This window comes from Scomber scombrus, chromosome 13 (genome assembly GCF_963691925.1).
Source record: "Scomber scombrus chromosome 13, fScoSco1.1, whole genome shotgun sequence".
Lineage (NCBI taxonomy): Eukaryota > Metazoa > Chordata > Actinopteri > Scombriformes > Scombridae > Scomber > Scomber scombrus.
In genome coordinates this window covers 19,021,573-19,165,751 of record NC_084982.1, presented here as the reverse complement: position 1 = coordinate 19,165,751, position 144,179 = coordinate 19,021,573, and the positions used below count along the sequence as shown (strand labels likewise).

At 39.3% G+C, this 144,179-nt stretch overlaps 1 protein-coding gene across 3 annotated transcripts; it reads right to left on the bottom strand.

Moving 5' to 3' along the window:
* Window positions 1–41,840: 41,840 nt before the first annotated feature.
* Window positions 41,841–140,671, bottom strand: epha3 (eph receptor A3). Of its 3 annotated transcripts, XM_062431645.1 has the most exons (18): window positions 140,522–140,671; window positions 131,817–131,881; window positions 123,519–123,530; window positions 122,107–122,767; window positions 86,919–87,074; window positions 82,930–83,289; window positions 78,311–78,435; window positions 72,517–72,679; window positions 71,819–71,924; window positions 71,243–71,307; window positions 69,671–69,796; window positions 65,607–65,792; window positions 61,621–61,682; window positions 58,931–59,140; window positions 55,476–55,625; window positions 55,174–55,367; window positions 48,201–48,356; window positions 41,841–41,946 (listed from the first exon to the last, which is right to left on the bottom strand). In XM_062431645.1, exons 1-18 carry the CDS (start codon window positions 140,613–140,615, stop codon window positions 41,841–41,843), a joined length of 2,997 nt encoding a protein of 998 aa, XP_062287629.1. In that variant the 5' UTR covers window positions 140,616–140,671. The 3 variants fall into 3 exon arrangements, with proteins under 3 accessions (XP_062287629.1, XP_062287627.1, XP_062287628.1); XM_062431643.1 differs by lacking the exon at window positions 123,519–123,530; XM_062431644.1 differs by lacking the exon at window positions 123,519–123,530 and having other exon boundaries at window positions 71,819–71,921.
* Between the last annotated feature and the right edge of the window lie 3,508 nt (window positions 140,672–144,179).

The following is a 144,179-nucleotide window of genomic DNA, read 5'->3' as shown; positions in this document are numbered from 1 at the left end:
AAACACCTTGCTATTAGTATTTCAGTATGTGAGTGTGTCCCCGGTTATACCAATGACTTTTACAACAAGGATATGTCAACATTTCTTTGTAATTATTACAACCATACCTCTGGTAATATGGTAGCTTGACATGTCATTGTGGTATTATGTCAGGAGCAGAATGAGATCGGAGCAAATCCCTTCTTGTTCCTATTGTAATCCTGTGTCTGCTTTCCGACGGGGTATTGGAGCGTTAGCAGAGATGTGAATCGATGATGGTATTTGCACAGTTCTTATCGCTCCACATATCTACTGTCATAGAAACCCGGGGATTACATTCACCTACGGCTTACCACTGACAGATATGGAAGGAGGGGTTGACTACTATGGTTTGTTTTCTTTCTCTCCCTCTCTCCTTCTATTCCTCCTTCCTTCCTTCTTTCTTTTCTGACATGCATTCAAGTGCTTTGCTGGCATAACTATTTTTACATGTGAGGATATTGTGTTTCCTCTCTCACCTTATCTCACCTGAAATGTAAAGTATACAGGCAGAATAAACTGATGGAGGTTTCAGTGCAGTAAGCTGATCACAGAGCAGTCAGATTAGCTATGGATGTGAACATTATAGAACATTATACACGAACAGAGCCAGAAGATTACATGGGGCTCATATCATGACCGAGACAGAGACACGATATGATAGGAGGCGTTGGAAGAAAAACTGACAGACACAAAGCAAGCGAATGATCTAAAACATTGGGGAAAAATGTTTGAAGAATATCAATTAAAAGAAGGATTTGTTATGAACAAGACTTGTTGACTACTAAACCCTTTTACTTCTTTGTTATTTAAAGAATCTGAGCAGGCTATGCAGTGCAGAGCCCAGAACAAAGAGCCGCAACACACATCTGTCCTCTGTACTCTGCATGCAGGAGACCACCTCCAGCTGTCTGCATAATGAACACTCTAACATACACACACACCGAAAATAAGCAAATATGCAAGCCTGCAAACACACACTTTGTTGCTAGTGAACATTGCTGTGACGGTGAACATTAAGACGTAGTAATTTTTGGGATAATTAGTTGGCCTGTCAGTTTTATGGCTGTACCTTGCTAGCTCCAAGATTAGGCCTCCGAGACCTCCTGCTCTGCTGCACAAACAGCACTGTGCCATTGTGTGTGCAGCGAGAGAGAAACAGAGAGAGAAAAAAGAGGGAGGCAGAGCAAATGCAACAGAGAGGGAATTATAATTCCGCTATTTAATTAGTAAAACCTCATTCAACTTCATCTCTTCCATCAGTGACTCTGAATTGCTCTCGCCATTAAAGAGATAGAGATTTCCCTCAGTCATATATTCTAATGTGTCTTTGCACATACAATAATTTCAGAATCACATCAACCATTCATATTCAAATACCCTTTGTAATAAGAGCAAACTATCAATTATTTCAAGGTGGATGAGAAATGCTTTGAAATTCTGATCATAGTCTGATCCTACAGATAAAAGTGGAGAGAGAAAATGTTCAAGAATATAAAACATCCATCTACTACATCCTTTTTCTGGTGCTTGCCCTTGTTACAGTGGAAGCAGTCTATGTTGCATATGTCCAAACTTTCTTTCAAGCTGCATCCTGAGAAATCCTGAGGCGTTCGTAGCCCAGATGTTATATTTGTGACTAGAAAATGAATCAAAAAGGAGAATAGAATGTTAAATGGTAAAATGTGATCCAAATAAGTTATGTTAAGTTATGATACATTAACAAGAGACAAATGAATAATTTCACACATGAAAGCAGTTCAACTCCACAACTTCTTGTGACAATATTATTTGATCACACAAGAAGCTGTAGGCCCATATACATTACAGTCACATACATTTACTTCTACCATGCATCAGCATCAGTGAGCAGTTTTGCTTCCACATCCCACACACACTCACGTTCATGCACTTTTTCCAAGGATCTGACTTTGTCTTTTGAAAAGACTCAACAATTATCCAGCAAGCACAATACATGCACAGGGAATAAACTTGGCAGCACAAGGAAGTCTGAGTGTTATTTCCTTTTTATCAGTAAAAGAGGGAGGCTGACGTGGAGGAAAATGAAAGAAATAAAGCAAGCAAGCAGGAATGAAAGACTTTTTTTTTCTTTTTATGTAGCCTTTGACTGCAGCTTCTGGACATCTTAAACACTGTGTTTATTAGCCGCAGTCCATTAAATCATACAGGCTGTTAGTAATGCATTACCTCAGACATACATTAACTCACGTGCACTAAACACACACAATCTCACATGCACATTCATGTGCATAGAGTAATTATTCATGGCTTGAAACAAGAGAAGACAAGTAATTGAATTATGTTCCATATAAACAATAAACTTGGGAGAAATAAATCTGCTGCATCCAGTATCTTGGCATTTAGCCTGCATGTAACACACACACACACGCAAAACAAACACACAATACAATTCAATGTCAAGGTTTTGCATGAACTCCTTGGGGTACTGAGTTCTTCTCAATCCTCAATGTGGCTGTACAGGCTCTGCTGATCTGATCAGACATTGTATTTCTCCAAAGTCTGCTAATCTGAGCCACATAGTGCAGGGAATAAGTTCAAACATTATGGTCATGGCAGCTCTGCTGGTCTGCATGTACCTGAGGTCTTGAAAAGGACTGAAAACTGTTGTCCAAAATTTACTCAGATTTGTAAGTCTTTTCTCTGATAAATATATCATTGACAATCATGATGCTGTCACATTAAAAGAAAAATGTCAGTCAAACTCATTTAGTAGCAGTTTGAACCCCAAGTTTCTTTATAAAGCAGAAAAAAGATTGATTGATTGTCGCTGACAGCAGTAAACATGGCACAAACCATATCAGAGGAAAATGCACAATGATGGGTTTTCTAACTGAAATGCTGCACATATGTCGTTTAATGCATTTTTTGCATAAACGTATACAAAAAATAGCTGACTTCATTTCTGTGAGCAATAAATGCATACAGTATATACATAAAACAGCAGTAATCTAGTTGTTAGGGTGATGATGATGATGATGTGTTTTCTTCTCTAAATGGTGCACATATCTGTTGTCAGATTGATGAAGATGTCTTCATTTGCTTGTGTTTAGACTTTTTGCATTTGTTTTTTTTTAAAGCTGTAGTGCATTAAACCTCGATGGCTGTACTAGTTATTGCTGTACATGTTTGATGCGACATCAAGAGTCAGGCATGGTGCTACAACTTTGTCACTTTGCTTCTTTCCAAACACTTGATTCCATCTCTCTCAGTTATGCTAATTGAAAATCTGTCTGAAGGCACAAGTCGTCAACTGTCATCGTTACTACTTAAAGCATGTAAGGAATCACAAACAACGAGTAGTGATATAACCATGGTTGAGAACATATATAATATCTACACACTGAAGGTTGTGTGTGTGTGTGTGTATATAAATATATATATATATATATATATATATATATATATATATATATATATATATATATAGTAAGTGGCCCCTTGTTTCATCTGAAGTCAGTGACCATCACTGTTATTATACTGAATACTAGTGACTAGACAAACTTGACAAATCCCAATACTACACTATACCTTGTCAATGAAAAATATTGTGATAAAAAATATTAAATATGTTGAATACATACATAGAGTTTACTCTGTGGAAAAAGGACTATAACAGTGTCTGAATTGATATGAAACTTTCTATTAACTCATATTCCTACATTTATGAAAAATACACTTTCAATTATTAGGAACCTGTTTGACAAAGAATTGTGGTGTTACTGTAAGTGGGTCACCATAGCGGGATCATGTCTTTGTTACTGCACTACTGGTAGATTGAAGTGTCTAATTTTTTTTGTATATATTGTGTTAAATTCCAACCTAAATAATGTCTCCTCAGTCCTCTAAATCCCAGCTCATGTTTGGATGATAACTTACATTATCATCCATCTCCTGAGGAAACAGATGACATTGGATATGGCCACCTCTCCAAAATGTTTTTTTATTCCTTCCCATTAACTAAAGGACTTAGTTGGAGAAAGGATTTGCAAAGAGGGAGCCTGATATTTTAGACTTCACTTTTAACAAAGTGTGAAAGTAAAAACTATAAACACTTCAGACAGAGCAGGCTGAGGGGAAATAAGAGTCACTATAATATCATTTTATCACGGCTGAGGGTTCATCCATTTTTAGTTTGGTCAAGCTGGGAAGAAAATTGAAAATCTGATTCAATATTATTAAAAAAGATAAGAGGAAGTCTTAATCTAATGCAAGTTCCATTTGTTTCTATGGCACATTGACCATGCATAACCTATCTTTCATTTAATGAGAAGTCAAACTCAAATTCTTCCAAAACTCTTTAAAGAACAGACAATGAAAAGAAAGGAAAACCACAGAGAATGAAAATAAACTTTACAAAATGTTATGCTCCACTTGATGTATGTTCAATATTTTCACATAAGAGAATATTGAAAGAAAGAAAAAACATTATCAGGATATGAATGGCCTATATTGGTGTGTGTGATTTTGGTCATAATGCCCAGCCCTACTATTTATCTTCTTGGAAAATGCACTTACTTGTAGTACTGTATTAACACCTACCTACCATACTCATGAAGAATGTGCCAAATAGTGTGATGAATCAACACTACCATTCAAGCACACATTACAGACTCCCCTGAGTGACCTTTTGACTTCTGTGAAAACAGAGCGGACATCAAGCTGGTCTTAAGAGTACTGCCTGAAGGGTTAGGGTTCAACACCTACCCACACACACACACACACACACACACATATTTCCCCTGGCTCTGTCCGGAGCAGCATATGGCAGACCTTCAAGTTCAAGGACACCAGTGTTTTACAGATTTAGAAGATTCATCACTGACAGACACACATTCATCTCATCCTTAACTTTTGGTAAACACACACACACACACGCATCTGCGCACAGACACCATCATACATGACAGAAATGTCAGACAGTAGCAGAAGTAGCCACCAGCTCTACACAGATTAGTTTCTATCTGATAACAGGGATGCATGACAGTGGCTTAACACAAGGGCCCTTGAGGGGAAGCTACACACCGACACACACATAAACACACACCATTTCTTTGTTTGACCTTGTGCAGATCCAAGAAAGCATATATAAAAGTTATTGTGTTGCCTCACTGACATAAGGTTCAGTTCTTTTTAATAGTTTATTCATTTAAAGCAATGCAAATACTCATTTTCCCAGTGCTGATGTGAAAGGAACTTGCTCGTTTCTTTTCTTTATGTGGATGGGATTAGATTTATCTACACACACAAACACTGAAATATGCAGACAGGCTGTACATGATATGGAACGCTGAACCAGAGTCACAAAATGCAGCTTATGTGACATACAGTCAACAAACAACGAACGTTGGCTAGCTCCTCTTATTTGTCAGCAGCCCGGCCTTGGTGTCTCAGTCTGATATGTGTGAATAATCCGGGTTGTGCTTGAATAAGCACAGCTCCTATCTGCCTCCCATGGATCTGATGGATCAAATCTGCGGGCCGAGCATTTATCACAACAAAAGGAGGAAATGGACACAATTGCTGTGGTAACTTACATTACCTCTAATGCCTCACCTACCTTTGGTGTCTGTTTTATATATAGTCCACAATAACAGTGTAATTCTGGTCGCTTTTGGTGTCTTTTAGAATTCAAGATGTATCACAAATATATAAATATAAATGTGCTCATATTTGATATATTAGATACTTTTGTGTTTGTATTTGACTCTTTCAGAAAGGATGAAGATGTTTTTCAGAACATTCTTTTTTCCTATGAAAACACATTTTAGAGACATAATATTTTGTGAAAAACATACAAATTAAAGTAGCTAATTTGATTTGTGTCAGCAACAAACACACAATAAAATACCAATAATCTAGTTCTCAAGGACTAATGAAAAACAGCTTTTTGCTTGGCTTGGACCATGATTGGCTTGAATCCTGAGTTTCATTTTTCATTTTTGAAGGTCTTCTGAACCAGAGGGAAGTATATATGTATAAAGTCAGAAGGTTCATAGAAATCTGACCCACGGAGGAGCAAGACTGTGTGCGTGTGTGTGTACCACATATTCCTCATGTTGTGGGGACTTCATTGTGGTGTGGGGGGAATAAGTGTTCACGAAATCAATGTAAGGCAATGTAATGCCCTCTGAAGTGATGGGAACATGACTGTGTGTGTTTTTGTGCGTTTGTCTGTGTGTGTGTGGAGGACTAATTAGCCGTTTGTTCTACATGTTTTATGGGCCCTGGGGGATGATAGAAGATGGGCACATACACACCTTGCTCCCTACAGAGGCCCATCTGTTGTACACACAACACACAGCCATATAAAACTACTATAAAAATGCTGATGAGGGAATATCTATATTGATGGGATCACTCATTTGAGCTGTCTGTTTGGAAATATTGTCCTACTGACTGCAGCACTGCCACAGTGATGAAAAGGCAATGAAGAGAAAAGATAACAAAAGCAGAGAAAAATCTGTGCCTGGAAACCCTCCATGTTTTGTTGGATTTAACCATTCAGCTGAATACTTCAAAAACCTTATTTGGTTGCAAAAGCTTCTGAATAACAATTTAAGCCATGTTTAGTTGAAAGTCGCTATAGGGTAATATACATATATTAGATGTAGTATTTTATGAAGTAATTCATGTAAAAGGATATGCTCACAATTTTTCAAGTCTGTAAAACAACAGTCAGGTGCCTAAATGAACACTGAAACATGTTTTCCTGGCTGTAATCATTCCTCCTGTTCATACTGGCTATTAAAAGATCCCCTTCAAATGTGCTTCCAATGTCAATGATGGGGACCGAAATCCAGTGTGTCCACACAGTCATTTTGCACTACAAATCATTTAAAAGTTTATCTCAAATTTATATGAGGCTTCAGCAGTCTTAGTTAGTCATATCAAGTGCATATCTGCCCCATTTACAGTCTTTTTAGAATCAAATTCCCTCTTTGAATTTCCTCAGACAGTGTTTCCCTGTTGAGCAGTAAAAAGTGTAAACACAATGATATTTATTATTTAAACCATCCTATCAACAAAACTGTATCTTGTATACATGATTAAATCTATTTTGGACTGATACAATATACATACATTGTCCATTATCCAACTGCTAAAACCACATGATTAATAAAAAACATGTTAATCACATCATACATATTATGTGTTCCCCAGTATGTAACAGGTATCTTCTTTCCTAGGTTCAACCAAAGAATGAAGTTATTCTCACACATTTGGTTCAATCAATTACTAAAGTCATGACCTTTCAGGAGCTGTCTCTAACCATATTTTGCTTTCATCTTCTTTCTTCTCATTTCTGCTCAGTGGTTATTGATTGAAAAAGGCTTTGCAGAACAATGAAAAGAAGTCAGTAGCAACATCTGAATCTTAATATTAATTGTGATTACATACCGAGATGCACCATTGGAATTTAGTGTTTATCTTAACAGCACGCTTGGATTTTATCACTTTGATTAAATGAAGCTTGGAAAATATGATTTGTAAATTGCTTTCGTAAATATTCACCAGTGTATAATGATTTGAATGTACCATTATATCTAGAACATATTCCATGTTTATGAAAAATACATATTTGAAACAAATAAAGTGACCCATCCCCCTCTGAAGATTTCGAAACTGCCAGCTGTAGAGGCTGTATATGTCCCCTGTGGAATTTATTTAATTATCACACTACACCAGTGCTGTTCACACAAACTGAATAGTACCTTAAACAACAGGGATCCCCCACTGTACGCTATCAAAAGTCTCCAGCAAAACAAAGAGAGGTAGAGAAGTCAATATTCCACCTCTCTGAGAGACACATAAGTGTGAGGCAGAGCTATAACACATTGTGCGGTAAGCTCTTTCTCACTTGGCTAACCTTGAATGAAGCCTCAGATGAGAAGAAAATGCTATTTTCACCTCACTCCTGAGCCAGAAGTGCCTTTGCTATGAGCTATATGTGTGCGTGTGCCTTCGTTCTATTTTCACTCGGCTTTCATATAACCAAGAACATCAATATTATTTGCTACACCTGTATCAACTAATGCATCTGTACAGTTTAATGCAGTTTAATATACTCCACAAATTCTATCAGTACATTCTATCAGGTCTCTTTTTGTGTCACCAGCATTAAAATATTGTGAGCTCAAAACACTAGAATTTAGAAAGAAAATACACAAATAGACTAAACAAAAGCACCAGTTTGACAGGACATGCACGGCATTTGGGGGGAAAAGAAAAAAGGCTGCAAAGTGAGAAAACACAACCAAAAACATAAATTTAAGAGAAAACAGAAATGAATAACCCAATACAGAAACACTCTGCAGTAGAAGCTTCTGTTTTCTGTATTTGTAGTGTGTGTCTGTATTTGGTTTTGTTGTCTGCAATCTTTAAAATGACTCTTACTTTTGGGTTATTTATTCTTTCCCCTGTATTAAAAGCTGCCTGAATCAAATGGAAAGCAGTTCGGTAATGACAAATGCTTTTCATTTTTTCTGGCGACCTGTTTTATCTGTGGAGAGGAAACCTTCAGATTGTTGAAGTTTTCAGAAAAACGGTTTCATTCATTGAAAGAGGGAAATTCAATCACCGGGTGTGAAAGGTTCTGTTAAATAGCCCAACTTAAAGGGAAAGTTCGGGATTCAACCTAGACCCTATTTTCCCATCTTTTTGTGTCTAAATGATTAACGAGGACAACAATTTTTGAAATTGGTTGATTTATTGAGTGACAGTGCCTTATCTGGCAGTCGTGAAACAGGCTGCAGTGTAATCCAACAGTGCAATTATGCCTCATCGATGTACGTCCACTAAAAGTGTTTGTTTTTGCTGGTGACGGTGTAAGTGTCTGACAACATTTATTTTAAATAAACTTTTATTTTCTTTACCTTTCAATTGATCCAGTCTGTTTGTTATTGTGTCTAAGCAAGTCTTGCTGATAGGGAAGTCTTGCTCTGAAATCTCACGAGAATCGAGTTACTGCAGGAAGACAATGACAGAAATGTGAGTGAGAGCACAGAAAGCATAGCTTAGCATTATGTAAAAGATTTTTGCTGATTTTGACAACAACTTAACTCTTGTGAGATGTCATTGTGAGACTTCTAGTTGAACAAAACTTGGTTAGATACAATAACAAACAGATTGGATCAATTGAAAAGTAAATAAAATAGTTTAATTTCTCTGTAGGGTCCTTTTCATAATGGTGTCAGACACTTATAATTACAATCTGAGCCTGTCAGTGGTCCAAACAAGCACTTTTAGTGGACACAGGCGCAATTGCCCCAAAGGGCATTACAACTTTCCTCACGGCTGCAGGCTGTGCTCTTACTCAATACTGGAAAAGGTTCAAAAATTATTGTCTCCATTAGTCACCTACACACAAAATTATGGAAAACTAAGGTCCAGGGTTAAATATCCAGACGTTTCCCTTTAAATAAGAGGTTAGACCAGATGAGCAAAAAAACATCTTAACATGTAAAGTTGGCTACTCAGCAAACAGTATCACATTAAAGTTTGGATGACATCTGAGAATTATAAAATGCATGTGTGGACCTGACTTAAGTTTGAGACAAGATGTCAGTTGAGATTTTTAATTAATTTTGCACTCACTAGTATAAACCGCATGTGTCACAATCTTACATTATACTGTTGTTTTTGGTTAACTTTCAGTGGAGGTTGTGGGCAATGAACAATTTCTCAAACCAAAACTTTAGACCCAGTATGTGTGTGTGTGTGTGTATTGGTGTGTGTGTGTTTTCCTCCAAACCACAGTAGGATGTCGTTTTCACAAGTTTTCCCTGTGTCCATCAAACACTCAACCCTCAAGGGCTTCTGCTGTTTTTGCCTTTATATATCAGACCCCATTCCTCTGTCTTCTTGCCTGTCTCCTACTCTCTCTCTCTCTCTTTCAGTGGGATTCTGGACCATAAACTACTTTCCCTATGGCCTATGACCCCTCATGTCACATCCTCCCTGTCCCTGACCTTCAGAGTCACAGCAGCCTTGGGAAAGAGTTGGTGGACTGATTTACTGATACGTGGGACAGTGAAGCTCCAGAGAGGTCAGCAGGGGCTTGCATTGCTTCACTATCCCACGAACTAGGCCTGTACTCTGGGTTATCAGTGATTTAGTGATAGGGTGTTCTGGTTCTGAAGAGCAATGCCAGGGGACCCTGTTGAGGGAGGCATGCTGTAATGTGAGAGGTGTGTTGCAATGCACTTATGTCTCTGTTTGCAACTCCATCATCTAAGACAAGCAAGGGATGGGCTGGGGGCAGCTTCTGGTGCAGTTAGTTAAAGTTTCAGTGCAAAAAGAATCACATTACCCAGTCTCATTGTCTGGAAATTCTGTCTTGTGTATTTTAGATAAATAAAAGTTAAGTGTTTATTGGATGAAAAACAATCAAAACTGTAGTTTTCTCCCAGTGCCAGATGCCTGGATTGCGGTAGCATTTTGAGATTTGAAATGAAGACTAAAACCTTGTTCCTCTGCCAGTTACAACACACAAATTGTGATACCATCTCAGTTTGTAGGCTTTCATTAGGTTTAAAAGCAAAAGACTGGAAAATAAATAGCGCAATGTTCACATGATATTTTAGTGGCCCCTGTAGAGAAATGATTTCTCTCTTGCCCCCCTTTTTACAGATAGGTTAAAGGTCAGTGTCAACTACAAAGCAGCACCAATGGAGGTGGAAAATGTTCTAGTACATCTCAGAGCTGGTGAAGCTGTATAACTTTGACTTTTGTTTGCCTTGGAAAGCAGTTTGTTGAGATATATAAAATGATATGGTTGCTGTAATGAGAAGTGACACCAAATTTAAATCTCAAAGTCTGAATAATTTTCCTCTGTTTATGATTACGTGGTCTAAATTCTAACTGAAATATGATTGGAGATAGGAATGAGGTTCATTCCTAGCTAATCAGACACACTTAAACGACCAATGAAAAAGCTCTTCCCCCCCCCCCCCCCAATGTCAGAAACGTTCCGACGCCATTACCTCAGACTAATTACATTTACGCATTTTGTCTGGACAAATACATTTTTTTCCATGAAAAAATATTTTTTCATTTGCATCATCCACTGTATTTGATCTGGCTTCATTTAACATTACAAACATTACAGTACCAAAAAACATACTAATTTTCTATTTCCTGCTACAGTAAATATTATTCTACCCACACATGCTATATATTTCAATCTTTTTTTATTAGTTTGTTGGAAGTCACAAACAGTGTGCTGATACATTACAAGGAAGTAAATGATATATGCCATAGTAGTCTCAGCAACACAGTTTTATTTCAGGACTTAAAAGAAACCCTGTGGACATGAATATATGACAGAACAGATAGAGGGAGTTGTGGATTTAGAGAAAACCCAATCTTCATGGATTAGCTTCCTCCTGTGCATTATCAGAGATCAGATTCAACCGTGTGCATGTTTGTTTATCTGGCAGAGGGGATTAAACACATTGTGTGTGGACAGAACCATGTGTACTCTCCATCACTACATTCCTCTTAGGTTTTCAAAGAGCCAATTAGCATCATCCATCTGCCATTATATTTTTAGAAGCAAAGCACAGAACCACATGAACCTGTCAAGTCACTCACTCACTTTTATATAAATATCGTGGTAGTGGGACGTAAGTCATACAGTATGTACAACAGTATATGTTTGTAACCCTTTCGCCACCGGCTCGTGATATGAGGAACGCTTTCAAATATACTTAATATAGCATTAACCTCATTTTATCTCCAATAATCAATTAAGTGGTGAATGGGACATCTCATTGTATAGTTAGCATGTCTAGGGTAAACAATGATTCTCACTCTTTTATAATACCCAATGAGAGGCTGAGGGAATAACCCTGGCTTTGACAACAAAACAAAATTACTGCAAAAATGTATTCATTACCCTACTCAGATACTCACTGTATGAATTGACAAATGAAAGCACAACACGGTTTCTCAGTCTCTCAGTTTTGTATTCAATGAAGCAATAAACCTTCCACATCAGAAAATAGAAAACATTGTATGAAAAATAAAATAGGAAAACCCCAAAATAAAATTGACCCGGGATTTTATTTTAGTTTAAAGTTTAGTTTATTTAGTTTAAACAACCTGAGTGCACTCTGTGGTTATTATGTGGTCTTTTAGCAAGCTAGCATTAGTTCGTTGGCGCGCTTTACGTTGGAGCTCATGAAGAAACAGGACGCAGAAATATTTACCTCCATTAGAAGAGATGAAACAGCTCCTACCACCTCCGCGAAATCCTCCCTGTGAGGCCTGGCTCAGCCCACAACAGTTAGCAGCAGCATCCACACTCCCCACAGCAGCAGACAGCAAGCAGATGGTCTCCAGCCTCAGCAAAACGTCCGCGACGGCCGCTGCAGCTCCTCCCGACCAGTCTCCTCTCGTCTGTGCAGGTGAAGATGTCCGACCGATCTCCCTCGATGGCGGCAGCTGTGATGAGCTAACGTGGCTAACTAGCGCGCTAGGCTAACGTGGCTAGCTCGACGCTCTCAGTAGCATAAAAAACACGTTATTAATAAACAGTCCCAACTCTGGTAAAGTCACCTCCGAGCTTTTCTTCAGCAGCAAGATTTACATAGTCCAACATGAAAAACACAATAAACGAAGACGTCTGCAAGGACTCTCCCATGAGTGCAGCTCTTCTCTAGTCCGCTGTCCTTTTTCTTTTCCTGTTTTTTTCCCCCTCGTATTCTCACGTGAACACCCAGAGGTCAACCGGAAGACACACATCCGGGTCATTAATTCTCCAAAATAAATGAAAATGACTGTTATGCTTTTCTTTTGGTAATGAACTGAACCATTTTTAAAAGTAACTTATACATTTTAACTGTACGTTTTTAAATCACTATTTAAACAGAGTAATATATGGATAATACTCAGTAGCGTGCAGTGGTGTTTCAGTCAGGGCCAGCACCAAAATCCAACTTCAACATCAATTTCTAAAACAGACACAAACATGCTCCAAAAACGGTTCTAAATTTACTTCACAAAGAGAGAGAGAGATATATATATTAGCCCAACAGCAGTGCCAATCTGGTCCAGAGAAAGTCAAAAAAAAAACTAGCACTCACCGATAACTTGTAGATGAAATCCATCCTGTGATCCGTCATGATGAAAAAGGTTTGGCTTGATGTCCGCTTCGGTGTACCCGAAGCAGGTCCGCAGTCATATCTTTATCTACCGATAAACTGTTAAATCAACCAACATCACCTTTACAGAATAACAGACAGTGCGTCATCACGCACCTGCCCATGGGCCAATCAGCCAAGCTCATTTGAATGACAACGCCCAGGCCAGCACTAGAAACTCTGCTTGACATAGGGCGTTCTGTCAATAACACATCAAAATTTGATTGGCTGATGATACGGTCACTCAACGTTACGCACCCAATAGCAGCTTCCAGCTCGATCAGAGGCTAACAATGCAACTACTGCTGGCCCCAGCAGAGGAAAGGAGCTGTGATGCGTTTATAGGACATAGGAGATTTGAGCTCCACAAAATATAACCATTCGTTTTCTGGATAAAGTTGCATACTGAATGACCTTTTAATTATGGGAAAAACTGAAAAAATACATTTTTGACAGGGCAAGCAGTGCTAGCCTTGCTGCCCCTGACTGCACACCACTGATAATACAAATCTTTTAGATGCAATTTGACCCAACTGAATAGAAATTATGCACCTGTCAACAATTCACATATTTTAAATCAGGGACAAAAATACAAAATAACTGATTAACATCAGGTTATTACATGTTAGATATTAGATACATTGTAATTTTAGTCACCCAAAAACGACACAGTTATGTTTGAGTAACATATGCCATCTAGTGGCATATATAGTATTTATGACTTGCAAAAGTGGCGCAGTTCTGATGACGTATAAATTGACAAATTGGAAGGGGGTGAGGGGAGGTTATAATCCCACAGTAGACTTTCCCTTTCCCATTTCCATCGAAGATTTGGGACAGTTTGTAACAAGAAACAACTATTATTACCCCTTAACTCCATGGTTAATTATATTACCTATGACAATGGAGGTTGCCAAAGTTTAAGAAAGTAGTAACTTTAAACCACACCGCACGTTTCGCTAACCTTAACTAAGTGCTGACAGTGCTTAAACAGAACCATAAAAAAGTTTAATTCTGTAATTACCAACGGATATTGGACTACAAGATCTGATATGTTGTCACTAAACATTTTACTTATACATTCAGTATCAACATTAACAAATACAAGTACATTAACATTTTCTCATTATGTTGAGGGGAAACATTATTCAATCAGCTTCGTAATTCCTGCAAAATGTACAGTATTTGCTGACACACGCCACCTGTGACTGACAGAGCTGGTTACTTTATGAAGTGATACAAATTATTCTTGTGTTCTTATGCGATCATTTATATTGTGTTTTAATACAGCTATAATCACGATATGGTTGGTCTCATTTACATAGTGTTCTGGTTTTTGTTATCAGTCAATGTATTGAGTAAACAGTGATTTTATTATTATAGATACAGCCTTATTTAATGTGAATATTGCATCCTTCGAGGAAAATTAACATATAATATTTGGCTTCACTTTAAAGTGATCACAGAGAAGGTTTGAAGCAACATATGTTTTTTTCTTAACTTTCCTGCCTCACAGACTCTGTTCCTCACCGGGCAGGCTTAGGTCATCATTTTGCAAAGCTCAGTTTTCCCCGTACACACTGAAACACTAAAGCTGAAAGAGAATGCTGACAAAAATGTTTCTGGGAGACAAAAACATTTAGTCTAGCTGCAGGGTGAGGAGAAAAAGGTGTGTTTACAGATTTACTTGGCCTAATAGGGACAGTGGCCAGCTGCCTTCAGCTCTACCCAACCAGGAACTTGCAGCGCTGAAAGACACACAGACATAACACAGCAACAATACAATGCACAAAAGCCATGACAGAGGCCCCATGGCCATGGGCGTCGAAGTGGGGGGATAAATTGGAATGGTGTACCAGGGCCCCAAGCATGGGGGGCCCTGGGCTTTTGTTTAAATATATCAGTTATAAAAAACAACGTCATAAATATTAAAATAAAATCAAAGTTGCTATGAAAGTTCAATAATAAGGTTGCTTTAATCAAATTGAGACTGTCTGAGACTACCTGCACCCCCTTGCAAAAATGCAGAATGGTTCATTCCGCCTGGTAGGACTCGCTAACGGTTGTTAACTTGTTATATACAGTCTATGGTTGTTAATCGACTCATTCCTACACAGTGCTCTATGCAGTAACGTGTCAAAGAGTAAATTAGGCTGCCAGAAGAGGAAGTAGAGAGGAGAAGGAAAGAAGCAAAGACTAGGCAACCAGATGCTCACGTTTTTTTCAAGGAAAGGTTAGTTCAGCCCAAATGTTAAAGCCCATTATGATAGATGAAATACCAGGTTTTAATCAGACCTCCCAAGATTGGCGTGAGATCGCATCCCAATCTGCTGAAGGGGAGGGGGCGTGTCAGGTGTGGCGTGAGAGTGTGTGAACTGCTTGAGACTGCTTTGAATGGAGACAACACATTAACACATCGAAGCTCACCAAAATCAATAGCCCTCTTAGGCTAAATAGACTTATAACAGTTATTATAAAATGCTATTTGTAACTATTGTAGCAGCCTACTCATTTTAAAACATGCTTAGCAGTTATTATTGATGATATTGATGCTGATAATAATTTAAAAATCTAGTTAATGGCATAAGTAACCTAGCACATAATACAGCAAATGTCCATTGCCTGTTAGCAAATCTAAATCTTAGCTTTTCAATCAAAAGTCCCTTTCAGAAGCAGTGGCAGAAAGTGCATCAGCTACTCCATTCTCCTCTACTGCAGACTTGAGTGAAGGTCATAATGACTATTGAGTCATGGTCTGTTTTTGGATGTAGAATTTTTTTGCTGTTTATTGTTTATTAAGGATCCAGAGTTTAACATCATCACATCACAGCAATGTTAAGCCATGTGTGGCATTATGGAAACCTGTTTACATTTCTTTTGAAAGTAAAATCTGACTGACTGGTGAGTCTTGTGTGGTTGTATATTATTGTACAGTAGCCTTAGCAATTTTTTGAAGTAAACTAGGAAGTAAATTATAACAGGTGTTTTATAGTCTACTTTGGGGGTCATTAATAGGCCTTGCGATCTCCAATACTGAGAGCTCAAACTGAAAACAACACAATTCACAAACCACAGTAAAACAACTTAAGGGTAGACTACAGTGTGTGTGTTTGGAAGGCGGCGGGGGTGGGTCTAGGGTGGGGTGGGGGTCCCTTCAGGAGGCTTATGTATGGGGGCCCAGAATTTGGTGCTACACCCCTGCCCGTGGCCCCAGGGCCGTTACATATTTTGTACAAGGAAGATAGTCTTGCTTTAACCATGGGATTCCGGCTTGTCAAATAGGATCATAATGTTGTTTAAAAATGTATCAAAACATCCCCAGAAACCTGCTCAGACTCCCCCAAATGTCCATCTGTGCTCAGTATGTTGCAAGCATTAAAATGGCTAAATATTCCAAGCGCTTCAGAACACAAGACTGAAGCCAATTAGCTCATTGTCCAGATTTCTTCTCTCCATGTGTTGGTTCTTGTATAATACGTACATTATTGTAAACCAAGTTGCACTTGATCAACAACCACAGTAAACATTGAATCAGTGCAGAACTATGTTCCAAGCCAACACATGCACCTGCACTTTCACTGAAACTGCACATTATTTGGCTGCTGCTCTCCATTCAGGAAAGAAAGCTAAATATGTGTTACTCAAGTCTGTGTTTGGGCTAGATGAATGGTCATTTTGGCTCACAAGGGATTGAGTGCTGGTTTACAGGCCTGTATGGACCGAGTGTTAATGTTTAATGCGTGCCTTAGGGCTGAGTATGCTTATTACAGATTTGCCAAAGCAACTGTTGCATTTCAGAGGGTCTGGTGTATGGACGGGGCTGTTGACTGTACATCTTAATGTAGGCTGTATAATTATGGACTGTGGTGCGGCTGGCATGATGTCTGCTGCTCTTTTGAGTGAGGGGTTGGCCTGATATAGCTTCTTAAGGGATTTGCTGATCCTTTTTTGATGTTTAAGGCTGCAGTTGTGAGAAACGGTGGTGAGGCTGGTGGCGAGTTTGTGACAGGATTGCAAAGGTGAACTTTGTGCTGTACATGCTGTGGGAATACATGCACAAATAAAATCAACCAATGATATATAATAGATATTATCCCATCACATACACCCAGACAGAGAACAGATGGCGGTATTCACATGTCCTTGGATATGATTATAATCTTGCCATCAGTGTTGGATTCATGATGGAGTGTGGCACAAAATGATCCACTTACCAGTCACGTGTACTAAGATTGAAGGAACTTCCAGGGCCTGCTTCATACTGCCAATTGCTTATGGTATATTCTGCACAGATGTTGTTACTTCTGTAATCTTGTATTGGAAATAGTAATAATTGTATTCAGGCCTTTTAGGATTGGTAGTGATATCTAATTTAAATGAATAATACATGTAAAATATTATCAAGCACTGACATGTTTGTTGTTTGCTCTGTTATGGAGGACTACTGTCTGTAGTTAGCATGGATTCAGAATAGTTACAGTGGATTACAACATCTATCATCCTGTGCTCTCAGAACATGAATTCACAACATTGTTTGTCCTTATTGTTGGTAGATAGTATGCAAACTCCTTCTAAGAAACAGTGTAACATCCAAAGGGATGAAACTGGATGCTATTTTCAGTCTAAGGCCATTTAATAAATGAGAGTGTCATTTTATGTGCGTCACACTTTGAAGGGAAACCTCTTAAAATGTCTTCATGTGGTGACCGAGCTCTTCCCTCCTCACATGGGAAAAGCAAAGCATCAGTGGACAAAATTTGAACATGTTTGTTTGAGTAAAGCTTTAAACATGAACAAAACTGGAAACATGTCATGCACTGAGCTGTCTGTTTAGTGCAAGCTGTCATTAGGTAATTTGACATTGTTTCTAAACATGTCAAAAACGGCTTGTGTTTGTTATAGGGCAAATCCGTGTGATTCTTACCCTGGCTGGATAAATGACTGCCATATGATTAATAGAGGCAATAAATGAAGGACCACCATGATGGAGAGACTGCTGGCAGGTTAGAAGCTGTATTAAGTACTTACATACAGCATTGTTAGTCAATTTTGTTTACAGTAAAATTATACAGTAATGTTCAGTATTGCATCAGAAATAGTTGGGGAGATTAATCTTTCATGAATTGAATGTGAACTGTGGTTCATGGCTCATGAGTAAACTGAAATGGACTTTGTTCTTTTTCCATTATTTATGATATCAGTGAATATTAACTGAGGAGATTTTCAAAATATGTCATCGCTGGAAGTATACATGATGTTTATCTGAAGTGTATTTGTATATTTATTCAAACAAAAACTCATTGTAATGTAGTGCAATAATAAGTATATAGAGTGTCATAGATGTCACAGATGTGCTACAGTACTTTGACAAATAGGTGCACACATTCTAATATCCCAACAAGTCCTCCAATTTTAACAACCAAATGTGCACTCCAGACATCAAATACAGCAGGAGTGTATAATAATATGGCACCTCTATAGGCAATAATCAGCAGGACAACATTGTTTGTCTGTGCTTTCTGAAACCATTACAAATCACTGCAGGTGACAACAGGTTATGGTCTGGTTAGGTTTAAGCTCAGATATATATTACAAAAAATACCAAAAAACATACTTATTTTCTCTTGTACTTTTTCCCGCTACAGTAAATATTATTCCCAAATGTCAACTACCCACACATGCTATAAAGTTTAATCTTTTTTATGAGTTTGTTTGATGTCACAAACAGTGTGCTGATACATTACAAGGAAGTAAATGATATATGCCATAGTAGTCTCAACAACACAATTTTATTTCAGGACTTAAAGAAACCCTGTGGACATGAATACACAACAGATCAGATAGAGGGAGTTGTGGATTTAGAAAAAACCCAATCTTCATGGATTAGCTTTACCAGAAACCACTTGGTAAAGTCTTGGGAAAGATCAATATGTCTGCAGCGAGTAAGTAAATACACTACCGTTCAAAAGTTTGGGGTCACCCAAACAATTTTGTGTTTTCCATGAAAAGTCACACTTATTCACCACCATACGTTGTGAAATGAATAGAAAATAGAGTCAAGACATTGACAAGGTTAGAAATAATGATTTGTATTTGAAATAAGATTTTTTTTACATCAAACTTTGCTTTCGTCAAAGAATCCTCCATTTGCAGCAATTACAGCATTGCAGACCTTTGGCATTCTAGCTGTTAATTTGTTGGGGTAATCTGGAGAAATTGCACCCCACGCTTCCAGAAGCAGCTCCCACAAGTTGGATTGGTTGGATGGGCACTTCTTGCGTACCATACGGTCAAGCTGCTCCCACAACAGCTCAATGGGGTTCAGATCTGGTGACTGCGCTGGCCACTCCATTACCGATAAAATACCAGCTGCCTGCTTCTGCTCTAAATAGTTCTTGCACAATTTGGAGGTGTGTTTAGGGTCATTGTCCTGTTGTAGGATGAAATTGGCTCCAATCAAGCGCTGTCCACTGGGTATGGCATGGCGTTGCAAAATGGAGTGATAGCCTTCCTTATTCAGAATCCCTTTTACCCTGTACAAATCTCCCACCTTACCAGCACCAAAGCAACCCCAGACCATCACATTACCTCCACCATGCTTAACAGATGGCGTCAGGCATTCTTCCAGCATCTTTTCATTTGTTCTGCGTCTCACAAACGTTCTTCTTTGTGATCCAAACACCTCAAACTTGGATTCATCCGTCCACAACACTTTTTTCCAGTCTTCCTCTGTCCAATGTCTGTGTTCTTTTGCCCATCTTAATCTTTTTCTTTTATTGGCCAGTCTCAGATATGGCTTTTTCTTTGCCACTCTGCCCTGAAGCCCAGAATCCCGCAGCCGCCTCTTCACTGTAGATGTTGACACTGGTGTTTTGCGGGTACTATTTAATGAAGATGCCAGTTGGGGACCTGTGAGGCGTCTGTTTCTCAAACTAGAGACTCTAATGTACTTATCTTCTTGCTCAGTTGTGCAACGCGGCCTCCCACTTCTTTTTCTACTCTGGTTAGAGCCTGTTTGTGCTGTCCTCTGAAGGGAGTAGTACACACCGTTGTAGGAAATCTTCAATTTCTTAGCAATTTCTCGCATGGAATAGCCTTCATTTCTAAGAACAAGAATAGACTGTCGAGTTTCAGATGAAAGTTCTCTTTTTCTGGCCATTTTGAGCGTTTAATTGACCCCACAAATGTGATGCTCCAGAAACTCAATCTGCTCAAAGGAAGGTCAGTTTTGTAGCTTCTGTAACGAACTAAACTGTTTTCAAATATGTGAACATGATTGCACAAGGGTTTTCTAATCATCAATTAGCCTTCTGAGCCAATGAGCAAACACATTGTACCATTAGAACACTGGAGTGATAGTTGCTGGAAATGGGCCTCTATACACCTATGTAGATATTGCACCAAAAACCAGACATTTGCAGCTAGAATAGTCATTTACCACATTAGCAATGTATAGAGTGTATTTCTTTAAAGTTAAGACAAGTTTAAAGTTATCTTCATTGAAAAGTACAGTGCTTTTCCTTCAAAAATAAGGACATTTCAATGTGACCCCAAACTTTTGAACGGTAGTGTACATTAATATAGTCTTTCACTTAGCTTTCACCAAAGCTTTTGTTGCCTGTTGAGTCATGCATCTTGTTCAACAACCATCCACACTGATCTCCTCCTCACTGTGTCTTTACCATTTGAAAAGAGGTCGCCTTATGTACATAATTCTAGCCAACAACTATGTTTGCCAACATAATATAATTTGAAATACCGTTTAGTATATGAACGAAATTTCAAGGACGCAGGGTTCCACTTGCTCTCAGTCAGGTAACAGAGTGATGATTTCTGCAACTAACTCAAGACAAGCTTGAGAATCAAGAAAATTCAATAGGCCATTAACCTTCAAATTGTGGCCACAATGGCAGCTTTTCAGCAAAAGTTATGAGTTCACTTTACACCAAAATATGTCCTACATGAATATAAAGCATATGTGAATCACTGTTGTGGTCGTTCTTTCTTTGAGAGAGTAAATTATCAGTCATTTCCATCCTCCATATAAATGCTCACTTAATTTCCATTCATTTGATGGGGTTGCACTCTGAACATGTATATCCAATGGTGGTTTTTTATTTATTTTTCGTATTTTAAAGCCATTAATCAAAGCAGATTCTATTTCCACTTCAGTCCTGTGTCTTTCAATGGTGTATTTGAAATGACTGGTTAGCCAGATCCTGTGATACAACACATGGTGGTGAATGCCACTGAGATCATAGGATTCATCAGTGAATCACACTTCCCCTCTCTTTTCAACAGACAATGATTGCTATGTAGCTCTGTTGTGCAAGCTTCGTGGAGATGGGTGATGATTAGTTTCTGCTTTGTGTGTGTAAGTGTGTGTGTGTGTGTGTGTGTGAGGGTTTTGCTGAGTGTGCTGAGTGTGGGAGAATACAATGAGTGACTTTATACTGCACTTTACCCCGATGACAAAATTCCATCATGGTAGGGGGAAAAAAATAAGGAAGACTTTCAGTGATCCTTTCCACAGCAATACACACACACACACACACACACACACACACACACACACACACACACACACACACACACACACACACACACACACACACACACACGCATATCCAAAGCCTGGTCCTGTTTAAAACAAAGAATTAGGCTGCGCTGCTTCGTGGTTTGCAGTTCTACTCTGGTATTAATGGAAAGCTGGATAATCTGCTTTATCAGGAGCGGATTGCAAAGTTCATGTGATGTAAACTTTCTTTTAAAAGACTCCAAATTGGCATAAGTATGACACTGTAAAAAGAAGGAGAGGATGTTTTCCGAATGTTTTAGATTGCTGCCGGGCAGCAGATTTTCAGTTTTTCTGACTTTACAATAAGATATTGATTTAGGTTTTCTGTGAATGGCTTACATTGAGTACAAGTAGCGTGAAGTTGTTTTACTGTCATGTAATATCTTAGACTTTCAGTTGGCTTATCTTTTTTGTAACAGTCCTTATGGATTGTTTTTAGAAGGCTTAGAAAAGAAACCTACTAACTCTGCAGGTACAGCATGAGGACTTATTGGATTTCTTTCCATGTCATTCTTTCATTCATTTCACTTCCTCTCCTTTATTACTGACCTCTTCTTTTTTGTCTTTGGTGGTAGTTTGATTAAATAGGAAGGCACATCAACTATAAAATGGTATTCTGTTCAGTACTGCAATACCTGTCATCTGAAATCTGAATTCTATTAAAACCTACATTGTGCTTTCAATTTAACGCTTGTGTATAACAATACCACTGCAAGTACTCGTGCTTTCTTTTTCCCTCAGGCTAGTGCCAAACTTGAGACGGCCGCTTTGAAGGGAACCAGACATGCTACTGCAGCTGTTTAGCAGTTCTTTGGGTTCAAGCTGGAGCCCAGCTTTGCCTGCAAAATAATTTAATAGAGAAAATATACAGTATACAACAAATAAAGGTATTGTTTAGTTTGTCTGATTTTTAATAGGGAAAAAAAGTATTTAACCACCATTAACCATTCAAATGTCAGCATGGTTTAATGGATCTGTTAGTGGTCTATCAAAATTAAAAATCAGTTCCTGTAAATTCAAAGTGAATAGTGATGTTTTCACTGTTTTGTTGCTTGTCGAGGTGAGGATAATACTGCCTAAAGTTGTTTTTTATTTATGACTGTAAATGACAACATGTCCTGGTATTGGTCACAGTACTGTTAGGAAAGTCAGATGAGGTTATACGCCACAAATAAATACTTTAAAAAACATCACCAACACTCTTCATCTAATTTGTGAACATAACATGACCTAATTTAACTTTAATAATGTGTCCTTAAGTGATCTTTCAGGCTACACGAGACTCTGCATTGTAGGATGTTCATGACAGCTGCTACTGAAATTTTTTGGCCAAATATTTAAGAGTTCATCAGACAATCTAAGCAAACTTTTGGTGACAGTGTTTGCACCAGGAAACCACTGAACCGTACCACCCAAACCACCAGTCAGTACTGCAAATATGAGGAGACATACTGTACTGTAAGATTAATTTTTTGTCTTTAAAGTGTCTGGTTCAAGCAGACATCTATCTGCCAGCAGGAGAGAGCGTCGGAGCACAAACCTGCCAGTGATTGTGATTCAAGCCCACATTATGTATGATGCATCGGGCGGCCAAATATGCATGATGGCATAGTAATTAGGAGCCGTATATTTTCCCGAGCAATGTGACGCCAGAATCATTACCGCCTATCGCTGTGATGAATGTTTCATGAGACTTAGTGGTTATGAATATATTTGTTCACATTTTGTATGTACATATTAAAATTATGGAAAGTTCTGCCGAAAGGTTGTTGGGAACATTTACATTCCAGTTGCTGTCCAGTCATTGCTAACAGCTGTAGCTTGGATGCAGCCAACAAACAAACAAAAAGATAAATGATGGTGTTTTCTTTAAAAACAGCTATATTATTGTATATTGTATATGATTAGTTTCCAATTTTGCTGCCTTTTTCACTCTGTCAATGCAGTTCTGTGGGAAACGCTGAATTTCTGAGTGATTTTGTAGTTTTGGCCACATTGGCACACGTTGTCAGCTATTGGCAGGTTTCCTTCAAGTATTTCATGGTTTATATGGGCTTTCAATATAGTGAATGAGTCTATATCAGTAACTGGATCAGTTGGAGCATTGTAGAAACATCACTTTTAGGCAGAATTTTAAAGTACAATAATCCACATGAAGCAGATGTAAACCAAGCATAAAGAAATGTAAATAAAGACTACTCAGTGTTTCCAAAAATGTAATTAATCTCACGCACAAGTGTGCCCACACGCGCTTTCACAGTGACATATGCTTGCATTTGTACTTCTCTCTCACACGGTCGCACACAAACACTGGTGCAGGTGCAGCTCTTTTGACTGATGAGTCTCTGAGTGTTTCCAAAGAGCGAGCTACTCTGTGACAGCTGTCTCTACAAATACTGTTAACATGAAACTCTCCATCCCACTCTCCCTTCTCTTTGTTCTTTCCCCCCTTCTCTCCATCCCACTTTTTGCTGGCACCTCTCTCTCTCTCTCTCTCTCTCTCTCTCTCTCTCTCTCTCTCTCTCTCTCTCTCTCTCTCTCTCTCTCTCTCTCTCTCTCTCTCTCACACTCGCTCTCTCTGGCTGACTCCACGCTGGAGTCAATCTTTCATCCCAAGGAGTGAAGTGCCAACTCTCAAGGTACGGTAACAAGAATATAAAACTCTAAAATAACTTAACTCTGCTCCATAGTCCACTAGGGCAGAGTGAAAAGCAATATGTGGTGGTTTTGGGGTTCAGACCAGAAAGGGGAAGCAGCTGCAGCTATGCCAGTGCCAGGATTGCATTTCTATCTCCACACATTGACAGAAAGTTCAACAATTACCCCAGAGCCCAGCCTCAAAATATGATTAGCATGGACCCAGATGATAATGGCTTTTACATGCAATTACGCCAAAGGGGGAATTACCCAGTGTATGGGAATAATGTAGCCAGGGAATGAGACAATTGCTTGCTAATGTCTGTTGTTGTTGGCTGACCCATTGGAAATTTGTTTATTACAAGGTTTTATATTCAGACAGGCTATGTCTGCAGTAAATCATAGGATGGATATTCATAAAAAAATTCATGTCTTTTCATTCAGTTAGTTATGTGAAAAGTTTTTAATGTTTTTGGACAGTAAAAATATAGATGAGAGATGACTGACATGTGCAGCACTGAACCAAAAGACATTCATGGATGTAAATATACAGAAAGTCTGCAATAAATCATGGGATAGATATTCATAAAACAAATCATGTCTTTTCTTTCAGTTAGTTATGTGGAAGGTTTTTATTTTCTTATATATATTTTTTTTGGCCAGTAAGAAAACAGATGAGAGATAACTGACATATGCTGCACTGAACCAAAAGATATTCATGGATATAAATATACAAGCGACAGGTTGTACGTGATAATATGCGATACTGCTTCTGCTGTTGATTTCAGGGCATGAAAATACAAACATGGTGCCAAAGTCATAACTTATAGAGTCTTGCTTCATGTTTTTTGAAGCATTTTTATTTCTTTGGAAATGAAATAAAGGATATAGATACTGGTGCTTTTTCTAACCAAGGGACACAATTAAAAAAAATATATATATATAAAATGTAAGTTTTTGAAATGGTTATTTTCTGCTGAGTTGGACAGGTTCATTTTACTTATCAACAACAGTATTGAGAGTATATTCAATCAAAATTAGTCATATGTATTCATTTGATCATTTAGTGCCTAAGTAAGTTAGGTGGATTTTTAAAAATGATCAATAAAAGTATATTAATGAAAAACAAACAAACAAACAAAAATTGCAAGTACCATCTTTTGAACACATGTTTTCTGTCACTTTGTAAGAAATGTGGTTGGAAAAAGACACTCAATAGGAAAACAAATTAATGAATTTCTTATAACGTTAAATTAAATGTAACGATGATCACAAGATAAGAACAAATATATCACATTAAGATCAAGACTAGTTTTAGTGACCTGCCTTAAATTGAAGGTCAACTGAATTAAAGTTACTAAGAAAAAACGTTGTAATTGGGTAGAGCCAGGCAGGCCAGAAGGAGAGAGGGATGTTAAACGAAAAGAAAAGGGAAAAAAAAATCTATTTTTGACAACACCTTGTGAGAACATATTTCTTTGTGACTTACAGTAACTTGATTTCCAGAGTTTGAATTTCCTGAAGCACCTTTGGGTGAGTCCCAGCAACAAAGAGAACAATAACTCTTTCTATCAGACACTAAGGTTTGACTGTGACTATATTTCAAGCTCTTGAGCTCAGAGCCTGGTGGGTGTTCTATATACTCAATACAGACAAGCACCAAACAAAACAAAAATATCATTAAAATTACATCAAAGTTTTAATACATTCCCTATAATGAAGAATCCAAGCCTTTACCAGACTATTGGATTGTTCTTATCTTGCTCCCCTTCTGTACTTCTGTCATGAGGACCAAAAACTAAAACAAACACACACACAAAAGCAGAATTGATAATAGATCAAATAAGCAGAGAAGTAAGAGCTGACACACAGAATAAAAAAATAAAAAATAAAAATAAAAAAAAATATATATATATATATTTTTTTTAAACTAATCAATATTTTTCAATTGTAGCTGCAGCAGTATTTTATTGTTATATTCTGTCTACAGTTGTCTAAAATAAGCAGAGTAAAACTATAGAATCATCATACTACTGTGATAGTACTACTACTAATAATAATAATAGTATAATTACAGTGTAAAATTGTCAAAATTATCCATAGATATTGACCAAACTGCATCATATCCACCATGTCAAACACACAAAATGCTGACAGAGATTGGATTTTTGGCAGCTGAGTAGATGACACTAACCGTATTCATAACTATCACTTCCACAGCACTCCAGTCCGTGTCTATTGTTTAGACTATCTCGGATCAGAATGATCATGAAGAGCTGTGGTTGCTACCCCACAAGGCTTACTTTTTCACTGGAAGTTAGCTGCCTGGAAGGGTGGTGTTGAGTAACCCTGAGTCAAAGCTCTGTGGCTTGTCTTGGTGTAAACAGATGGTCTTAGCTCTGATGAGTAGTTTCTGATCTCAGCCAGATAGGGATTTAGGCCGTCAGATGAGATTTCCAAGCTCTACAGAGGTGAGACGACTGATTTGGTTTGAAATATGTGGAGTGTAAATAAAGTCCCTGGTCCGATTTCCTGCACGGGAGAAGTCCTGTTCAGATAATCACCAGAATGTCCAGAGTGGCAAGCTCTAATGTAGGGAGTAATGGTATTTTTTACTGTGCATGTGTAGTGATCTCACCTCTTGGCACCTAACACATATCTTTAGATTCAACATAAAAAAAGAGGAAGAAAAGAAAGGTATCAGCTTCTTTGGTTTGTCAGTAGCTCTTTATAAAGACAGAATTGTTCAAAGAACTGTTAAATTTACTTTTTAAAAACAGGTCAATCAGAATTACAATCACTTTTTCCCTACTTTTAATCCCTATCAAAGGTGGTTTAATGTAGTATAAAAACATAGCTAATAAGCTTGTTCTAAAAGGAACATTTTATGAATAAAGATAATCAAATCAGTTTTTTAATAATTAAGTGTTATAATCCAGATCTTGTTAGATTGTTTGTTTTTTAATCCTTAAAAATGCCACATCAATTTGACTTGAAAAAGGTTTGAACCTATCCTTTATTAAACTCACAACCCCTCAGATTAAATCATGACCTATTAACTGCAACTACTTCACAGAGCGCAGGACACAGTCTTAATGTGATCCAACTATACTGACCTTCACTCTGTCCACCAAACCCTCACATTCCTCATACACTGACGATATTCTTCCATCTCATGAAGTCAGATTGAGACCAGTGCATATTCTCTGGACCAGAAATGAGGAAGGAAGAAGGACTTTCCAAGTGGGATGAATTGATCATCCCTTTAGGTATTCTGCTCCTAGAGCTTGACGAGGACCAGAGAATCCAAACAAAACTGCTTAATACAATGAAAATATTCCTGCTGATCCCCACCTTGCTTTTTGGATGGGAGACGGAGCAAATGGGGGTTGGGGAGGTGGGGCGGTCAGGGTGGATTTGGAGGGTTTGTATGGATTGTATTTGATCACACTGGACCTTTACTAGGATCTTTCCTCACATTTTCCATTCATAGATGCTGAGGCGCTAGCAGACCATCACATCATTACAAGGGCTTTGATAGGCATACCTCTGTTATAAAGGAAAGTGGGCAATGTGCCCTAACTGTGTGTCTGTGTGTGTGTGTTTCTGTCTTTGCCTAATCTGCCTATTTTGGCGATGTGAGTGTACCAGGGTGTGCTCTGAACTGAAATATATTTGAAATATATGTGGTCAACATCTACCATTTGTCTTGATTTTTATTTATTTTTTTACCACTATTTAGTAACTGTTCACAGACACTTCAAAATGATCCAAAATATAATGAGTCCTGTGGGCTGTTGTAATTCTGTAAATTCACAAATTAGTTTGTTTATTCTGTCATTTGTGTTGCACTGCACCTTGATACTGTTTGTGGAGGTTTTTCATGCGTCACATGTAAATGCCTTATAGTTTCCAAACTTTTACATATTTTTTTTATTTCAAGTATTTTTAACTTGTCTTTTTGTTTCTGATATTCTTGCCTTTTTATGACATAAACCTTATGGCATACATGAAATTCAGATTCAGATTTTGATTTGGTTACAGTAGACTAGAGAGAGAAGGGAGGACAAAAAATTAAAATCCTCAAACTGCTGTCCTTTAAAAAAAATGTTTTTCAATAATATTATATTCCATCTTCCATGTATGTATTTTTTTTCCAAACTTTGAGAAGTGGGCTTTTGCAAAGGATTTCTAGTTAGAATGCTTTTCGTTTGACTCTCATACTCTTATATTAAAAAGCCCCTGAGCAAGTTAGCGTCCTTCAAATAGTCCCAGTGGAGGTACTCAACTAATTAATTGAAGTGTGATTATGTATGAATTTGAAGCAATGCAGTGCAGGATTTATATGAAGGAAGTGGAAACAATTTATGACTCCACACTCTTTCGTCAAAGTATTAAGGGGCATCCAAGTTAATTTTGTCTATCTGAAAAAAAAATTATTTCATGACTTGAATGTATAGCACTGTATACATGCATAAGTAAACATGTAGTCAGACATGTGATCAATACAGCAAAAAGGCTGTTATTGCCCCTAAATGTTAGGTTTGCTCCTCCAGGACCCTGCTATAATTCTGTATTAACAACGTAATGCCTCCATTAGGACAAAGTGTCATCTTACCAAATCAATACCGACATGTCTGACAGTCCCCATGACTCTGTCTGTCTGTCTGTCCCCTGCTAACTGTTCATGTCATTAGTGAATTACAGCAGCCGCTTCCCTGAACTGTTTGGACGGCTGTAACTGGAGAGGAAGTCAGAATCAGAGAGCATGAAAACTCAGCCGATACTGCCCGGCTTGTTAATGTCGTTTTCCCTCTGATGACAATCATCGGAAGTGGAACGGTTCCATCATTTATGATTCTAGCAATGCGCTCCATCCTGTTCCTGAAGGCTCTCCCTAGGCCTGTAAAACTGCAGATACATACAGGTGCACATGTTGACCTGAATAGGAAAAGTCTCACAAAAACGTCTTGTGCATGCAAAACGAACTTTGCCGTACTTAGCGCGGTACACATACTCATTTATCTAGAAGTGCACATTAAAAAAGCACACACGTGAGCAAGGATTTGTTCCCTCCTCCGCACACATGCACACACACACAAACAATAATGTCCCCATGAAAGGAAGGCGGAGATCTAAGGAGACCTAACCAAATTTGACAGTCAACAGCCCTGTTAAAGCAGGCCCCGCTGCAACCAAACATAGCGGTAATTGTAAATGTCAGGCAGAATTAACACAAAATAAATAGCTTTACATTCCTTATGTGTACATATGAGAGGGAGAAAGAGAGAAACATTACAGCAGAGCCATAGGCGCAGCTTTGCGCAAGTCAGTCATCAACTAGCTACACAGCTTGAATTCTGTATAATTTTAATCTTAAAGGAAATATGACCTATGCTCATAAGCATTCAATTATATGTTATGACTGTATAAACATATTACTCATATGTGAACCATGTAACATTTATGGTTTTTTTTAACATAATACTGTGCATTTACCATACTATTACACTTGTATTTTCCACATATTCTTCCTAGGCATGGTCACTTTGCAAATGAAATCACTCATGATGAAAGAACTAACCCACGGACTGGACTCTTCTTCTGCATTCCTGCCGGACTAGTGTGGTATGACTGACTGACTGGCTGGCTGGCTGGCTGGCTGGCTGGCTGGCTGGCTGACAGACTCGCTGTGGTAAAAATCTGAACTGGCTTACTTTGGGGAAAGGCCGGAAAGAACTTGTCATGTCTCCTCTGCTGACATGGAAACACACAAGAGGAAAGAGGACTAAAGCAGAGGGAGAAAAAGAGAGAGACACAGAGAGTGTGTGAGATATAGAAATTTTGTTTTACGCACGCATTCATGCATGCAGGCCTTATGGTCTCAGCAGTATACATCCGCTCATTTGTTGTTTTCACTGTGTTATGTCCCAGTTGCCCAGTGCTCTGTATTCACTGTTGTGTATACTGGTTGGGTTAGGTCATGGTTCCTGGCCTGACTTCTAGACTGGGTAAGGATTAGGTTATTATTGTTCTGGGAAGAACTACCCACACAGCAGCTCCAATATTCAGAGAACTATGATTTTGTACATATTGTACTCTGTGCTCACAATCATTGTGTCTGAAAGTCTTGAGCTGGAAAGCAAATAATTGGGAGTCAGCATTAGATGGTAGAAGAGATAAAAAAGAGATATATAGTGGAACTTATGGTGAGATCACATTAGATTACATTGTATTAACATAGACTGAAACGATCAATGTTCACTAACAAGAATTGCAAGTAAGAAATGATCCAATGAGTCAAATCAAACTAAACATACCTGCCACTGGCAGCACTTCAGTGTATTTTTACCTTTTATAGTAAGTTATTGTATTCATGATTTAGAATAGTATATGTTTTATATTTAAACATTATGATAAATCTACTATAAAGTAGTCTGGGCCCCAGACTACTTCAGAGAAGTGACTTTTAGTGGAAACGGGCCACACTAATCAAATAGAGGTTCAGAGTTTTTACAAAAATATGGCAACCCACCGAAGAATATAAACAGTCCCGAGAGCCTCTTAACCACTGCAACAGCTGGTGGGGCTGCCCACATTTTTTGGAACTCAGCTGTTTAAGTCAAAAGTGGCATTAACATGTGGCCTTGCAATTCACAGAGGTCAAGCTCAAGCGAGAAAGCATGAATCGTGCCAGAAACACCAGTAGTCAAAGAGAGACCTTTTCAAAAATGTATCCCTGAGTCCCTGGCCCTCGACCCCAATCAAAAAACTCACAGACACAGAGGAAACCCACCAGTAAATCAGCCTGTCACTGGCTTTCACACACTGGGTTTGATCCTGGTGATATATAGCTTTAATATGTGGACGGAATGATGGAGAAATGAAGTGAAGTAGAGAGAGGAACAGGGAGAGAAAGAGACAACGCAGGATAGAGAGTAAAAAAAAGAGAGGAGGAATGGTCCTTTGAGAATGACTTGTGAATTTGTGTGAAAGTGTGTGTGATAGGTTGGAGAATACTTAAAACTTACTTACAACTACACTTACTGTTACAGTAATGTATGATAACAAATTTGTTGATAAATGAAATGATGAGTCCAGTCACCCACAGATTCAGTCGCACTCAACATAAAAGCAGCAAATCCAAATGATTGAAACACATTTGCACTTTAGATAGTGAGTGGGAGGAAATTATTGTAACAATTATTAAATATCAGATGATATCACTCATGTCATTAATATTTGATAAATCTCTGACAGGAAATGTGTTTTTCTCTAGTATGGTAGTGAGACAAAGCAAATACATTGATACACAATTACCGATACATACTGTTATGTTCTGACTTTTCACAGTATGCAGCGGGTAATTTTTACTTAGTATTCTGTATTCTGTTGTAGTAAGTAGCTACACCAAATTTTAAATGGGTATTAATCATTTTTTTAATGTTTCAGAGCAGTATTAATTTTGGCTATGTGTGGGGTCACTTTATCCTGGGAAATGTAGCATTAACAAAGACACCGGTGGTTCTCAAGACAGTGTCAAGGTCCCCTTTGAACTCTGTTCCCATTTTGCCAATGACAAAAATATACAGACATGCCAATCAGTAGTTTCACAGTTTTAATATTCCCTACAACCACACCCAGTGACTTTAAAACCCCTTAAAATAAATATCGGTCAAATTTTAACCAGAACATTCTCTATGTGCAAAAAAAGAAACTGCACAAAAATAAATAATTTTGAAATATTTCCTTTTTTGTATATTCTGGGTTACTTTATGAAATGTCTTAAAATTTCAGACTTAAAAAAATAAAACTTAGAGTGTGTTATTGCTTTCAAATGTCAAATGGGTCAAATTTGAACATAACTAGTTTTTCAGGAGGGCACACTGAGTTTGTATAAAGTGTGATACTGACATTCAATAATAGCTCAGAAAAATGATGATCTGTGATAGTTTATTGTATATAAACTGATGGGAAATAATTAATTTCCTTATGGAATTGTATGACATTATAGAAATGTAAAATTGCAGTGCAGTGATCACCAAAATGTATTGTGCACATGTATTAATACTTGTCAGACCTACGACATTAGTAGGTTTAGTAATTTATATCAAACAAATAATATAAATCAGTCATAGAAATTTTCTGTGACCATCTGTTCATCAATAAACTTGAAATGGGTACAACATCCCAAAAGACTGGCATTTCAGATGGTCTAAAAATGAATGCAAATGTTTCCCATTGCCATTAGCATGCATGTATCAGTACACAGAGAATAAGCCTGTAGACGCTCTGACTCCCATAATTTACCTCTAATCCTCTCCTCCTTTGGCAGAATGTATAAGAGCTGGATACATGGTAAACAAAAGGCTATTTTGTCTCAAAATAAAGAGCCCAACTGTATGAAATTAATTCATGGGAATGATGCAAAGAGTGTGACAGCAGTGGAAATTGGGCTCTCATTTAGTATCACGATCATGTAATCATCCTGCCTGCTGCTATAGAAGGAGAGACAGTGGGAAAGAGAAGGACAGCAAGGGATGCAAATTTGCTTATGTTTTAATTAGTACTAATAAGCTATTAATGTTCATAATTTGACCCCTAATGAATATTATCAGTATGCTAATGAAGTAGAATTGAAATAAAGAAAGAAAAATTGTAAAGAGAGAGCGGCGAGGACATTAGACAAGGTGAGTCAGAAGAAAGAGCAGAAGCTGTAAATTGAGGATAGAGAGCAGAGAGGTGAAGAGAGAAGAAAAGGCTGAAAATTAACTGAGGCAGAATAGGAGACAGGCGGGGAAAAGAGCAGAGTGAAAGGAGGGCAGCGAGTGACAGAGATGATGTAGAGAGAAAGAGAAAGAGAGAGAGAGATGACAGAGTGCTGACATCAGAGACCCAGCAGTCCCTCCACATCACTCAGCTTTCATGGAAAATCAATTCTCCCTGGTCTGGACATTGGTGTCAACAGCAGGCAGGACCAGCATCTCTACAGCCTCGCTTCAGCCATTAACATTAAGAGACAGAGTGGTATTAACACTGCCTCTTCGGGTATCATTACATTCACTTTGATATTTATCTATAGGGTGCTGGGCTGTGGTCCAGAGTACGTTCTTACTGTGAGAGGTTGTGTCGATTGATAATGTAATGACCAGGTTTTAGATGCATGAAAGTTTTGGGGTAGGCACTAAATACAATCAAATATATTACTTTGCCTCACTGCACTGAGTGTGAATCATCTTTAATAACACATCAGTTAACCAAATGTGTTTTTTGTGCCTCTAAATGTGTCCCAAGAACATTGGCCACAGAGGTTCTGTGAGTGAAAGTCCTAACCTCTCCACAATCAACAAGGCGTCTATCAGATACTACAGCTGAACACAGCAGAATTTAACTAAATTAATATCATTAACTGCGAGGATTTGCTTCCTCAGCTGAGGAGAGACTGCAGCAGCAGGTGGAAAAGAGGGTAGGGACTCACATCAGGTAATGATAACTCCTGTTGAGGCTGCCAGGACTAGAGTTCCCAGGGTTCTGTGCGGCATCACGTCAGTTGGGAGCGCGCTGACAGCAGTGGACGCAGTTTGGAGAAGACAGCTGTAGCGGGATTTTTGAAGTTGGAGGCGGACATCCACCTCCCGTAGGAAGGACTGAATGCTGAGCAGAGTGCCGAGAACGGAGTCTCGTCTGAGGCTTGGTGTGTGGACGGAGACTCGCCCATTTAGCCGGGGTGCTAACGCTAACAGGAGTGGAGGCACGTGTTTGCGCATTTACAGCCGTGTGAGGGCAGTTCTTCTTTGACATGCAGTTTTTGAAAAGTGGCGACAGGCAGAGCAGACTGGTCCTGGAGGTTAGCGGCAAAAATTCAAAAGGCTCTTCATGGCTGCCCCCAAAAGGAGAAGAGACATTGTAGCGAGAGTCCAGGATCTTAACCACCGCCAGTTTGAAATCAAAGGAGAGTTTTTTCTTGCTGGGTGAGAGCTACACAAACAGTACAGTCTCATCTTTGGATTTCAAAGACTCATCTTCATCCTAACGGTGTGGTAAGATCAGTGTAGGTGAGAGTCATATTTAAAGTCTGTGTAAAGTTAGAATAAATATGTGTTCTGAGTTTGACGTACCACAGAAAAGTGTGTTGTTAACCACCCTGCCAAATTTGAATGATTAAAGAAATCGCCAAATATATGAAATTAGGCATCAAAGTTGCGTAAAAATCAGCCTCTGTCTCTGCTCCCAAACGCTGTGGGCGTGTCTGCCAAATTCGCTGAAACTCCGCCCCCTACCAAGTGTCACCTGTCAATCAAAATAACCACCGCTACCTGAAACATGGACGTTAGCTTTCTGCTGCTAACTGCTAACTCAGTTAAATGGCAAACTGTAGAACTGTAGTATTAGTAGTGTTAGATGTAGTAACAATAACTCGCCACTAGACAGGTTAACCACTGAGTAGAGCGGCCTCTCGGTCTTATATAGTAGGGGAGGGACCAAGGTCACGCGGGCACACCATTACCTCACGGGGTACCCCTTTTTTGCAGGCTCAGAAAATCAGGAAAAATGAGAGGGTGAGAAACTGTTTAAGGCTCTATCTCCACAATTCAGTACTACACAGTTATCAGCCTTTTCACATGTTTTCTGTAACCATTTTCCAACATGTATAATATGTTTAGAAGTAAATCAATGAATTGACTTTACACAGATTTTAAAAGGGACTGCCTTGTGGTGAGAGTGGCTGTGATTGGTGTGTAACTGATAAAGTGTGCTGATTCAATCAATGGCTGTCAGCTGATTACAGCTGGGGCGTATGACTTCCATGTCCTGCAAGAACTGTGTTGCTTCATTTATTACACTCCAGCTGTGAGGAAATATTCTCTAAAGTTGACATTTCTGCTCCAACTAGGTCTGTAAACACCCTGACACACTTACGAAACCTCTATCATGGGAGTTTTTTGTATTCCAGAACCTTTTATTTCAACACAGAAACCTTTGAATTTACATTATCTTGTTAAATCAATCAATCAATCTTTATTTGTATAGCGCCAAATCACAACAAAGTCATCTCAAGGCACTTTACACATAGAGCAGGTTCTAAACTGTACTCTTCAGGTTTTAATTTTAAAGAGACCCAACATTCCCACATGAGCAAGCACTTGGCGACAGTGGCAAGAAAAAACTCCCTTTTTACAGGAAGAAACCTCAGGCAGAACCAGCCTCAAAGTGGGCGGCCATCTGCCTCGACCGGTTGGGGTAGAATGAAATGTAAATGAAATAGCCAGAAGCTTTCTCTGGACAAAACATCTTGACACACCTGATTTGCTAGGGATTTTACCCTTTCTCTGTTATCAAAATGCAGCCATATCTGTACTTTCCACTAAATAAAACCCCCACATATTCTGTGGTTGTCTCCCCATCATACCACCCCTGATAAAGAGGCTTTGACTGTGATGATATTTTCTCTTTTCTTTGTGGTACCAACATTTGTTAAAGTCACAAAAATGGTGTGAACACTGCAGCCGTGGGACCTGTGTTTGTGTTTGTGTTTGTGTGTGTGTGTGTGTGTGTGTGTGTGTGTGTGTGTGTCTGTGTGTGTGTGTGTGTGTGTGTGTGCTGTGATGATAACACTTTACGTTACTTTGGTAATAAAATGATTGAAGAGTCTGTGTGTGTTTAGGTTCCATAGAGAGCACAGACAGTACAAAGCCAACAACCAACATTCATCTTTGTGTGTGTGTGTGTGTGTGTGCATGTGTGTGTGCATGTGTACATGTGTGGAGACAATATTGTGACAGCTTTCTGCTTACACTGCAAGGAGCACCCTTCCCGTGAACATGTGTACATATAAGATTCGCTTTGTGTCAGCACTGACTCGCCTTGTGTGTGTGCTTGCACATTATGTACAACTCCGGAGAGGCAAAGGCTCAATGCTTCCACAATCAATTTCTGCAGACGGATAAACATGGTGTGCAACAAAGATAATTAACACATGACATCCCGGTTCTTTATCAGTGAACTTTGAACCCAGGAAGTCAGCTTAGAGGGATGACATCCTCACAGCAAGCCACAGGGGCAGCTGAACGGGGCACTAGGAGTTTGTAACATGGCGTCAGGCCCTGCAAAGCAGCTGCACACAGCTGGAGGCCAGTTTTTAACAGGATCCGAAAGGGAAGAGTAGGGCGATAGAGGGATGAGGCCATGCAGCAGGCATCAAAGGGAGGAGACATCTCCACACAGGGGGGATAGGATATGGGCTGTGCTCTTTCTCCAAAAAAAAGACATAAATAAATAAAAATGCGGTGCATTTACATCAGCTGTATCCAAACAATAAAACACTTGATAAAATCCAAATACAGTTCAGTAGAAAGTGAATGTCTTTGTCTAGAATTGGATACATTTGATGGTAGCTAACAATATTTTTTTTCTGTCTATAAATCAACAGACAAATGTAGAAGGCAAAGTTCTATTGCATTCAATTATGATGGAGTGAATGGTTGAAAAAACAATTAAAAAGTAAAAGGTTCTCAAGAGAACAGAAAATGGCCTCAAGTCAACGTAATACTGTTTAAAAATCAACTTTTATTTATTTATTTATTTTGTGCTTTGTTTTGTTTTTTTGCCTGAATAAACAGCATTTATCTTTTTTAAACTATTTCCTTGCTTTGGCTTGAGTGTGGGGTCAAGAAGATGGTTTGGCCCATGAAAAGGGTACGTTAGTTACTCAAATAGAATTCAAGTTCAAAACATAGTTGTAAAACTGTTATGCTTCCGTGAAACCCAAACCCTCACAGAAACAGTGGTGGTTTGTCAAAGGTCTGGAAAAAGGAGCAATGTCTTATTTCAGAACTGTATTTTTGATGATTACATATTACCCCCTGTTCAAAGTGGGAAATGAATTTTACACATCATGACTTTGTTTTCTCATTATCATTACTCTCCAAGTGGAACCGTGCTTTCTGTGTCTGCAGTAGCTAAGGGAGCACATTTCAACAGTGCGCTGCCATGCAAGATGATGAATGGTGCTGGTTAATCTTCTCCTGCATTACTGCATTATCATATGCCATTGTTCGCAAAGTTCTCATCTACTTGGACAGAACTGACACAGGCGTTTCACTTAGAGCACACCTGCCTTCCATCCTCCTTTCTATGGCTTCATATCTCAACTTTCATTCTCTCTACCTCCCCCACTTCCGCCCAGCCTTTGTCTTTCTCATCACCCAGGTGGTTTGAATACCATGGAGGTTTTATAGATAAAAAACAAGACCAAATTGGTGGCGTTGTCAAGCATACTGTGTTCATTGTTTCCTGACGTGGGGAGGGCAATGTCCTGTTTTCTCTCTGTGCACATCTGCTTGGGAACATCTGGATAGTGTCAGCCTTTCAACATTAAGCAGAGCGACCATCACTCTTTCCCTTCTCTGACACATCTCATCTTCTCCCAGTCAGCAAAAGAAAAAAGAAAAAAAGGAAGATCTTCCATACTGAAATGACACAACAAAAGTACTTTAACAACGGATGATCGGAAACAAAATGCTTTATTAGATGTGGCTGGGGAAACATGGAGGAGACAGCAGGGTGGAAAGGATTAGAAACAGAGGCTGAGGTGGTTAGGTCGGGAGCTGGTTACCAGATGTGGAAGGGTTTGTGGACAAAGGGGTCCAGTATAGACAGGTGCATGAATCATGTGACAATCCTATCACGAGACAGAAGGTTAATATGGAAAGATTCTACAAAAGCCTGCATTATGTTCAGTGATAATTCTTTGAAATGGTCAACAACAGCTTTGTTCATCAGGGTTACCATATCTGCTTTTGCAAATGGGCTTGTTTTTCTGGAAAGTTGCTTTAAATTGCAGTACAGCAGTATAGATGTCTAACCAAGCTAGCACGATAAAGTAAGTTAAATGAATATTTCTGTTTTTATTGTGTAGTATACACACAGTCAAATGTGTGTCTCTGTTTTTATTTCTGTCTTGTGATTCTTCATATATTTTACACACTGACTTAAAAGATAGGATTAAAGACAGGATAATTTATCTTTCCTTGGCTTTAAAGGTATGTGTTTATCACACACACACACATATGTATAAATATATATATATATATATTTTGTGTACACTTTTTGCTTATTCTAATTTGAGCATATGCATATGTTATATATGATGTTTAATTGCATATTCTTGGGACAATTATGTTGAATCAGTAATTTCAAAACACTTTACATCAGATAAGGTTACTTGCTATAAATGCAAAATGTGACGAAATGGTGATCTGTAGAACGTAAAGTGAACATGTGGCATCTTGTTACATACAGAAATATTTTTAATAATATTTTTTAATATTTTAGATATATGATTGATGAGGACAGTCTCCATGCTGAAGCTTATAGAGTGTAATCATCCACGTAGATATGTCATAGTTTTTTAATCGGCTTTAATACACAGTATCTACAACTGCCATGGATTTCAGGCACAGGCACACTGTCAAATCCTCATTGGGCATTTAGTATTTGAATGCTAACAAAATAATAGTTTTAATATCCTTTGTAATATGACATGGTATTGAAACCTTGCAAGTGAAAGTTTTTTTTCCCACTATAGAGCCTGTTAAGCCTGGTACATGGAGTTACAGAGCTTAGTACAGACAACATTCAAGCTCTCAATTATGAGCTCAGAAATTACATTTGCTCTCTGTGGCTTTGTAAATTTTGTAAAAGTCAATCATGTGATAAAATAAAAACACAGCAACAGGTCTATCATCATCCATTTTTTGGAAAATATTTTGCCAATATTTATTATAAAAATATAAATGTTTCCACTACAAATCATTTTACATTAGTAGACAAGGCCATCTACATTTGAACACATAAACTCTCACACAGACACACGGGTCAGTCTTGAGAAAAAAAAGGAGGGATCTGGATATGGGGGTGCATAACAGTATTGCTCTCTCAGATGTCCCAGGTTTATAAAGTAAGTCAAAAACCAAAACACAGATAACACTGACACATAATTTACTGTATGCTACAAAAAAGACATCAACATTGCGCCATATAATGTTAACAAATAAATAATAACGTAATCACAATTTCCTTTTTTATTGTAGAAAATAAAAACAAACAAAGCTGACAAATATAATTCAAAATAAGATAAAATATAATACAGATGATTTTTGTCTCTTTTTTTAATTAAAAATGTTGCACAATTTTTATTTATTCTTTTATACATACAAAAATTTGTACAAAGAGGGATGGCCATGTACATATAGTGGGATCTGTAGGGCTAGTTGCTATCATTACCATGGTTTACATTATGTACATGCTAATTAGACCACATAGCAGCAACAGCAGCATCCACAGGTAGACCAAGTAACAGAGGACTGACTGACACGATGAACAGGGCTGGGTTTCCCAAAAGCACCAAAATCACCCCTGTCCATTAAATACGTTTAGTCTACATCCAAGGCAATAACATTCCCGTTCAAAGCAAAGTGCTCAAATATCGTGTACTAAGCATTTGGGAGAAGCTTTATTAAAGACAGCACCCCCGTGGTTGAATATTACTCATCCGACAGCACAAAGTACCAAAGTGCCAGTTCACAAACACTGGTTATGTGTTGCACTGAGGGACTGGCTGGGTGACGCCAAAGAAAGAGACTAGCATCTTCATGTATTTTACTGTATCATCTAAATTCTCCAGGTGCCTTCAGGAAATCCCATCCTGGATATACAGTACCAGTCAAAAGTTTGGTCAGTGTGAAAGTTTGTCAAAACTTTTGACAGGTACTGTATGATCAGAAAGAAATGATTTATTATAAGTGTTGCATCTCTCTTTTCATACCTTGTTAGGTTAGGACAGTGATAATAAACCACATGTCCATATGAGAACACAGAAATTAGACCAAGACTTAAACCAAACCAAAACCGGATCTTTTTGCATGGTGATCCCAACATGATCCAACCCAAATACATGAGGCACTCTACTTGTTGCATTAAACACACCAGAATTTATGGGTTAAGAGCAAATTTTACACTAAAAATCAAAGTCTAAATTTTTTTTATAGATAATTTCTGAACAAAGAAGAAAATGATGATCTCACCTGGCTTTTGTTAATAACTTATTGATTCAGATCAAAGCAAGGAGACCATAGGTTTACCACACCCTCAGAGTTGCAGTGTTGATCTTACTGAGTGGAGTATGCTGTATATCGTTTATGGTTACTGATGCTAACTTTTCTTCCCTGAAAAAGAAACTCAAGTAAAAACATACATCTAGTTTAAAACACTTCTGCGATATGACAAGAATGTCTGAAGAAGAGTTTTGAATAATACTGCTTTTCCTCTTATCAATTTCTCTCTTTAGTTTCCCGCTCTCGTAACTTGCGCCCTCAATTCCTGGTTCTGCTCCATTGACGTGATCTGTTTCCCTTTGTTAGAGAAATAAGAACAAAGAACGTATACATCCTGAGATTTCACACAAAGGGCATTGGGTCGAGGGAACAGCACTATAACTGTACAATATCTTCTCATAAGCACATTTAACATAGATGTCACTGTATGGAAAATTCCTGCGTGAAGTGCGTTATGGCCCCTGTACCTCCAAAGCAATACATAGTACATGTGACAGACTCATGGCTTCCATACAATGCAATTATTTAATGGATTATTCATAATTATTGCTTTTATGTGACATGTCTACTGAATGCAGATGCTATAGGTTAGAGCTTACAGAGTTATTGTCTAGGTGTTGCCGTATAGTTATAACAGCTTGTTCTCTCATGGAAAGAAACAGTAAATGTAGGTAGTTACAACAGAAATTCACGCCTCAAGACTTCATTAGTCCAGGAAGGGTCCACATGGGGGTCAGCTGCTGCTGCCTGCCATGACCTTTCACACAGGGTACCTTAGCCGTCCCACCGCTTTTCTCCATAGGCTGCTGATCAGGTGTGGTGGGAGGAGACTGTGAGCATGGCCGTCCCCAATTGGCTGTAAAGGGAGGGCTCTGCTATCCAGCTTTGCCAATCTTGGAGACCTGCAGCTTTATGTTTGCTTTATGTTCGTCCAATCCTTGCCCTGTATCCCAGTCCAGTCCAGGGTTGACCAGGTTTCTTGGACCTCCTTGGCTCCCCACTGCTCACTCTGCCCCCCCACCCCACCCCAAAACCCTTATTGTTTGTAAGGCATCTCAACTTGGGCATGGAAGGACGGAGGGTTCAAGAGTCTAGTTGCACAGGACTCTTCCCATTTCAGGACATGATATCGTCTTTCAACGGAACAATAAAAGCCCTCGTTTGATTAATTTCCTAATATTCCTCCATTTTCTTCCATTTTAGTTTGGGTACACAGTCACTGTGTTAGAGTGCGATTAGCTCCCACAGTCTGTTAACACAGACCGACAGACAAGTCTCTGGTGGTTTTCATTTGTTGATTTCTATTTTTTAAACAGGTACTGGGCCATTCTTGGTGTGGGATTCAAGGGCTTTTAGGCTGCTCACGATTTTCTTCTGCGGTCCAACGATAGTTACGCCAACCTTTTTCAAATCTCTGGTGTGTCAAGAAGAGAGAGAGAGAGAGAGAGAGAGAGAGAGAGAGAGAGAGAGAGAGAGAGAGAGAGAGAGAGAGAGAGGGAGAGGGAGAGGGAGAGAGGATGAGATAGGTCAAATACGAGATACAATCAGGGAGAGAGACGGAGGGAGGGATTGGGAGAAAGTGTGCGTTAGTGATGAAGGAAGTGACACCCATGTGACATTTAATGGCATGCCCCCAGCACTGCTCCCTTCACTTTCCCATGCAGCTGCCATTAACAAAGGACTGCATTTCCCAGAAGGCCGCTGAGCTGCCACATCTCTGTTCAGGATATAGTAAAGGGAGTGTTGCCTCCACTCTCCATCACTAACAAACAGGGAGATGGGCCTGTGGGGTTACACTGACAGCTACTATGACCCTGTCAGTGCAGGCAACAATAGTATGCAAGGGCCACAGTGGCATAAAAAGACCTAGTTTACTGCATTGCATTGGACTGAATATTACAGGCAGGTAGGAGTATGTTAAAAGGAGCAGCACTGGTACATGTGGACAATATAACATGGATTTGGATGGATCTGATAACTTAATACTAAAAGATTTGTTACTGTGCATGCATTGAAGTGTAGGAAAAGACCATCTGTTCAGGAAAACTAGCCCATTTAGAGCTTCAGCTTTAGTGTCACACATGTTATGCATTATACAAATCAAATAAGCACAGTAGTTAGTCATCAATAAAACATCAAGCCATTTCTTAAACAAACATTACCAACAACCCTAAAATGCATAGTAACCTACAACACACAGACTTGCTGATATTACAGTGCACAAGAAGAAACGGTCACATGTTAAGACTCTTTTTCTCAATTATTATAACAAAGGTATTGTATTAGTAGAAGCAGCAGAGTTGCAGTTGGAGTGATGGTATTACTATAACAAACACGTTCAGCCATTGAGACATTTTAGTGTAATTAAAACGTTATTACAAAAAGGTTTTATTATGAAAGCAGAGCATTAAGTTTGCAAAAGCAGTCAAAACAGCACACACTGAGACAGACATTATTTCACTCTGCGCTACAATATAAAGGGATAGTGAAATTAAATCAAGTTAATTTCACAATTTTATTTGGTACCTACACAGAGTAATTAATGTAAACGTTATAATTGCATCTGAATTTCTATAAAATGTGTAGTAAATAAATCCAAAGGATTGTCCTATACATACACAATAGATTGGTTTCCATCCACACGCTAAATTCAAAGTATCTTTTATATTAGTATGTACTTACAGCTTACAGTGTGATGGAAACAGCTATTGTGTTATTACTAACTATCCCTTTAAAAGTCAGTCAAGTGAAGGCCCATCAGTGTTTCTGGAGATAGACTACTGCTCCCAGGTGGGGCCTTAGCTTCGTTCTACCACCCACCATCCAGAGCCCGAGGAGGTGGACAGGAGCTGGGCGTTAGAGAGTGGTGATCCCCATGGACGGCTCCCATTCTGGGCAAGTGGCCGGTGTGACGTGGACCTCCGTCAGAACCACTCTACTGAGAAACAGCCATGCCCAGTAATGTTAACACATTAAACTGGATGTCATCAATATGTGTCATGTCTTGTATGATATTTAACACGTTTTAGTTGTAAAGGATAAGTCTAAAATATGTATCCTTTTACTACACAATGTAAAGTGAACATCTACAGTATGTTACAGTCAGGGAGGGTAAGATACTCAATTTTCAGCACACTGGATAGTAACTCATGTTTTTGACACAAGTTACATTAAAAAAATAAACAGATAGAAAACAACATATTTAGTGGTCACTTGTGGACAATCCTTTTAGCAAAAGGAGTTAAACCAGCTTGGATGTAAACATCAATCATTGGAAGACTTATCCAACACTGGATCCTGGTTTCTCGATCTGTGGAGTGGGGCCAACAAGGTAAAGGGGCCCTCCTGTTTCTGGCTGTCCAAGAGTGCAGTGACAATTCAGGAGCAAACAAAATAAGACACACCACAGCATCAACTCACAACAGTGCCAAGCTGAAACACAATATAAGATGAATTTGAAGTTGTGTGCAGTTAAGATTATCTTATTTAATACAGTGTAAATTTTTAAATACACTTCCAAATAGGATCATGGGAAATGTTCCCACTTTAAGATTTTGTGGGTAATTGGACAAACAGCTGTTTGTAACATTGATTGTAATTATTCATTTAAAACATTAAAACATACTAATTGCTTTTTCTTTATGTTTGAATGTTGTTGCATTGAGAGTAAATGCATCAATGTGTCATATTTTCTATGCATAAAAAAAGTTTTGTATGCACTTTTGGATGACCATGATCTCAGGACAAGAGTAACAATGTGTTTAAATTAGCTTTTTTCTCATTTTCATCAGGCGGGTGTACTTTTTGTTAAATGTCAGCCACATGAATCATCTCAACAACAGACAGCGATGCAAAACACATACCACAATCTACAAATTTAAACATGAAACACATGAGGTGTGATTACAAATCAGAACCAGAGATCAATAACCAACTTCAAGAACAAAAACATTTCCTTCTGAAGAGTTGAGTCAGCAATACTCATCACCCCAGAACAAAACCTGCATGCTTTTTTCTATCAGTTTAAAATGATGTAAAGCAGCTTTTCTTTAATAAAACCAACCAGTTTTGAGCACTGTATCAAGCTATGCAATCAGTACAAATCACATTTTAAACCAAATGTGAGTTGGTTACTAGCTGTTGATGTAACACAGTGTTCTCTGATGTTTAGCTTTGTGTCTTTTTCTGCTTTCTTTGATGGTTTTGGTGACAGTAGAGCTGACCTTAACCTGTGTTCTGGCTTATTATTTATATTGATCGCTGATTTAACTCGTTTTCTTTTTCTATCATCATTATTGACTGCTGTCTCTAAGATAATGGCATTAAAGCTTTAATTCACTTGACATGTGGAGAGAAACCCTTTTGATATTAAAGTGCAGAGAGGGCCATCTTTGAGCACGGGTAATAATCTCATTTGTTGCTGTGTCAGTCATGAAATGAAGTGGATGCTGGATTAGACCGGGTTATGATCCTATATTCAGCATTTCCTTGGAAGGGTTGAAGGAGCACACAGTCTGTATGATAGAAAACTTGACTGAAAACTGGACTTAATGAACTCACCAAACAGACTTTAAACACAGTATTTATCTGCACAGGATGTTCTTGAGAGTGTTTCTTCTCTTCAATGCTTTATCTGTCCAGCAGTTTAGGTTAGGTCAAGTGTTTCACTTTCTACCTGACATGAACTTTGTTTGCACTTTGTCCAGATGAAGAAAATATTTCAAATGATGCAGTATTTCCAAGTCAGTCTATCCTATCCCGCTTCAAAAAAAGACTTGAATTACTCCGGCAGATGAGTCAGCACACTGCAGCCAAGTATGATTACAGTTCCTCAGAGGTCAGAGCGCTGCCAAGCCTTGTGCTGAATATCAAGGACTAGATTAAGACTGTACAAATCAATAGAGCAATCTATACTGAGCAATGCATAAGTTCAGCTCAAAGCTCCTAGCATTGGATACCATAGCCTCAGCCTTCAGTGGATTAATACTGCATGATCCAATTTAGCATCTAGCTACAGCAAATGTATAGGTTTATGTTATTTCTGCAAGTGCAAGATTACCAGTGGTGTGTAAATAAAAATGCTATTCAGGTAAACGTGATTTTACTTTATAATTATATTTACTCAAGTAGAAGAAAACTACTTAGTAAGAGTAAAAACATATCTCAGAAAAAACCCACTCAAGTAGTAACTTCATTAGATGCAATTTATTACATCAATGAAAATCTCCCAAACTATCATGTCAGTAATTTGCAAAATCTTTTTCACCTCTTTTTTAAACATACATCTTTTAAAACAATATCACATGAATATATTACAGCGTGTCCTTAACAAGTAATAACAAATGTGCAGTGTACATATATTAATGGGATAGTTTAGATTTTTTGAAGTGAGGTTGTATGAGGCACTTGTCTATAGTCAGCATATTTCCTCCAGTAGATGGGGGTCAGCACAAACAGTTAAGCAATGTACTGTCCGTCACATAGCCCTTTGCCTTGACATTAGAGTTTTTTAACTGTGGAACTTTTATTTTTGTACACAAGCCGAACAATCAGTATTATAGCACAGATCAGCTGTTTGGATCAGAAAGTGCAGCTTTGAGTTTAGACAGCTGATCAGCAGCATAATACAGTGAGATGCAATCTAATTATCGATTGTGTGTGTGAGCTCAGCTGAATATAAAAAATATATTTTAGCTAAATGTATCAGTAAAGGTAGTGGGAAATGTAGCCTGATGTAACAGAGTACACAATAAAAAAAGAACTCAACAGTAATACAACAAATGTAAATATTAAATGTATGTTTTAAATAACAACTTAAGCTCACATTATCAGCCAGTAGCTTTTTGAGCAAGTTAGATTATTGAAAATACTTGAAAGTAACACAAAAAAACAACCTAATCTGTAGATCAGTAATGTGAAACTAAAAGGGGAACAATGAGAAACAATGATGAGCCATTAAGCACTGCTTTCTAATGTATTTAACTCTCACACTGTTAATGTTTTTGGAAGTTAATGACAGGAGCTGGCTCCAGTACTGACCACCACTTCCCAACTGCCTCTGCTGCTGCCATCACCACAGTAAATGGCTGCTTTGATCACAATGATTATAAATGTCCAATTATTTACCCGGTCACATACCACATCAATTAACTAGCAGCAGGACAACAGTGTGCAGAGAAAGACAGAGAGGCAGGGAGAGAGGGACAGAGAGAGAGAGAGAGAGAGAGAGAGAGAGAGAGAGAGAGAGAGAGAGAGAGAGAGAGAGAGAGAGAGAGAGAGAGAGAGAGAGAGAGAGAAGACATTTTCATTAATAACAAGGGAATATTAATCAAGTTAGCGCTCCTTAATTTTCACCAGTAGCAGCACTCTAAGGCCTAAAAGAGGATTGATTATCAGTATAATCTCTTAATCTAGTATCACTGTGTCAGTGCCAGTACAGGCTCGGGCCAGGACCTGATCCACTTCATCAAAACCTTTGTCAGCTTGAGGATCCTGTCAGTAGATCCAGGCATGTTATATGTGTCTCTCTCTTTTATCTAGTGGCATTGATTCACTAAACCGTACATGCTATGGCATATACTCTGCCTCTAATATAACCAAAACTGGCAAAAACACCCTAACACTACAAACTGTACACCCAAACCTTGATACTAACATTAAGCTGTTAGCTAGCTCAAACGGAAACTGAGCTGTGTTACGTTCAGAGAAAACAGACTGTAATCTTTTTAGCAACGTTTGAACTGAACACAGCAGGCAGGTCCGTGTTTTATTGAATAATAGAACATTCATTAACAAATATTTTCAGTAAATGAGACAGTCTGCTGCACTTTTCAACAGTTTTGTTCTCAGTTTTTTCGCAGGCTTGATGCACCTCATTATGCAAATAATGCATGTGTGTTTTGTTGTTTTATTTTGTATGTAAATGTTTTCATACGTGTTTATATATATATTTGTGGATATTTCTACAAAGAAAATGTATCATTGTTTGAATTATTAAGACTGAGAAAAGTGTAAAAATATATACATTGTTGAAGTCCCCTGATTACATAAGAGCATAGACCTACATACCAGACCTGAGCCCTGAACAGCCAGGGCCCACTTTAACCCCTGTACATACCTATTTGACAACCATGTCTTCCTTTGCTCTCTAAAAAAAACCCCTCTTTTCAAATTTCCTCTCTCATTCCATTCCTCTATAGTTTATCTTTTATACTTTCTCTCTCATGGAACTCACAACTCCTCTTCTCTCTCTCTCCCTCTCTCTCTTTTATCTCACTCTCGCTTTCTGTTTCTCTATTTATCTCTTCTTTTCATGCCCTCATCTTCTCCCTCTGTGGTTGTACTTGCAACATTGAGAGCGTAACTAAAGGCCTGTCATTATGAGTTACTATGACTCTCATCTAGACACCTTTAGTAATGGCTCTGTAGCTTTCTTAACTTCCAAAAAACAAGAGAGAGAGAGTGTGTGTTCTTCATCAAGAGCCTCAATAAATTCCCAGTAAGGCCTTGCCACAGTACTGCACCCCTGTAAATACTGCTGACATGAATCGGCAGAGTAGCCTAGTGTATATCTGTGTGTGTTTGTGTGTGTGTGTGTGTGTGTGTGTGTGTGTGTGTGTGTGTGTGTGTGTGTGTGTGTGTGTGTGTGTGTGTGTGTGGTTGTCTTACTCTGTGGAGGTTTTGGCCAGGGTGTCACAGGAGCTGTAGCTGACCCCAGAGAAGGCCTCCTTGCAAGGCAAGGTCCTCATTCCATCCATCCAGTCACCCATCGTCCCCGCTGGGGGAACATCTGAACTGCTCCTGTCCAACAACAGGTTGGCTGGCCTGAGAGGAGAGAGTGGGAGAAGAACTTAAATAGAACGAAACAACTGTGGGCATTTATATTTTAATAAAATTGGTTTATTGTTTGATTGATTTTAATTTATTATTGTGTCATGCACAAAGTGCCCAGCCCAAATGGGCTTACAAGATACCACGAAAAAAAAAAAAGCAAAGAGATACAAACCAGATAGATACCAAATACAGGTAATGCTAAACAAATTAATCATCCTGACATTTTTTTCCAAGCTTTAGAGACAAAAGGAGCCAACTTATAAACATTAAAATAAAACAACCATCCCATTCTGTCATTATCAGAGCACCAAAACATCTTTGGTTTTTGAACAGACATTTCATTAAATATCGATGTTCTTAACTCATCATAAAAAGGACAATACAGATGAAGATGTGATTCACTTTCAACTTCTCCAAGTTCACAGAATTCACACAACCTGTCATCCTCTTGAATATTTTTAACAGTTTCAAGAATGCAAAGACACTAGTGCCAACTAGATCCTTAGCTGACATTCACACCACAGCTTGGTCCATTTAAACATCCATCTCCATACTGTACATATGATTGCTACTGTACTGTAGCTACCAACTGCTTTTCAGTTAGCTACATCTCTTGCAAGGGGTAAGTTTGTGAATACAGAGTATGTGCATTGAGCTGATATTTGCGGCACCTGGCTCTGATCTTGTCACTCCCTTCGAGTGAACACAGAATCAGCACAGAGAAAAATAGCTTTTTGAATGATGATAATAAAGTTCTCCTGTAGGGTACTTGGAGCCCACAGGTAGACACTAGGATGGGGCTGGTCTCACGCAAGCAGCCTGTATTATCCAGAACAAAGTCAAAGGTGGCATTCTATAGATAAAAAGACTTTGTCTTTATAAAGGACACATTTGGTGGTCAGGAATCAGCAGAAAATAGTTACACCTCTACACCCTCCTCCTGTACTTCTGCTCCCACAAAACACAGCACCTACATGGCAGCATCAATGGCATGAGCAATATCACAGCATCACTGTGGACAGAACATTTCCATCTTGAGTAATCCACTTTGCTGCAAATTGTGCATGTGTTATCTTGTATGTTGCTTAGAGAAGAATATGTAATGTGTTAGTTCTGCTGCTGTGTTGTATTTCTCATCACTGATGATAGATAGATGCATAGGGTCCATAGATCATTGTCAGATTTAACCACACCACTCCTGCACTTGACATTCAAACTGTTTTTGACTAGTTTGTCCATAATCTAACATGACTTGCATCAAATGATATCTTAATTCATTTCATACTTTGAGATTTTCACTGTAACCACGATTCACATAATAGGCACAAGCCTACTGGCTAAAGTGTGGCATTGATAACATGCTGTTGCAGCACAGTTTCTTCTCTCAATTACTTGAATTTTCGTTTATTTTAATTCATTTTAAAAATGTGTTTGGATACCTGGGGTACTTAATATAAACCAGACCACTTGATCATCAGGGAACCATACACACACACACACACACACACACACACACACACACACACACACACACACACACACACACACACACACACTTACAAGACTCTTATGTGTCATAGGTTTCCCGTAAACCTGCACACCGCCTTTGAGATTTGAATACATAGGGGAAATCAAATCGCCACAAAAATAATTTCCATAATATATTTAACATATTCAAGAACAAGATTACTAACAAAAGCGGCATCAGTTTCTGTCTAATGTCATTACCATTTCCTGCAGTACATGTACCGTGCAGAAAAAATGCAACATTAGATTTGATTACCCTTGATGGTTTCAATTGCATCAAATCAAATTAAATGAACTGCGTTGGGCTTTAGAGTGCTCAGTCAACAGTACAGGGTGAAGGAAAGGCTGCAGGCACTGTTCTGACTAGCTCTGACTGATAGTTTTCGAAGAGAAGGCGGGGGGGGGGGGGGGGGGGGTAGCAAGAGCGACGAATATTACAGCTAGAGAGAGCAGGGAAAGCTGAAGATGACAGAAAACTATTTCCTTAATCAATGTCTAATCTCTGATGTCACTACTGATGCTGTGCTTTAAACAGATATGATTCCCCGCTGCTGTGTGAAACTTGATCACATCAAGGCAGGAATTGGGTACCAGGTCAGACCACATTAAGTCAAACTGGGTCTCAAAATATAATGACCAGTGAAAACCAGAAGGGGATTAGAAACAACATTGTATGTTTTTATCGCTGAATTTGTGAATGACATTCAAAAGTGAGTCATTTTTTGTGAGGACACCTGTCTTGCAGATTAGACAAAGGCGCCTGCGTTAAGAAAGACACACACACACATCACACACACACACACACACACACACACACACACACACACACACACACACACACACACACACACACACACACACACACACACACACAGTTGAACAGAGGGCAGGTCAGGACTGCAACAAAACAGTAGTTCTCCCTGAGGGATACTATTCATAGGCCTGTAAATAAACTGATTAGAAAAACAGGACGTCCACCTCCACCTAACTGATTTGTATTGGCGGTGAGCTTTGAAGCCATTGTGTGTGCTTATGTGCGTGAGAGTCTGGGAAATATTACCCAGTGTTCATGGATTTTGGCAGGTGTGAATCATAAGACATAAAAAAGCCATTTAAAGTTTTCAAAAGTTCAAATACATTTTCTTGTGCTGCAAAATTAATTGAAAATATTCTGAATTTTTGTGTAGAATAGCTTTTTTTGTCTGAGTGACATTAGAACTCAAAGAAATATCAGTGGAATTGTGAATTTGATAAACCATTTTTATATTATATTTTACATTATTTTAGCGTTATTTCAGTTGCTACTTGATTAACAGCTTATTTCAGAATGAAACATAAAAAATGTTAAGATCATATTAGTACCTTTGTGTACCTCCAACTGAGAAATGATCAATTAAAAGTTCCACTTTTTTATCCTTCCCCTAACTAAAAGTTAGATACATATTGTACTGTTAAATAAGAAATATTCTCTGCACCCTTAGCAATGTCTTCATTTATAATCTAAAGAAATGTAATAGAGAGAAAAAATCATCAAGTTTATATCAAGAAACACTGACACCAACAACGAGGTGTATAGAGAGAAGCAAAGTGAGTTGACATCTCAAACAGAGACAGGAAAAGGGAAGAAAAAAAGTAAGAAGGGGGTGGGGGGGGGGGGGGGGGGGGTACATTTGAGGTGGTGGCGTGGGTGTTGTTACAATGATTGAGTCTTTTCCTGCCAGATCAGAGGCCTGTCAAAAGGCCGAGGGGCCCTCAGGACCCCCTGGAGAGACTGGTTTGCAGAAAAAAAGAGGGATTGAGGGATAGAGGGTGGGGTGGTTTGCATGAGGGGGGAAGAGGGAAGCGTCTGAATGTCCCTGAGAGGACAGTCTTATCTTTTCATGAAAGTGCCAAAAAATACTTTTTTCTCCAGTATATGTTTGCTGCAAAACCAGGTAGGATACAAACTGAGATATATACATTACATCTATACCTTACATTTTAACTGTCTGGCTTTTAGTGTTCAGATTTTTTTTACAGGATTATTGATTCCCTCCTCTCCTTGTATTTGGTCCTGTTACACTTTTCCTGTATTTCTCCTCTGATCTCCTTTCCACCATATCATCGGCTTTCTTCTCCCCTCTACTGTCTGTCCTCTGAGAAGTAAACCTTAAATGACCTTGTTTTCACTCCCTTATCATTGTCTTTGTTTTCTTTGCTGTTACATTTTCAGCAACATCTCATGGCAACACAAGAGACATGATGATTGGTGAGAAAACAGAGAAAACAGAGCCCCTCGTGGACTTAACACCGACCAAAACACCGGCTCAATAGAAGGAAGTATATCTATACGCCAGAGAGAGAATAAAGTATACCCCCCTTCTAGTTTTCATTTCCCTTCCCCTCTATTGCTCTATCTTTCATTCTTTTGACCTCCAAATAACCAGGGCTGTGTAGTGTCTTGTTTTTAGAGATCTCAAGGGAGTAGAGTAGAGGAGGATGAGGAGAGAAGCTTGAACAGATTCATGTAGGCAGGTCAGTGTGAGGGGAAATCACCTTTTGACTATGTTACTGGGGCAATTCCCAGGGTGTCCCTAGGAGAGGTTAGATCGACATATAGGACCAGAGTTGGCCATTTAAATTAAGCAGCTGTTTGGCATCCTCTGCCTCTGTTGGATATGATGGATGTGATGTAGGTTTAATCAATACTACTCAGGTGGTCTGAGGGAAGCTATTAACCTAAATTGCTTCAAGTGTGACATTTTGATTTGATTCCACTCATGCATGATTCTTATTTTGAACTCTTGATTTATATTACATGCCAGAGTTTCAGTATAGAGTGGGTGTTAGTAGGTGTTTAAGAGACATTTTGACTCAAAAAAGATCAAATTGGCTGATACCAAAAATATCATTAAAAATTGTAAGTACTGGCTTATGATACTCTATATGAATCTACCATCCCAATACTGTGTGCACTGTACCTTCATCTAGTCCTTTACCGCTCTATTATCTGCCTTCTCATGGTTTCCATATATTTTTGCATATTTATCTGAATTCATCCCTTAAAGGAATATTTGGACATTTTGGGTGATATGCTTGTTCACTTTTCTGCTGAGAGTTAGATGAGAAAATAAATACCATTTTCATGTCTGCATGGTAAATTTGACACTACCACCAACAGCTGGCTTGCTTAGTTTAGCACAAAGACTGGAAACAGCCAGCTTGGCTCTGTTCAAAAGTTTTTTTTTTAATTATTTGATTTTACAAAAAAATCTACAAAAACTGATGTATATAAATGACACATTGTGGTTTTAAGGTGGAGAGGTGGGGGGTATTTCTTGGCCGGGCAGAGTAACTTCCCATCAACTTCACAATGACTCAAAATTCCAGGAAGAAACTGGTTATCTGGTTTCCTTTCACCAATATTTTCCCATTCCCAACCACCTTATTCTACAGAACAGTATCCACACCAACACAGATCTCAAGTCAGTTCCATCTGCAGTCCCTGTCCCACTTTCTTTCACCAGGAAATGGGTTAGCTCTTGTTTGAACCCCAACCCCATTTCCAGCTCAACTATTGAACATGAAGCAGAGACCATTTTTCTCGAGACAGAGGTTGTTTGAAAATGAATCAAAGAGAGGAGTAATATTATAGATTTGATTTGTAGTTACATGTTCACTGAGTCTTGTCATTATAAATTTTGCCTTGCATGGCTTGGGGGAAAAGTTTATTATGTAAAAAGCCATATACAACTACGTCTGTAGCAGTACATTACAGACCCTTGCAAATAAGTAGTAATTGTATTCTAGCCCTTTGGCTGCAGCCATTACCATGCTTTGTTAAATGCAAACACATGATTCTGTAGTGCCATTATAACCTGCAGTCTCATATATTTTAGACACCCTATAAAGCCAGTCTGATAGACAGTCCCCTCTAACCTTAATTGGACTCTCGTTGGCCTTTAATTAGTCTCTGACAGCCAACCTTGGCCCACTGACCCCAGCCCCTCTCCTTCCATACATGCAGGGACAGTAAACTATGACCAGGTCCCACCCCTGAATCCTCCAGATGCTCTCCTGTGGTCCCTGGCTCTGGTCTGGGCTTGTGGAGGAGGGGGTGCTCCATTAGCCAGCCAGGACAGCTCTGAGACAAACGAGGTGTGTGGAGTTGAGTACAGCTGCTCCCGCTGTGCAACTGCCACCACACGCACAAGTGCACGAACACACACAGATACACACCCACGCACACACACACACACACACACACACACACACACACACACACACACAGTTCTCATAAATCACCACACTCGCCTCTGTCGGCCAGCCTGTGCTCACCCAGTGTTAAAAGCCAATCAGGAAAATTACATGCAAACTCCAAGGGACCTATTTTCACTTTCTTAAGAAATCATTAGTCAATGTTATGAGCTCTGACGTCTCCATCATACCACAGCCGGCTGCTGCAGACCCCATGTCTGCACCCCTCCCTGCCTAGAATTGACAACTGTACATGGGTTGCCCTGATTCCCCACGGCCCCCTGGGAGAGAATGGTGGGTGGCAGGAGAGATGAACAAGGGGGGTTAAACAGAATGAACAATGTAACATAAAAACAAAAGAACAAGTAAAGAGAAATATGACATTTAATAGTAAATGGAAATATAAAAACATGTTAATTGAATTTGTTTTAGGTAAATATAAGCAGATGGAGAGATGAGTAGGGCTAATTTCCATGTAACATCCCACAAACACAGCAGAAGCAGGAAGGTCATTTTTATGTTGAGCTTCTGAACCGCCCGGTTCCATAAACATACAGACAAGCACCAACAGAGAAAGAAATGTAAATCGAATACAAATGTTTGTCTTTGTCTGAGCTGTATGTCTTTGTCTTTTATATTCTCCATTACATTGATAATGAATAACAGATTGTGCTTCATAAACTATAACTGCCATTGTTGTCCCAATGCTTTGTGATAACCAATAAGCAGAAAGTGCTATGACCTACAACAACACATTATGCTGTGCTGCCTCTGGTATTGTATTGTCTGGTGGCAGGTGTCTGTTAGTAACTAGGGAACCACAGCAGGAGATAAAACCTGCAAATTTAGTTACATTAATAAAATTCTAAAAGTTTAACATTAACATTCACACAGCAAATTGGAATGACATAAAATGTACATCATTGCTTTCGCTGTTTTATTTTTAATTTTTAAAAAGGACTGAATGAGTGATGGGTCTATCATTTGTGTAATGAGAAAATATGCAAACCACAAACACAGTAAATTTCCAGTATCCCTTGGTTACCTGGACATGGTGTTGGCCGTGATTTTGAGGCTCCCGGGGTTGCGTATGAGTTTATCCAGGATGCTAACTATCTGTTCAAATTTAGGCCGGTTGTTCCTCTCTTTCTGCCAGCAGTCCAACATCAGTTGGTATAGGGTAGCAGGGCAGTCCATGGGTGGTGGGAGGCGGTAACCCTCATCTACAGCCTTTATGACCTTGATGTGGGAAAGAAAATATAAGATTTGAGAAAGGACACATGAAATACAGGACCAGTCAAAAGTTTGGACAGGAAGGCCTGCAACACTAGGCATCTGTGTACTCACATCTTGATTGGACATCTCCCAGTAAGGCCGTTCCCCGTATGACATCACTTCCCAGAGCACAATGCCATAGCTCCAAGCATCACTGGCCGATGTAAACTTCCTGTAGGCAATAGCCTCTGGAGCTGTCCACCGGATAGGAATCTTACCTCCCTGAGACACAGAAAGTAAGAGAAAGATTAATCAGTCAACCTGTTAATCAGCCAATCAATTAGTCATTTAATGAATCAATATTTCTCATCACAATCTTGCTAACGGACATTACCATGTTCTTTGGTTGATTAACTGTTGTGCCAAAATCCATAACAGACCATAGATAGATCAAATGACCAAATCATATCCTCAAAAACAGAGTGTCAGACGGTATTACAGTAAAGACTGTGGAGAAGTCTTAAAATGATATATAAAAGAAATCTGAGAAATCTGGATCTGAAATGAGGGTTCATGTCACGTGCAAAGGCCGGGTTTCTCAAAGATTTAAACAATTTTATAAGCTGTTTTGAAACACGGCCTGGTTAAGATTTAAGCATTGTAGATTTAACCGTAGATTCAGAACATGAACAGTTATCTGAATTATTATTATTATTATTGTTGTTGTTGTTATTATTATTTCCAGTGTGGTGCAGGAAGACAGTGGGAACTACAGTCTCATGTTGCCTCAAGGAGCTGCTAAGCCACGTAGAAGCATTTCTTGTGTGTGTGTGTGACAATTTGGGTGTCCTATGATTACATTTCTTTTCCCACGGTTACAAGTATAAAGATTCTGACAAACATATGTTTTATATATTTTAAAATGTTTTTCAAAAAATTCGAAAAACCTCATATAGACACATTGAACGTTACTGTGACATAAAATATTGGTCAGTTCTAATTAAAAAATATCCGCGTCAGCTTTAAGACAGAAACAAAAAAAACCCCCAAAAAACATATTAATCAAACCATAATCCAACGTTTCCGGCATAATTTCTCACTGTGCTGTCTGCTGCATTTGTCATTCAAACTGAGAAGCCGGACAAATGAAGAAAATGGAGCTGAGGAAAGGAAGCCGATAGCAGCCAAAGCTAACAGAGTCATTGGCCAAGTCACTCAGCTCTTGCCTGGTGCTGTGCGGTCACACACACTGCCTGCTAAAAACGCACACTTTTACTCTACCTGATACCTGGAATGTATAACAGAAAAAACCCAAAGTCACACACATGGGTGCACACATGAACACACACATTGCCCGTAACCTCATACAGCACCCAACCCCCCAAGAGGTTAAAGGCCCCATGAAATGAAAAATACATTCTGTGTATCTGCGTTCATTTTTCTCAGGTTATATGCCAAATGTATGTCAAAAATTAGTATCAGAATATTTTAAAATCAACATTCCTGTCTTTTCTTTTCCTGTAAAACAGTTCCAAATGTTTCATGACTCTTCCTGAACTCATTTACAAAAGTTGATCCAATCAAATGTGACTTTGGGCAAGTAGCTAGCCACGCCGGTTAATTAAAAACCACACTTCACAGTTTGTGGGTCGCAGTAGCTAACACAAAACAATGTGGCAGAGTTCAGATTCATTCATCTTCCATCGTCCTCCTCCTGATCTAACAACGGGTTTAGTTGTGTGTCGAGCCAACAGTCCTCTGTAGCTCCTTACTGTGCTAAACTCTGAGCCCCGCTTTTTTTAGCAGTCCAATCAAATGCAAAGAGTTTGATATAAATCCCTCTTGTAACTGTACACGGCCCAAATACTCCATTTCGGGAAATACATCACAGTACAGAAGCTATAGAGGCTCTAACTTCCATTGTAGTCTCTTAAAAGTGTAAGATGCATGAACACCATACACATACACACACTTGACACACAAGCACAGAAACACACACGGTCCAATAAAGACAACAGCTTTTGCTTAATGAATATATGCCACAAAAAAAGAGAGAGTTCCAGAGAGAGCTGGATGGCTGCATCTGCTCACATGTGTGGAGCATTGTCAGTTACTGTAACATGGCAAAGTTTATTATTCTGTCTTATTATTTTAGATTATGTATTTCTGGGAGAAAGGCAAACGGCACACTGACTGTTTATTTGACAAGCAATTCTCAGCCAGAAAATTATACTGTGTTTAAAAGGAGCTGCACGCATGGTCTAGACCACAGAATCCTATGATGAAAATGACCACACACACTGCAGACAGAAAAGCTGAATGCCTGGAGCATGGCGTGCCTGACGGTTGTGTTTCATTCTATGACATGTTCCTCAAGAGAAGTTAGATAATTTGTACTATTTCTAGTACAAACCTTTGCAAACTAATGTTTTTCTCCCTACTTTCAAGATAGTGATAATGATTTTCTATAGAAATTAACTATCTCATCCAAAAAGCATCTTTCCTTGCCTAAACACAGTATTTAAAGGTAAAAGGCATTGTTAGCAACATCTCAAGAAGATTCACAATTAGGTAAAACAATAAGATTTCCAACAAGTTATAAGTTATATGGTAAAGATGACAACTCCATTTCCTGTTTAGGCTAATCAAATCAATTACAATAGCAATCCAAAATGTTGTTGTTCAGTATAGCTAATTATCTAAAGCATGTCTCAAATCATAGAAAGTTGAGCTAAAGTTTCCAATGCAAAGTTGTAAATCTGATCCAAGAGCAATAGATACGGCAACAATGGACCAAAAAAAGAGTAAAAATGTTTTTTTCCCGCGTCTCAAACTGTCTCATTAGCACATCTTGTTTTGAATACTTCTGCAAGTATTCAGACTCTTACATCTTTGTCTATCCTGCATTTATGTCAACTTGAATTACCCCTCTGTATGAATTTATGTCCACTTGAATTGCCTACTGTATGACATATGCTATATAAATCCACCTCACCTCAGGCTAAGGACTTGGACCACAAATGATAAACTTCAAACACATTATGTAGATTTCAGTTGAGTATTAGTGTGGATGTTTGGGTAGTGGATGTCTCAACAAGCATTTGACCACACACACACACACACACACACACACACACACACACACACACACACACACACACACACACACACACACACACACACACACACACACACACACACACATACATACATACAACCACTTATCGATGTAATACATCCCACATTCCACCTCCTCTCCATGACCTCCCAGCTGGTGTTTGTTTGTCGTGTCTGTGCTGTGATTCAGGGAGGTGAAGCTCTGTGGATTTATGTTGTTCTCATCACAACTCTGTTTTAATTATGTGTTCTTCTATGTTGCCATGCTGGGAAAATGGTAAAGTGATACAGTGTATGTGTGTGCCTTAAAACTAGGCTATTTGATTGAGATCTGGAACTAGTGTTAGTGCTAAAAGAGGACGTTTTCAGTGATGAATTCCTGAATTAAATTGTGTTCCCCAGGACATTGCCATGCCTATTAGTTCATGCTGTCATTTAGGTCCTTAGTTAGCGTTTGTGTTTCAGCTCACCCTGGTGGTGTACGCAGCCTCCGGGTCGTCCTCCAGGACTCGGGACAAGCCGAAGTCTGACACTTTACACACCAGATTGCTGTTGACCAGGATGTTTCGTGCTGCCAGGTCTCGGTGAACATAACCCATATCTGAAAGATACTTCATGCCCGAGGCGATGCCACGCAGCATGCCAACCAACTGGATGCCCGTAAACTGTGCATCGTGTTTCTAGGAGAAAAACAGAATAAAGGGAGAAAGAAAAGAGCAGGTGTACACTGTTAATGCCAGACTTTTAATGTATATTACATAGAACACAAAGGGAATCTGACCTTTTCTGATTATTTGCATAAAATGAAACCTTTTCTACACTAGTATCCACAGCATTTTCATTAACCTTTAAAAATCACCTTTGACATTCTGTACCTCATCTTGAGTTCAACTGTGAAATCCCAAAGCCAGAGCCACAGTAATGTATGGAAATTAGGATCAGACTAATATATAATTTCAATGTTATATTTCCACACCACTGCAGTGACTGTCGTCCATTTCATATATGATGTAATCTATTTTATTAGATATAAAAACAGTTTTTAAATGCTCATTCTCCCTGACAGTTCTGTGACAGAACACAGAATGCTTAAAAACACAAAAAATACACACCATGCATAACATTAAACTATTGAATTTGTAGGTACCAGATATGGGCACAATCACATTAAAATCATATTAGTGTTGATCTTCAGAAAACCATATCATCAAAACTTACTAACATTGGTACATTGCATTCCCATCACACTGTATCAAATCGTTGAATAATCAGTTTATGATTCAAATCCTGAAGATCTCATTTGGATTATCCTTCAGATTTTTCTCGCTCTACAAAATGCTTGCAAAGTGCTGGACAAGAAATAAACAGTTTTTGCTGTTTGCATTAGCAATGTGAAGTGTTTACACTGGTTTACACTCATAAGTGTTCATGAATAAGCCTATACATCTTCTGATCTACAGCTGGTGTCTGGATGGGAAAGAAACATAAACAGAAGAGAATCACTGAAGATGATATCTATCTATCTATCTATCTATCTATCTATCTATCTATCTATCTATCTATCTATCTATCTATCTATCTATCTATCTATCTATCTATCTATCTGTCTTTCTGTCTATCTATCTATCTATCTATCTATCTATCTATCTATCTATCTATCTATCTATCTATCTATCTATCTATCTATCTATCTATCTATCTATCTATCTATCTGTCTTTCTGTCTATTGAGTGACTACACTGTGACTGTCTCAGTGCTCCAGTTTGCTCTGTTTCTCAGAGACCACGTCATTTGCGAGATGACTGTAAGATGAGTGTATTTTTCTTTGGAAACCATCCGGGCCCACCTCACTTCCCATTTTGTCTGGAGCAATTAGTGGCCAGACCACCTGGCTTAGTCACTTCAAAGCTTTGCAAATTCAGAACATGGACATAAGCTACGATGTATAAGCTATGAATGTGTGTGTGTGTGTGTGTGTGTGTGTGTGTGTGTGTGTGTGTGTGTGTGTGTGTGTGTGTGTGTGTGTGTGTGTGTGTGTATGTGTGTGTTTGTGTATTTGCACATATGACATATTTTCAGTGATGAAGTGCAGGCCTCTGGCAAAATGTCAGAAAACGACAGCTACTCCTCCAGGTTGTGTCTGGATGCTGTGCAGACATGTCAAAAAAGGGCTAAAATAGGCATCAGTATAGATGCTTGCGTGCCAGTTTTGTGGCTTGGCTGTTGAGCTTTGACTAATTTCAGTGGGGCATGTCCTCTCCCCTTTGAGAGACAAAGGAATGTCAGATGAGCAGTAGGGTCACAATTTTTTTTTAAAGCAAGCAAACAAACAAAAAAGCACTTGTAATTTGATAAAGCTCTATGTCTGAAACAGTCAGAACTGCTAAAACCAAACGTTGTAATGGGCAGTATTTTTGTATTACTGGAATCTGAGCAAATGTGTTTCTTCTTCTTCTTCTTCTTCTTCTTCTTCTTCTTCTTCTTCTTCTTCTTCTTCTTCTTCTTCTTCTTCTTCTTCTTCTTCTTCTTCTTATTATTATTATTATTATTATTATTATTATTATTATTATTATTATTATTATCATTATTATCATTATTATTATCTTAAATATCAGTACTTATATATAAAAATATATATAATACAGTAGTTTTATGAGATATTACAAATACATTGTCCACATTTGAAATACCTTAAATATGGGTAAACATTTTTAATGCCGTATTACAAAGCACAGAGGATGTCAGATTTGATCTCTGATGCTCAGAGATGTTCTGAAAGCAGAAGACAGCTTTTAAACACCATGAATATAGATTTCTCACAATGCTTTTTATTCCAGTATCTCCTGCATGTTATATAAACTCTTGCTTTGAACACTTGTTTAAAAAAGAAAAGTCATTGTTGAGCATTACAAATGCAATTCAAATATATTTTTAAAATGTTATATCTACTAAGATTTACTGCTTTACCAAGTGACCAAGTATGCAATGTAAAGAAAGTGTTAGTCTCTGTGATGCACAGGTGCGAGACACTTTTTAACACCACATCATGCATCATGTTAAACCTTGTAAGATAGTGTGTGTGTTATTTCAGTATTTGTTCCCTAAGCCCTTAGACTCCAAACATATTTGTATGTGTGTGTTAGTCTTTGTTATTACTTACTCTCAAGAAGCTGTCCAGAGATCCATTTTCCATGTACTCTGTTACAATCATGACGGGTTTACCTGCAACAGAAGAAGAGATTTCAGTCTATGGTCTAAACTTATCCAGAGCCAAATCTATATGCACAGGCTTTCTAGGCATGTGTCTGAGGTATCATTGCCACTAGGGGGCCCAGACAGACAACATTCACTAAATAAAGTTTAACATATATTTTAAATATGTACAATATTTCTAAATATTTAAAAATATTAAAATTGGAACTAAACTTTATTTACATTTTGATATATTTACATATTAATTAAAATAGTAATTTTAAAAAACTTTACACAACATAACATTAGCGTTAATGTGCAGGAAAAAGTATTTCCAGTTAAGTGGAGGTCACGCTCAAATGTTAGCAGCAGCAACATATCGGCTAGCAGCCGATATGTTGCAGAAGGAAAGAAAACAACAGAGAGGGGTTCCACACAAGTTTCTCTCGGGCCCTGCAATTTCGAAGCCCACAAGCCAGCCTCAATTACTGGCTGCTGCGAGATCCTCCGCACCAGAAGACTCGGAAAAATCGAAAGTACAGTCTGCCTAGTGTAATCCATCCATTTAATCCAGCTCTGATCTTATCAGTCGTATAACTCAGAAAGTGAGTTCAATGACTTGTGTTGTTTGCTGTGCAGCTGAACTACCAACCAAACAAAAACCTTTCATACTCCAACATCATATTGATTTCAGATTTATTCTCTGAAACTGGTAAAGTCATATGGGAGTCAGCAGGGAGGGCTGTAACTTGACTTAAAGCAGACGTACATGGGCCATGATAGGGACCAGGTTCAACTCAGTCACTCTCTGTCTGTCTACACACACGCACGCACATGCACATACATTGAACAAAATGAAATGATCCAAGTTATAGCTTTAAGGGTCCCAGCAGGTCAGCTGTCAAAGTGTGACATCTTTATTTCTGTGGAAGATCGGGCAGTAAATCCATGCTGCCTGCTATCATCTGTACCTGATCAAACTACGGCCAACACAAGGTTTATTACAGGAGAAGAAAGAAAAAAAAATCTCTTTAAAAAACCTTTAAATCAGCCATTGTTAAATGAACAGGCTGGTGTCAGGTCTTGTTTGTGTCCCACATGACTTTGTTCTCGCTGTTTCACTCTTGACTTACCACCAGCCGTATGCTTCTTTTCCATTTTATTCTGATTAATGTGCCTTCCTCCCTCCTCCCCCCTGCCCTCTTTAATTCCCGACCTACCTTTTCTCTATCATCCCTGCCTCTCTTTCCCCATCACCCTCGTCCCTCCCTCTGCTTTCTATCCCTCTTGCATGTATTAATGTGAACCCTCCCTACATCTGGCGAGACAGACTTCTTCAGGAATGACAAGAGCTGCGTGGAGACAGTGATGGAATCAGTGGCTAAAACAAACAAATATATCAAACTCATTGGAAAATAATAAATATTTCATTACAGTAATAATGATGGGAGTTGGCTCACTTGACTTCTTTAATTAAATTAGAGCAGATCCAATGTGAATTACTGTTTAAAATACTCACATAAAAAGAAAAAGACAAAAAACCCCACTATCAAACATTGAATAGGCGGTCCACACAGAAGGTGCACTTAAGTTAAATCTGTGGTTTTAGATATAAAAAAAATAAACTATGACTGTGAAACTGTGAAATTTAAACCATTTGTCCAATCATTTTTCCTTGAAAAGACTTCATTAGACTTCTAATGCAAGATTGGCAATGATACATAGGCTTTTCCGACTTTTTTGCCAAACAAGAAGGTAAACTCAAAACTAATCTGGTTTAAATTAATTCTCCAAACAGCATGGGTACTCTCAATATAGTCTCCTAGAATTACAGTAAAAAAAATCTCATCATTTAAACACAGTTTCGCCTTCCACCCACACCCAGAACCCCTAAAAGGCTGTGATGGATCACTCCGTTTACCAGTGGACGGCTTTTATAGTTGCTGACTGGAACACACACACCCGTTCCTCCCTCTAGTCCTCCACCCTGTTCTCTCCTCTCTCTATTCTCAACATTGGCAGCAAAGATAAAGGCCCCCCCAGCCCCTTTTGTTCTGTGAACACAAGTGTGAGTACATGTGTGCAAGTTTGGATGTGTGTGTACGGGCATGAGAGAAAAGAGTACATGCATGTGTGTGTGTCTGTGTATGTGTGTGTGTGTGTGTGTGTGTGCTTGCGCCTGAAAATATGCAGCCTGTGGATAAGCCAAAAGCAGCAGCAAGGTAAATGGGGTGTGAAAGTCTCAGGATTATTAAGAATTAACAGGAGCAGCTTAATAAATCACTCCTCAGCAGTGTGTGTGTCTGTGTGTCAGAGCATATCAAATGGACCTTCTAAAACTATACCCTGCGCTCATGCTGCTCCAGCTCACGCACATCTGTTCAGGGTATCCCCCCAAATGTCATGTACACACGCACACACACACGCAACAAATGCTTCCACTACTGAATTTTGGACTTCCCCTATTAGTCTAAAAGCATAAAATAAAACCACAGTCAGTGTTATTGCAGCATTCCTCAAGAGCTGGACATTAGTAGGAAGAGTGGTCTAAGATATATTAGACAAACAGTCTCAATGATGAGGGATTACCCGCATTAAAAAAAAGCTTTTCGGGATGTGTTCAAGCATGATTGAAGGAGCTCAGCCAAGTGAGATTCAATCCAAAATAAATAAACAAATAGAGTAGATTGCAGATTCCAATGTAAAAAAGGGAACTGCTTTACTTCAATAACACAAGAGGAAATAAAGTGATTTGAAAATTACACTGTGTCAGAAATCAAACTAAATCCCTATCGAGCTGTACTGTATACACTTTCCACCATTTTAATTTACTCTCAGAATTACAATTGTATAATAACTCTTGCCAAAAAAAAAATCCCACACAGCAATAATTCGCTTTTACTCCTGAGAAGGCAGTTGCATGAATTACATTTTTGTGATATTATGCATGTTGACTCAAATGAGTCAGATACAGATATTTGTATTGGTTCTAAGCCTGACATGTCTGCATAAACTATAAAAAAGACCATTAGTTAGCGCACATAATTAACACAAGATGGTTTGAATGTCGTGTCTGTTGTTATGGTTTGACTCCTTATTTGGCGTAATCGTTTCTGATTAAAAGAAGTCACTCTAATAAGTCACAGAATTCAAACAAATTGAATTAAAAAGGGCAGGAAGCAATTAAGGCATTGTGATTACACACAAGATGTGGAATTGGAGAAAAGTAGAACAAAGGAGACAAAATAAGAAGAACTAAACACTGAGGACAATTAAGTGAGGGGAAGTACTTCAGATATTCTATTCTACTCTTTGGAATAACCGCACTGGCAGAAATACTTAACAAGCCCGGTGCCACAGGGAGAGATAGAGGCCAGGCTGGTTTCTCAGCGACAAAGTTCAGACTCATTATTTCCTTTTTTCTGCAGTCATCCCTTTTTAAAGAGGCCTTCTGCGTGCTAATGATAGTCTTATAAAGAGGCCCAGAGGGGAGTAAGTCAGAGATATGGATTTATGGATTTATGCCTGCTTTGGACACAGGCTTTGATCAGAGCCCATTGATCTGCAGAGATTTACACCACGGCAGCTCAATAAAACTCCTGCGCTCTTTCACAGAAGTGTCGGGCCACTTTAGAGCCATTTGTCAAAGACAATTGCAAATCCGGAATTGGTAAAAAGGCTCTTCTGAGAGGCTAGATCTGTTATGGAAAATGAATACAAATCATATCTCTGTTCTCTTCTCCGTTTACCGCAATCCAGTTCTATACACAAACACCTATTATTTACTAACAAAACATTGTATTAACATATGGCATAACTCCACTATAAATAAAATAACAGCCAAATCAAAAGTGCAAGACAAAATTGGATTGCTGAATTGATTTTTGAGTCAATCCTTATTTTTATGGATGCAAGTGAATATCAAGATTCCCTTTGAGTCATGCAAGCACTTACTGCGCGTTACCACACCCTCCAGCCTGATGATGTTGGGGTGGTCAAATTGTCCCATGATTGATGCCTCAGCAAGGAAATCCCGCCTCTGCTTGTCTGTGTATCCTCCTTTAAGAGTCTTGATGGCCACACAGATCTCCTTCTTACTGGGCAGCTTCAGGCGACCGCTGCACACCTCGCCAAATTCACCTTAAATTCATAGGGGATGCAACAGAACAGTTTTTTTCAAAAGTCACCGACATAAAACAGTCCTATCTCTACTTATCAACATCATGCTGTCATGGAGACATTGTATACAAAAAACTGTGATGAATATTTAATACTTTAGTTTGTGTTGTTTTATGACCATACAAATGGAGCTAGATGTAAGGCTGCGTATCACGATAAAGATGCACTTAAAAAAAAGAAGATGATTAATTAATGAAACCTCAGACTCTGAAATCATCTTACGGTACAACCCCAAACTGAACAGGCAGGATAGTGATGTGTAACCTTCCTTTCAATGTCGTATTAAAACGCAGCATGACTCAACATCCATCATGTAGTATTCCTTGCCTGTGAGGGGATATGTGTGTTTACTTCAGCCCATGCCAGGGCGTGTGTGTGTGTGTGTGTGTGTGTGTGTGTGTGTGTGTGTGTGTGTGTATGTGTGTGTGTGTTTGTGTAAATGTGTGTGAGGTTTTTTTTTTCACAAGATACTGTAAGCTTTGGAGGCTGGCTGGCCACTTCAAAGGCAGTCAGCCATGTTACAGCTGGTGATGGGGATTTGGCTGTGTAGGAATGTGTGTGTGTGTGTATGTTTCCGTGTGTTTCTCTGCAATGCATATGCATATTGAGTGTGCTCATGCAAGGTGATGTCAGAGCTGAGACATGTGCAGATCTTGCTCTGTCCAGTACAATCATTTCCCATAGCAGCTCTGGATCAGAGAGCATGGGTCAAACACTAGACTTGAAGCAACGAGGTCTGGAAGAGCTTAAGCTGAAATAATTACACCCTGTCTAAATACCAAAAGCATGCCTGTTCTTTCCTGCTCTGCTCCGTCCTTCTGGCCCTCAGCAGTGGACAGATGAGCAAGGCCAAGGAAACTTTGTATGTGGTCAGTCTGAAAAAGAAGATCTTAGTCTAATAAGGCTTGATTAGGGACACTGACTCCTTTCCTGTTCTGAGTGGAGCTAGGTATCTCACTTTGATGTTAAAGTCTGACCCATGTAAAGCAGAGTGGTGCATGTGTTCTGTCTTTTAACACACAATCACCAATTGGCAAGAAGATCAAAGTCTTTTTTAACATGTTTAATGAAGACAGATGGGGATTGAGGCAGGGATGAAGAAATTGGAGGTATGTTGTATATTTTTCGGAGTGCTTATATGGCCTCATAAAGGTCACACAGATGGGTGGTATGTTGTGTTCAAGCTGGTAGACAGAAATGTTTACATCATGGCTTAAACTTTAATGTTCACCTTTGGTTCAATTCATATGTTTGTGTGTTGAAACAGATTTAGTACTGAGGGCCAATACCCCTTCTCCTTTTCCCGCTCTGTTGGTTTTCCATAACTGGTTACTTCTCAAAATGTTCCCCAAATATTTCTGTTAATATTAAAATAACAGTTAGCATCTATACCAATGTAATACTACTACATCAAACTTGATAATCTTGTCTTCTTAATCAAGGAAAAACTATGACACTGTTCGCATTTAACACCAACGCTATGAGCCTAAGAAAATGTTGAAAAAGGTATGATTGCTTAAAGAGTGCTCCTGATTTTTCATTGCATTCCTAAAACTTCGTTGAACTCTATGATGGAAAGTTACAACGTACAACATTAATGCTGAGGCAACAATATCATCTTTTTTTTTCATTTTACACATTTTTTTCTTTGTCAAAACCTGGAGAGATGAGGAGCCCGCTACAAAGGTCTGGTAAGCTCGTTTCTTTCTAACTCCACACCCTCAGATTTTTAGTCATCTTCAAGTTACGTCACTTCAGGCAATTTATCAGACTTTGCACAGCTCCCTCTGGAGCCACAAAAGGCTTTATACAACTTTTTTTTCACATATGCAGTAGTACTCCCCAAGACATGTAAATAGACTTTGATGTGTGTAAAACTGGCACAGTTCCCATTTAAGCTGAGTGTCAGCACTGGACTAGTCAAAGAAAGTTTGCCCCAAGTGGCTCCAATCATCAAATATCTAAAGATTCTTGTTTTTGAGTGAAAGCAAGGCCACTGTCTCTTAAGATATAGTCTGTATTCACTAACCATGATTTCATAGTTACTTTCTATCAGAAAAAAACAAAAGAGTTATTGTACAATGTGCAGTTGAACTACATGTAAGTACGGAGATCCACTAAAATAAATATACTGTCTTATTTATGCACTGTGCACATCAAAAATGTAGTAGTCTATTATAGTTTAGACGTCTTCAGTTTAATCTCAACTGAGTTTGAGGGTATTAAAGTAAAACTAACATTGAATTTTAAAGGCTGTCAATATTATCTACAATACATTCATATATAATGGTGGTGTTCATAATATTATTTGTCCAAAATTTCTACTATTTCTGATTAATTACTGTATGTTTTATTTATTTTTTACACCTGCAAAATTGCAAAAATGTTTAATATACTTGATATCTTGTGCTTTAGTATATACATCAAATATCTCTCTAATTGGTCTGGCAGCTTATGTTAATACTTATATAATATCAAAGTGTGGGTTTAGAAGCAAAGCAGCCATAGATTCTTCAGTGAGTAAAAAGTGAGAACAAATATTTTATATCAGGAGTGAACAACACTGACTTGTCCATATCTGATCTCTAATTTAAAAAAGCCAATATTTGCCCATATCTTTGTAACCCTATATAAATCAATATACACTGTCTCTGCTATGAAAAATGTATTGTGCAGTGTAGCGTAGTCCAGTGTGGAGTCAGGTATTAGATTCTCAGGCTGTTCTGACAGCTTTACAGTGTGGAGGGCTGGTGGGACTCCGGAGACCAGCCTGCTGATGTGTGCTGTGTGCTTTAGTCTCCATCTATTCTGTCTGCACTCAACATGAATCATAACGCATTACCCTCCCGTCTGCACTGCTGCTCAAGTTATCAGGGAGTACATCAGGAGAGGAGAGGAGAGGAGAGAAAATATAGGGGAGAAGCTGAAAGAGTGAGAAAAAGTTAGGTTGAGCAAACGAGGGGAAAATACCTCCATGGAAGAAAAAAAAGAGAATAAGTCACAATTTCTCTTCTTAGAACCCATTATATTCACCTTTCCTTACACAAATACATTTTGTGAATCCACTTTAATTTTTACTGCACTAATTAATTTTACAATAACTTCAGTCTGACTGTTGTTCACGTCATCTTTTCTGATTTGTTATTACCAACATTTAATTTGTTGCCTAATACTGTTTTGACACTTTCACAACTTACATAAAAACTGAAAGGCAATCTGTTGTCCTCAACCTTCACTGAAGTGTGTTTAACTCCCTGCACGGACGTGAAGATATCAATAACATTATCAGTATGATATGATTAATCCACAGTATGGCTCTGAACTGAACAGAAACTGAAGCTGGTTTCACAGTTGCAACATTAGACTTCATTCAGGATTAGTGGGAATCTAATTCAGGAATTCCAAAGTGTAAAGAAAGAAAAGAATGGATGTAGGAAAGGGGAGAAATGAACCAACTAAAGGTAACCGGAACAACCTTACTCATATTTATACATTTCTTCTGCCATCATGGAGTTAAGCCTAGAAGAGGGAACTTCAAGCAGAGGCATTAAATACTTTCTCATCCCCAGCTGTGCGTTATATGACGGACACTTTAACTAGCCTGCTGCTGCCATGAAAATGCAGGAGCTCTGCATGTACTCCATTTTTGTGTCGTTCACCTGGCTTGTCTTTGTCATGTAAAAAGAGCCTCACAGAGTCACTAAGTGAAAGGTTCTGGGGAAGAAATGGTAGTTTATTCATGCTTAGCTGAATACCTTATATAGTTTTGGGTTGTTTTTTTTCCATGCAGTTAAATATGTTTTTAATGAGTTACATAAGTCTAGTTTCTCTGTTCTCACCTGCTCCCACCACTTTATCAATGGCGATGCAGGAGGCATCCAGCTCCTTGGCAAACTCGTGCACAGCCTGGCTCGGGTCTTCATATGTGTGGGGGTCTACGTAGGTCCTGATACCTGGCAGACGCACTGCAGCAGGAGAGAGCAGGTTATGTTACCATGAAAAAAAACGTCTCTCTGTGTGTGTTTTTCAAAAGTCCACATGTCCTCTTAACATGTTAATGACTTTAAACTGTAAGGACACCTTGAAACTGCAATCCACTCTGAAAAACCACTAAATAAACATCCTAGTGATATGAGCCTAATAATCAAGCATGCTGAGTTTTGGTTTTTAGAATGTACATCAAGCAACAAGTCAGGATACATGCATGGACCTTCAGCAGAAGGTTGTTAATACAGTAAATCATGTGATACAGAAACTAATAGGTGCCGCTAAATTCAACAAATTGGATGTCTCCAAGTTAAGAAAAACATGTTGCAAGATATCAGCAAGTAAATCTCAACAAATGAACAGCTTTAAAGACATTTTAAGTTGAATAAAAGTATAGATTCACATTTGTTCACACACTTTTTACATTTCAGTAGACATAGTTTCTTGTTTAGCTGTGGTGGAGTGATAGCAACAAATATTTAATATTGGAAAAACTAGAGGAAACACACTTGATGTTTTTAATTATGAAACTCATGTTATAAAGAGATCTCTTCAAAGCCAGTTTGGGCAGGAGGAACACTCACAGCTGGTAAAAATTGTTTCAATGTACATTTGGGCATATAAGTATTGTTTTAGGACAGACTTGGAAAAAATGTTTATTATCCCTTAGGGGAATTTATGCTATGCATCTGACCCCGTCCTAACTATTCATGAAGCAATGGACAGCCACATTTCAGTGCCTCTGGGAGTTCTGGGGCTAATGCCTGGGTCAAGGTTAAAGGTAGGAGAATTTCTAATAAATAACACATCGTAAATGGATAAAGGAGAACAAGCAATGCAAATGAAGTCTGGTGGACATGGAAATGGACCCACCAACGTGATACTATGTTAATGTTAACCAATGACGCAGTTATTTCTTATATAACTATTGCATTACTGGATTAAAGCAACCCCAAGTTCTGTGTAAGATTTTTTTTTTTTACTGGCCAGAAATTTACAAATGGAAAGGAGTTTTGTCTGGAGTAAAACCAATAATTAGAGATTGTTTGACCGTTAATTGTCAGTACTTGCTGTATCTGGCTGGGATAACAGTCTGATCATGTTCTCCTCCCAAATAAAGCCTCCAGGATTAGTTTGCAAATGGGCCGAGAAACCTCTCCTCAACATGGTCTTGGTCCGATTACTGGCTTCTCATATGACCAACTGAACCAAAGTCAAAGAGAAACCGCTTCAAGCTTGGAATTAACTTTTCTAAAACAGCCGCTGTTGGTTTAGACCTGCAAAAATGCTGTGAGAAAGAAATGTCTAATCAAATGAAACAACTAAACTAGCTATAATGCACCTACTTAGTTGGATTTATACTCAGCGAATTGCAAAGTGGAGAGAGGACAGACCTCAGCAGGCATAGAGAGTCCAGTACTTACAGTGGCCATTGCCAAAGTGCAGCCTTTTCTCATCAGGATGTTTGGATTTGCTGTGGCAACAAAACCTGCCAATCCAAACAGAGAAAGGTCAGAAGTAGTGCCACATCTAATAAAACGTCACCCACTGGCCCAGCATGGAAGCTAGCAAGAGCAGTGTGTGTGTGTGTGTGTGTGTGTGTGTGTGTGTGTGTGTGTGTGTGTGTGTGTGTGTGTGTGTGTGTGTGTGTGTGTGTGTGTGTGTGTGTGTGTGTGTAATCCCACCTCTTATAAGCCAAGAGAGGATCAGTAAGTTTTATAATGAGCCATTGATTTATACTTTCCCTGTACAGTACTGACTGCCAACTTCACATTTCTTTGCTTGCTCCTATATATACAGTCACACACCTACATACAACACTTACAGTATATTTTACAAGAATTACAGAAGAGAAAGGGAACTCTATTAGATGAAACATTAAAAAATTGTAGTGTGTGGTCTTCACATGTAAATTGTGTTTTTGAGAAACATGTGCACATAAAGTATAGTGCATGTACAATCAACTGTCAGGAGTTAAGTCAAGTGACAGGTGGTCTGACCTGCCAATCAAGACGTAGAGCAGCACAGTGAGCAGGATAATGGCCACGGCAGAGGAAATGGCGATCAAAACGACTTGGCTGCTCTCGCTGGAGATGGAAAAGGCTGCTGAAAGACAGAGAGCAACACGTTTTGAATAGCATTTTTTAATACACACTTGAACTACCTACCAGTCTATTTCACCATCATCATCAATATCAGATAATGATTGAATTTATTGCAATATTCTACTCAGTTCTCTGAAGATATTATAGAGTAAAAGCTGTTTGGTAGTGTAATGAAACAAAACTAGACGCGATTGAAAATGACAAATACTACGAAAATGCACAACTTGTTTGCTATTGTTTAAACATTCAGGGTTTGGAAGACCAATGGTGTAGTAAAACTGTTTGTTGTTACTACATTTGATATTGTGTGCCTGTAAATGCCAAGATTTATAAATGTGTGTGGTAAAATGTCTCTCAATGCAGGGGAACAAAAGCTTTCGAAACAGCTTTTAGACCACTTGAGACAAAGGCTCTTGTTTGAAACCCAGGACAAAAATAACATGCATACTTATGTGGTTTCCAAAGAGAATGGCGCCATTATCTTGCTATTTATTATCAATAAAAGGTCAGTAAGCAATTAATCAGCAAACCCATATATCGCTCTAACCATATTTTCAACCACAACAGTATTTATAGCAAAAGCCTGAGCTTACAGTCGGGGCTGGTCTCAAACTGGAAACTGGGGCTGCTGGCTCCGTATCCAGCAGCAGTGCGAGCTCTGATCTGCAGCAGGTAGGCAGTGTTGGGCTTCAGACCATTCAGAGTCACATTGCAACCGCGAGCACGAAGGATGGTGTAGCTCGTCTCCTGCTCCTCCTGTAAGTTAAGGCAAACAAAGGGACAGAAGCACAGAGAGGGGAATCAAATATAGAGGTTGTAACTATTAATAAATATAACATACATATACAATATGCACAATACAACACGTTCTACAATCTGTTCGCATTTTCGCACACACACACACACACACACACACACACACACACACACACACACACACACACACACACACACACACACACACACACACACAATATCCCAGACAGTTTGGCAGCTTTCTTCCTAATCTGATGAATTATGCCCTTTATATTTTATGACTTCTCTCCTACTGATCTCCACTGATAAAACAACAGGAGGATTTACACACTGGGTCTGCATTCAGCACATCGTTTCCAGATGTGGGAAGAAGAAAAACGGCGGAGAGGTAGATAAAAGAGAGGAGAAAAAAATAGAAAGTAGCTCTTTAGAAATAAATATTTTTTAAGTGTACAAGATTATCTGAGGAGAAAAAAAGTGTTATCGAGGTAGTAATTAAAAAGATTTTTTGTTCTTTTTCAATCTTGATTGACATTATTACTTTAAGAAAGATGCCATAACTAGAAATCCATAAATGTGAGTAAAATACATCAAACAACATGTTTTTTAGGAAACTTTCACTCACTGTCATGGTAGCTGACAGAACGGGAGGTATAGTGTATAGTGCAGCAACAGTATGAAACACTATACCAAGGCACAATGAAAAAGAATATTTTCTTTAAAAAAAGGTGACGCTGTTAATATGATGGATAACCCAGACCTGTGCAGGTTTTCATACTGTATAAGACTGATTGGCACCAAATAGTGGAAACCGTCCCTATTTACCATTAAAATGTAGAAAAGTAGTACAAAAGCCATCTACGGATGATAAAATATTGCTTTAACAGTGATCGCTAAATTGCTGAGCTCATCCATGAGACTGGCCTGCAATCAATTCTATGCTATGAAACTGTTAAAAGAGGGAAAACTAGAACAAGGCTGATCTTAAATCCTAATGACAACCTATTAGGGATGACTTCAACAATCCTGAAAATGAGCTACATGTTTTGCAACATAGCCAGGCTCATAAAAATCATCCAAGGCCAATCCATGTCCAGGCAGAGTCAAATCCTTATTTTATAGACCTAGTTATTAACAAGCACTCATTGTTAAAAGACAATGACATAAACACGCATAGACTTGCACATACACACGCAGATAGACTCCAAAAGAAACTTCACACCCATTAATGGAGTGGATCAGAGTTTTATGGCGCACAAAGCTTTTTAAACTGGTATGTGTGTGAGGAGGTAACTGATACACCAGACCAGCATCGGGACAACTCTTCATCACAACTATAAATCTACTCGCAGCTTGTCACCGTTCAGTGCTCAGGACAACATGTGATCCCCTGAAAATCACACACAGGTGTGGCACAAGCACCTTTGTGTGTTCGCGTGTGTGTGTGTATGCGATTAAGAAAGACATAGATAGAAACTCAGGTCAGCCATCTCTCTTCTATGCATGCTGTAGCCCGACAAGTTGTGATTGTGGACTATCCACTTGTGTGTGTATGTGTGTGTGTCTGTATGTGTGTGTGTCTCACCAGAGCACTGCTAGAATTTAATACGGCCTCCGTGCTGCGTTCGGCTTTGACAATCTAAACAAAGCTGTTGCAAATTATAGCTTGTATAACACACACACACACACACACACACACACACACACACACACACACACACACACACACACACACACACACACACACACACACACACACACACACACACACACACACACACACACACATGCAAATGCATACAGACCCCAAAACAGGAGATGTACAGCAGAAGTCTTGTAAATACAGTGTTTCATCCAGCATTCCTTCCATCTAAGACTAAATAAACAGCCCAAATTAAAGTGGATTTGAAGCTCTCACTCAGCTCTAGATTGTACTGATAAAACATGAAAAAACAATCAGCAAAATGTATTCCCACAAATTCTATTTTCACAAAGTGCACTTTGAAATGCTTTATTGCCTGTGGAGCCACACATTAGCTTGTTAAAGCGACACAAAGATCATATAGTTAGCCTGGGATTGGGGTTTCCAAAGATGGAAGCTTCTGGGAAGCTTTCTGATTGAAATCTTTCCCAAGAATATCATCAAACATTCCCTATGAATTGCCATTTATAGGAAATGAACAGCAAGCACTATGGACAGTTTAGCTGATGGTATGTGTTCCCGTAAAGAACAATATGGACATTCGTGAAAGACTGAAAAGATGAGGCTGATTTAAAAGAAGAAAAAAAACTCTGGTTGGGTTGTCCTGGCATGTTAGCTACTGATATCACAAACTTTGTTACAGTTTACAGTAACATAACTATTTTGAGATGTTCAATATGAATCAATCAGTTCACCACTGAGCTTTGAATCTGGTTGGCGTTAGTGACTTTATAGTGAGCTAAACATTCTTAGCATCCTTTTAAACAACATCCAGCGTCAGCACATTTAGAATAACTACTACAGAAAATCATATTGCTGCTGTTATATGTTGTATATTTTAGACCTCATCCAAGTTTACCTTCTATCTATCACATCGTTACATATGTTCTGTTGTAGCTACTCTTTTTAGCTAAGTTTAGATCAAGTTCCTTTTAAGTTAAACATCTAGCAATAGGAATGTTATAATTACATTCATTTCTAAAGCAGTATTCATTTCATTTAACTACAATTAGAGGTCTGTGGTAAATTAACTGACTTCCTACTGCCTTCCATATAACACTGAAGGTTATTTATGCTACTGATGTGGCAAATGCTTCACTTAGTGTTATTATTGGAGCCTCCATTGACACAACATAAGGTATGTGTTAAGTGAAATGATCTATTGGTTGCACTTAGCAGATTATGAGGTCCACGTCTTCATCAGTAGACAGGAAATGTGATACAAAACGTGTGCATTACTTACTTTAAGAATTAAAAGCCCAATCAGTAGTTGGGATTTACAGCAGTATGAGACTTAATGACTTGTGACGAATAACATTTTTATTCTACCTCACTTTAGAGCTCACATCAAAAAAGCCCATGTTGATTTACTATTGAAATATCTCAACTTTCACAATGTCTGTATTTCTTTTCCTTGCGCTACATCTTAGACAAAATAGAGCTGTTTGACTTTATAACCCACGACAAAAATTTGGTCCAAAAAATATTTCATCTATTACATAGACGTGTTGTTGGCAAAATGTTCACTTTTCTACATTATGAGAAGCTAGAGCCATTGGTGAATTAATATTGGATTACATGATGTTGCACACAGTGTATGTGTCCTTTAAAGTCATGTAAATACAGACAGAGGAAACCACAAACACAATAAGCAGGGAGTTTGGCTGATGCAGCACATATCTAACATCTTTTTTTTCATCTCTGCCGTTGTGTTTTTGTGTTTCGTTTCACCATCCTGTTTATGTGCGTATGTAATTATGTCTGCGTGTATGTCGTTAAAAGCCTTTGTCTGTCCCATAAGTGAGTCATGGTGTGTTGTTCTCCAACTCTTGTCCTCCGATGGCCATGATCCTAGGTGTGTCAGACTCAGATGTCCTCAGCATCCCTTTGCCTGCTACAGGAAGAGGCCTGAAACCTGGGTTCTTATGGGAGGTCTCACTTGGGTGTCCCAGTTTGCTCTTCTGCATGGAGGAGCCTTTTGTCTGGAGTTGAAAATCCCTGCGTATGTATGGCTGCTGTGGGGAATCCTTTGGGAATGTGTGTGTGTGTGTGTGTGTGTGTGTGTGTGTGTGTGTGTGTGTGTGTGTGTGTGTGTGTGTGTGTGCGTGCGTCCGTGCGTGTGTGTGTGTCTGTGTGTGTGTGTGTGTGCATGTGTGCCTGTCCCTGAGTGTCATTTCTAAACAAAGATGTGATTAACAGGGATCAGTGCAAAGGCCCAGTGGTTTTTCATTATAAAAGTCTGTCACACAGTTTCTCCCTTCGATCCCACCCCTTCATTCATCTCCCTGTCCTCTTTTAATGAATATGCGTTTGTGATGTGCAAGCATGTTTGTGCGAATGAAAAACCACAAATGAGAATTATACCTGCAGTGAGCTCTGACCCAGTATCAGTCATTAACTTTTCCCCTTGCTGTTTTCCAGCCTTGTTTTAACGTCTTAGGTAAGGATGGCTGAGCAGGGAACAGAGTTTAGAGAGGAAACAGCTTCTGTCGGCCTACTAATCAAGAGATTAGGGGCCACCGTTGGCATTCAAGCAAACTGTGATCTGGGACACACACACACATTCACACACTGAATCTGCCAGAGTGATTAAACTTGCATCCACGGCTAATTTCACCATCAAATGTCAGCCATAGCACAGCATTGGTGCTGAAAGCCAGTGTAATTTGTTCTGCACTAATTTCCCTCACAGAAGAATGAGCGACCCCGCAGACACATTTACTGTCTGCCATAAAACTTGTCTCCATTAGGGAGTGAAGGGGAGAGGACAGGATGAGAGATAGAGAGAGACATGAAAAGAAGAGATGGGAGGTAAAAATAATGAAAGGAGGGCAGGAGTATGAGCTGAAGAATGAAAACAAAAAGACAAACAGGAAAAGAAGAACAGAAGAGAAAAGTGGGGGAGTGAGAAAAAAGCAGAATGAGAGAGGAGGTAGAATGAGAAAAAAACCTCAGGAGCAGGAAAAGGCTGAATATAATAAGCGATCCTTGACAACATTTTGCCATTTTCTTGAGTCTATCTTCTGTGTTGTTTCAATGATTTATATTAAGCTGTATTTATATTTCTGTATCACATTTAATTATACATTGCTAATAATGCTTTGTGGCGTGAAGAGCCAGAGTCCCTTTACACCTTTTATTAAATTGTGTCTCGTATCCAGATTGTATTTAGATATGATTTAACCTGATTACATTTAAACCTGATTTTAATTTGTATCTCCAGTGTCTACAGTGAGATCTAATAGAGATCTGATTGCTCTGTCCAACTCAAACAATCAAACGTGACATCCTTCTCTCATTTGCACAGTTCCAAAAAACAACAACAAAAACATTGTATTGGCTTTGGACTGCCAAGTTTTACTTGGATTGCCCAAATTGAAAGCAGACACTTGGTCTCATCTTGATTCCTGCTACAAGTGTCTTAAATATCCATAGTTTTCTTCCTAGTAGCTTAGTTCGCCAACTGACTAATAGCTGCTACCTCCCTGGTTTGGAACAGTCACGCAGAATTACGTATTTCTGCCCATGTAGTTGTTGTAGGCTATTTCATTTACACTTGTGTTCAATGTGGTCACAATGCATTCCGGAGGTGGTTTGGATGATAGGATCACAATCCATACTCAACACATTTTAATGGAGGGTGTAAAGTAGGCCTCATATATTTTATTAAATAGCACCTAAAAGTGAGAAACCTGAATATTCAAAGAACAAAAATGTTGAACAAAGGCCCAACATTTAATTTGGTGTAAGGAAATCTTAAACTCCAAAACCAGATTAAACCATCTATTTTGTATAATTTTTGCAACAAACACAGATAAAACAGATAAACAATGCCAGGAAACACACTACACTCAAAGTGCAGTTCATGATGCTGCCTTGCTCAAAGGCACATGAGTTGAGGTGTTAACAGTGATAATTGCAGCACTGACCTTTTCGTAGTATTTGATCTCATAGTCAAGGATGATGCCGTTGGGTCTTTCTGGCTCCTGCCAGAACAGGGAGACACTGTTTCGAGACGTCTTCTCCTTTTTGATCACTGCTACTGGTGAGGGAGCTGAGTGGGAGACATTGACAGACACAGAGAGAAGGAGAGATAGAGAGAGTTACTTTATAGAGGTTCAGTGGAAGTTCAGTTCCCGGTGTTGCATCCTGGCAATTGTCTATGGTTCCTGTTAGCCTAATTGAGTTTGCTGCCCAGTGGGGCCACATTAAAGGCTGTGACCCAGGGTTGGTGGGAGGGAAGGAGAAGATGTACACTAATGCAAACACAGGCTTAGGTCAGATGATTTAGCAGATAAAACCTAACCTTGAAATGTTAGGTTTTAATATGTTTTTACATGAACACATTATGTATATATAACATGTAACTTGAGCATACTTGAAAGTGTAAGCAGTGAATAAAAGCATTGAAATGTATGATTCTTAAAAGGGTGTCTTGATCTTTTCTAGGAAAAAGTTCTCTTAAGGGAAGATGACGCATGTTTCCAATGAAATATAGGAAAAATTATGTAGTTGGTATATAAGTAGCATTAACCACAGTTGCTGACAAAAACGGAAAAAAAGTTATGCTCGGTTACCTAATTAGCTTTGTCTAGAATTAATGAGAATATGAAACTCCCATTCAATCATCTATTAAGCTTCACTAAAATATGCATTAGTTGGTGCTTATGTTGCAGAAGAGTCAGATCCTAATCAGAATTAAATGCCTTTAAACATTTGGATTTGGCATCACCAAGAATTTCAGTTTTTTAGCTGCATTTCTCAGAAAAGCGTTGTATTCATTTGAAACCCCAAGAACCATCTATATCCCTTTCCTTCTTTATTTACTGTCCCCACCACTCTTGGTTTGGTGCTTTTCTTTAATAGCCAATCCTCCTTGCCAATCCTTCACCATTGCATTGCCTTGCCTCAGGGAGTTCACATGGTCCCAATCTAGTAATTCCCTCTATCAAGCCATGCACCCCTCCCTTATTCTGTCTCCCTCTTCACTCCCTTTCTCATTTCCCTTTTTTACTGCTCTCTAATTGCCAGGCAGCTCCGGGGCCAGCTCGGCATCTGAGGCATCGACTTTTAATTTTATTAGACCACAGGAAAAAACATGTTTGTCTTTGAAATGTTCGAGCCTTAGTTGATTGTGATTATATAGCTGCGGAGTGTGTCTATGTGAGTGTGTGTGTGTGCATGTGCGTGTGTGTGTTTTTGTCTTTCTGTGCTTATACTCTTGTGTATTTCCGCGGGAAGTTATTTTTTCTTCTGTAATGAATCCAGATGGGGAGAATCTGTTTCCATACCCCCTGCTCCTCTTCTCCTCCTCTCCCTCTGGTTCTGATAGCAGGGTAAGGCTGTTCTTTTTATTGGCTCTGTGGTTTATGGTGGTAATGATTTACTGTGTCTGAGCTGCTTCGAGGCAGCTTCAAGTTCCTCTCCTCCTCCTTTTCCTTCTCGTTGCTTCTCCCTAGCTCTCTCTGTGTGTGCATGTCTATTGCCAAGCACTTAATTTGCTGTCAGTCTCTGTTTCTGTCTGCGGCAAAACTGTAAAACTGATACAGCATACCAGAATGATAAGGACTTTAAAAACTGGCCTTCAGTGTCATTCACCTGTGTGATTTGACGGGCATGCAGTCGTCACTTCATTACACTAGTGGACTTTGGGATGTAATAGTAGTTTAGTGGTAAAATTGGTTAAAACCACGTTTTTATTTATATTTTGACTACATTCCCATCCTCTAATCACACCATTTTGTTTTGGATTCTCTTGGACTACACATCTGTTGATCATCATCTCTTGACTTTGTACGAATACATTATTGATATTTGAACACATGCTGTGTAGCTAAGATGAAATACTGACGTGATTGAAACAACTGGTAGAATGTAAAGTCGACACTTAACTACAAGTTTTTCTCACTTTCTCTCTGATTAAATGTACTTACTATTAACTGCATCAACAGAGCTGCAAGCAGGTGAAGAAAGGGTTTGCCCTTGCATATATACTGTTGTATGTGTCTGCGTTTTCTTCTGCCAAAGCCACTCGGCCAGGTTCAGCTGCAGTTTAGGCAGTTGATTCTGGAACTACGATTCTAAATGTGGATCACCGTTACTCTGTTGTTAGCATACCTATGACAATGAGTGGAGGGCAAAGGAGATGAGAGAAGGAGAGCTATCTGACAGCACCTTGACAGCAGAGCCAGGGCACACTGCTCCTTCCCAGGGAAACACTTAATCCAGCTTTTAACAGCTTTGGCATCTGTATCTGTATGTGTATGTGTGTGTGTGTGTGTGTGTGTGTGTGTGTGTGTGTGTGTGTGTGTGTGTGTGTGTGTGTGTGTGTGTGTGTGTGTGTGTGTGTGAGAGAGAGAGAGAGAGAGAGAGAGAGAGAGAGAGAGAGAGAGAGAGAGAGAGAGAGAGAGAGAGAGAGAGAGAGAGTGTATCTGGGTGGGGCCAGTGCACTGACATACCTAATCCTTGTAAACTCTCAAGGCTGATGGAGAGAGTGCAGCTGCAGGCTGAGATATTTGTTAGAGAGAGAGGCTGTGCATGTGAGTATGTGTGTGTGCATGTGTGTGTGTGTGTGTGTGTGTGTGTGGTATGGGAAGGTGTGTTTGATGGTAAATTGTGTGTTTGTGTGCGTATTTGCTTGTAACTGTGTGTGGTTGATCAATGACATGTAGAGATCCATCTCTTCTGATGATCACTCAAACATTAAAGATGGTTTTCAATATTCAGAGCACACACCAGCCCTCTTAGCATTGACAAGCCATCTTTAAATCTAATATATATTCAGAGAGAATCCCTCTGACTAACCACACACAGATTATAATGCTTAGTAAGAGAAGACTCAGAAGATTTTCCTTACTTAAACTAAACGTCCTCATTGCCCTCTATCCTTACATGTGATCATATGATCTCAGTCCATAACTTATCATCAGTATAGACACATACTGTTTGTGAACAAGCAAACACACACAAACAAAAAAATCTGTATGTACGACTAATCCCTGTCTTGTCATTTTAAAGCAGTCTGGTCCTTTTCCTTTATAAAACAACCCTGCTGTGACAACAGATACAGCAGACAGCTCATACAAATAAGTATATCTGCATGTAAAAAGGTGTATTTGTATGTGTACTGTGAGTACACACAACTTCTCATATTTATGCTGACAAGTGTCTTTATAAGAGTTACACATATATAAATACTGTATATACAGCTATACAGTATATACTTGTATCATGTGTGCTGTATGATTGTGCTTGAGCTGTTCTCCAAGTACTCAAAAGTAAATGCTATATAACTGTATGATCCTCACCTTGCAGAAACTGAGAAATATGATGACTGCATTGTCCTTTAAAAGAAAGTCGTATTTGGAAATTAAAGGAACTATTTTGAGTATTGAGTATTTTATATTTATGATAAAATAAGTAGGTAGAATCTCCATGCCTGCATACAAATATAAAACAAACAAAATGTTTGCACTGTCAGTCCAACTGCATCAAAGACCTTCTTTAAATCCACAGCTTTTGTCATCATCTCTTTTAGTTTTAGTCTCACGCTGCTTGAGTCATGATGACTTATGAAAGAAACTCCCGTCTGTTCACCCAGCTCAGAAACTACGCTTCAAGCATCAAATCATCTCGCAAAGAGTGAAACAAAGCAGCCCTAAAGAGAAATGGAGGAAACCACAAAAGACAACAGAATAGTGGAATCTGGATTGGGTTTGATTAAAATAAAAGATCCTGTGTCCAGATGAGGAAAGAAAGAAAATAAGAACAAAGGGAGAGACAATGATTGAGAAGAAAAGAGAAGAAAATGCTGAGCTGCACATACAAAAGCATTAACAAATACAAATGCAAACTGTGTAAGAAAATAGTGAAGTGAGTGACAGGAAAATAGCAGAATAAATTGGTGTATTATAGTGAGACTTTTGCACATTCTTTGCTAGAGTTAGGGATTTCTGAGGTTTGGCACTTTCTACTGCAGCTAGATTTATTTTGTACTTGGAATTTCAAAGAACCAGTTTCCCTTTGCCCTCTTATTCTTCTATAGGACTGCATGTGTGGGTAGATATTTGTATAAAAAGATTTCCTGGGAGTTTTAGGAGCCCATCTTTATGTTAAAAGTGTCTGTTAAAAGGGTGAGTTCGTTTTTTTTATTTTGTGAAGACGGAAGACATCCGATCCCAGTTGTTAAACAAGAGAATAGTGGCCTGGGATCGCCTTGTAAATGTCCAGGGCTGATGGTTGGAGTGCATATGTTTGAGCACATGAGTCTCCAGGCTAGTGTATTATATGAGAATTATATTTAGGGAGATATGTAAGGAGAGCGAGAAAGAGAGTGCATTTTGGAATAATAATATATGCTTTTCTTCACTGCAAACACACTTCAGCTCCACAAGTACAACTTTTCAGCAAAATCACCTGATAAAGAGGTCGTTTGAAGTGAAAGCCTGCAATTAAATAACATTCAGTGGTTCAGAGTTATTCCTGTAAGTATGTCTGTCTGGTTGTCTGAGGGCCTTTTTCTCTCTAACCATCTGCTGTGACATCTCACCGGCTTGGTTGGTGGTGATGGTGACAGCGGCATACTGCCTCATCTTAGGTGCCAGCGATGACACACCATTCAGCGCCTCAATCTCGAATGTGTAGTTGGTGTGGGCTAGCAGGTCGCCCACTGTCACCGTGGTGTTGTGGAGCCCCGTGGATCTCGGTAGAAATCGCACATTACTTCGGCAAGGCTCACAACGCTGAGCACCACCATTGCTGCCGTTCCCACCCCCACCGCGGCAGCATTTGCAGAGGACAGTGAAGGTGATGTCCCTGCGGCCACCAGCGTCCTCCGGCCAGCTCCATTCAAGTATGACTGAAGTCTCGTTGATGGAAGAGATCACATTTCGAGGAGCTGAAGGAGGGCCTGGTAGACAGAGGAGAGAGGGAAATGGGATGAGATGGAGGTGAGAAGAGGAGGAGGTCATTGGATACATAGGATGAGAAAAGTGTTCAAAGAATGATGGAAAAAAGGGAACAGTGCAAAGAAAGGTAGAGTGGAGGAAAATGAGAGGAGAAAAAGTACTTTCAACTATCGTTCAGTAGAATTCATATCCACAGCAGGTACAGTACACACAGCATGTAAGATGAACTTCAAGAATTAAAGGCCCTACTAAATAATATTTCATTTATTTTACCTTGTTGGTGTGATGTATTTCCTATTAGAACATGATTTTGGGGCAGTATAAGTGTTGCCTTTTAAGGCAGCTAGATTCATGACATCTCAACATCAAAAGATCACAAGGTAATCCATCTTGTCAGGCTTCATATCATGCACATATGTCTGAACCACTGGTGGTTTGGACCAATCAGCGTCCTATGAGGATTCTCATGTAATCCAGTTGCCTCGCATGGTAAGACAATGATACACTGTGAAGAAATGCCTGCCCTTTTCCAAACAATTTCTTAGACGATGTCTGAGATGGTCTTGTGTTACAAACCATCTGACGTGTGATGTTAGCATAAGTAAGGGATCATACAAACTCTGAACCAATGGCATTAATTAAGAGATAGGGGCAGGGATAGTGACACTGAAAGTGACAGTTAATGAAACCCCCCCTTTTACAGGGTCTTAAAATTCTGTAAGTTTTGTACTAAAAATGTTCATTTAAGAACATTTAGACAAACTGGAGACAATGACTTTTTAAATAAAAAAAATAAAAAATTAAATAGTATAATATAATAATATATGAGGAACAGAGTGCAGTGTGGATCTCTACATGTATAATTAAGAAAATTATCATAATCGATGCTACACAATGTTCCTCTGTCATTCTAGTTTCATGGTGGTATTATCTGGGTTTTGTTGATGTAGTGTGTATGTACTACAGTATGCATCTGTTTTCCCTCACTTTCTGGATCAGTGAGAGAAGAGAGGGGCATGACACAGCCCCTTTCACACAAAAAAAAAAGAAAAAAAGTTAGTGTGTCAAACTTAGACTGACATAAAAGTTACAACTTTTTATTACAAACAGATCTCTCTGAATATTTCCAGATTTGTGTATCAAAGTTATGACTATAGAGGGCAATACTGGAGAAGGGAGAGAGGGAGGTTGAAATGGGTTTAGTGAATTAAATCTTGAGATCAAATGCTTTGTTTAGTTTACCATATTTGAAAATGTACTGCACTCCCGAGCTATGCCTAGCTCCTGCCATCAAGTAATGTGCAATACAGTTGTTAACTGTGTTTGTGCAAGAAAAACAAACAAATAGACAAAACAATAAAAAAATACAGCAAATATTAAAATATTAAGCTGTAAAAAAGGGTATCTAAGATTCAGAAATCTAAACTGAAGACTTAATAAGACATATTTTTATTATTAGAAATCAGAAATGCCTCAAAATGTAAGGCATTTAAAATAACCTTCAAAACATCTAAATATATAAATGAAAAAAAGGCTCCAGAAAACCAATTAAAGAACCTGATTACCATGTCCAATTATGGTGTGTTTATTAGTATATCAATAAAATATAACAGATTTGACCTGTTCCACTAACCCAGATATGTTTTCCCAGTTTACACGCATGGGGATCAATCCTACTGTTACATGTAAGAAGGGGAAATAATGTCAAACAACACAACACTAATACGAGTACTATTGACAATTATGATAAAAGAAAACAATTTATGATTTTTTCAGATCTACTTCCAATATCCCATCATGGTTAGCACAGACAGAAACCCTGTCTGTGCTATTCATTAACGGTAACATTTATTATGAATGTATACTGTATGTCACCTTAATATGTGATTTCTTGAAAGTCAATCAGTATTTTATTTGCCGTGCAAGGCAGCTGGATTTGCGAGATCGCAGTATGACAGGATAACAAAGGAATCCATCGTGTCATGCTTTAAGTGATATGACTGCGTCTGAACCACCGGTGGTTCGAACCTATCAGCGTGGCGAATCCAGCTGCCTCACTCTTTGCAGCTTGCACTAACAGTCCTCTGGCTGACCTTAACAGCCAGCTCCACTGACCACATCAAACGTTTGGACCTGTAACTCACATCAAATATTACCTGCAAAGGCATGCACATGTACACATGCAGGCAATCATATACTAATTCCATATGTCAAAATAATACATAGACATCGAGATTAACATGTGACATGAATTATGGTGCGTAAGAACTGAGGATGTATATGAAATCTTCCATCCCTGCAAAAGGGACTTATGCATTCACTGTTCTTTATTTGTACTTTTTTCCAGCCTCCCACTTATCACAACAGATGACAGCAGACTGTAAAACTTAAAGGTGTGAAAGTGGTGATTTCACACTATGTCTAAGAAGGGGGATGGTGATGATCAGCGAGGGGGATTTTCCCCACTATTTCTCTGAGTTAAAAACTACAATTTTAAAAATTTTAGTCAACTCTAAACAACCTCTGTAACACTGATAACAGCAAAATCCCTATTCTGAGATAATCATGATCGTTATCTTCTAACAACTTATCTATTCATTTGCAGCCCTTGCGTCGCTCAATCGGTCCCAATGAGGTGAAATTTGCCTAGTTGACAAGATGGTTGAGATAATGACAGCAGAGCCCTGCCGTGACTGTCTTTCTAATTAGGATACTGGCTTCCCGTCGATTTGTACTTTCTACTGTTCACCACGCAGTGAAAGACCTTCTTTTTTTTTTTCTCCCTAGCCCTTTTAGTAACGGATGTATTCATAATCTGACATCAGGGAATGCAGTGATTTATGGTTTTATGGGAAATGCATTTTAGAAGACTTGCAGGAGGAATCTGCATCTGCATCTGCAAACCATTTGCATCAGAGGGAGACAAAAGAGAACCGTGTATAAAGCGGAAGAAGTGATTAAGAGTTCTTGGGCAGCCGTGGCTTCCGTGACCTTTGAGTAAATACTGTAAAGAATGTAAATCCTCTTTTTCTATGAGTAAACTATTTTTATTGGTGATTTGGGAAATTGCAGAGTGTTATAACAGTAGGAATGCAGTGTTAATTGAGATCACGCTAACTGGCAAAATACACTGAACTGAACTGACATGTTGATGCTATAACCACAACCAAAAAATACAGTCTTAAATATAATTATGAAGTTTCTGAACTTAATTTGAAGATTGCAAGAGTGTTTTGCTGATACTCAAAAAGCTTACAGCACAATAATATTATGAGATTTGCATAGACATGCATAGTATTCCCTTAAAATGATTCAGTGTGAAAAGCATCTGAAAGCACTTAGAGCATCATGGAACACTAAAACTCACTGACAGCCAAACTAATGGGGATCAGCAGCTCTTCAAGGCGGGGTTAAGACAGGTTTTATTGCATGTCGTATAGCCTATTGAGAAGAATTTTCCCATACCACATTGAAGGGTTTCTCTGGTGAGATATCTGATATAAAACTAACATGAGTCGTGGTGCATCCAATCAGGACACCATTGGCTCATCATATGATGTGATATCAAACCCAACTGTCGAGTTGACTGTATAAACACAAAAAAGGCACACACATGCACATACACACTTACGGGTACAGGCCATAGAGGCGGGGTCTCCCTCAGCACGGAAGTAGTTTTTCTCACAGCCACAGTGTAGCGACCCCTCATGGTGAGAGAAACTATGAGGTGGACACTTTGCACACTCCGCATTCCCAAGCGTAGATTTGTAGAAGCCCACCTTGCACACTGGAGAAAGAAGACAGATAAAGGGACATGAGTGTCATGCTGAACCAGCACATTGACAGCTATTTAATAACTGCATTTTTCTTCAGAGCACCTGCGTGAGGACTGAAAGATTTGATGTAGTTAATGCACTCACATACTCTCACACACACACATGTCAACAAACCACAAGAAGACTTGTGTAAATCTTCAGTTAATGTAACAAGAAACCAATGATTCCTTTTTTCTAAAAAAAAACAAAAAACGAAAAAACAATAAATCTCTTAAATGTCTTGGTCTCTATTTTTCTCTCTCTCTCTTCGGCTCTCAGAAGGCGCAACATGAATAATGCAAATTGTCGCCTCAGACAAAAGGGCTGTTCTCTTTAAATATCTGTGGTAATAAATCTGCACTCAGCTCTTTTAACTCCTACTCACCACAAATCTGTTGCAATCCGCACAACCAGGGTGACACTCTACCTGTGCATGTATAATGTGCATTGTGTGTGTGTGTGTGTGTGTGTGTGTGTGTGTGTGTGTGTGTGTGTGTGTGTGTGTATGAGAGAAAGAGAAAGAGAGAAAGAGAAAGAGAGAAAGAGAGAGAGAGAGAGAGAGAGAGAGAGAGAGAGAGAGAGAGAGAGAGAGAGAGAGAGAGAGAGAGAGAGACAGAGAGAGAGAGAGAGAGAGAGAGAGAGAGAGAGAAATAGGAATGTGTGTAGAGTTTGTGTAGGAAGGAAGATCAAGAGCAGGACATTAAAAAAAAAAAATCTAAATAAATAACTTCCTCCCTCTTTCATCTGTTAAGTTCTACTCTGCTCCTGTATTCTCTACTATTTGCTATATCCTCAATCACAGACTTGAATCTTTGTCATACTGTCCAGGCTTGATGACGGGATACAGGGATGCAAAGCATTTAAGCCTACAAAAAGCCTCCCTCGAAGATGAAGACAATTGTATTGCCAGTAGGGTTTAACATCAACGGTACCTCTACAAACTAGAGTCATTTCTAATACAGCCACTATAAATTCTGCTTCAATGTATAGGCTTTCATTGCAAAAATAAACATTACAACGTTATCCATAAGCAAAACAGAGTGACTGAGATAACAGACCTCAAAGTTCAAGTAGCACAGGTCACAGGATTAAAGGGGATGTATCATGCACAGTTCCAGGTCTATATTTATATGCTAGAAATATCTTTGCCTGATTTACAGTTCAGGAAAATGTCTTATTTATCTTATACTGGTCTATTACGCGGCCCCTCAGCTCAGCCTCTGTGTGAAACTGGCTGTTTTATCTTCTGTCTCTTTAACCCCCCCTTCTGATGAGCCCACTCTGTTCTGATTGATTAAGTGGAAGCTTGGCAGGCTTCTGGTAGCTCGGGACGTTACATAAACAAACAGCACCAGTGGGATTTCACATCTTTTCTTGTTCTTTACTTGAAATAGAAACGTTTTAAATTCATCAGTGCATGCTCAACCCCAATTCTGAGAGTACCAACCCGTAGCAACAAAGACCTGATGTCATACTGAGGAGGAAGCACAGGTAACATTTCACAGTGTTCAGAGCTGGCTTTTGACTTGAAGGGGGCATTTTTACATACATTCATCTCAAGTTTCACATAGATATTTGACATAATAGCAGTATATAAATAAAATAAAATTTTAAAAAAAACATGATATGACCCGTTTAATGTTAGATTAATCTTAAAATTAAAAAAAATCGATCACCTGAAACTGCATCATATCTATAAATGTCAGAGCTGGAAGAGACTGGACAATATCTGATTTTTATTAAGATGCAAATATGGATGTTTTCCATTAATTTGACATGTACTCTGCCAAACATGTTTGTTTTGTTCTTTCTCTCTCTCTCATTCACAAACATGCACATGCACATGCACACACACACACACACAGACACACTAGATAGAAAAAAATGGCTTGCAGCAATAGCAGCGAGCCAGCAGAATGTGTGGGCTCAGCAGAACACGGCTGACAGATCCCAGTGGTGGACAACACACTCCTGCAAAAGCCAACACTGCTGATACTACTGCCATATCCATCACTGACACTGGCACACCAAGGTCTCCATGCTGCACTAAGTACTCCACAACCTCCCATCGACAGTGCGTACATGTGTGTGCATGTGTGTGTGTGTGAGAGTAATAGAATGTGAAGCCTGTTTAAACAGCCAAATATGATCCTAGTAATGGAATGACAACCAGAGCATTTGCTGACACACCCAAAACAGACCTCCCGGATTGGAGGATACACCAGGAAATTAGAACTGACAGCCAGCACCCACAGCCAATCAGGTAAGAGAAGAAGCAGGATAACCGCTGGCTCAGCAGAAGGAACATAAAACAGAATTATGGATAAATAGACAATTAAATTCCTAACAGCTGGAGACGCAGCCTTTATCTGATCCGTTTATCCATAAACAACAACCTTTGACAAAGCACACATGCCCTGAACATTTCACCTCAACACCAAAGAAAGATGTCTTCACTGTATTAATTGGACAGTTAAACCACTGGGCTCAAGTCCAACTGGATCTGTTACTATTTAGCTACTGTATTTACTAACTCCTGGCATCACTCTCACTGCAGATTAGGGACTAATCAATTGTGAAGATGCTATTCTTGTATGTAATTACATATGTAATTGTGTTTGTCTGTCTTTGCAGTGTGGCTAATTTTCCTGTATGTCAGAATACCATAACTTAAGACAGATGAGATTGATAAAGATGCATGATTTAGCTCATTTGTAGACTTTGTAAGAAGATAATGTTATTCGAACTTATTTATTTATTGTTCACACTACATTAGCCCAGACACCCCTCAGTTAAGTGCGGCCCTGTGCAACTGCCATCGTACTTCACTTGGACAGATAACTCTGGCAAGTCAACACACCACAAATGTAAGAAAAACAGCCTTGTTTCCACTTGGAAGTTAAAAATATACAAGGACTTTTCAGTCCGTAACGCAGCCGTGAAACTTATTAGGGAACAGAGTGGATCTCATAAACTTTCCATGTAAAAATTAATAACCAAAGCTGCACTTAACGGTATGAGGTTTTCATATGACAGTGGTGATATGTTGTATTTTCTTGACCACAACCCTAAAAATATTTTTATAACTGTTGGAAAAGGATAATAAAGGTTCTGTTTCTTCCCAGCGTGTCTGCCAGGATAAAGGCTCTGACAGAGGCTGATGGTAAAATCAGATTTGGCTCAGAGGAATTTAACTCCTCATCTAGAGGAGAGCCGAGATGTGTTACACTGACATTCATCAGCAGTGTGTGTAGGGGTATGAATGGATGGTATAATTGTGTGTACGTGTGTGTGCCCCTGGAGAGGAAACTCAGCAACTCCTCAGATGACAGCGTATGTGTGCTTAATTAAAAGATGTGGGCGTGTGTTTGTGTTTGTGAAAAGAGACAAACACAAACAAGAGCAAGAACAAGAGCACCACTGCTATGAAGGTTATCCACGATGAATCATCTTTTATTTACTGTTTTTTTCAAATCAATAATAGTGGCACAAACAGCATGTAGGGATTGGATCACTGTCCCTGTAAGTAGTTCTTTGTGATACACACGCACATGCACACGCACACACAAACGTACATTCAAGTTGGAATTCTTGCAATTACTCGCAAGGACAGAACAGAACACAATGTCTCGCTGCTTTCTTTAAAATGACACCTGAAACAAAATCTCTCCATTCACTTTTAAAGAGCACTCACAAACACATATACAACTGCAGCAGCCACATGATATGGTGGTTGTATAAATAACTGGGGCTGCAATTTGCTCAATCAATAGTCTAGGTCATGGGACACCCTCATCAATAATTAACATGACTGCTGGATAGTTTAGTGATCACATGTAGTCCCCACTTTTTCTACATGTTAGCTGAAAACCTGACCTTAACTTGATGAGATTGAATTATGTTTTAAATGGGACCAACTAAAAGCAAAATTTGAAACAAAAATTCAATTCCATTCACATTATTTTATTTCCCGAACTTTATACAAATAGAAAAACATAGCACAGTCACGGCCATGATGAGTTAATCATTGTGTGCAGCCATGATGCACATACATCATTCACATATAAGTTAGAATGCAAAGCTAAGAATAGAAATGATTGAGTAAAAACAGGGGCAGTAATGATAGTGCACTACTGCTACAGCGCAGTAGTGTCAGTGTTTGTGCGTGTGTATGAGTGTGAGAGCATGTGCTTTTGTGAGTATTGGCCGTTGGAAGGAGGGTGGAAGGGGAGGTATGTTAGCCAGTCAGTGATTCTGTTGTTTTCCCATTTTAAATGTCCTATATGTTGCTGCGTGTGTGATGGAATTATCCTGGGTAAAATATCATAATTCATGTCTTGTTTTTTTTTAGCACTGTCTACACTATCTGGAGTATCAGAAAATAAATCTGATGATAAGCCTGTACAAATCCTTTTTTTCATGGGATATTTGAACTAATTAAGTTAATGAGTGATTTTAAAATATGAAATCTGGAACATTTTTATTGGTAAAGCTCAATCACACAAAACTTTTCAATTGTGAAACAAACATTAGCGATGTATCCAGTGGCAGCCGTTGTGTGTGGCAATGACAGAAACTTATGAATTACTAATTATAATGCATGATTACAGGTTCATTATAATCACATATAGGCATTTATTGGAATACTGTGAGCATCAGAAAATTGCGACCTGGGATTACGCTCAACATGTTACCTCTCACATGGCTCGTGTCCTCTTGACCTTCTGATCTCACTCATTACTTGTAAATTTATTGGTGTCACACAGGGAAAATGAGAAAATGCCTCTGCCCCTGACCCCTTTCTTCGTGTTGGCCTAATTTGAAGCTTATTGGTCTTCATTTCTCTCTCTCCCTCTCTCTCTCTTTCTCTCATGGTCATTCACGTAAACATACCCTTCCAGTTTCAGTTTAGCTGCAAACATTGCCGGTGCAAAACACCGACCTAACAATTGATTTCCTGTTTTCATACCACCTCCGCCTCTTTTCTTTTTCAAACCAACAAGATCACAATGACTTTCACTCCCTCTCTCCTCCTCCTCCATTTCCCTCCGTCTTACACTCCCCCCTCGTCCTGCCCTCCTTCTTCTACTTCTTTTCTGTGGCTTTCCCGTCTCTTTCTTTCGCTGTATCCTTCTTTCCTTGATTGCAATAGCTCTCTTTGAAATGACAGTTTAGGCATTTGGCTGCCGTTCTTATCCGGAGCCGCTTGCAATGTTTTTTTGGAAACGTGGCAACAGTAAACATTTTGCCCCCCTGCCTTGAAATTCCCCATTTGAGTCAAGCAGTAATACGTTGCAGAAATCTGAAAAAGGTCAAAGTCTTTTATGCAACCATGGTAGATTTTGCTGGGCAACTTAACTGCCTAATAATTATGTCATTGCATGAAAACAGTGCACCATGGTATGACACAGGCACATTGCTGACTAATGGGAAAATGCATACACACAAATCATCCATCTAAATATGAGAGTTTAAGTGTGTTTAAAGTGGTAAATTATATCTGTAGGATATCTGTTTTAGATTAGAAAAACATGCTTAATGATGCATACCTAATTCTTTGTTTTGACAACAAAATGGTATTTAATTTCAGCCAGAACCTAAATATTAATATCCAAAACTTGCCAAACACAACGCCAAGACATTCACTATAACAAACACACACCAACGCAAAAAGAGAAAGACACATTGTTAGACTATAACTCTAACACACAAATTAACACAGACCATCAGATCCATTATGCTGAATTACAATCAATTTGTTGAAACTAATATGTCCCTAACCCGATCAAATGAACTTGTTTTTGTCATAAGTATAAATGAAAGCAATCATCAAAATTGATGGGTTGTGTCTTAGGGCAAATTGCTACACATTCCATCTCTCTTATGTTTCAATTATTGTCATTTGTCATGATAATCACAGTGGGAACATGCTGGAGTTTATTCATCTGACAGAGTGGCGGACCAATGTGCTTTTGCTTGCCAGACTGAGCAGGGACGTGGTTCTGAGGCTCCAGAGCCAGTATCCATCAACTGGAGGACACATTTACTGTCCAGACTAAAGCTTTAAAGTTTCAGTTATGGCAAATGTGATGAAAGCTGCCAGAGCTTATCAGAATACAACAAAGACCTGTAATAGGCTCCCAGCACTTAAGATCATAATTGCTGATGTTTTTATAGTGTGGTTGTTTCGGCTGAGTGCCGGCACAACAGAAGCTCGAAGAAGAATCAGGGAGGATGAAGCACAAACATCAACAGTGTTTAGAGGTTTCTTTGTCAGTTTTCTATAGATCTTTATGTCAGTACAGTTACCAGAAATGGCTGAAATTCACTACTTCTAGCTGGAACAATATGAAATGGGCACAGTTAAATGATAAAAGGAATTAAAGGTCTGTAATATCTGGGAAGTTTTGCATTGATTCATCAAATGAGTTCATCATTGACACTTTTCCAAATGGAAATGCCTACATGGAGATTTTCCATTTTCATTCAATGAAGCTAAATCTGTATAATGACCCAGTTAAAAATGTAACAATGTGGTAATCCCGCTACTATGATTCTGGATGTTTCAAGATCTTTGTTTTATTTTAAGTAGATTTTAATTTAAAACCACCTATAAACCAGCTTTGCATTAGGAAAACTAGAGCTCATCTGGCTCTCACAGAGCACCTAAAAATGGGCCACCAGATCAATTTCTGACCCTGATGTTCAGCCTATCATTACCATGACCCCATAAACTGCAATTTCAGCAGCCACAGAAATGAAGCAGTTGGCTTCATCCACTGAGCAGTGGAGGGCCAGATTGAAGTTTGTGATGCTAACTGCAGGCTAATGGCCTGAAGAGACCCTGCTATTCAAGTCTGTTTATCTATACCCACTCAAAGAGACTCTTCTGCTGCCTAGATGCGCTGTGTGTGTGTGTGTGTGCGTGTGTGTGTGTGTGTGTGTGTGTTTGAGGGTCCAGAATACTAATCATCACACCACAGACCCACCAGCAGTGTCTGTCCATGCGAGGGACAGTTATCATGTGTAGACCAGTTTGTGTGTTTGCCTGTGTGAGTGTGTGTTCTTCTTTGTGTGTGCTTGTGCACGCGCAAACTGGCGCAGTAGAGCTTAATTAAGTGATCTGATCCAACACTGATTTGCATAATAAAGGAGCCTGATGAGGAGGATAAGAGGAGGGTGAAAAGAAGTAGAGGAAAAACTAAGGGAGGTAGAGGAGGAGGCTGTGCTGAGGTGAGAGAGAAGAGGAGGAGGTGCAAGGTGAGGAAGGCCTACATTACTGGTATAGTAGCAGACAGGAAAGCAGAAAGGAAAAGTATGTTTGTGAGTCGAAACACTCCAAACCACACAAGCACATTATCAAACTAGCAGAACAAATAGTGTGTGTGTGCACCTCACATTTTTATAGCCCAAGCAACCTCTTATATTTAACATTTAATATTTCCCAAAAATACACAATTTTACCATAATTACTGTCCCAAATTAAACACAATTATTTCCAGTAGACGAAGAGTATGTTAATTACTAATGTTATGTAATCATCGAACCAGCCATACAGTATAACACAAATGGGCTGACTGCACTAAATTACACTTTAATAGAAGTAAATATTGACCTCCTATATTAGTTTAACCTTGGTGATTAAAAAACGAGCTGCTGAATTCACCTCATGGCTGGTTTTTTGCTTTCTCTCTTTTATATTCACAAAAGCTTGGCTCAGTTCAAGTGGATATTATAAAAATCAACACATCAGATGCTGATTTGAATATTGTTTACTTACTTGCTGAGCTGCTGCACTGCGGCAATCATTCTAAGTTCCTATGAATTCAATAAAAATATGTAAATGTGAAAAATATTGTTTTTATTTTCACTAATACCAATTAAAATTGCTCATTCAGTGCCTCAAGATATTTTTTGTTGGCGGGAGATTTGTGAGATATTTTAAAATCAAATGTGAAAATTCTGAAATTTGCACCAAATAGTATTAGTAATTTCAAACAAATCTGTTTAGAATTCTTTGAAATAATTCAATTTAAAAAAATAAAAACAATTAATAACAAGCTCAAAAAGTTTCTGAAAGTCCACTTGTGAATAAATGTAATATATAAAATGTGATAGATACCAAATGCGGAGACTTTCCTGACAGTACAACTAAATAGAGCATGTGTGTGTGTGTGTGTGTGTGTGTGTGTGTGTGTGTGTGTGTGTGTGTGTGTGTGTGTGTGTGTGTGTGTGTGTGTGTGTGTGTGCTGTTACAGTATGTGAAGGACAATAAACTGGGGTAAAACACATGCAGAGGCAAGGATCATCTCCCTGCTGTATCTATAAAGGATGTGATAACGGTTTCCTACACACACCACACTCCAGAGATTAGCCGGGTCAGTAAGAAAATCCAGGACAACCAGCACACAGGCAGATACACACTATCTAAAGACACACATGCACAGATGCAGGGAGACAGGACACTTTTAACTTTTAACACTTTTAACAAAACAATCTGTCCAAATTACATGTTGATCAATTTGTTTCCCTAAACTGCAATAGAGGGGGACCTGGAGAGAAAGAAAAAAAAGAGAGGTTGAGGGAGGGTGGAGAGCAAATGGGAGAATAACTGAGGAAGAAAGATGAAAAGAGAGTGAGCAGAGAATCACAGTGAAAAAGATCAGAGCATTTCTTGCTAATATAATGAGTTGTCTTAGGGTCTCTCTCTGTATGTGTGTGTGTGTGTGTGTGTGTGTGTCTTTATTTCCCTTACACACACATACATGCACACACAGTCCTCTCTTTTTCCACATTAGCCCAGTTAGCATTCCTGCGCACAAACACTAACCGTGAACAAACACCAAACAATAAATCCATCCTCGATCAACACTGCCACTACATCTTTACAAGCCCAACATACCGGTATGTGTGTATATCTGTGTCTTTATGCAGGCATTGTGTTGTGCATTAAGATGACACTGACCTCGTAATGCCCTCACAGTTACCCAAACATAGACAAAGACACTAACACACACACACATTCCACTGTTACACTCCCTGGGAACACATGCTGCACAACCTAACAGGCATTTAAACCCATTTGCTTTCACTCATCCTTTGCAGGACTATTGTGCTTTTCTGAATGCAACTGATAACCAGCCATGTACACCAAACACACATTCACACAAACACACAAGCTGTCTTTATCTTGGTGATTTAGAGCTGGACAGACTATTGTACCAAAATCCCATGTGGGACAATAGTAGCCAGTAGCAACCATGTTGCCATTTCCAGGCTGATATGGGAAAATTCAGGGATGTGAAACTCAGACAGACTTCCCATTCTTTGCCCAGATTACCACTGGTAATTATTGGATTTATACAAGTATTGTTATTCAATGGAACTCCGAAAGTAGTGTCGTCATCATATGTCTGTGGTAAAAGTAATCTATTCAAAGAACTTTTGCACACCTGTAGATAGCAGATGGGTCGGAGAAGACCAATGGCCAACAATATTGGAACAAAGAACTCTCACAAATTGTCTTCTTTACTTGCAATTTGACAAGATTTATTGCAAACAATGTTGCAATATTTTGTTAAACTCCCGTTACAACTCCCGTAGCATCATGCGTTTACAGAAGAATCAGCATGTTGGTTTGCTTTCTTTTGGATGATCGTTTGGGTGAAAACCAAATATGAACTGAGCCAAACAGCCAGTGGTGCCATCATCATGAAACAACAGTGGCAGAAATACAAAGTAAGTATTATGGCTCATTACTAGGTAAAATGTATATTGATTTTAAACCATGTGTCATGTCGCTGCGTCACCAGTCAGGATCTGACAGAGGACCAATGTGTAGATGGATCAATGAATTGCTTTATGATGAATGGAGACGAGCAACACCAGGGCAGTTTTATTGTTATTGACCAGTGCCAGAGAGGACACACTCTCTGCTTTAAGAGAAAATAGGTCATCTACAGTGCTGCTGGACACACACACACGCACATCATGGTGACCCACTTCACTCAGTGTGCTCTGTCAGCAATACTTATATTGCACTTATATAATCACATTAATGCAAGATAGCATGCAAACACAAACTACTACACATACAGTTGTCTAATAAAATTTTAAAACATGCAGAATTATATATATATAACCTTTTTTTCAAATTGAAAAGACATTGCAAGAATTAGAAAAGTTTCACTCAGGTCACAGTTTTTAACAAGTGGTTGCACTCATTTCTCTATACTTTGTATGTAGTTCTGCAGCTCAACTCATTAGTTAACCTCACATCCAAAATGCACTTATACAAACAAAACGCTTAATACACATCTCAGGCTCATCTCTTGTACCAGAACACTGACAACATAAGTCTCCCAACAAGAAAACTTTGCGATTTATAACACAATGACGTAAAAGAAGTTACTAACACATGGTAGCAGTAAAATATGGATATTGGCTTTTGTAGTAGCTTTTATGCAACAGTGATTTGTTATTTTTTCATCATGGGTGAATAATGCATTGATGTCAAAATGTATAAATCTGACTGATATTTTTAACTGCAGTTTTGTCCTGTGTTAACTGAAATTCAGACAATGACAATGAGCCCCAGTTGCGGAGAAGTGACTTTGCCTGTCGTGGTCTGGGTGGAGAACTGCAGTAAAGCCCACTGGGGAAGACCACTTTGACTGCTGGAGCACCTGAGGACGACTGAAGGACGTAAACACATATACATACACTGACAGACACCTACACACATGCCTCAGTATGTGGCCGCTGCTATATGCTAAACAGCCCCCGGGCTCCTTTCACAACAGACAGCATGACAGTCTGGCTTTCATATTTCCCCCAGTGTAACTCTCACTGGGATCTGTATTATCCAGTCTGGGAGCTGGACTCCGGAATGAATTCAAAACTGAAGGAATATAGAAATATTTAGCTCATAGTCCGCACCTGACATCATTTATGTTAGTAAGATTAAAATAACATTCTCTAATCCAAATCTGATTCTCACATTTTCTTAGATTGCTTTTCCTTATTGAATATAGTGTAGACAAGATAATTGCATTAAGTAAATGTTATGCTGATGTTCTGCAATCTAAATTACAACATCTGGTTTGAGAATGTTGCTATGGGAAACAGCAGTAACTATATCAATTCATAACACTTTTATCGACTTGTTGTTTCCACTGTCTGAAATTGAATCAGCTTCTTCACTTTTAAAGGCATTCAGTAAAGCTTTCTGTGGATTAAGTCTGTGATGGATACGTGATGGGGAATATGTGTTGAATTCCTTCTTTGAATTGTAACTCTGGCAAATCTGAACACACACACATAATATTCTTAGAGTCAGTGACTTTCACTTCTTGAAATTATCATCATTACATCATTGATATCCATTGTGAATAAACTGCAATAAATCTGCTTAAAAATCACTTAAAAAAGATAGTCCCTATAACACATCACATGTTCAAGTTCTCTTCAGTATCAAAGTAATCTAGTGATAGTTATCTGTACATCCATGGGTGTACTGCAAACAGACAAGAACTGATACAATTCATTCAGCACGCTTTTAATAGTGGTATCTGCCAAAATGTACACCAATATAGGCTAAAACAACAGGGTCAGTTTGTCACCTACGATATTATTCAAAGACACTCCTGACACGCTCTTCTACCCATTCATATATCACACCAGTGGACATTTCACAAATATATTGACCACACTGCAAAGTAACACACCTTTCTTCACCTCATTAAATCATGCCAAACCAAATATTTCACATGTATCTCATTAGGTCTCACCTTGAAAGTGAACATCACGCCATGAATCTCTGACAGAAGCGGGAAGGTCAGAATCTCTTTGTTAAGGTCTTAGAATTCCTCAGTGTAGACTGAGGTGTCTAATAGGATTCTCCTGCATGCCGCAGGGGATAAAATGAGAAGCAATTTGATCAAGGTTTCGTATGACAAAATAATAATCGCATTCTCAGCTCCTCGCTAATGTTGCAGCCGCTTACACTTGCAGTTTTGTGCATTTAAATGAGATCTGTCTCATTCATCCATTTTGTTCTGGACAAACCAGAAAATGTTCATTCTTATGCCTGACCAAGAACCTGCAATTTCACTTTCAAGAATCGTCACTAAAATACGTTGCTTTCTCTCTCAAAATTCAATGCACATCTTTGGCTACACTGTGTCTTATTGGCTCACAGTCCTTCTGTGTATTGTTCTGTCTTTGTGAAAATGTGATAATTTGAGTGTTACTCTCAATTCCATCCAAAACGTGGTGTTCAATGCCAAGTCCATCTGAAAAGGATTAAGTGGTAGGAATTCAGGAATTCATAACTGAACATCTTAGTTGACAATCCACATAAAGCAGGTATGCAGTGCCTTATGGAAATAGTAGAACGGGGTCTCCACAGGCAATATGGACTATTTGTGTGTGAAGAGATTATGGTAGTAAGCTACTATGTGTGTGTGTCTGTTATGTGCACTAAGGCACATGAACGAATGCAAGCATCTGTGTGCATCCATAGAAATATGTGTGAATGTGTGTGTGTGTGCAGTTGGTATTCATGGGGCAGGTGTCTCAGCAGTGGTTGGGGCAGAGCAGCGCTAAATCACTCCTCAACTGACACACCTCACCACAGGGTGTCCCGCCATGTGTTACTGCAGAGAGAGAAAGAGAGAGAGAGACCCAGGGGTAGCGGTTACTGGGTCACACAGAAACAGATAAACCTCTATAAATCAGCATCTCGTGATTTAAGTGTACGTTATGCGTGCGTGTCTGTGTGTGTGTGTGTGTTTGTGTGTGTGTGTGTGAGAGACAGAGACACGCACACAAGAGTGAGAATGCATATGTATAGATACAATGCCCTTGGAAGTGTGTCTTTGTGTGTTACTGCTTTTATGTGTGCACCCATTCCTGCCTGTGTGTGTGTGTGTGAGTGTGTGTGTGTGTGTGACAGACCAGCGCAGGTGAACTACAGACAGGCCCAGACATCCTGGCACGATCCAAGTAGACATCAAGACTCTCGCCTTACTCCCCCCTCCTAACTCTCCTGTAGCTCCACCTCTACACCTCCCATCACCCTCTGCTGCTGCAGCATATTGTATACACACCCACACACAAAGAAGCAAATAGCTCATTACATTTATTGTAGACATGAATCATTCTTTTTTTTTTACATAATGATTGTGAATTTTAGAAGTAATTTGTGTTTCACACACATATACTAACAAAAATGCACACCTGTCAAAATTAAATCAAACACACAGGTGCTAACATGTGCATAGGCTCAGAATCCTACTACTAGGTACTGTACAACAACATGTTTTGTGTATAATGTTTGTGCAGTGATGAGTCATCGCTGAAGGCGTGGTTAGCATTTGCAGGGGTCTCTCCAAAACAAACTCCCTGGACTAAACTTGGAACACACACTAACACACAAAAGCAGACACACACACACAAGCAAGAATGCTTTGGTGACTCATAAGAGCTCTGTGAAACAACACACTAGTGGCCAATTAAGATATGAAGAACGTTTGACATGAGGGACACTCCTGAACAGTTTGGACTGCAGAAAAGCGCTCTGTAAAAATCTGATCTGAAATATAGCTGCAACATTTGGCAGAATCTAAACACTGTGGGGACAGGGGATCAGCTCAGCTAAGTATTGCCATTAATTGACTGTGTGTTGTCATATTTCAACACAAAATAGTTTACTTAAGATGTTGGCGTAAGTTATGTATTGGAGTTGTATTGCCCTGTGGTGTATATTCAGACATTAAGCAAAGTGAATGTTTTTGTTGTGTCATTGTCCACTGGATAGTTTGTGTTTATTTGCCACAAACACCCACTGTACCAACTGCACAGACATTAGCTTTGAATTAGCTACTGTAGCAACCAACCGTGTGTGTGTGTGTGTGTGTGTGTGTGTGTGTGTGTGTGTGTGTGTGTGTGTGTGTGTGTGTGTGTGTGTGTGTGTGTGTGTGTGTGTGTGTGTGTCAACTCAGCCTCTGACTGAACTCATCAGAAACTCCTGTTGTTTTTGTTGTTTCCATCTAGTCCTCAAGTCTGTACATTTATGAAGTAGACTCATACGCCCTGAGATGTGTGCAAATATTTCTGCTTGAGTGAAAAATTGACTTTGCACTTAACCTCTCTACCTCTAAAATTTGTGTTCAGTCGAAACATACAGTTAAAACACATTTACAGAGTAGAGTATACCAACAAAACAAATATGTAAAAATGTATGTGGGTGTGCAAGATCAAAGTTGAACTGAGATACAAATTTTAAAATGTGATTTATATTTAGCATCTAAAAGACAAAATACGACAACTGCAAAACCCTGGATTATCACATTCATTTATTACCTTTGCTCAGAAATGACTAAGTCATGACTTTCTATACTTTTATCTCTGTGTATCTTTGTGTCCTAGGGGTGCGGTGGAGTGGGTGTTTTGTGGTGGTGGGGTTGAGACACTTGGAGAAGTGCATGTTCAGCAGAAATGTATTTTCAGTGTAGCACCCTGCAGAGTAAACGTTACTGGGAGTCTGTGAAGCCGCAGCTCATTTCAGTGGGGAACACAAGTTAAACAACCAGACTCCTCGTCCTCCCAAAGCAATGCTTACAGGTTTCGTCGGAGTTGCTGTACTGTGCAAATACAGTATGCTCTGCTATCATTCTTACATGCTCACACACACACTCTTACAGCCCAATGGATGCTCTCAAGCTCAAGTGTGCATACTGAGAACTGTTTGCCTCACACATTGCCTTGTTCTATTATTACCAGTCTTGGATTATTGTACAGCAAAATGTGTGTCTGTGTGTGTGTTCTTACCAGTCACACTGCTATTATTTCCTGAGGAAACAATACAGACAGAGTTAAACACAAAGCTTTCAGAGGGTATTCGTGCCACGTCACCAACAGTACACATAGATGTCCACACACACACACCCTACTATCCATCAAAGAAGCAACTCTTTGGGCAACAGAAACCAAAGTGGACTCACATTATGAAGCTGGTATTGTTCTTTTTAAAAAAAATCAGATACTGGCCAGTCTGTGTCATCTGCAGCTTCCTATCCTGACCACAGCCAGTGAAACTTAACTCAACACTCTGTAAAACCTGCAATGAAACCTGCCTCACCAGTCTTAAAAAGCTAGACAGTTTTAGCATCCTATTATTGTTTAAATGTTATTTCAGAAGCATTTCCACCCCGAGAATAGACATATTAATTGGAAACACTGATTTTCTGTTTAGTTTATTAAACTAAAAGTTTAGTTTATAATAATACTGATGCATTAAAGCTTTGAGTATCTGGCTCTTTAAAACATTTTAATGAACTCCCTTCATTCCCTAGTCTATGCAACTTTGTTCAAAGTCTTTCTGTCTGTGTCTAAGCATCTAATTACAGAAGATTAGGACACAAAATCAATCATTCAAGTCTTACTCAAGAAAATTTTCCTTTGTTTGTAGCATCATTTGTTGGTGTTACTCTAGGTTAATGTTATGGCACTCACTGCTTTCATTTGTCAGGGGAGAAAGTAGACATTTGTCAAAGGATTGCTAAAGAATCCTGTAAAGAATGGGTTACCACGGCCCATTTACATTCAAACCTCAATTTGAATACTCATGTGTATTATTTTAGTTTTAAGCAGTATTATTAAGGAGCCAAGAACAGTATATTTTTGCTTTCTATTTGAGAAATTATTTGCAATTAGTGTAATGGCGAATATTTGGAATAATATAGCTGGATGGACAGTCAGTCTTTTTCTCACACACATACATACAATAGTGTGCCCCTTAATATTGGGGCCAGTGACAGGCTGAAAGGCGAGAGTGATGGATGGGCAGGGCTTAATCACCTTTAATCAGCTCCGTCCTTGAATAATGATGAACAGCCCCTTTTAGACACACAGAATGCGGAGAGAAAGAGGGAAGGAGAGAGAGAGAGAGAAGCTTTGAGAAAGAAGCCGTGTGTTGCATACTCTTTGTTGAATTCATAAGTAGACGCAGATGCCGTCCGTCCTCCTCTGCTTTCATTCCATACATCTATTTAGTCAATCCAGCCGATTCACTTTGTACAAGGCACTGGCTACTGTGTTCCTCTGCTTGGCTAGTACAGCTTCACTGTCACGTTTTTTTTAATATAACAGAGCAAAATGAAGTGACAGCATTCCTCGTTTAGCTCTGCAAATACTAAAAGGGGGTGTTATTCTGTTATGTGACTGTCACTTTACTATAGACAGTCCATGGAAAGCATGACAGAAATATATTGCAACTCTCTGTGCCAGACGCTGTGAATGCTAAAACCTGCTCTCTGCTCTCCAGGTGTGAAAAGCATGCTGGCAATCGAAAGAGTTCGATTCACACAGTTAAAAAATACGACCATTTCATGGTTTAATGCAAGTCAGTATGTATTTTCTCTGTCACAAGGTTGTGTGCACATTTTTCATTTTTAGCAGCTACTGAAAATCGAGCACCCACTTTTTGAATCACACTGCACACTTCATATACACGAAAGGGAATCCAAAAATCTATTACAATGGGTGGTGGACTAGAAATTCAGCTTTTGTCAGACAACTGTATGAAGTCAGTATAGATAAACAGCATTTTGATCACTTTCACCATCATGTTCAAATGACCTGAATGTAGCATTAGCCCCAGCGCAGGCCTCCTTCTCTTGACCCCTCCCTTTCACCCATCAACCATCCTGGGCTTGGCGTGGTTGACAGGCAGCTGAAGGGCAGTGCTGTCAGGGAGGCCAAAGGCTGAAGCGTGGGGGGCCTGGCAGGGCGGCTGAGCCCCAGGACAATACCATTACAGTGGGGATGAGGACTGCATGAATGACCTGAGGAAATCATGGGGCTAGCAGGAATGTTCTCCTGCTGGGTGCACACATGGTATTTCACTCTGCAGAAGGGTGATAACCCCCTCTCTCCCCAGTAACAGCCACCCAGAACAGTCCATCATTAAAAAGAAACCTGGTGAAGGTTTCTCATTGCAGGCAGATGCTGAACACGGTGGGGTTACATGTACGCAAAAATATGAAAGCTGCACAGAGTTCACAGTCTTTACAGACTCTCTCTCTTGAGCTCATCAAACATGTACATATTGACCTTGCTTTCTTGTTAAACGACCGACTTATTCTATCTACAATGTTTGCAACTTTTCTGCTTGCCATGATAATTGTCTCAGATCAAGAAAAAAACTGGTTTAATGTGTTATTGTTTTTTTAAATTTTGATTAAAAAGTACATTTTGAATACAAAATAGCAGCCAAACCCATTTACAGTACACCTGCACAGACTAACTGCTTTATCTCATGACATCCATACTCCCTTCCTAACTCTCTATTTTCATTTATCCCATGATCTACTGCCTAAACACACACCCACATACACAGTAATGTGTGAGTGGCTTCCCATTGAATGAGACCTTGAGCTCCGCACAGCCTCATGTGGCTCTATGTTTTAAACCCCACAGGAGGCAACAGGCCCACATTACGGCCCCATAAAGACTACCCTATAGTGTGTATTACATACTCTTCATTGACAGCGGCCACAGGTTACCATAGTTCAGCGGCTGACAAGAGTCTTGTAGTCCAAAGTTGTTGAACCTCAAACACTCCTTAGTAGAACGGACAGTCTAATAGGCAACAGATTATGGACACCAATGACAGCATTTATTCAGTTTGAGACCGAAGGTTCATCCAAAACAGTGGGCGGGAAAAACACAAAAATAAAAAACTCAACCAGTATGATTATGTAAGATCAGCTGACATGCGATTGAGATATAAACTGTATAGGTAAGGACATGGAAAAGTATGACAAATGATATATTGCATCATACCTTAAGCGCGGCTGGCTATGATGCAACAAGGTGTAACAAGATAGTGTAACAAGGAATGTTGGATCCAAAGACCTCAGGACCTTTTATACTCGATTTCAATCCATCTTTACTGACACTCTCCAATATAACCTTTGAGTAAATAAGTATATTTATAGACAGCATATTTTTAAGGCTTCATTTATATTCTGCCTTGATTATATTGTGCAAGGGCTTTATTTCTGAAAAAAATTGGCAATAAAAGTAACTAAAAAGACACAAATCTAATCTATGAAGGCATATATTGCCAATTTAAATGTATATAACTTTTTATTGTACAGGCAGTCCATGAAGGCTCCACATTATGATAGTATCCTGGCATTATTATATTACTGTATCTATATCAGAACATTTCAAGCTCAAATCTTAGATACAGCTGCAAGTGAAGTTGGTCTCTTCCATTCCTAATTGACAATCAGTGCAGATAGGCTTAATTTTTTACTTATTCTCTTATTATTGAACATACTAGCTTTGATATGTCGAAAAACATACTACATATATGAAAACATCTTCCAATGTTAACCAGATGTTAATAATATAGTGCAATTAACTGAAAGTGATGTGGTATGCTCCATCTAACTCAACAGGCTTCCTCATCTTTCCCATGCGTTGCAAGCGTTTGTCGTGCCAGTAAAATCCTTCTTCTCTTTCCTTATTGTTTTTATAGGCCCATAAATAGTCCAGGCTAAATTAATGAGGCCACAGAGACTAAGATGGAGGAGTGAGGGGATAAAGGAATGGAGAGATGAAGGGAGTGATAGATGGCATCATTATAACGCAGCACATCTCACTTAACAGAACTGTTGGCTTTGGAAGTTACATGTTTTAGCATGTGCCAATTCTAGTTTCGCCTTGCTTAGATGTACAAACACATATGCACGAATACAAAGACAAAAGTAGAGGGGCTAACGAAACTTTTTGATGCACCATTCACTCGCACAAAAACTCTCCAAATAGACATGTACACTGACATACACACAAACATACTGTATACTAGCTGGACCAATGAACTCATGTTGAGGACCACATAACTATAACTCACACATGAACACAGAAGCTAACAGTCTCAAGTGGCCCATAAACATTCTAACACACACAAAAGACACACAAAAAAACAACCTTCCCAAGTACAATTCACACACACACACACACACACACACACACACACACACACACACACACACAAACACACACACACACACACACACACACACACACACACACACACACACACACACACACACACACCATCATAATTAGCTCAACTGCCGAAATGACAAATGAAGATAGAGCCTATTCTTTCCCCACCTGGGGACAATTTACAGAGTATCTCGGTTAAGCCAAGCACACTGGTAATTAACACTGAACCCCAGTCAGTTAGCTGGCTGATAGCAGAACTCCGCATTATCGCATTGTTTTAGGTGAAAGACTTCACAGAGCCCATTTTCATTCAAGCAGAATGAACCATTCTTTAATAAAGCATCTTCACACTAGCAAGAGAGGTGTAAATGCATGTGGAGAGAAAAAGTAATTACTCTACAACTAGAATGCTCTTAGAGAGTGTTACACTGCACAACTCGACTCAACCACTTCTTCAAGCTGCAAATATACACCTACAATTTGAAATCAAGTCATTTTGAAGCAGAATTTCCAAAGATAGATCAGTTCTCGAGGCCTGCATATCCTGTGTAAGTTCCTTGGCAATCTTCAAAAGTTTTTGAAACATATTGCTGGCAGACAAATATACGTGCAGAAGTAATTTGGCTGAGTGAAACATAAATTCACTGTCCTCTTATCATTTTCAGTTTCCCACTCAAATGTGTTCTTGTCTAGGTTAAAAGGCAAGAGTAAGACAGTGATGGGCCAAGATAGAAATAAATAATAAAATATTTTAGAAATGGGGGAAAAAACTAAATCTAGACACGGTGATATGCAGAGATGTACTGCAGGGGGAGATTGACAGACCAGATGAAAGATGTTCGCTTCATAATTAAAAGGTGTGTACACCCGTGGTTACTGTATGGCATTGTAATTAACACCTTATTTTGCAGATAATGGGATGCAGTGCAATCTATCAAGGATCAAGCAGTTATGTCTCTCTCTCCCACACTTTCTGTCTCTCAAGCTCTGCGTTTCTGCATGTGTGTTGAGAGTATATGTGTCACTCATCGCGACATTAGCATGGTAAGTACATGCAGATGGCAGTCACAGCCAGTAACCTTTCAGGAGCCATTTACATGTAAATCGATGTATTAATTGGCTAAAGCTCATTAGAGTTGGGGTCTCATCAATACCACATACACCTCAATTACCCCTGGCACTGAGCTGTCATCCCAACCCACCCTCACCCACACAAACACACACACATACAGGCAGACACACAAGAACCAGTAGCATACATCTTGATTTGGAACTCAAAGATTGACTAATAATTTATGTTTAAATGACGTTATTTTAACTCATTTTCTAAAATAAACATGGCTTTTTTCTTACCACATTTTGTCAAGAAGTGTACTGCATTTTAGAAAACCACAACCGAATACTACTGATAACAATTTTTTGGTATCAGTATGTGATAGGTTTTAGATAGAAGCAAGTAGCCACACATCAATATAGCTGTTTTCACCGACAGCACTACTAAGCCAGTCAGGAAATCAGGGAAGCAGGCAGGAGTCCGTGTGGAGGCCTTGCATTAATCAGTGAGATTTCACTAACATTCCTTGAGGTTTTGCACTTTGGCATCGGCTCCAGGTGCTGAAATTGAACACGTAATAGCAAAAGACTAGCAGAGCGGAAGAAATGGAAAAATTGGTCGGTTGTATCGCCAGGCGTGGGCCGTGCTACCTTCACCTTGACAAATGCCTGGTGCCATCCATCTGAACAGGAAGAGATGAAGGGAAATGAATCGGAGGAGGTGGGAAATCTGTGGATGATGAGTACAGTAATCTTGTTGGACACTGCTGTCTGCCATTTTTCTCTGCTCATCTCCACACTCCAATCCACATGCATGTTTGTATGTGTGTGTGTGTGTGTGTGTGTGTGTGTGTGTGTGTGTGTGTGTGTGTGTGTGTGTGTGTGTGTGTGTGTGCGCGCGTGCATGCATGTGTGTGTGGGTATCAGAGGGAAAGAGAGAGAATGTGTGAGTGTTTAATTTGTAAGAAAGGTCAGTGCTCATCTCCACAGTATCCCTGAACCTTTAAAGGTCGGATCCTTTGTCCTGGTATAAGTGACGCTTTATTCCAGCCTCTACAGGAGGAGAAACTTAGACAAAGATAAAGAGAGAGGCTTTTCGTTTGAGAGCAGTAGCATTGAACATTTTTGGCAGCACAAACTCTTGTTGACACACAGAACTGGTATTGGTATGGGATCAAGATGATGCGGCTAAGTTAAGGCTGCATGTGTTGTCCCTGTACCAGCAATAAGCAACTGATATAACGAACTGTTATCACAGCTTAACACAACTAAAATAATAACTTTATTTCATACTCATTAATTTTAACTTTACCATTGAGACCCTACAGTCTCCAAACAAAACAAACCACGTGTACTTGAGCATTCTGCTCCTGCACAGAAACCATGAGGGGGGGGGACAAAGTAAGGATGTAAAGTTTTATTTTAGCCCATCTCAACAGGATGAGTCACAAAGTGCTTCGCAATAAAAGGAAAAACAACAGATATAAAACACAAACACAATAACATGGACACGTCTCTCTTAATAAATGTACCATGAACAGTAACATCCATGTTGTCTTAACATGTATATGACCAAGGGAGGCATAAATATAACTCACGGTAAAGCATATAAATATAACTCATGGTAAAGCATCATTCAAAAGCAAGCTCTACAGATTTTAAAGGGGACATAACATGCACCAATCCATGTCTATATATTTATTTTGGGACTTTACTGGGATAACTGTGGATTATTTATTGTTCAAATAACTCCTTATTTGTCTTATACTGGCCCTTTATGCAGCCCCTTAGTTTTAGCTCCTTTCTCTTTAAGACCCCCCCTCGATGATCCCACTCTGTTCTAATTGGGTAGCTTCCAGAAATAGCATCTCGGCCAACATCTTTAACATCGTTTTTAGAGGCTAACAGTAATATTAGGATTTCACTTCTTTTACCTGTTGTATACTTATATACTTCTTAAATACATCCGTACATATTTAATCCAGATTCCAATCCAAAATATCCAAGCGGACAACACAAACAGCCCTTTGAACAACCATTTGTTGGCTCTAAACCCTAATCCTAACCCTTAACCCTAACCCTAACTCTAAACCTGACTTTCAGGGAACATTTTTACTTACTTACTTCACCTCAAATTTTGAAACTTTGACCATGTTTAACAAAGACATCTGACATCATACGGACAGACAACCCAAAAACGTAATGCCTAGGGCCACTATAGCCACCAGCGTGGAGGCATAGTAACAGAAAATCATAAAAAGCGTAAATTCATACACATACAGTGCTTATTTAGATGCTGGAAGTTGGTAGCGGGAGATTTAAACTTACTGTTACTGTTCAATAAGTTCTTATATAGATTGCTTGCCATAGTCAAGGAAGAGGGCACACAAAAACATTGGAAACGACACACACACAAACGAACACACAGCTGCAGGCCTTTAAGGTTGTCCGGCGTTGCAGTCTCCATGCTTGGCTGCTCTGGGCATGCTCTGTTGTGTTTGGCATTCAGAGTGCAGGGACAGCTAAAGGCCTGATCACTGAGGCCTGACTGCCTTTAATCAGAACACACACACACACACTCTCACACACTCATATGCATACACAGCAGTATAGTATACAGTGTATCCTATACGCAAATACGCAAATGAACCACTCCAATTCAACAAATGCACACATTCACACACGTACACTTAAACACTAGAGGGCACGTTATTCCACCTGACACCATTTCTAAGTCAACTGCCATGGCTGAAGGTAAATGTCACTACTCTGCCTCTTGTGATTGGCTAGAGAGTATGCAATAAGTGAGTGCAAGGACCTTTTCTTTTATATCTATCAACTGTGGGAGTAGGAAGAATCAGGGATGCATGGACTCTATGGATCATTTCAGAAAGACAGAACTGTTTGGGACCAGTGACTCCTCAGCGGGGGGCACAAGCTAGGAAATAAGTTCTCTTGAGATGGTATACTGTATTTTGTGTGTTCATGCAAGGAAAGTGTGTGTGAGTGTATCTAACAACAGTGAATGGAGTTGATTTACATTGCATTATGTAATTTCTTTTCCGTCAAAAATGGCCATAAGGCAAAAGAAAATGAGTGTTTTTATTCTCAGCATGTCTAGTGGCTCCATGCCAGCAGAGAGAGATTAAGTCTATTCAGCTCTCCCTTTTCTTCCTGAGATGTTGTTGCCCCAGTATGTCATTAATCTGCCCTGGGTCAGTCATCTGTCAGCTACGCCCTCCGCCCTTGAGATCTTAACCAGGTGTAAACCCTCTCAACTTCTCAATGAAACTCCAAAGCTCTCCTCATTGAGCTCCTGAGCACATTACTGAGAGCGAAGTTCATAACCATCCAGAGAAAGGTGGCATGCTTCCGCTCCTTGTCTCCACATTGTCATGTTTTCATCTCAACAGGAGATCAAGGATCTCTTATGGCTTTGTGGCTTCACTCTGTTTTTACTATGACAGCCAATTGGTTCTCATGATCCAAACATTCGTAAACTCTAGGACACAGATGCTGTCCATTCACCAGAGTGGAACAGTCAGCCTTATTCAGTTGAACAGCAAAGTCCAGGGGCCAGATGCATAAAAGATCTGTACACACAAAAACCATGCGTACGCCATTTCCTGCACATATAAACACAGAATGTGCAATGAGAAATGTGCACACCTCACACATTCTTTACATGCACATAATTAATCTGAGGGTGATAGGATGAAGTGAAGATGAAATATAATGTGATAGATGTAATCTTTTAGTAAAACATTGTTTGTTTAGGTGATTTCTTTTTTTGTGATCAAAGGCGCATTTATTGAGGTAACATTGATTAATTACTTTTGTGATTAATTGTATTGTTCATTAATTAATTAATTAATTAATTAAATTTACTTAGGAGACATTTTATTTTGCTCTTAATACTCTTTTTATTTTATCCTTAGTTGTGTCAAGTTGTTTTAGATAAGAGCACTACAAGCAATCAACCTGCAATGGTTTACAGGTCTAGGTGGTGAATTAATGATATTGGCAGTATACAGATATATCACAGATGGAAGGGCACTATGTACATCTTTGCCAGTCTGACTCCCACAATAAACAAGTTTAATTTAATACCAACTAATACCATTCACTGTAAATATTGTAAAAGGCCTCATATCCTGCCTTGCCAGATTGTGTCCTTCAGAATACCTCAGGAAGCTCAGTTGTACTCAGCATGAAAAGGGTGCAATAAAAATTTGACAACCGTAGGACTTTTGACTGGATCTGAATATTCAAGTGAAGCCTTTTCATTTTTTCTCTAGTAGGGTTTTTAAAACTCGCCACTGACCTTTCCTGTTATCCATTTCCGCTTGCTCAGGGTCAAAAGTAAGAAAACACTCTTGAAAAGCAGCCAGTCAATCCAAAAGCTGGCCAAATGTGCAGTATATGAATTTTGTAAACTGAGTGATGTCTTTATGGATGAATACAAACAGAAGAACATTTGAATGCATTGAAAAAAATGACTAGTGGGTGATGGATGGTTTGACAGACACACTGTAAATGCAGTGAATATGAAGTACATTTTAACTTCAGCTTCAGAATCTGTGTGTATTTGTGTGCAGGTGTGTGTGCAGGTGTGTCAGTGACAAGTGGTTTCTGCAGTGGTAAGCACCTTGTCTTCCTTTTTCTCACCTCTGCTCACTTCTAGTTCACTAATGACCTGTATATATTGACAGACATGTCTCTTACACTTATGTCCTGCACTCATACTCTCTCTCTCTCTCTCTCTCTCTCTCTCTCTCTCTCTCTCTCTCTCTCTCTCTCTCTCTCTCTCTCTCTCTCTCTCTCTCTCTCTCTCTCTCTCTCTCTCTCATCTCTTCTCTCTCTCTCTCTCTCTCTCTCTCTCTCTCTCTCGCTCTCCCGGGCACACACACGGATGTGAATACAACATGCAGTATATGAGGATATATCCAGAGGAGCTCTGAAGCCTCGCTTCCTGCAGACCTGATTAAGACGGAAGACACAAACAATAAAAACACCAAGGTTACGATAACAAGGTCAGCAACACACAAGCAGACACAGGTACGAAAAAAAGAAGTACAAAAAACCAGAAGCAGCCAAGGGTAAACCAAGTATCTCTGGAGTAAAATTTTGTACTCAGCCTTTTTTGTGCAAGGCTCCTGATGCTTGAACTATAAATCTATATATTGATGCAAAGATTGATGCACAGTAATGACAAATAAATAAATAAATAAATGAAATAAATAAAATGAAAATGTTAATGTTTTCATTGGAAATTCTTTTATTCCACACCAGAACACTTCGTGTAACAGGATATAACAAGAAGCAGTTGCTAAGAAAGTTAAATGATCAGAAATCTTGAAAATCACTGCGGGTGATGATGAGATTTCCGTAGCAGCAGAGTTCTTGGTCAGATGAGTACAACACTTGTAACTTGTCATTATATCAATTTTAAATATGATAACAGGCTTAGACCTCACTGCAGAATTACCACCAGCTATTTCCATGTTGTTCCATACTCTCAGAAGCGTTAAAACAGATATTTCTGTCTTTGCTTGGCTGTCATTAAAGACTGCGGTGTTTGTTTAAATGGAAAGGTTGTCATACTGACATCTGCGATGTAGCAACACAGCGAGATCAGACAGCTGCTGGAAGACAGACATTTATGCAGTGACTCTTGGGTTTTTCAAATGAAATGACACTGAGATGCCTCTATTCACTGAACGCATCGCAGCTGTACAATGAGATGATGCTTCTGACAACTTGCTATACATGCCTACAACAGGACCTGTTTAGATAAGCAAGACACCTGACTTGGCATGGTGTGGCCCCTATATGTGTCTGAGGTTACAGCTGAGGGCACACCACATCTTCAGCACCAAGGACAGCAGACACCACATACTGTGTCTTTACAGTAATAGGTCTTATTTATACATGAGCTATAATTACAAATAATTATGTATTAAATTGCCTGTAGTAGTAGTCATTTTATGTTTCAGAGTAGTATGATAAGGCCCTTTGATGAGGCTATGGCTGCGTTCTATATAGCCATTTAATTTGCATTTTATGCAACCATTTGAACTCTGTTCCCCACTGAAAGTCGACATACGATTAACACTCAAAATCAAAGACAGATAGTTGGAAGGTGAGAGACACTAATAACAGCAATAGTGTAGTAATAAAAATTGAGAAGAAAGTGTGTAAAATTCAAATTAGCAGCTAATTGTGCTGTAAATCCATATTAGTGATTTTAGTTTTCCTTGCACATGGCTTCTTTACAATACATTATTCAAGCGGACTTTGTCATTTTAGTTTTTTTCGTTACATTTTTCTGTGTTATTACACAAACATAGTTACCTATTGATGATTTAAATCACCAAGGTAACAATGACAAACAAAAGAAAAACATTTGAATGTCTGATAATTGTTTTATTTTGTGACCTGCGTGTCTTTAAGTTGTGGTGGAAAATCTTTTTAGCAGCCAACTTTTAGCAGCAATAGACAGCGGTTACGATTAGTGGAGCAGTGCACCACATAAAAAGAGAGGAAAAAAACATGACATGTCATTCTCTGTGGATGTTGAATTGATAGCGGTACCGCCACAAATCACAAAACAGGCATTCTGCGCCAAAGAGTTTTCAGCGGGGGTCTATATCCCAGTGACAGCTCACTCTCTTTCTCCCTTGCCCTTACAGTACCTCTCCCTTCTTCTCTTTCTTCCTACTCCTTCTCCGGCTCGCTCCCTCTCATCCATCAGAAGTGATGGAGTGACTTTCCTGTGCTACTCCCAAATTTCCCTCCCCTGCTACATTACATGTGTATCCAAACATCCACTGTGTCTGTCAAACAGGACGCTTCCCGCTGTGTCCATCCTTCTGTCCTTGTCTACCCACTGACACGCACTCACACACACATATACCCAAAAGCAAAGTCAGTTAGAGTCCCACAGTGATCATCCTTCAGTGTTAAGCCACACTTGTCCGTTGCATATGCGGAATGTATGGAAGCATAGTTTTTTTTTCTTTTACTGCGCGCACACACACACACACACACACACACACACACACACACACACACACACACACACACACACACACACACACACACACACACACACACACGCACACACACACACACTGTAAACACACACTGTAATCCTTTTGTACTATGAACGCACAAAACCCCTCACATACAGTATTCTCATACACATGCACACACACAAAGACTGACCACTGTGAAGTGATCCTGTCAACTGGCAGGGGCCTCTCCAACAAATAAACACCCTATCTATCTATCCCTCCATTTCTGTTTTAGGCCTGGCTGTGTGTGTGTGTGTGTGTGTGTGTGTGTGTGTGTGTGTGTGTGTGTGTGTGTGTGTGTGTGTGTGTGTGTGTGTGTGTGTGTGTGTGTGTGTGTGTGTGTGTGTGTGTGTGTGTGTGCATTTGGATGTATTTGTCTCTGTGTGTGTTAAGTTGAATTCCTGAGCCTGTGGTTACCAACAGCTTTGAAGTCCCAACAGCACCAGGGCCCCAGGGTGGCAGGCTTACCCGCCACCCCCAGCCTGCAGTTGAAGGCCCATAAAGAGAAAAGCAAACAGGCAATAATACCCCGAATGAACAAACCTTTGCTGCATCCTTGGCTACAGCCTCCTCCTTGGCCCTGCACAGGCACACATGCACGCTCATCCACACAAGCACATGGACGCTGCATCGGTATATTGTATGAGTGCACGCAGAGATCAAGAAGTAGACTGAGAGGGAGGGACTGAGACACAAACAGACATGTGCTCATGCAGTCTTTCAGTTTGCATGTAGGGCAATGAGCATATGAATGCATGCTCACTCTCTCTCTCTCTCTCTCTCTCTCTCTCTCTCTCTCTCTCTCTCTCACACACACACACACGCACACACACACACACACACGTGCATACCATACAGAATGTGAGCATATACACAATTATTGCTGAGTTGCCTTGCTTAGTGAGTTATTTCTGCCTTTGGACTACAGTGGAATGGTCTCTAATTAACTCTATGCTCATCATCTCTCCCCTCTCTCACTTTCTCACTCTCCCTTTCTCTTTTTCCCTCCCTGCAGTCAGATTTCCCTCCCGGCTGCTGTGGAGTGGAGTGGGAGTCAGTATGATTGCTGCAGGCTTCTCAGCATGCTTTAATTAGCTCCTTTTTTTCTTTTTTTCTTTTTTAAATCAAGGTTATGGAAGATCCTCAAAAAGTCAAACTATACTGGAGGGACACAAAATGTGGGCAGTTATAGAGACACACTATGAAAAAACAAAAACAAACAAACTAGCATTTCGATGCTAATGCATGCACCGCTTTGTATATGGATGAATGTGCATGGATTCCCTTTTTGTCTTGTGTTCAGCCCCAACACATGTACTTATGAGTTAATAAAAGAGAGTAAACAGAGTGAAATTCCACTTAACACACAGGAGGAGATGAGGTGAATGTCAGATGTGTAGAGGTGTGGACACTAGAAAGACTTGGCCATCAACTTTCTGATTTCTTCCAACAGTTTAGCAGAGAACTTTGGATGTACTTATTTTGATTTGCATAAGCATATATGTCGTAGCATGTTGGGAAACTGACTTCAGGGGTAAGGAAAAAAATGTGTGCATTTTTCATTTATTCAGCAAATTTAGTAAAATTCACTGTTAACATCATGATTCAGGACCTTTCTAACTGGAGCACTCAATCCAGGCTTTGTCCTTTCTTCCAGCCTATCCTTTCTTTTTCAGATCCAAAATGGCTAAATTCCAGGCAGCACACAGCCAAAAGGCTGCAGCAGAGAAAGCCTCCACACTAAGCTAAAGTGACAAGAGAGGAGGAGACTGATGCAATGGAACACTAGTGTTAGAACGGAGCCATGTACAGTATTACACTTCATTCACCCAAACAAACACACACACACACACACACACACACACACACACACACGCACATACACACACACATACACATACACACTGAAATTAATGTCTGGATTGGCTTTGAATATGTGTATGGCGGACGTATATGAGTAACACCCGTCCCCGACCACAAAGTGTTGAGGTGCCCTTCAACAAGGAACTGAATGCGCCACAGTAACAGGCTATTGTTAAACTGAGACTGTGAGACTATGTAGCTCCCATTGTGTATGTGTGCAACTATGAGGTGTAGCTGGGTGCTGCTGGAAAAAGGAAAAATGGCTCAGTTGACTGTGAACAGGATAAATAAAGGTTACAGCACACATACGAACAATGCAAGAGCATATTAGTGACAAAAAGAAAAAATAAGCAGTGATATATATTAGCCTGTTGCTGGATTGGAGATTCTGTCATGGCAATTTAGGGGATATGGTGGTAGCGGTGGTGTGAGTGTGCATGTGTGTGTGTGTCAGTGTGTATATGTGTGCTTTTTGATGTGGTTGTGTGTGTGTGTTCAACTGACATGTTCTTGTGGAGAGTCGGGCAGTTATATAATGGCCAACACAAACAAACAGAGCCTTTCCAAGGGACCAGAAGAGAGCCAATAGCTCCATGAATTCACAGCACTCAGCCTCAACAGTCTGGCAGAAAAATATACAAAAAAACAGTACAAAAGCAATATGGGTGATGAGAAAAAATAAGAAGGAAAATGAAAGCACTGTGGGACTTATACAGCTACAGCACAGCTGAAACTCTTCTGCTTTGCCTGCAGTAATTGTCCAGAAGGAGTATTTGAAGTAAACGTTTGATGTAAAATCAAATGTTTGCCATTGAGGTTGATCATTTTCAGTATTTTAATCATGTGATAAGTCTTATTCTTCTCAGACCATACACTGTATAACTAGCACAGGGGTCAAGCTAAAAACAGCATTGGAAAGATTTTTGTTGCATGCATTATGGGATTTCTGACTCCTAGGGGGAAGAAAGACTCCAAAAGAAACTCAGAAAAGCATATCAAGCAGAAACAGAGCAGCACTTGCATCCTATTGGAGTGCGTATGTATGTATAGATATGTGTATGTGTTGTTTTTCTTTTGGCAAAGTAAGTGCTACAATTTCTTCACCAGCCATGTGGGTTCTCCACCATTTGGTGTCAACCACAGTGGTGTTTGAAAAGTCACACTGGTGATATTCTACTTTTTTCTTTCTTGCTTTCTTGCTTGCACACATTTGTTGTTTGGTCCAGCATCTGCTTTTATGCTTTTTTCTGGCTGTGCTCTTCCGCCACAGACTTTTTTGGTGTCAACCATAGGGGCCACTTAACCAAAGCAATGAGCTGAAATGTGTGTGTGTATATAGTGACAGACTGGGAATGGCAGTGCTAATAACTAAAATATAAAAAATGAAAAAGTAAAAATAGATGCTGAATTAAGAGAATTAAACTTTAGTGTTTCATCGACCAGGTGGACGCTGACTTTGCGTTACAAAGTCAATATGAAATTTCTAATGTGGGTCCAGCATGTCTGCTTGAAAGCCAAGCTTGTCTTTGCGTGAGGGCAGCAGCTAAATCACTTAAGCAAGAGAGTGTAGAGTGATATAAAACATTCGACATGAGATGGACAGCAGGCTTTGAATCAGTGGCCAAGACCATCCGCCACTGGGGTGAACAGAGAGTGCGGGAAGAAGGAGAGGAAGTAAACACGGAGAAATGGGCAATTTTATTAGGAAAAGATCACTACAATCATTAAATACAAATAACATCAGAACATCAAAATGATCTATTACAAATAATTAGAATTCCCATTTACTTTTTAGTACCTTAGAACTTGGCGAAGTAACTTTTATTTTCTTTCTAGAAAGCACTACCTGCTCTCCTTCTACCAATAATAAGATTCAGTAAGTAATCCGAGCAAAACCAACAACCTAGCCAGTAAATGTGTCCGTTTGTCTTTGTGTATAGATTTACTCTATGTGTCATTGTAATAAGCATTATAATGCTAGCAAGTTTAAGGATTGAGTGTCTTGATAAATCCAGCAAGAATGTAAACCTGGGTCTCCCTTCATTGCACAAAAGAACAGCTGCTTGCATTTGTAACATGCACGCATGCACACATGCACACACGCACACACATACACACACACACAAATTCTAGAGACAGACATCCGTTTGCTGTTTCAGGATCAAATTAGGGTGGCAGGAATTTCACACTGATTGTAGATAGGAGTTAGTTCACCTGCTCCAGTCTGTTCTAATGACAGATGAAAGACTGACTTAGCTAGATTAAATCCAGCCTCACATTCTCTGTGGAAAGGCTTAAGTCTGTTCACAAAACATACAGTAATCCAGATGATGACTGACACGTCCATTCACACTGTATGGTCCGAAAGAAAAAAAACCTCACAGTTTCTCCCTGACAAAAGATCCAATGACATGTTCTTGTGTAATATGGATGATGAAATATCAAAATATGCTCACAGTAGTCTGTATCCTGTGAAACATGTAATGACACATATGCATTGCGGCCATCAGCCACACACACACACACACACATGTCCACACACACTCTCATAACTGAAGCCCATGCATAGTGTCCCATTTCCACAGCCAGACAGAATCTGTTTGTTCTTTTGAAGGCGCCACTGAAAAAACATCCTCACTTTCACAAACATTTCTGACTATACACACAAACACACACACACACACACACACACATACAGTACATACATACATACACACATACACACACACACAGCCCAGCAAGATAATGGCAGTCTAATACTAGAGTGTACTCTATTAAAGCCATTAAACACACTTTGGAGACTGTATAAACAAAGACAGCTGTTCTCATGTTGTGTCTGTCTCTTGCTAGGATAGAGACTGGATGGTAAATGGAAGATGCTGCATCAAGGCGTCTTGTCCAAGAAAACAAAGCATTAAATATTCAGCAAAGGTGCTCCATCCACTTGACTTCGAGCTAACAGTCAAAACCAACAGTATTCAATCCAAACGCATTAGTCGCTGCACTCTCGTCTTAAATCTAATGCTTAACCACTGCTGCCTGACAGCATGAAAGTTTAATTACTTGATTATTGATTTGTAATCTTTGCTGAATTAGTTTGTGTATTTCACTGAAACACAAGCATGGAATCCTTGAAGAAGTTTTGAGTACAACAGTATTATATTGATATACTAAATCCTTTCATCAAAAAAAACCCCCAAACACAACCAGACTCCTGCATGGAATTTTGGGGCCCAATAAGTGTCTGTTTGCAGGTCTGTGACTTGTAAATACATGGTTTAGACATCTGTTTCTATCTGTTTTAGCTGGCTATAGTATTGTCAATATGTTTTCAACATCCTCACTATCTGTCTGTACGGTGACCTAACCTCATGCACTCATCTATCTGTTAACACAGAGGGCCTGGAGAGCGAGCTGCGCACAGGGGCCCCTGATGGCTGCATGCGGGGGCTGTGGGGGCCTGTTGGTGCAGCTGTCCCACTCCAGAGTAACATAAGACCTTATTAGAGTCCATTAGACCTCTCTGAAACTAATAAGAGATTGTCAAATACATCCAAACATTCACACAATTCAGAGACAGGAAGTGAAAGAAGGGTGGTTGGGTAAGAGGGTGGGGCTGGACATTTCTCTATTAAATTCTTTTTCTGTATCTTTGTCTTTAAGTCAACATTTCAAGCTTCAAAAAAGTCTATTCATCTACTGTATAAACTGTTTCCCATAAATATTTTGAAATGATATCATGGGACACGTCCCTTTTAGAGCTATTCTAATTTCAGAGTTCCTTCTTAACATGAGGCAGATGATACTGGCTGATCAATTTCTGCATATCAAGAACTATATCATATCAATATCAATAACTCCTTTTTTGATCGTCATTTTCTTGTTTGTGTTACTTAAAGGCCAAAGAAAACTCCACTTTACTTCTCCGTCACTGTGTTTACATTTTGTACATAAAAGGTTTTCATCTGACAACAAAGTTTCTCCTCGCATCTGGACTAGGAGACATGCTTGCCTGGAGTCCACCACCCCAGAAAAAGAGCTTCCCTTGGCCCTGACAGCAGGGGCATGACCTGGTAGAGAGCCTTTGATCTTTAATTAACACTGGGCATGGCTCTAGAGGGGAGTGAGCTGATGAACATGGGAGCATTTGGGAGCAGCTACAATAACTAGGATAAGAGAGCTAGACCGAGCTAGACTTCTTCTTTTCTTTTTCTTTTTTTTTTGGTTCAAACTTCCAACACCGTTTTAACTTTAAAGTCAGTGTGGTGTAGCCGCAGTGCAGAGGTGGCTGCTCTCAAATAGACGCTGCGTCTGGCTTCTTAAGCACAGTGAAGAGCTCTCTGAAACTGAGAAAAGAAGAACACTGTCTGCTATTGCAAGCATTTTTTCTCTTTGATGAAGACAAATAAAATTTACAAAAACATAAACCAGTGGGGCATGAAGTAAGTAAGTATTTATATCAGGTCTGTTGTTATTTTAACACAGGCATTGCAGTGTTGAAATATATAATTCACCTTTACTCATAAATGTATTGGAAGCAACACTTTCTACAAATGCAATATGATGATGGAGCTGCTGCACTGAACAGGCAGCAGACTCAAAATAATCTTGTTGAAGACAAAACATTAATGAAGTACTGCAGCTGTAATTGATTAAATCTGTAAAACCAGCCACAGGAGCCACATACTGGAAATATAATATTGCATAAGTGGTCTAGTGATTTTATATCTGTATGCATATGTGCAACACTCTATAAGAAAATGCCTTTAAAAATCCATTTCCTACACCTGAAGGAAAAAAATAAGCATATAACACTATTAATTTTAAACAGGCTGAAATGCTGTCTCATGTGCTGAGATGAAAGGCCCATTATGGCATTTAACCTTTGAACCCACTGGCTGCTTGATCCCACAGGGGATATAAAAGTTGCCATGGGGGCGTCCTTTACTTAATCTTTTTTGACAAAGTAGTTAAACTGAAATGAATTGAAAACATGAAGAGGAACAAGGATATGTAAGGACAATTACTATCAATAAACAAGTTGTCTAGGAAACAGCTGCTTCTGCTGGTAAAATCCTCAGGTAAGGGGTGTTTTGCACGAGCAGTATGATAGATATAACAAAATCCAGCATCACCAGGAGCCAAACCATCATTTAGTGACTGCAACCATTATATCATCTTGATTCTCTCCAACAACCAACTGGCAACAACTTACATCAGTCCTCAGCAAAATTTGTAATAATGATACAGAAGACAGAAAGAAAGTCAACAGTCAGGCAGCCACATTTATGTTTTTTTATTGTTGCCAGCACTTCCAAGTCAACAACATATTTTGGGGGTGAGACTGAGTATCTCCAGACTCGACTGTCTGCCCACTCATGACTCCACCAAACACCCACAACCATCACCGCAGCTATTTCATTATTCACCATCCACTCCAGTCCTCTCCTTTCTTCTGTTATCGGTCCCATCCTTGCTACCCTGGTTCAGATCTTCGCAAAGCTAACGATGTGACACAGAGCAGCTTACTATTGAACTACTGCATGCCGCACTCTGTACCTCAAAGACCTGGATAACGCATCACACACATGCATGGAAATGTATAGGTGCAATTACTGACTTATCCACCAACACTCTGGGTTTCTCAGGTTCTTTTGAAGGCGTTACACTTACAGAAAGCACACGCACACACAAATGCGTACATGCATATACAAAGGATGGGCACTTCATATTAAAGATTCTGGACTGACAGATATGAAGTTGAAGTCTTCACATCAAACACATCACTTTTGCAGGCTTGGTAAATCCTGTGTTATATCACTCACAACATCTCAAACAAGGACAGAAACTAAACATTTCATTTTTCAGCCTGTAGTCGATGCAAAAGGGGAAATGATGTATCTCATATGAAGAAAGGCAGATGACAGACAAAATGAAAGGATGAGAGAACTGAGAAAAAAATGCATGATTGAAAAGAAATCCATCTTACTTTGGCAGGTGTTGCTCCTCTCCTCGTACCCCGGGTTACATAGACACTTCCCAATAGGCACAAGCCACTCCCCCTCTGTGCTGCAGTACATTCGGGGAGGCTCCTCCTCTTTGGAATGATTGACGCATGAGCCTTTGACCTCCACCAGTGACTGGGAGTCCATGGGCACCGTATCAGGGAAGGACGCCAGATTCCTCACTGTTTGTGGGCACTTCTTAAAGTAAACCCTCACTGAAACTAAAGCTACGCAGGCACCCACATCCTGGAACGCCAGGTAGAAGCCCTTCTTGGTCATGGGACCCACCTCACGCACCTCAGTGTTGAGTTTGAGGATGCGATCGCCGAGGTCCATTTGGGTGAAACTCTCATCAGCAGCAATGGTGTCAATCTTTGAGAACTGGTGCTCCCTGAAGTGACTGCCCTGGTCATCATCTGTCTCTTGGTAGAGGAGGTTGAAGGTCTCCTTGCAGGTGCCCAGGACCAACGGGATGGAGTTGCAGTCCCTCAGGGTGAACTTCAGCTCCACGTAGATCTTCTGGGCTGACTGACGGGGGATCCAGTTGGTGCGAAGCCAGTTGTTCTGGCTGTACTCCATCACGTTGCAGACCTGGAAAGTCCTGATGGGAGTGTAGTGCTCATCCACCCCACTGATCTCCTCCCACTGAAAAAAAAAGATGTAGGAAAGGAGAGGTGGAGGAGAGAAAACAGAGAGAAACGAGTAGGAGCAACAGGCAAGGGAGGCAGAGAAGCAAATGCAGGGGAGAAAAAGAAGGTAGATTAAAGAGAAATCAGAGAAAAATGGAGGAAGGCAAAGGGAGGGATGATGGAAGTAACAGAGTTGTAAGAAGGAAGAAAGTGATGGAAAAAGATGAAGGAAAGGGTTGGGTTGGAATCAGAGAAGGAGGAATAAGAGGAGAGTAGGGGAGGATAGCAGAGAGAAAAATAAAGTTATCTCCACCCTGTAAGCAGTTACCAATGAATTATTTAGATTCAGATACACTTGCTGAATACTAAACATACAATAAACACTTAAGGGTGGAAAAAATAACTCTACCAGATCTCTTGTAAATTACTCAAATTAATTAAAAGTAAACTTGCTGCCTTAACCAAATTTTCTAGATTACAGCACCATGAAAAAATATATCTCAGCGAAAACAATGAAGTGATTTCCCATCTCAATTGTGCTAAATTTGCATGAAGCTACTAAATTATTGTTACATATTAACCAATCTCCAGTGTGTTTTTTTCCACCCTTATACTAACGCGTGAGGATTTAAAGCTGCAGTCTTGGCTATCTACATCACAGTACGACTGCTACTAAAGGAAACGTGCTGAATCCACTACGAAACAAAGGAAGCTACGAAGTATAGACAGATGTGAGTGTATACCAGGAACGTTCGTGTCTATCTTACATTTTCCCTCCACTGGGAGAAAGCAATGAGAGAGGAGAGGAGAAAAGAAAGCAGGGTCATTCCTTTTGAATTCAACACAGCAGGAAGACTCATTGATCATGTGCTTTGGCTTCACTGTTCAGGCAAATCAACAATGAATCACTGCGATGATGAATGGGCAAACACCTGAAACACTGGGCTCATTGTGGTTAAAATGACAGTCATTACAACGAACGGGCCTCAATGGATGCTTTTTCTTTTATTTTTTTTTTGGTGAAGTTTAGAATGGATGTGTGTCTAAATGAGCGGCGCTTTCGTCAAAGAGAAAGAAGAGAAACACTTTCTTGGTAAGTGGAAACTGAATTATCGCTCCTTTCACGCAAGCATTAAAACATGGTTTTAAACATAAACGCACACACATATAAGTTCACATAAGGCTCATGTGAAGTGTTTTAAGTCCCATAGATGGCAGACACAGCAGGTGTTTTCAGCCTGAACACAGAAGTTAATGGCGAGCTAAGAAAGTCGAGGTTTTCTATTACATGCTTTTGTGTGTGTGTGTGTGCCTTAGTGTGTGTGTGCCTGGGTGTGTGGGTGTAAAGCATATCTATGAGTGTCTGGTGTTCAAGGAGCTCTCAGGCTTAAGGATGGCCACTTGCTTTTCATCTCACAGTGAAGTTAATGAAACACCCCTAAGAGAGAGAGCGAGCGACAGAGAGAGTGCACTAGAAAAAGTAAAAGAGATAAAGCTAAAAAGCAGAGTGAAAAGAAAAAAGGAGGGAGCAATAGAGGAGTACGGGAAATTGAAGAGGGGGGCCGGGGGGGTGTACCATTGGTGTTTAGTCTCCTCTGTCATGCTTTCCTTGGTATCACCTCATTCATCAGAGTGTAGTTCAAGCTCTCTATAGCTCTAACAATAACAGGGGAAAGTAGACAGAACGGAGTGGGGCTAAATATAGAGAGGTGAAGCAAAACTTAATATTTCACTTCACTTTAGTCATGAGTTGAATAGCCTGACTGAATGATGTGATGACATGCAAAAATCTTTGATGACAGACCTTAGCAAAACAGAAAATAGAGGGAAGGCAAGACCTGCCACTATGATTAGTGATTCTGTTGATATTGTGTTTGATAAGCCGGTGTTCTTACTTGAACATATCGTAATGAATATATTCTACAACTTTTTTCTGTCATAGACAAACAATGACTTTGAGTCAGGGTATAAAGCAGCAGAACATGTCTTCTTTTGGGAACACTTAACATTTAACATGCATTTTTTGTGCAGATGTAATCTGTCAGCGCTGTTGGTTAAAAATGCTCTATAGAAATATTACCTGCTAAAAGTAATAAAAGCAGAAGTACAGAGATTCTGTCCAAAAATACATGAAAATAGGAAACTTGTGTCAGTGAAGGTGTTGATACTTTCCTTCATTCAAACTGAAATGTGCATAATGTACCATGATGTCCATTCTACAGTATCATTTATCACCACCCAGTCTAGTAAAAATATTTTAATGTAATTTACTATAACAAATATGCTGTGAATTTATTCAATATTAATATAATAAAAGAAATGTAACGCAGGCCAGATTATGTTTCTGAAAAGTCACAAAATGTATCTAATTTGTTTTCCCTACAAAATCTGCTTTTAGGGATGAAAACATGGTTATTGTTTTCATGATTATATTTAGACACATAAAGCACTTGATTAAGGTTAGCAAAAGACACAGACTTTGGTTAGATATTGAGAAAGTCAACACTAACTGATTTACCGCAGGACTCAAGATGTGAACCCTGGTGTCTGGTGTCAAACTACACATTGTACAACCACCATCCAACCCAAACACCTGCCTATGACTTTTACATAGTACAGAAAGTAGAAAAAGTAGCATGTCCATGACTAAGGTGAAAAGACTGAAAACATAATCTAGGCAATAAATTCATGTCCTTTGTAAAGTACTTGGCAAAACAAATTAGTTGTAAATAAATGTTATTTCCCAGATTACAGAGTTGGTTGGCTCTATCATAGAAAACCTTAAGAGAATGGAGCGAATGTAAATGAAGCAGGTTTACATATCCACTCCGAACTGTCCCATCACTTTCTCATTGCTTCAAGAGCTTTGCTAATAATTTAGAAAAGTATTGTTATATTTCATTGTGTCACATTTAATTTGCCCTTCCCTTGAAAAGTAAGCTACTCCAGCAAAATTGGTTTATGACAGAACAAGTGGCCTCAGGTGGCAAGCAAAGTGTGTGTGTATGTGTGCTGTACTGCTGAGCAAATGTGTGGTGTTTGTGAATACGAACAATGTGCCATTCAATTTCCTATGTATGAGCATACTGTATGTTAATTTGTGTTTGTGCATGCATTTTGTGTGCATATGTGCATACTAGTTAGTTTTTGTGAGCAGATGTCTGACTGAGCTGCCGGCTTTATGTCTTATCCATTTGTGTACTTTCATGTCCACCCATATGATGCAAACTGTGCTAAATCTAAACCGAGTGAGGGCTCTTTGCTTTCAAGTTATCTTTGGGAGGGGTCTGACGTTTGCTGAACACACACACAATGTTCAAAATCAAACCCAGGTGTGTGTGTACGTACGTGTGTATTAGGTATGCTATATCCTATTCCAGAGGAGATGACTTGACTTAAGCAAGTCTCTGCCAAAATAAATGAGACCTCCGCAACGATGTGAGGATCCCACTCTGGAGGATAGAATCTAATATACGGAGCTACCCTCCTCCCCAACTCTAAACAATACATCATAAGAATGAACTGCCACAACCTTGAAACATTTCCCCCAGTTAGTTAGCTAAGACTTGTTTTATCTGTCCTTCACTAGCGGAAGAGGGAGTGAAGACAGACATAAAGGATTTCTAAAAACCACAATTCAGCTCCAGATGCAGAAGTGCGTTAGATATGAGAGAATGAGGTGCTCTATAGTCCAGTGAAGGTATCAACTGTATGGAACAAACAGCCACTGTTACGGAGAAGTAACTAGCCACAAGGGGAGAGTTTAGCATATGGTTTTAGGCACTTAATTCATGAATCAGGGCACAGTCATGCATGGCAAAGTAGTGCTTGAACACCCTTTTTGAGCATTTGAGGGGGTGCACGTGAAATCAAGGTAGTATTAGAGAAAATCACAAATGATCAGTGAATATGCAGGTACTTTTTATATCATTTTAAAAATCTCGCAGCTCCTCTCATTCCTTTTTGAAACCTATCATAAGCCACAAGAGTTTCTCTTGAGAGGGAAGGTTGTCTAGAATATGGAGACTGCAAAATGTACAAATATACAAAAGTCTAAGTATTTCCAAAATAAATTCACACCTCTGTATTTAAAAGTGTAATGAAGCACATTTGGAGAGGATCCCAGTTAACCACATTAATAGTCATACATTGCCATACCTTTAGTTACAGAGCACTTAGTTGTCCAACATGACCCTACTCTTTATATATATGACAGAGAAGGAGGGGTTTGACCAGCAGCTGAACTTAGCTGATCAGTTTAGGAACATTAAGGTATAGAAGCTACCAGCAGAGGCAGCTCCCACACTGAACATGTGGTACTGTTTGTATATCAACCAGGTTTAAACAAATAAAGAACTAAAGTGAGCAGAAAAAAACCCTTGTTCCTCCCCAGGGGGGTGTAACTCCCCTCCCCTTGCCCTCTAATTGATATATAACAACACTAGGACCTTACACCAGTCCTTGTGACCTCTGACCCTGACCCCTAATGGTCACAGCTGGGCCACACTTTGGTGAGATCTTGTCCCTGGTTTCTCTGATCTGTGCTGTAGGTGAAGCAGCTAAAGGGACAGTAAAATGAGAGTGTGGTAACTTGAGCTGCTCAAAACATTACATCTATGGCAACAGGCACGTCTCAGAGTCACCAAGTCAGCACACCACTTCAAAGACACGCAGGTCAATGAGAGTTAATGGACCAGTATATGGACCAATATAGGGTAACAATGCGTTTAGACCTAGACTAGCTGTGTGTTAGGGAACGAGATTAAGAATGAGCTTTCTCTATTTCAAGGTTAAACAAATAATTAGTGATAGGGTTTCACATCTTAATCATTTTGGAGTCTGAGAAGTTTTTAATAGGCCAAAATCTACAGTGTAGGAATAATTACTATCCAGGTTACATGAATAAAACAGAAAAGAGGAGAGGGAGAATAGGACATTTAATTAAATGAAGGGTAATCATATATAATTTAATATTTTGTGATCGCTAGTAATGTTTAAAGAACTATTACAATTCAGTTGTTCTTTTTTTGCAATTTAATTTTTAGTCCTAAATCAAACGCTTCATTTATATGGGAAATTTGTAATCTTTTTTGGAGATGGAATTAATAAAAGAGACTTTTTAATAAATGTCATAGGATAACCAGAGTTCATATAGAGTGTATTTACAACTGGAGATGAATAGCTGTCTACAACAAGTGTGGAGCAATGCAGCGTACATTTTTGGGCTCCGTAGAGGTCAGTGCACGGGGTCACAGACACGACAACTGCAGCACATCAGTCAAAGGGCATTTCATCAGCCGCCGTTACCAAAGAGAAACCAGAATACACACTTCATAGCTCCTCTTCATCCTCTTTCCTCCTGTTTTTGAACAGTTCAAAGCTTTGCTTTGCTAATCCTTGTCTATTGCTTTGCTTAAGGACACATCAACAACAATTACTGAAAGATGCTGAAAACAAAGGATCTGAATGACTGTGTGTGTATATTTAAACAATGTTGGATAATGAGCATGTGAGTATGTGTAATTTCCATGTTTTTTGGGGAGGGAGGGGGTTTGAGGGGGGGTAAATTAAATAAACTTAGACAAGCTGCTGCAAGCTATTTTTAAATTATACTTAAGGCTTGCATTTTTATTGTTCTGGGAATATTTAATCTACTACTAGAATATATTTCTCGCACTAATGGATATATTTTTATATTTTATTTTATATTATACTTTTGCAAATTATGTCATGCAGTGTGCTTGTATTCAGTCAGAGGGCTTGCCATCAGCTGTAACCATAACACACTTTATACCTTCTCTGCTTCCTTCTCCTCTCTGGTCCCTCGCCTTCCCTGCTAATCCTCGTTTATGGATGGGCTTTTCTCTGTACTCTCTCACTCTCTTTCTGCGGGGTGGGGGAGCAGTTTATGCTGGTTAGGCTGAATTTGCAGATGGGGTGGCAGCAGTGCACGGGGGAGGCTTTAAGAGCCCTTGGGTGACTAAAGAAGTTGAAACAGCAGTCTGAACATTGAGAACTAAATAAAAGAAAGCTGGCTGTCTAAAGTGGTGGAACCAGTCCAAAATATAAAAAGCCATGCCATTATACTGGGCCTGCCCCCTCCCTTTTCCTCCCAAACCTGAGAATTGAAATGTGAGATGTGACGTGACTGCTGGCTTTTTTTAATAGATATCTAGCTTCTTCATTGTGATGAAAAAGGTTCAGTAGATGCTATTATTACTTAGCTTTTATGAAAAATTTGCACACTCCGGTGGAGTAAGCCTTAAACTTTAGAAACAGTTACAAAAAAGACATTTCACTGCACATACATTTACTTTGATGTTATATTAATATTACTTAAATTAACCAAAAGTTTTGTAGCAAACATCAAACATTAAACTTGTTTCTTTTCAAGCATTAAGGACATTTAAAACTATTTTCTTGAAAATATTAATAACAAACGGGATTTAGATGAGACTCACAAGGAAACAAATGGGTTTCACATAGGTGTTCTTACCATACAAGTCAATATACGTACAATATTTTAAGTATTTTGATGTTTTAGCATTTTAATTCATATATAAAATCATATATTGTTAATAATAATTATCTTTCTATGTTTGTGAGCACAAACTTTTACACTCCTTGCCAATCATTGCAATATGCACAGTTCCTGCCAAGCAAATGCAGTTTGTATCCTCTATAGGTTTCTATGAAAAATTGACTTTACTTTGTATGTACCCATTAATTCTATTTTGTATGCACAGCCAGTGTCTGGGGTGTTGGTTTGTTGCTGAAGAATGCTTTCAGAGCACTCAAGAATGTAATCTTTAACACTCTTTAGTCTTGTGGAGGGCTAAGCCCCCTGGACACTGCTCAGCAATCAGCCGGCCTCCCAAACAGATAACAGTATATCTGGATCACACGCACTTGCATACACAAACACACACACATACACACACACACACACACACACACACACACACACACACACACTCGTCAGTCCAGTCAGTGGCTACGGAGTGAACATCCTGGGGAGGCTAAACTCTTAATTTGTTCTGACCGGAGCACGTTGTGTCTCAGTAGGCCGATAGCTGCGGCCTCTCCATCAATGTGAATGAGTGTTTGTGTGTGTGTGTGTGTGTGTGTGTGTGTGTGTGTGTGTGTGTGTGTGTGTGTGTGTGTGTGTGTGTAAGGGCTCAGTGCCACTGCCACATTATGAGAAATCATTTGTGAGCAGCAGTCTCCCAGGGCAGGCTGCTTATCGGAGCAAGTCAGTGGATGACGTGAGTAATTACAGATGATTCACCTTGAGGACTTGATCATCAGCAATATCTCTCTCTCTGTCTCTCTCATCCTTTCCTGCCCGTCCTTCCTTCCTTCTCTCCTCTCCTCTTCTCTCTCTTTCCCCCTTTGTATCTCTTCATCCCCTTTGCCTCTCCCTCTTTTTGATCCTCCCATGTCCTTCCTTCTCTCCTGCTCTCTCTTCTAATATCTCTTCATCCCGTTTGCACCCCCTCCCCCCTTCTCTCTCCTCCCCTCTTTTTTGATCCTCTCCTGTCCTCTCTTTCTCTTTGGAGTCATTCCCATTTAAGAATGACATTGGCTCCCAATCCGGCAGCATTTTTATGAACTGTATCATCACACGCTTTTGTTCTGAACTTGTTCAAAGCAAATAACTTGAAATAAAGCAGAGCTTGTTGTGCACACTGCATAATGTCCAACACACATTCCAATGTCCAGTGCTGGATCAAGTCCTCAATATCAGTACTCATTTTCCTACTTGCTCACATGTAAATAACTTTTTTTCAGTACAACATCAATCTCTTCCTTGAATATAGTCACGCGATTGTCCTGTAACCTGCAATTGTTCTCAGACTAAATGCATTTTAAACAGCCTACAGTTTTTCCTTGGGTCATTTTTTTTATTTGTGGTTCAACCTCAAAAAGAAACTTAGAGCGTTTTGACGGTGCCAGCACTGCATATGGCTGAGGGAAACAAGGTTTGGCAGCTCCACGGAACAAATGACTGGATTACCTTAAGCCACTGCCAAGGAGTAATTCTAACACTTAATAAAGGAAAAATGGGGAAGTGTGTGTGTGTGTGTGTGTGTGTGTGTGTGTGTGTGTGTGTGTGTGTGTGTGTGTGTGTGTGTGTGTGTGTGTGTGTGTGTGTGTGTGTGTGTGTGTGTGTGTCAGTGGGCCAGCCCTGAGGCACAGTAGTCTAACTAGTTGGACAAATAAACACTGAGCGAGAGCCCACTGGAGGGACTTTGGTAGCAGACAGAGGCTGATAGATGAGGCTGTAGAGATTTTTTTTTTTTTTCCCAAAAGTATGAGGAGATGCTGCCGCAACATTGCTGGTTGGTTTTATGAGAGACGTGCAATTCTCACATGTAATAATAACATTTTTGTAGAGGATTTGCTGTCACAGAATGGTTATGGAATGAAAATAACATGCCAGGGGGCAAACCCAGAAGCACAACCTCACAAACTTGGAAAATGTGTGTTAAAAGACTGGTAACCAGTTTCAATGCATGTGTGAAAGACAGAATGAGGTGGTTCCATATTGTCAATTAAGCACAGATGGATTAACAAGTGAAATCTAAACAATGGTATTATAATGTTTTCATGCAACAGCAGTAGCCTAAAATGCTATTTGTATTGTTGATGTAATGTTCACTAAAAAGTGGTTAAGCTTATCATCATTGTCGTGTGGATGCTTTTGTGTCTACAACATAAAATCCTTTAATGCCTTAATCTTTCTTTAAACACACGCACCCTCAAATACACCAACATGCAGTACATTTTCTCTTAAGCATCTTGACCATATGGCAAACTCCGAATGCTTAACCTTTAACCTGCTAGATGGAGAATGGACAAAAAAGGTCTAAAGAAAAGTGGGTTAATCTGCACTTGGCTCATTGGATCAACATGACACATTGATAGCCACAGGACACTAAAACATCCTGATTTCATGTGGTGTTGGACTGAATCCCACTTCACATCATAGTGATTGATATGTCTCCCAAATGTTAGCATAATAGGACATGAAGTGGGTAAATATAGAGATAGAAGATACTCACCCCATGCGATGGGTAGGAAATCCATCCTAACTCTCCTTGGCTTGCTTTGGAGTCTAACAGGTTGACTGTGGTGAGGAAGAAAGAGAGAGAGGGAAAACAAAGAAAACATATGAGTGTCTAGTCCTTGTTAGCCCCAATTACCCTTTATCTAATCCCACAGGAGAGATCACTAATCTTAAACACTGATCATGACTTTATTTACTCAGCTGTCATACACACATATCGCACATATCCTATCAGACCAGGCATTATGGGCAGGCCCCTGGGGGGCCAGATCTGCCAATCCAGGAATTTGGCCCTCCCAGGAGAAATGCAAACCTCTCGAGAGTTTTGCATTAAAAAAATCAAGTCAATATGATGCCTCACCTCAGCCAGTGTCTGGCTAGCTAGCATTTTTGCAGATCACAGTAATGAAACGGGAACTAGTCTTGATGTTATCACCAAGTTACCGACCACAGCAGGGACAAGTGCAGCCAACACTGTGCCATCTCTCCTGCCATCTCATCTCCCCTCTCCTCCATCACCACTACCGGGACCTGGTCGTCCTTTTTCTAAACCAGCAGCTACCTCAGGACTGGATGGCAGTTGTGCATCTGTTAACAGCCCTTTTTCCAACCCTCATCTCATAGAATTAAGCAGATTAATTCCAGATGATCTCGGGGTGGACTCATGGACTGATTGTGTATGAATTGTAAGGTTTAATGGTGGGGTGAGACTACACGACTTTAGCATACTTGCCGTTCTTATAAATAAAAGGCTGCGCTATCAGGTCACAATTCATTCCTATCAAGAGAACTCAATTTTAAGTGTCATCATTAAAATATACAGTAAAATAACATATACTGTAAACCAACATAATATTGAACTGCTCGATATGAATCCATTGTTGCGTTAAGTCTGAAAAACCCTAACCACTCATAGAAACCAAATCCTCTGGCCCCAGGACTGTATCCTATACTAACCAACAGTGAGAGCTGGCCTTTTAGTCCTCAAATCAGAAGTTGGCCAGGCATACTGGCTACAACACATATATCCTGAGGAGGTACTGAACTGAAGAAAGGCCAACATTTCAAAAACCACAAAAAGTGTTTGTTTTTTTTCACCCATGATGATTGGACTGTAACTGTGTAAAAGCAAAAATGCATCAAATCTAAATTAGGATGCAATCACCAGTTTCTGAAGTAGTCAGAAATGCAATTGGCCACTCCGACAACAAATTATGAATCTGTCTATAACAAATGGAAATAGAATTTTACTTTGCAAGAATTCATTTATATCAAACAGACATCAAGCAGCAGGGAGGGAAGTCCATGTCTAATAGACGGAATATGTGTCATGGTATAAGGCGAGGCTTTGTGGTCCCAAAATGGGTTTCATTTGGTGAACTTGATGGCATTGAAGTAGCAGCGATGTGAGTACTGAAAGTACACAGGACAATTTTGTTGTCACAAATCACTGGTACTTGTATTTCCACTGCCCACCTTCTCAGACTAAAAATCACAAGTACAAAATGTAAATTGCAGGTGATTTTTGTGCACACATGAACAGACTCTGTTTACCAACCCCTGATGCTGACATACAATATATTCCTCAAGCACAGAAAATTTTGCTATAAAATGTTCTATTCTTAGTATATTCACACACGGCTGTGGTGTGAATGATCGTCATCGAACACAACTGTCGGTACAGACCATGACATATGGAGTGGGGAATGCAGAGGAAGCCTTATGCTTTATGGATGCCCCACTTCAACCAAACAGTGTCTATAATTTGTGAATGTGAGTTCTTCAATGTCAAGTAAAACAATAGAGAACCACTGTGTAGCAACTGTGTAGTTACAACAAAAACAATGGAAAGAAATGAATTATTCAAAATGAATTACATTTTGAAATTTACATTAAATCTATTCATTCTCTGTCTCAACAAGATAATTATTATTTTTGTAAATAGTAAATTGATAAAACCAATCCATATGAGGAGCTTTATTATTGTACTACAGTGTGGAGAAGAATCAAACCTCTAAGCCTCTTTTTATATATATATATATATATATATATATACCATTTTTATTATTGAGCAAAATTACTTTTTAAAATTGCATTTTTTTCAAAGCATGTTTTAGGGTGGAAACTCCAAAAATGAAGGGGATAGATTCATGTTTACTACACCACATTTAACTGAAAAAAAACACAAGTTTACATGTTGCTTTGATTAGACACCTTCTAAGTGACGAGCATAAAAATGTAAAGGACAAATAATCAACTAATGTAAATTGATGGAGAGCAATAAAGTTCTACTGTTCCAATGGTCTCTCCCTTTAAGATAGAACCTAAAACAGACTCAGCCTCTTTCTCTTCATCCTGATGAAAGCAAAGCAGTCTACAGCTCGATATACACAAACAAATGTACACTTAAACCCCCCACCCCCTCACTCACACACACACACACACACACACACACACACACACACACACACACACACACACACACACACACACACACACATACACACTTGCCCAAGTGAGCACACACACACAGCAAAGTGAAGCAGCAGTGCAGTCAGGCCCTGCAGCTGTAACTCCATTCACTGTGAAAATATGAGGAATACATCCCCTCTGTATTCTTCCATTCAGAGCTTCAGTAGGCAAGAGTGTACACATCCCCAAACATAGTCAAAAAGAGTATTTGTAGGTCATGAGGGGCTGCTTTAGCCCTGTAGAAACTATCCCAGCCAAACAGTCATACCAAATTTTCAAAGAAAATTGATTTTGCATCTCTATGAACTAATTTATGTTTCACACCAGAATAAAGGTCGAGATGGAAGTCATCGTTTTCTTCAGTGAGGCAAAAAAGAGCCTGAAAGGGAAGTGGAGAAAGGAGGATGCACACACACATGCACTGGGAGCCTTATTATCAAATCCCAAGCTCAAAAAGCTGCTAAATTGAGGCTCACCTGAGCTGTAGCCACGCTAAGCCACTCAGCCAGTTGAGTGGCAGTAGACAAATTCCTATTAGAGTCTAATGAAGCTATCTGTTCATGTCAGATAATAGCAGCTCAGCATCCAGGGCCATTGCTTCCAATTTACATTTCTCAACGAGCCGAGCCCACCACTCAAATTGAGCCGAGCGGGGGAATTTGAGAGCAGAAAATTAGACGGCTCTCATATCGCATGAGGAAAAAAACTCCCTCCAGCTGCACTTGGCTGGGGAAATCAGCACTCTCTCACACACAGACGCACACACACACACACACACAGACGCACACACACACACACACACAAACACACAAACACACATAGACCTACACACTCACAAACATATGCATAAACACTCACTCACACAGTGTGCGCTGTTACAAAAAACACAGAATCACACCAAATGATGCACTAGAAACTAGAGGAGTAAACACACATTGAAACACATTTCTACCAAGATGTTAGATTTAAACCCATCCACACTAAAAAACAAAAAAGCATTTACACACACATGCATGCACACACCCACAGAGAGTATTCATACACTCTTTCAGATGCACAGCAAAACATGCACATGCAGGCTCAAAATATGAGCATACACAACATTTGCTAACACTTACTCTCTCTCTTACTCTAGCTCTTTCACACACACACACACACACACACACACACACACACACACACACACACACACACACACACACACACACACACATACACACACACACAGAGTCGGTTAGCAAGCTAGCGTCAGCCAAGCATATAGCCCCTGCCCCATCAGGGAGTGCCTCTAAACTGGAAGTAGGAGTATTAATAGCAAACTGAGCCAGCCTGTCTGTGAGGGAGCAAAACATCACAGAGGTAGAAACAGGTGAATCAATATATAACACACAGCTAGGCCACCATCACACACTCCGCCACACACATAAACTGACCCCAACAAAACGGAAGTAGACACAACGCCACAGGCAACCAGAATGTCCTGAAAGTTTGATCATAAACTGATGGAAATATGCTGGCTTGTTTGGGAGGGTATAATCCAGGAGCGCCACACAAATTAAATTTGAGACCACTTGTCATGTTGCATGGAGTGACCTACTATCTCTAGAAAATGTTGAAATATTAACATGGAGTATTGTAGCAAGTGTCTATGTTTTCTATGTTCTCATCACTGTGACAGTCTAGCTACTTTTAATTCAGTAGTCTTTCAATCCTCCCAGAACCCTGTAAAATATGATGATGATGGAGCCCAGTTTACATCAAACGGACATGGATGGTCTAGAATCAGCACATCTTTTATCAGACCCCCAAGAAAAAAACAGCACAGAAGAGAAAAGATGCTTGCACATGTTCTTCTAATATCTGCCATCTAATTTTGAACAAAGTGGGAGGGACTTTGTCTTTACAGCCTGGCTCTGTGCATGTGAAGGTTGGCAGGCTGCAGTGCAGGCAAAGCAAGGCGACTTGTGTCTGTGTTAAAGGGTGAAGTGTTCACCTCCCATTATGAATAATTCAAGTGCAGAGTCGCTCTGTCTGATGTTGCTGCTGTGTGCCCAACCCCTCTGCCCCCATTCCTCTTTCTTTCTTTCTTTCTTTCTTTCTTTCTTTCTTTCTTTCTTTCTTTCTTTCTTTCTTTCTTTCTTTCTTTCTTTCTTTCTTTCTTCTATTCTTACACCTTATAGCTTACTGTATATAACCATATCTACACATAAAGGCGCAGTCTCACCTCATCTTTATGTTTAACTCTGAGGCCTAAAACACATGCTGATAAAATTGAAGATGCCACTCTCCACCTTCAACTCAGTGTTTGGTTGACAAACACATGTAAATATAGGTCCATGAAGAGAAATGTGTGTGTGTGTGTGTGTGTGTGTGTGTGTGTGTGTGTGTGTGTGTGTGTGTGTGTGTGTGTGTGTGTGTGTGTGTGTGTGTGTGTGTGTGTGTGTGTGTGTGTGTGTGTGTTGGAGGAGGGTGTTAAAAGGAGAGGCATGTGTAAGCACATTTCCAGCACCTCTGAAACGTACCATCGCTCACAAACGACCATCCGTCCCAGCGGGGTTGCTGCGCCGGGCTCTCCGGGCCAAGCCTCCCTAACGCCGGCTAAAAATACCTGAGGCCTCCCGACGCCCTGCAGCGGGCTAACAACATCACACCATGCAAATATGCAAAGGGACACGCTGCACCACTGCCACCTTGTTTAATTTTTATAATTTTATTTTTATTTTATTCGGTAGGCTATTTAAGGAAAAAAACGTTTTTTTTTTAAATCCTAGTATATCTGTTAAATTGAGACCAGCAAATTATCTGAGAAATTCTCCGTGTTTCACTTAACTTTCCCTCAAAGTTTTATACAAGATCATTATGATTAAAAGAAAGCCACATGGTACTCTTTTTTTAATGTGGGTCAAGGCGTGGTGCTGAGTTGGGATACAAGATTAAAAGAAATGATACGTTTTTGGTTTCCTTGTTATTTGGGAGAGGAAACAGCCTAATAAAATAATCACGCAGGTTTTCCGTAATTCCATCTTCAAAGCTGATGTTTATTTTCCATGAGAGATTTTTTTTTCTTTATTACTTACTGTGTGATTTTCTGCATTTATAACATTAAGTCTTGTGTTACAAACACAATGGAAAAATAAGGCCGTTAGTACATTTCTTGAAAGTTCAGCTGGTCCGCATACAAATAAAGGCCAGTAGCCTCCAACTTTCTTTATTCTACAGCCATGTGAACAAACTGACAGACAGTGCAGCACAAGTAAATCAACTTAAGAAAAAAAACTCTGTAGTTCGTCAAGATGTCAGTGCTGTTTCTATTTCAACATGAATACAATAAAAGGGAAGATAACATACTCCCTGACATGTTTGGCCACTTTTGGAGGAACGTTTACGCACCAATTCTGTCCCAGATCTGCTGACACATAATAACCAATATGAACGAGCAACTTAACCTAACTTAAAAAAAACAATCATATGAGTAATTACAAGATACAGTGTCTTTTTGTATTGTTTTCCTCCTTCCATGAGGAGAAATGCGGCTGTAGCACTCATCAGTTTTATTATCACTGTCCTGGAAGAAACTGTCCGTTTGCACTGCCAGTAAACGGGACATGAGAAACAGCTCTGAACTAATCCAAAGTGCGTTTTTGTCGTTTTGTAGGTCCATATTTGTGATGTAGATGTCTGTATGGATTTCTTTACAATACGGAGCGACTCGATACTGACACTCTCTGGCAGATTTATGTCTCGGAAAGGTGAATTTAATTGTCTGGGATTTTTTCTAATATTTGTAACACACTTTAGGTGTCGTGAACAGGTCAGAAGGTTTCTCTCCTCCTTTACTACCTCGCACACAAAAATGTATAATTTCTGTGTGGCACTTTTCAAACTCTCTCTCTCTCTCTCTCTCTCTCTCTCTCCCTCTCTCTCTCTCTCTCTCTCTCTCTCTCTCTCTCTCTCATCTCTCTCTCTCTCTCTCTCTCTCTCTCTCTCTCTCTCTCGCTCAAACACACACACATACACACACTCTCACCAGTCGACCACTGTATATTTTTTCAGGGTGTATTTGATGTGGTCTTCGGGGCTGGGTTCATACTGTAGTATATCCATCAGCCTTATATTTAAATAAACTACTTATTTCCGGACTATTAGGTTATTCAGCAACAACAACAAAAAGTTTCTCAGAGCAAAGGAAATCCACGGACCACATTTTGCAGTAGGCCTAGTTGACCTTGGCTCAGTCACTCTTTCTTTTTTCCCCGAAATTTTACAGAATTTCACAACTTTACTGGTTTCTAATTATGCTTTCATGTCAAGTAACATTAATTGAACATTTTGACTTCTCACATTGACAACTAAGCAGAAAGCAGGATTTGGGATATTTGTCTGAAACAAACAGTATCGCAAAAATGAATACAAAACAAATAAAACAAGGGTAACGTTTAATGACTTGAACAGCCTACACACAAAGACGAAGTTAGGTTTTAGGTTTAAACTTCGAAGGGACTGCATTTGGCAAAGACACCTCTAAGTTTAGGAGATAAAAAAGTAAATGTGTGAAAACAAAACAAGTTTAAACAGTCTGGTTGTTGGCCATCTGCAGGAGTCATCATAGATGAAGTCAACGGAAACAACACAATAGATTATTTACTATCCGGGTATGTTTGCAATTTCCCTTTATGTTTCTATTCGATTATGACTCTGAGTGTTTGATGTGGCCAACCGTGCCAAACTATTAAAACACATCCTACAACATCAGTCTTATGGTTCCTATTTATTGTCCCCCTCCTATGGCGGCAGAAGGATCAGGAACAACTATTTATGGTTTTATGCACTCCACATGTCTGACTCTGAACATTTAATTACTTGAGTGTAGATTAGTCATACTAAAGCTCAATCTGATTCATTTAATTACTTTATTTGTATTAGGATTTAAATCATGATCCATACACTGCATTCAACCATGACCTGTGCCGGATCATCCCTGCCAGTAACTCCCATGAAGCACCATTTGGGAATTAAGTGACAAAGCATTCATGCAGGTTACTGTACAGCGAATACTTCATTTATTCGTTTTATATATATATTTTTTACAGGCAGATTAATATGTGTAACCGCGACCACCTAAATCATGTTCCTTTAGACAATGTGACCAACATCTACACCCAAAGGTACTTTTCTCCTGCTGCGTGCAGTTGTGACCGTCCGGGCACCTCCAGCACGCATCTCTTTTCTTTGACCCTGCTGCAAAACACTTTGAACAAAGCAAGTATTACAGCGTAATGGGGCACTGTTTCTGAACATTGTATGAAAGTTAAGCAAATACGCAAATGCAGGGTGAGACGGCTTTAATTGTTTCCAGCGCAGTTTCACATGTTTGTGCTGGAAGTGGATCGATCTGCCTCATTCTGCCGGGTGTCAAAATGTTGATTTTGAGCATGTGGGAACATGCTTAAAATCACCAAACAACTGAGGGAAACTTGCACTGGAAATAAGTGAAATTTATTCGCCGGCAACACCGTCATTTTTCGCTCGCTGAATGAAATATATCATTTCAAACAAAGTCTTAATATGACTTCATAATACGGACAGTTTACAGGACCCCGCAGCAGTCAGTAAGTCAACTGTTTCGGGTTTATTCAGGTCAAAACCACATCGAAATACAGCCATCTGCGTTTTTACGCGAATGTGCCCTTCGTCTGTTTAAATCGATGTGACTGTGAGCCTCATTCGGATGTCTAGCTACCCCAAATGGATTCGTGAATAAAACAGATCAACACGACCCTCTCTCGGAAACACAGACAGCAGAGTTTCGTTGCATCTTTTCGCTCCGTAATAACTCCTCGATAGGCGCTTTGGGATCTGGCTCGCCTTTGGTCCGCTCATTCATCCCCATTTAAAGAACTATTAAGCCCCATTTATGAGATTATACGAAATTAAGCTTCATTATCTGCCTGTTTTGGCTCTATTTTCAAGTTTAATGTGTTTAATCTGTGAAATTGTCCGTTTGTGATCGCAAAAAGACTAGTCGGTGATCCTCAGGGTCACCTAAACGCGCTTTGGATCATTGTTTTTGTTACCAATTTGGATAGTAGCAAGTCCGCGGTGAGCGCAAAGCATTGGCAGCGATGGGTATCGTAGCGCACCGTACACACACACACACAGACACAAACACACACACACACCTGCGCGCACACACACATAAACATATGAACGCAGCTCGAGTTGTCTTACCTTCATTTGGGGGATAGATGATGGGAAACGCAGGAAGAGCGCAGGACAATAAAAGAGGTAAAATGAAAAGGAGTGATCGCGGATTGCAATCCATGGCGGCGGATCAGAGGTACATAACTCCATGAAGCCACTGACTGATCTGAGAGCGTCTTCTCTCCACTCAGCTTTCTCCCTCTCTCTTTGCTCCGTCGCCCCTCGGTTAGAGCAGTTTTCCGCTGGGTCCTACAGAGTCTGACAGACAGCAAAACAGCGCTCAAGTTCAACACAGGTCAGTTTAGATCCTCTACCACGGGCGTCTCCTTGACGTGAATGACAAATTGAGCTATTCAGCATATTTTACAGCCCGAGTCGATCCAAAAGTGATTTGAGTCAGTGTGATGGAGAGAAATATATAAGAGAAATATTAGAAATCTCTCCGGGAATAAAAGGGTAACACCATATGTTCATGTGACCTACAAATAATTCAATCACATTTATAGCATATCTTGTTACTTAGACTATTTCTCCGCTTTATTTTCCCAGGGAGAATTTTTAATAGGCTATATTATTATATTAATATATTTAATCATATTTATGTGGTTTGATGGTGAACAAGAAATATGTCATATCAGCATTCGGTTTATTTGGCATTTGTTCAGTATATATATACATTTTTTTTTTAAAAAGGACTAGCACACTCAATAAGAACCTGATGCTTTTAATAAACAGTCAAAAGTGACTTTCAATTTTAAATCTGTGATTTTAGATCTGTTTTTAATTCTGACTGTGGATCAACCAATGTTGCTCACTTTAAACACTTTAAATTTAGAAATTGGAACAGCCAGCAGTATCCTGTCATTTTAAATGCAGACTTTGCTCAGTAGGGACATTTTTAACCTAATTTGGAATAAACAGAACCCAGTTGTTTACTTTATTTTGTCATAAGTGACATGATGCAAATTGCAAGTAATGACTTAGTGAGAATCACGCAAGAAACCTTTTCCTAACAGTAAAACAATAACTTTAAAACATATATATATTAGTATGTATATGTAATATTCATATAATGTTTTTTTGTTTAAATACTTCATTTTTATGGCCACTATATTAATGTATAATTTTGACATATAACCAATAACCTACTAATAAAAAAAGGAACATACATTTATGTTTATAGTGTTTTCCATGTTATAATAATCTCTGACTGATGGACAAAGTTGTTTTTTTTGTCATTGTATAGAGGGACATATGATGTGCTTGTGTTTGGTTCTACTGTGTGCATTTTTCTGTGAGTGCCATTAGGGGCCCCTGAGACCACAATACTCTTGAACCGCAATGAAAGGCTGGGGTGGCAGTGTAACGTCAGGGTCCTGGCTGAGACGCCAGCTGTTGTGGTGGGGGGATGGAGGCTGGAGGTTGGGAAGGCATCTGACGTATGGGAAAAGTTAAAGGACACAGCAGCTAACAACGCAGCTACTTGGAGTGGTGGAAACAGCTCCTGAATTCAAATTACTTGATCGCTTCCTGTATTCAGTCTAAAATGGTTCTCACTTAGAGATTGAAGACATTTTTAGAGAAAGTCTTATTGCGTTGAATGAGTTGGAAGATTTTTTTCTGATGGAAATTTAATTCACTGAGCATATTTTTAATGGTTGGATTTTTTTCACACAACTTTTTCAAAATGAAGGTGCTGCCAATAGTGAACGTGGTCCCCTGTTTAACTAATGCTAATGTTATGCTCCCACTGAATGAACTTAATGAACATTTATACACACCATTTTGATACAGTAGAAAACTTAGCTAAGCATGTAAATTAGCTGCAGTTTGAAAATGCAACTTTGCATTCACAAACGTTTTCAGGAGAAATATCACAGTTGGATTTTTTCCTTTGTCTTGCTCAGTATACTATCTAGCATACTATGTGTTCAAATGTCCTTTAAAATAAACTGGGACATTTTTACAATACCTTTTCTGATATTTTAGAACGAATGGCTTTACAGCAAACTCCCAGCACTGTCTTACTCTGACAGATTTATAAGGTTGTCAGTGGATACAGTGAAGAATGATGCCAAGAGGTCTCCGGCCACATTATTAAGTGGCCGTGGCTTGTGGATTTACAGCAGGTTTGAGATGTGCCAGCCTCTGTCATACATCATTTTCTACATCCCACTAATTCACTTATTACACACTGAAAGAGATTAATACCAGGGGCCCTACGGCTAACAATCAATTCAAAGGCTGGTTGTTCTGGGTTTGTAGTTTACAAATATGAGGTTTTGGTTTCAATTGAGAGGTTTCCGAGTGAACAACTGCATTTATTTTCAAATACTACATATTCATGGAAGATTGAGGGAATCACAAATATACTAGAGGTCAGAAAACAAAGCAGGCAAACTCAGGTGTGTGTAATTATGGAATATTAATACACTTTATGTACTTTCCCTACAATAAATACAAAATATTGAAAGAAAGTGATTACAAGTAGAAAATTAACATTAAAGTTAAACTGAATGCTGCCAACAAAGGAATTAGAAAACTTAAATATTTGAAGTTATACAGTAAAAAATAGAGAAGACTGGATAATACAATATTTTTGAATATGAATACAAAGGAAGTACATGCTGACAGTCAAACACTTTCAACAGTGATCATTTTCATTTGGTTGTCAGACAGGAATTGTCAGTATTTTTAGTCAATAAATCTGCATGTTGGTCCAGACTAATTGTTGAAAATCTGTTTCTGATTGTGGTGAATAGGAAAAATGTGATGGGTCCCTCCCGTCTATCCACTCCAACATTTTTTCCCTCTTCTCAATGAGCGCTTGTCCATTCTTGAACTCTTGCCAGTGGAACAATCCAGTATGAGATGGAGGAAAATATTGATTTAGAGCCGCTATTGCAAGTCATGATGTATCCTGACATGACTGCATATAGTGCTCCAAACTCATAGAACAGATGTTGTTTAGGAGCAGCTTTGAAACAGCCAAGACATGTCCATCTTACACAGTAACATGCGTACAAACAAACAAACAGAAAAATCTGGCTGTGTTTAACGCATACTGCTGTCAGTACCTTCTTCCCCACTGTGGATCTCAGGCGGCACATTCTTCCATACTCACAGCATACAGAAGGAGAAGAAGCCAGCGGGCTGCTGGCATGTAACACTATCCCCCCACACCAAACATCATACCAGGGACGCTTTCTTAGCATTGCCAACACCAGCACTCGTCGTGCTTTTGGGTGTTTTTTTACAGCACCAGGGGATTTTAAAACTCAAGACAACTACAGTTGCCTTGTCATTGTTGTAATTAAAGTAGGCCTACAATTACATACACACACACACACACACACACACACACACACACACACACACACACACACACACACACACACACACACACACACACACACACATACGTCAATTCAACAGGAATAATAACAATTCTAATTTCTTTAATTAATAACTACCATTACTGATGCTAATGCTAATATGTACTGATAAATAGTAATGCTTATATGCTTATATTTATTTGGATCTGTAGAAAGCAGCAGGATCAACAAATTACCACCCAAAATATACTTGGGTCCATCTAGTGCAGACAGTACTTCTTATCTCTTATCAGGAATTTAGTGATATTGTCAAAAATGTCTAATGGAGTGAAAGTTGAAGCGTCTTATTG

What these genes read in the sequence shown, in the direction of transcription:
- epha3 (XM_062431645.1), bottom strand. Translation starts at nt 140,615, where the DNA reads ATGGATTGCAATCCGCGATCACTCCTTTTCATTTTACCTCTTTTATTG. An exon ending in CTCTACGTCTTGATTGGCAG is followed by an intron (nt 71,308 to 71,818) that starts GTCAGACCACCT and finishes TTGGATTGGCAG; the next exon opens with GTTTTGTTGCCACAGCAAAT. An exon ending in GGAGGGTGTGGTAACGCGCA is followed by an intron (nt 61,683 to 65,606) that starts GTAAGTGCTTGC and finishes CTTCTGTTGCAG; the next exon opens with GTAAACCCGTCATGATTGTA.